This window comes from Pan troglodytes, chromosome 18 (genome assembly GCF_028858775.2).
Source record: "Pan troglodytes isolate AG18354 chromosome 18, NHGRI_mPanTro3-v2.0_pri, whole genome shotgun sequence".
Taxonomy (NCBI): domain Eukaryota; kingdom Metazoa; phylum Chordata; class Mammalia; order Primates; family Hominidae; genus Pan; species Pan troglodytes.
In genome coordinates, this window is record NC_072416.2 from 18949505 (window position 1) to 19067365 (window position 117861).

Here is a 117861-nt window from a genome sequence, read left to right on the forward strand (position 1 = left end):
ATCCACCTGCCTCAGCCTCCCAAAGTGCTGGGATTACAGGCATGAGCCACCACACCCAGCCTGTAAATTAATAGTTTATAATTGTATAAATGTATGAGTATATTATTATAGATCTATTTTACAGATGGGGAAGGAAATAGAAGTGCAGAGAGATTCAGTGGCTGAACCAAGGGATAGCCCTTGGCAAGGGAAAGAGACATTTCCCTGGGAATCAGAAGTCCGTTGACCAAAACTATCATTGTAGAAGAAGCTTGAACTCCTCCCTCAGCTTTTTTTTTTTAATTATTATTATTTTTCTTTGAGATGGAGTCTCACTCTGTTGCCTAGGCTGGAGTGCACTGACGTGATCTGGGCTCACTGCAACCTCCGCCTCCCTGGCTCAAGCGATTCTTACGCCTCAGCCTTCTGAGTAGTTGAAATTACAAGCCACCATCACACCTGGCTAATTTTTGTGTTTTTAGGTGGTGTATCACCATGTTGGCCAGGCTGGTCTCGACCTACTGGCCTCAAGCAATCCTCCCACCTCAGCCTCGCAAAGTGCTAGGACTACAGGCGTAAGCTACCACCCCTGGCTAATTTTTTTGTTTATAGTAGAGATGGGATTTCGCCATGTTGGCCAGGCTGGTCTCGAACTCCCGGCCTCAAGTGATCTGTCGGGGTTGGCCTTCCAAAGTGTTGGGATTATGGGTGTGAGCCACTGCGCCTGGCCTCAGGTCTCTTTAATCTTTCTGATGACACCAGCCAGAAGGTCTTGCCTGGTTCTGGTCTCTGACTCTTCTCTAAGCCTTACCAAGTTCCCTTTTCTTTTTTCTTTTTATTCTTTTTATTTTTTTGAGATGGAATCTCACTCTGTTGCCCAGGCTGGAGTGCACTGGTGTGATCTCGGCTCACCACAACCTCCACCTCCTGGGTTCAAGTGATTCTCCTGCCTCAGCCTCCTGAGTGACTGGGATTGCAGGCTCCCACCACCACACCTGGCTAATTTTTATATTTTTAGTAGAGATGGGGTTTCACCATGTTGGTCAGGCTGGTCTCGAACTCCTGACCTCAGGTGATCCACCTGCCTCAGCCTCCCAAGGTGTTGGGATTATAGGCGTGAGCCACTGCGCCAGGCCACCAAGTTCCCTTTTCTAATGCAGAGCCAACTTGGGGAAGCAACCGTTCTGACATAAATTATTAACGTGGCTTGATTTTCCCTGAAATTGTTTTTGGAGTTCTCCTATATGGAAAGTGATGCTATAGATTTTTCCTATTTTAGCAGTGATAGTTTCTTTTTAAAAACAGTTTATTCAAGTAAAAAAAGTGACTCAATTTAGTTTTTGCCCCAGTAGGACAAAAAAGCATCAAGAGTGGTCCATAAATGCTTAAGTTTGGGAAACAGGGGCTGGACCCCCCAGTAGAGCTGTTTAGAAAATCTCTAAGCTCTTTCTACCAGTTCCACACATTCAAAGCCTGATATTTTTCATTTATTTAATAGCCATTTAGGCCGGGTGTGGTGGCTTATGCCTGTAATCCCAGCACTTTGGGAGGTCGAGGGGGGTAGATCACTTGAGGTCAGGAGTTTCAGACCAGCCTGGCCAACATGGTGAAACCCGGTCTCTACAAAAAACTACAAAAATTAGCTGGGCATGATGGTAGGTGCCTGTAATCCCAGCTACTCGGGAGGCTGAGGCAGGAGAATTGCTTGAACCTGGGAGGTGGAGGTTGCAGTGAGCTGAGATTGTACCATTGCACTGCAGCCTGGGCAACAAGAGTGATACTCTGTCTCAAAAAAAAAAAAGAGAAAATGAATAGCCCAGGCACAGTGGGTCACGCCTGTAATCCCCAGCACTTTTGGAAGCCGAGGCAGGCAGATCACCTGAGGTCGGGAGTTTGAGATCAGCCTGACCAACATGGAGAAACACTGTCTCTACTAAAAATACAAAATCAGCCGAGCATAGTGGTGCATGCCTGTAATCTCAGCTACTTGGGAGGCTGAGGCAGGAGAATCGCTTGAACCCAGGAGGCGGAGGTTGCAGTGAGCCAAGATAGTGCCATTGTACTCCAGCCTGGGCAACAAGAGTGGAACTCCATCTCAAAAGAAAAAAAAATAATTACCACTTACACTCATTATTTGCCAGGCCCTGCTCTAAGTGCTTTACAGATCTTATCTTATTTAAGCTTCACAACCCTATGAGCTAAGTGCTATTATTAATCCCATTTTGAAGGAGTGGAGACTGAGGCACAGAGAGGTTAAGTAACTTGTCCAAAGCAACACAGCTACGAAGTGGTAGGGCCAGGATTCAAATCCACATGTCATGTGCTACTGAGGTCTGAATGCCGTGTGGTTGGGAGGGAGCACATCCTCAAGTGCCTTGTGAGCTGGCCCTGGAGAAGCAGCTATTTTCGCAATCTGCCTGGAACCCTCTAGAAAGTAGACACTTGCTCCTTTATCTCCTCACCCCTGGGGCTTAGCACATAGTAGGTGCCTATTAAATATTGGTGGGATGACTGAAATCAAGTATTGGAGACAATTCTATTACTATTAAGCACCTGCTGTGTGCAAGCACTAAGCACTTTCCGTCTCATGCAGGTTGAGTCATCCCCATTTTACAGAGGGAAAACTGAGACTCCGGAGGTTTGCGACATGGCCTGCTAACAGGCAGAGCCGGGATTCAAATCAAGATCTCACTCCAGTGAGTGAATGGGAACAGGATGCAGATGGTAGACACTGAACACGAAGAAGAAAGCACTGAGGCTGGGATGGAGAAAGACTTGCTGGCCTTTGGAAGCACAGGGGAAGGGCCATGGCTGGGAATCAGAGCAGCAAATGCAGGCGGGTGAGGCACCACCCCAACCCTTCCGTTCGACTTTACTTACCCAGAAACCCACCAGAACGTGGCTTTGGAGGGGAAGGCTGCCCCAGTCTCTGGACAGGGGTTCTGCAACAGACAAAAATGGAGAAGGGAAGTATGTGGCAAGGGTAGGAAGACAGGACGAACTGTGCATTTTTTTTTTTTTCCAGACAGGGTTTCGCTCTGTTGCCCAGGCCAGAGTACAGTGGTGTGATCTTGGCTCACTACTACCTCTGCCTCCTGGGTTCAAGCGATTCTCCTGCCTCAGCCTTCCAAAGAGCTGGGATGACAGGTGTGCGCCACCACACACAGCTAATTTTTTGTGTTTTTAGTAGAGACAGGGTTTCACCATGTTGGCCAGGCTGGTCTCAAACTCCTAACCTCAAGTGATCTGCCTATCTCGGCCTCCCAAAGTGCTGGGATTACAGGCGTGAGCCACTGTGCCCGGCCTCTTTGGTGTGTATTTTGATGTGGTGACTGGTAGTTAAATTCAGTGTACATATGAATTCACTCTTGGGACAAAATATGCTGGATTTGAGCTTGTTTTCAGGCAAATCATGTTTCATCTTGCAGAGCTAATTCAAAGTATACTGACTGCATGCACTTCTTCCTTAGGGGAAGAAAACTCATCATAATTTGTTTCTAGGCATATGTTATTAGAGCTAGGATTAAAATAAATCCTACATACTTTCTTTAATATGCTAACATTAACACGTTTCGCTTAAAAAAGTATCGATCATTTATCATGGAAAAATACACCAGCTTACACAAATTCCTAAAGCGTTTTTCGTGTGTGTGCGTGTGTGTGTGTGTGTGTGTGTGTGTGTGTGTGTGTGTGTAGAGATGGGGTTTCGCCATATTGCCCAGGCTGGTCTCGAACTCCTGGGCTCAAGCGATCCACCCACCTCAGCCTCCCAAAGTGCTGGGATTACAGGCGTGAGCCACACACCCGGCCCCAAAGCTTTTTGTGAGATTATATATTTTACCTGCGAAATATATGGGTCAGAAAGATTTGAGAAAGTTGTTAGATAATTCCACCAACAAAATCTCCCGTCCTTTCCAGCTGTGATGGTGAATTCTAAAGTAGAATTCATCTTTGGAGCTTCTACCTGTAGGCATGCACCTTGGGTTGCACCAGCAAGATGTTGCGCGGAGTCCTCCAGGCCTCTAGAAGGCAGAGATGGTCTCGTTTCCTTGCCGAGCATGCGCCTTAGTTCTCTCCTTTGGGGCTGTGAACGTGGGGTCGAAGAGCGCGTGCGCGGCGGGCGGCGGGCGGCGGGCGGCGGGCGGCGGGCGGCGGGCGGGCGGCGGGCGGCGGGCGGGCGGCGGGCGGGCGGCGGCGGCGGGGCCTGGGCTGTCAGCCGGCCTAGGAGGAGGAAGGAGCCTGCAGCGTGCAGTGTGAGGGGCGGGACCCGGCTGCCGGCGGTTGGTCTAGCTGGGGGAGGTCGGGCCATGCTGGTGGGCCAGGGCGCGGGGCCGCTGGGGCCCGCGGTGGTCACCGCCGCGGTGGTGCTGCTGCTGAGCGGTGTGGGGCCGGCGCACGGCTCGGAGGACATCGTGGTGGGCTGCGGTGGCTTCGTCAAGTCGGACGTGGAGATCAACTACTCGCTCATCGAGGTGAGTGCCCGCCCCGCCGCCCGGCGCCGAGTCGCCGGGCCGGTGGTTCAGCCTCTCTGGGCCGCGCTGGCCTCGTCTCTGACACCGGGCGGTGTGGAGTCCTTGGAGCCCTTACCTCTTCCGAGGCTATGCTGTCCGCGGGCTCCCTGCAGCCCCTCCCCGGTCGCGCTGGAGGGGAGGTTCTTATCATGGGGTCGTCTAAGGACTGAGGGGGTGCCAGACCTCAGGTTCTTCAAAACCCGGACTCCAGATCCCCGGAACACAGACCCCAGATCCTCAAAACCCAGACCCTAAATTCCCTGGAGCCCAGACTCCATTTCTTTAAAATTTAGACCTGAGATCTCCTCCAGTCAGACCCCCTGAAACTCAGATTTCCCCAAACCCACATTCCAGATCCTAGAGACCACATGTCTTATCCCCCAAACTCCACAGCCCAGAACCCCCCGAAGTTCTAATCCACTGCTCCTCCAAACCCCGCGGCATGATTTTAAAGAGCATCAATTCCCATCCCATAGATTCTGTCCTAGTAGATCAGTATTGGCAACCCTGGGGCCGGAAAGCTATTTTTTATTTCTCCGGCTCCCCTCCACTTCTGAAAATGGAGAGTTGCCAGCTGCCCTGATTGCCTTAATGAGTAGTTAATGGAATTATCCTAGAGATTTGTGCTGAAGGTTTTTGTGTGTGTGTGTGTGTGTGTGTGTGTGTGTGTGTGTGTTTTTAATTAAGTTGTAAAGTCCTGTTAAATGTTTATCAGCCCGGTGGGATTATGACCCAGAAAGTTTCCCGTAAAGAGGAAAGGGATGGATGGAGGTAGGGGCAGAATGTCATTTGTCCCGGTAGATGGGAGGGGACCAGAGCAAGACCTGGGCCTCATTTTTGGGAGGGGATTTATGGTGGGGTAGGACAAGGAAGAGGAAAAGAGCGGGTGCCTCGGAGGTAATTTAGGAGAAAACGAAGGAAGAGGCTGGGAAATACCAAAGAGAGGGATTGGGGAATAAGACCCCAAAGATCGTCTGAAAGCACCTTTGAGCTGTTCCAGGGCTGGCAGTGAAGGGTGAAGCTCTGTGTTCTGCAAAGCGGGCTGCTGAGGATTGGGGGAGGGGGAGGGAGTCAGTTCCACACCCCACCAGCTCTGCGACCTGCCCTTGCTCTAGGTTTCAGTTTTTGTACCTATAGGATGGTGTTGGGAGAGAAAGAGTGGAACCCAGCAGATACATTTCTTTAACAAGCGGATCCGTGATCTTCTTCAAGGCCCCCTTGTTTGCTGCTTTTTCAGTCTGAAGAGGTCAGAGGTCAGGCATTGAATGAATCTACCCACTGGCAGCGGCAAGGCTCCTAGGATTTCCTGGGTACATGTTTCTGGGTGCCTATGCCACCTCCTAGGTCTGCACTGGGGACAGGACACGTTCAGGGTGGTATGGCTGTAGACGGCACAGGGCATTTCAGAAGCTGAAATGCAAGAGGCCGGTAAGGCCTCTTGCAACTTGTAGTTTCCAGGGGTTCTGGAAGGAAGGAAAAGACAGGCACCCCCCTCCACCCTCACCCTCATACTAATAGTGACCTTGAGAGCAGAGGACAGGTTTTGTGACCCATTTCGAAGTGTGTTCCTTAAGCCCAAGAGCGGCCTGTCCAGGTGGTGTGGGACACTCATTCTTTCGTAAGTAATTCAGATTCTGAAATCAGACATTTCATACTGGCCATCTTGACGTAGATTACATTGCCATCCTGTGTCCTGATTGTACTTTATGAAAGATGTAGAAATAATCATGATATTTCACGGTTATTTCTTGATTGTGTTTTTTTGCGTTCCTATGCAACTGCTGCCATTCTTCTCTAGCTTTCTCCCATCCTGGGTGTTTTTACATCGTGTTCATTGAGTCAACAACTATTTACTGAGCCCCGGCACATACTGAAGCCTTGTCCCCAGTGTGGATATAGCAGTACAGTGAACAGAACAGACAAAACTCCATACTCTCATGAGACTGACATTTTGTTCTCTAACAGGGACCTTACTGTTAAAAAAAAAAAAATTATACTGGTTGCTAATACTTTAACAATCAGCAGGTTTCACATTAAAAACTGGGTTCTTTATTTCTCTGGAAAACCAGCCGATCTTTAGGCTGCCACACTTGGCTTGGGTTTTGTAGTGATCTGAATCCTTTTGGATGAATGCCCCTTGATGTTGCCTCCCTAACCGGTCTAGGCTGGTGAATTTCCAGTCCCTGCCTTAAATGCATGCATCTGAATCTCTTTGTCACCTGTAGCAAATTCACTGAGTACCTAGAGTAAGCAAGACACTGTCTCAGGCACTGGGGAATGAAGCTGTGGTCACTGACCTCTGAGAACTTTACATACAGGCTTAACCTTATTTCACACGAGTCCTTTCCCAAATGTTCAAATGTTCATTTTATGAGTTAGTCACTTTGTACATCTTCTTAGCTGGTAAGATTCGACTGTTTCATTGCAGCTCGTGTCATGGTTTGTTTCATGGTCATAGAGCATTAACATTTTGGAGGTGAGGCTTTTAGGTGCATCAGACCCAACTGCTTCCTTTTACAGACATGGAAACTGAGCCTCAGAGTGGTTGAGCTGTGCAGGTACATTTAGGAAATTTTCCTTGAGCCCGGTATGTTCCCTACGTATTACACTGTGTTGCCTTTTTCTTCAGAGAGAGATATTAAATAGTAATACAAACTGCTTTTTCCATTTTACTTATTTTATTTTGTTTTATTTTGAGGCAGGGTCTCACACTGTTGCTCAGGCTGGAGTACAGTGGCACCATCATAGCTCAGCAAAGCCTCTGACTCCTGGCCTCAAGCAATCCTCCTGCCTCGGCCTCCTGAGTAGCTGAGGCTACAGGCACGTGCCATCATGCCTAGCTAATTTTTTTTCTAGTAGGGATGAGGTGTGGCTGTGTTGTCCAGGCTGGTCTCCTGGGCTCAAGTGATCCTCCTTCTTTGGCCTCCCAAAGTGCTGGGATTGCAGGCATGAGCCACCATGCCTGGCCGCAAACTGATTTTTCTTTGAATCCATATTCTATAGTAGGTGCTTAATATGCGTTGATGTGAATCTGTACAACCACATGAAAAGGAGTGGCTCTGTGTCTACACCTGAAGAAACCGAACATGAGCTTGCCCAAGGCCACGCAACACGTGGAAGACTCAGATGGCATTTGGGCATCTTACTGGGTTAACACTTCGTGTCTGGTAATGCTCAGAATGTAAGAGTTTTAGAGAGTCCTTGAAGAGAGGACAGATATTAAATGTCTTTTTAGTCTCTTTTTCTTCGGAGAATGAAAGTAATGAGAAAATTAAGTTTCTAGATGAATGTTGCTCCAAGTATTTGAAATTATTCAGAGTTAGTAAGGAAGATTTCTGGCCCTCATTCCAGACCTTTTGTTGAGAAATAGAGGTGGGCCCCAGGAATTTGCAATTTATTTTACTTTATTTTTTTTTTTTATTATTATTTTTGAGAGGGAGTCTTGCTCTGTCTCCCAGGCTGGAGTGCTGTGGCATGATCTTGGCTCACTGCAACCTCCGCCTCCTGAGTTCAAACAATTTTCCTGCCTCAGCCTCCCAAGTACCTGGGACTACCGGTGCCTGCCACCATGCCTGGGTAACTTTTTTTGTATTTTTAGTAGGGACAGGGTTTCACCTTGTTGGCCAGGCTGGTCTCAAATTCCTGACCTTAAGTGATCTGCCCACCTCAGCCTCCTGAAGTGCTGGGAGTACTGGCATGAGCCACCGTGCCCAGCCAGGAATTTGCATGTTAATAAGCACCTTACTAATGGCAAAGTTTGCAAATTTGTTTTAGACCCAGAAACTTACACGAGCTACCTAGAGACAGCCACTAAAATACACAGAAAAGCATTGAAAAATAAGGCATTGTAATAGGCTGTAGGTGGTTTCTAATCTGAAAAACATTGAGTCACATGATTTGGGAGAGAGTTTGTTGATTTCCCTCTGTCCCCAGTAATGCCCCGTGTTAAAAGCTGGTATATAATAGGTCCTCAGTGAATGTATACTGACTGAGTGCATTCAGGTGTAACATGTGTAGTTAATTCCCAAAGGCAATGTTATGATTTCTGTTTTCCTTCCTTCCTTTCCAGATAAAGCTGTACACCAAGCATGGGACTTTGAAATACCAGACAGACTGTGCCCCTAATAATGGTTACTTTATGATCCCTTTGTATGATAAGGTAAGAGGGGACTGCTTGTCACTTATGATGGGAAGTCACTAGTGTGCCTCACCAGGCTGCACTAACCATGCCCTTTCCTACACTAGCAAATGCTCATCTGTTTTGTAAATTATTAGTGGAATATGGTAATCCTAGCCACATTTGGAGGGAGACAACTTACAAACTGCCTTGACGAATACAGTGGCTCTCTCTGTGTTTAGGGCCATTTGGCAATGTCTAGAGACGTTTTTGTTGTGACATCTGTGGCTGTGCGCTACAGTCACCCAGTGAGTAGTGGCCAGGCGTGGAGCTAAATGCGCTACAGTGCTGCCTACGACAGCCCAGATGTCAGTAGTGCCAGGGCTGAGAAACTCTGATTTCATGGAACCCGTTACTTGCAGGCAGCTTAAAGTATTGTTAAAACAATTGTATAAGTAATACATGAATTCATGAACTTTGTGAAAAAAAAAGTCAAGGTCTTTAGAAGTATGTGAAATAAATTTGTACCCTTTTCCCTCCAATTTTACCTCCCTCTGTAGTGATGACCTCTGATAATCTGATAAAGGTTTTTTTTTTTTTTTTTTTCTTCTTTTGAGATGGAGTCTCGCTGGGTCGCCCAGGCTGGAGTGCAGTGGCGTGATCTTGGCTCACTCCAACCTCCACCCCCTAGGTTCAAGCCATTTTCCTTCCTCGGCCTCCCGAATAGCTGGGATTACGGGCACCTGCCACTACACCCAGCTAATGTTTTGTATTTTTAGTAGTGACGGGGTTTTGCCATGTTGGCCAGGCTGGTCTCGAACTCCTGACCTCAAGTGAACCACGTGCCTCAGCCTCCCAAAGTGCTGGGATTACAGGTGTGAGCCAGTGTTTCCGGCCCTCTTATAAAATTTTGATGTGCATCCTAACAGATTGCTTTCTATTTATAGTTATTCAGATATCCACGGGTACACATGCATATGTATATATGCAAATACACACAAGCACACATGCACATAGATATGTATCCACAAACACCTCTATACAATCTCATCCTCCCACATATAAACCTTTTATTTGGAAATACAGATTCATAGGAAGTTGCAAAAATAGTCAATATACATAGTTTTGATTTTGATATATTTTTTAATACAAATGAAATCAAACAATAGGATTTATTTTGCAGTTTCATTTTTTCCCCTGTGTTAATGCTTTCAATACCAGAGGGACATTTGGTTTTTTCCTCTTGCGTGCTTTCAACATTAGCATAGATAGATCTACTGACTTTTTTTTTTTTTTTTTTTTTTGAGACAGAGTCTCACTCTGTCAGCCAGGCTGGAGTGCAGTGGCGCGATCTCGGCTCACTGCAACCTCTGCCTCCTGGGTTCCAGTGATTCTTCTGCCTCAGCCTCCCAAGTAGCTGGGATTACAGGCACCCACCACCATGCCCAGCTAATTTTTTTTGTATTTTTAGTAGAGATGGTGTTTCACCATGTTGGCCAGGCTGGTTTTGAACTCCTGACCTCAGGTGATCCGCCCACCTCAGCCTCCCAGAGTGCTGGGATTACAGGCATGAGCCACCATGCTCGGCCTACTGACTTCTTTTTAATCGCTGCATAGTGTGTCAGAGTCAAACCCAAACTGTAATTTATTTAACTACTTGGACATATAGACTTTCCCCAATTTTAAAATAGTAGTAATTTTAACATAACACACCAGGAAATATTCTTGAACTTAACTCTTCATCCAGAATGCATAGGATTGATTTCTAGAGATGGACTAGCTGGGTCTGTCCTGAAATCTATTTAATTAATTTTTAAATAGTATGAGTATCAGTCTCAAGAAACCAGGAGGCTGGATGTGGTAGCTCATGCCTGTAATCCTAGCACTTTGGGAGGTTGAGGCAGGTGGATCGCCTGAGCTCAGGAGTGTGAGACCAGCCTGGGCAACATGGTGCAACCCCATCTCTACTAAAATACAAAAAAATTAGCCGAGTGTCATGTGGATGCCTGTAGTCCCAGCTACTTGGGAGGCTGAGGCAGGAGAATCGCTTGAACCTAGGAGACGGAGGTTGCAGTGAGCCAAGATCGCACCACTTCACTCCAGCCTGGGCAACAGAGCAAAGCTCCATCTCAAAAAAAACAAAAACAAAAACAAAGAAACCAGGGTTGATAAGTAAAATGTAGTTTTATTTATTGAATTAATGAGTTAATGTATTGTTTAGAGACAGGATCTCCCTCCGCTGCCCATGCTGGAGTGCAGTGGCACAATTATGGTTCACTGCAGCACTGACCTCCTGGGCTCAAGTGATCCTCCTGCCTCTTCCACCTAAGTAGCTAAGACTGTAGGCGCCTGCCACCACACCCAGCTAATTTTTAAAGAACATTTTTTGTACAGATGGGGTCTTGCTATGTCGCTTAGGCTGGTCTTGAACTCCTGGCCTCAAGTGACCCTCCTGCCTTGGCCTCCCACAGTGTTGGGATTATAGGTGTGAGGTACTGTGCCTGGCCAAATCTAGTTTTAAGAGGTGACTTTAGTTCCTGAAGATACATGCTAACTTGTGCAACTGTAGGCACGTGAGGGCTTAATGGGAGACTCAATTAATAGAATTATAGTATGTTTAGTATTAAAAGACAGTGAGTGGCTGAACCTAGTGTCTTTAGAACTCATGAATGGGCTTCAGCACTGTCTTCTGATTGTTTAGATGAAAACTTCTGGTGTTCAGCTTCAGCTTGTAGCTTCTGAAGAGAATCAGTGCTCAGTACCATGTAGAAGAACAAGGTTTACTCTTAGAATTTCATTTCCGGTGTAAAAAAATTTCAGATTAAATGATAACACTAAACTAAATTAAGCCAGAGTCACAATTCTCATTTCTTGAAATTACATTTTCTTTTTTTCCTTTTAGGGGGATTTCATTCTGAAGATTGAGCCTCCCCTGGGGTGGAGTTTTGGTAAGTTAACTGAATCACTAGACATTCTTTGTAAAAGATTAGATGATATGCCGAATATTAATTTAGGCTAGCAGAGTGCATAAACTATTAAAATATTAAGGATCATTTCCAGTATGGAAGAGAGTTTGTATTCCTCCCCTCCTTGCCCCCATCACTCTGGTTTCGTTCGGATTTACCTTAATCTACCTTAAGACTTTCTGTCACCTTTGAAAAATAGACATCTTTTCTTCTACCTTTCTGGAAACTCCTCCCTTGCAGTTTCACTCATTACGTGGCCGTAGAACAGTATAGAAATCAAGAGTGGGGACTTGGTTCCCGTCCCAGGATGGCTTCTTTTTTAGCCCCCTCAGTTTTTTAATTTTTTATGGAATTAATTGAAACATTTAAAGATTGTGAGATTTGTCATAAAAATCCAGATTTATGTCCCATGAGATGAGAAGACTGTCAGCCTTAAACCTTACCAGTTAAATACCTTTGGGCAAGTTACTTCCCCCGTGTCAGCCTGGCTCCTCACTGTCGAGCAAGGGTAGTTATAGTCCCTGCACCACTGGGTACTTGGAGGATTAATAAACCAATACTGAGTGTTCAGAGTGGCTGGCACGTAATTAGCAAGTACTCAGTATTCGAAAACAGCCCTTCTGCACACATCCCAATAAAAGCTCCAAACTTTCCTCATATAACTGTCTTCAGGCATAGCTGGGGAGTTGGGGATGGGGTTGAGATCAGAAGAGAGGGTCTGTTTTGAGGTAGTTTACATTTTTGAAGAGGAGAGACTCTTGATGTTTCAGCAGAACAGGTGTGGGTGACCCCAGTCCATGGCTTGGGGAGAGGAGTAGGGATCACCGTTGTTGATATCAGGCTTGCTCGTGCATTAGACAAGGAAGAATTTAGCACCTGCCATCACCAAGGCTAAAATGAGGCTCAGGCAGCTGACAGCTAATTTGGCTCTGTGAGAGCAGCTCTTTTATCAGTTTGTAGTCAGGGATAGGGCGGGGGGTGCCTGGCTGGTACGTTCCAGAAAGCTGGAGAGGAATGTAGCCCTGCTCATGGCCAAAGCAGAAGTCCAGATTGGTGGCCTGGAGGAGTGTTGTGTTTGCCACCCCCCACCCTACCCCCAACTGGTGCTGTTGATAAGCTTTTTAATTGAATTATGCTTTCAGAAAAGTGCCTTGGATGAATTTTCACTAAGTGAACACACCCATGTATCCACCATCCAGATGATAAGATAGCACTTCACCAGCACCCCAGAAGTCCCCATCCTGGGTGCTCATTAGCCATCCCACCCCACCCTCCAGGTGACCACCACCCTGACCTTCTACAAATGAGAGATCCATTTGGTCGTTTTGAACTTTATACAAATGCTATCATGCAGGGAACTTTTTAATATCTGGTTTCTTTCACTCAACATTATGAACTTTATCTGTATCATTTGTAGCTTTAGTTCATTCTGTTTGCTGTTCAGAATTCTGATGCATAAATATAAAATTATTTATATTTTATAAAATATTTATATTTTATTTTCTTTTTTTCTTTTTTTTGAGACTGAGTCTCGCTCTGCTGCCCAGGCTGGAGTGTGATCTCGGTTCACTGCAACTTCTGCCCGGGTTCAAGCAATTCTTGTGCCTCAGCCTCCTCAGTAGATGAGATTACAGGTGTGCACCACCACACGCAGCTAATTTTTGTATTTTTAGTAGAGATGGGGTTTCATCATGTTGACCCAGGCTGGTCTCGAACTCCTGACCTGAAGTGATCTGCCCGCTTTGGCCTCCCAAAGTGTTGGGATTATAGGCAAGAGCCACCACGCCTGGCCTATATTTATATTTTATATTCATATTTTGTATCAGTGATCTCTTCTACTGTTGATGGCCATTTGAGTTGCTTACCGATTTTGGCCACTAAGAGTAGTGCTCCTGTGAACATTCTTGTATGTATATTTTGATACATGTGTGTCTGCACTTTTGCTGAGTATATCACAGGAGTAAAGTTGCTGAGCCATAGAGCTGATACATGCTCAGCTTTAGGTGTTTGCAAACATCCAAAGTGGATGCACCAGTTTGTGTTCTCCCAGCAGTGTACAAGGGTTTCCATTGCTCCACATCCTAACCTACACTTGGTATCGTCAGTTTTTTTTAATTTTAGCCCTTCTGGTAGGGGTGTGGTATTATCTCACTGTGGCCTTGATTTACATTCCACTGATGGCCAATGAGGTTGCACACTTTTTCGTATGTTTATGTTTATTTGCCATGGGCTAGCTATTTTTGTAAGATTCCTGTTCAAGTCTTTTGCCCATTTTTTATTGGAGTCTTTGTGTGTGTGTGTGTGTGTGCACGTGCATGTACGCGTGCAAGCACGTGTGTAATTCATCTTAACTGAAAATCTCATCTCATGGTTTTCCATTTTTTTCTCTACTCATTACTCCATATTCTTCCTAACCTTTCAAAAACTCAACCTTAACCCCTATTATGATGAACTCTTCAGTTAAAAAATGGAGTTAATTGCTGATATTGAAAAATCAAGAGATGGTATATAAAATCCAGATTTCCAGTTTTTCGGAGAAGTTGGAAGCTCTGGCAAAGCATGGTAGTGGTTGGCAGACTTGAGTGGCAGTTGTCTCCTTTCAATTTGCCACAGTCCCCCTGAGGATGCTCCGCTTACTTCGAACCCATGAAGCCCCTGTGGCCCTGGAGTTTGTGTTCCTGGTTTAACATGGCTGAGCTCATGTCCTTGGTCAGAGAACAGATCCAGAGCCAGACTTTTAGGGTCGAATTGGGGCTCTGTCACTCAGAAGCTCTGTGATCTTGGGAGCTCCTTTAACCTTTCTGTGCCTTAATTTACCCCTCAGTAAATTGCAGCTATTACTGCCTGTCTCTTAAGATAATTGTGAGGATTAAAGGCACTCAGCTCAGTGCCTGGTCGGTGATGAGCATTCAGGAAATAAAATTATTTGGTGCTCACTGAATTTTCACTGGAACTCTGAGATATAACTTAGCTGAAAGGCGTTGTAAAATTATTTTATACTCTAAACACGAATTCCCTCTGGGGCAGGAAACCAGGAGGCTAGGGGGATAGGGGTGAGAGGGAGACTTTTCCCAGAATACTTTTTTGTACCTTTGGATTTGGAAACACACGAGTGTATTAAGTGTTCAAAAGTGAAATGAAATCTGAATAATAAAAATACATTCTACTTAGGTTCACTGTACCCCAAAACTAAGCTTGCCTTTGTGTCTTGTGCCCCCGTTTCCTCCCCTGCTTCGTTCCTCAGAGCCGACGACCGTGGAACTCCATGTGGATGGAGTCAGTGACATCTGCACAAAGGGCGGAGACATCAACTTTGTCTTCACTGGGTTCTCTGTGAATGGCAAGGTTTGTCTTTGGAACTTGATTATTTTTCCTGTTCACTCTATAATGTATACTAAATCCTTTTTTAAAAAAATGCAGGATACTTTAACCTGGGGACTTTGATCCCACAGGGGACCCATGGATAAGTGGCAAGGGAGCCTGTGAACTCTGTACTTCATCCTGTGTAGAACGCAGCAGGTGTATTTAGGAGTGAGATTGAGGTTGCTGGTCATCCCCTCTGCTCCCAGAGCATAGGCTGTTGGTGTTTTTATTTTTTTATTTTTTATTTTGAGACAGGGTCTTGCTCTATTGCCCAGGCTGGAGTGCAGTGGTGCAATCTTGACTCACTGCAGCCTCCACCTCCCAGGTTCAAGTGATTCTCCTGCCTCACCCTCCCGCTCCTTCACCCTCCCGAGTAGCTAGGATTACAAGTGTGTGCCACCATGCCTGGCTAATTTTTGTATTTTCAGTAGAGATGGGCTTTTGCTGTGTTGGCCAGGCTGGTCTCAAACTCCTGACCTCAGGTGATCTGCCTGCCTCCACCTCCCATAGTGCTGGGATTACAGGTGTACGCTGTGCACCCAGCCGCTGTTAGTGTTTATGTCAGGGATGGCCTTTTACAGGGATGCCAAATTGGAAGGACGCACTCTCTAAGCCTTGTGGCATCTTGCTGTCCCTGTGGGTGAATTGAAGTCAGCTTCTCCCAGAGAGAGCGTGCATCTGCTTCTGACACTTACCTAGGAGGATTCCCATCATTTAAGTTCTGAGATTTTTTTGGACCGCCATGGTGGTGTGAATTTAGAGTCCTAACGGGTGTGTGCCCCAGCTCCCGCGATTCAGATTCTCAGGGGAGAGTCGTTTTTCCTCCACCTGCCCTGTGCCTGAGGTTGAGATGTGCTTCCTTCCTTCCTGTCCTTCTCTTCATGATGGGCTTCTTTCTCCTCTACCTTTGCGGTGAGGGGGAGGCCCTGCCATCCCAGCTGTATGTGTGGGCTTCTTGTTAGAGATGGGGATCTTGGGTAGTTTTTTCTTTATCGATGGTTTGCAAAATAATGGTGAATCTTTTTTTATTTTTATTTTTATTTATTAATTTTTTTGAGACAGAGTCTCGCTCTGTGGCCTAAGGTGGAGTGCAGTAGCGCAGTCTCTCTCACCACAACCTCCACCTCCTGGGTTTGAGCAATTCTCCTGCCTCAGCCTCCCCAGTAGCTGGGATTACAGGTGTGTGCCACCTGACCCAGCTAATTTTTATATTTTTATTTTTATGTATATTTACTTTTTTTTTTTTTTTTTTTTTTTGAGATGGAGTCTCCCTCTGTCACCCAGGCTGGAGTGCAGTGGCACGATTGCAGCTTACTGCAACCTCCGCCTCCTGGGTTCAAGTGATTCTCCTGCCTCAGCCTCAGGAGTAGCTGGGATTACAAGCATGTGCCGTGAGGTTCAGCTAATTTTTGTATTTTTAGTAGAGACAGGGTTTCACCATGTTGGCCAGGCTGGTCTCAAACTCCTGGCCTCAAGTGGTCTGCCTGCCTCAGCCTCCCAAAGTGCTGGGATTACAGGCGTGAGCCACCACACCCACCCAGACCAATAATGGTGAATCTATAACTGATGATGTCTTAGATTCATTGAAATAGAGTCTTATTTTACTGTTACTGTTCCCTCTCCTACCTCATCCCCAGGAAACATATCCATGATTTATATCATCTTTTCAATGGGATTCTTGACCCAAAGAGGGTTCCTGGCTCCACCTGGGAGTTGTAAGCAGGGCTGCCAGTGCTTTGAGAGGAGGGTGCTTTGCTGGGTGGGCCCTAACTTTCTTCTCCATGGCAGGTCCTCAGCAAAGGGCAGCCCCTGGGTCCTGCGGGAGTTCAGGTGTCTCTGAGAAACACTGGGACCGAAGCAAAGATCCAGTCCACAGTTACACGGCCTGGCGGAAAGTGAGTAGCGTCCTGTCTCTTAGTGTTGCCTTAGAGCCGGGCTCTGACAGGGGTCATGGAGCTGGGTTTGGGAGTTTGGATTCAGGGAGTTCTGGGTTCAGATCCTGATTCAGCCTCTTAACTTTGGGTGAGTTCATGCCCCTCAGAGTGCTGAGTTCCCCACATGTGAAATGGAATCCATTTGACCCATCTTGCCTAGCACTGATGGGATGATTAAATATGAGTTCATACTGGCCAGGCATATTGGCTTGCGCCTATAATGCCAGCACTTTGGGAGACCAGGATGGGAGGATCACTTGAGTTCAGGAGTTCGAGACCAGCCTGGACAACATAGGGAGACTCAATCTCTACAAATAATTTTAAAAATTATATCAAGTAGAGTCCCACGGGGGAAAACAATTAGCTGGGTGTGGTGGCATGCTCCTGTGGTCGCAGCTACTCGGGAGGCTGAGGCGGGAGGATTGCTTGAGCCTGGAAGGTTGAGGCTGCAGTGAGCCGTGATCATGTGCCACTGTGCTCCAGCCTCGGCAGTAGAGCAAGACCCTGTCTGAAACAAACAAAAAAAGAGTTAATACCCATAAAGCACCTGCTTCAAGGCCTGGGGCTTAGTGGGTCTTCATTTAGCAGCTCAGCCTGGCTGTGGAGCCTGCCAGCCTGGGCTTGAATCCCAGCTCCCCCATTTGCTGGCTGGTTGACCTAGGGCAAGTTCCTTAACCCCTCTGTGCCTCAGTTTCCTCTTTTGTAAATGAAGATAATTGTGGAACCTATCTCCTAAGGTACTGGAAAGAGGAAATTAATATTATTACTTCAAGCTGCCTGGCATATTAGCTCAAATAGGTTAGCTCAGTTATGATTAGAAAAAATCATTATCATTATTATAGCAAAACTGCTTTGTAGTTGGAACAGATGCCTAGCTGACCTTGCTGAGTCAGATTTAAAGCATTTATTTAATGGATGTATATAGTTGAGTTGTAAATGTTAACAGATATGCCAAGATTAATACCAGAATAGTTCAAACTGATAATTCCGAAAGCGTTCAAATCATTACTAACTCCGTTAATATACAAACTGAGTAAATTGCAAAATAGAAGTTTATAATGAGTCTGTCAGTAAGTTATTCAATTTTAAAGTTATTATTGTTGAAACTAGTTTTCATTTTTGAAATAACATTTACTTCTGCTTGACTGGTGCCTCTCCAGCCCTGGTGTGTAGCAGGAATATGGAGCTGTAATTTTTTTTCTGGGCTAGTAATTTGGTGTTGACCTTACTAGAAAAAAATAGTGTCTTGAGCCTTCTGAATACCTTTCATCTGCACTAACTGAAACAATGAAACATGTAGCACTGGGGTATTATGAAAATGAAATAGAAGCTCAATCTTACCAATACTTGTAGTAATGTGATTTCCAAGCCCTATCCAGTTATTGCAGGCAAGATTTGATACAATAAAATACCACAGAAGAAATCAAATGCGTTTTCTAGTTCATTTCACTGGACTTAGCCTTCTCATTTGTCAGTTGCCTTACAAATTTGAAGGGATAAACATGTTAGTATACTGGCAGCAGCATTTCCAGCTTTAGCTCGGCTCACTCTGGTGTTAGTCTGTCTATGGCTAGTAGAGTAATTTTCATCAGCTGCTGGTTTCTTATCTCAGTTGCTTTGTGCAAAAACCCAGAATGACTTATCTGTGTTTCTCTAAAGCCTTTTTTCTGGGATTCAAAGCTTGTGATAGTTTACCCTGCCCTGTGTCATTTGCATCATCTTGGGTCAGCGTCCCCCTCAGCCTGTGCATCTGTTCTGTTCTTTTTCACCCCACTTCTCCCTTCCCATGTGTTTCCTTGGACACTTCTGTCCCCTTCTCCTTGTCAGTTCATGCCTGTCACCTCTGTCAAACCCAGTCGAATGTTCTGTGACTGGTCCCTGCTGTGCTACAAGGATTGGTTTTATGCCAGAAATCCTTGAGATTAAGGGAGACGTAAGCACTCCTCTTTCCGATCAGCACATGGAGCACCCCTCTTGGCACACAGTAAGTGCTCAATAAGCGCTCTTTTATGCAGATTTGTACAGTGAAGGATTGAATTTCATTCATGCTCATTTAACAAGCTAATGGAAGTTTGCGATAATTCCAACATTGTTTTTCTTGTGCTGCCAACATTAGTCATAGAATTAGAAATACTTGGGTGGTTTGGAGAAAGTTAAATGGTTATTTTTTATGTCTTAGGTTTGCATTTTTTAAAGTTCTGCCTGGAGATTATGAAATCCTCGCAACTCATCCAACCTGGGCGTTGAAAGAGGTGAGTGTGACAGCTACGTCTATAGCCATGCCAATAATATGCTGGTCTTGGGACAGATGTAGGGCTTTTCAATTTAGGATATGAAAAGAATTTATGGTTTCTCCAGGACCAGATGAAGAACCAATGGTGCTGTTGTTTAGTTTGGTAGTTATTTATAAGGTGTAACTCCTCACTGTAGCAGATGTTGCTTGTGTTAGTTTCAGTTTTAGGTGACAGTGTTGTCTTCCTGCTGTGAAATAGATCTGTTTTATTAACTATAGCTATTTTATACTAAATCAACAACAGAAGGCCCTGAGGAGATTTATTTGTTGTTCTTTTTTCAGCCTGAAACAGAAATCTGTAAATATACTAAACATTCTAGAAACTGTGGTACGCGTGACCAAGGAGAATGTATGAGAATGTTTATTGCAGCTTTGTTTGTAATAGCAAAATATTGTAAACTACCTAAATGCCTTTTAAGAGAAGAATGGATTGGGGTTCCATCATACAATAGGCTGCTGTATGTCAGCAGTAATGAATGAACCAGAGCTACATATATTAATGTAACTACATTTAAAAACAGAGTTGAAGGAAATATGATTTTAAATACTTGTGATAATCATTTATGGATACAGTCTTTTTTTTTTTTTTTTTTTTTTTTTTTTTTAAAAGACGGAGTCTCGCTCTGTTGTCAAGACTGGAGTGCAGTGGCGTGATCTTGGCTTATTGCAACCTTGGCCTTCTGTGTCCAAGCGAGTCTCCGGCTTCAGTCTCCTGAGCAGCTGAATTACAGGGATGTGCCACCACGCCCAGCTAATTTTTGTATTTTTAGTATATATGGGATTTTGCCATGTTGGCCAGGCTGGTCTCGAACTCCTAGCCTCAAATGATCCACCAGCCCCGGGCTCTCAAAGTGGTGGGATTACAGGTATAAACCAGTGCACTCGGCCAGATACAGTCTTTTTTTTTTTTTTTTTGCAACAGGGTCTTGCTCTGTTGCCCAGGCTAGAGTACAGTGACATATTCATGGCTCATTGCGGCCTCTGGTTCCTGGCCTTAAGCGATCCTTCCACCTTGGCCTCCCAGGGATCTGGAACTGCAGGCATGTGCCACTGCCCCTAGCTAAGGATACAGTCTTTGTTTTTGAGATGAAGTCTTGCTCTTGTTGCCCAGGCTGGAGTGCAATGGCGCGATCTCAGCTCATTGCAACCTCCGCCTCTTGGGTTCAAGCGATTCTCCTGCCTCAGCCTCCTGAGTAGCTGGGGTTACAGGCACCTGCCACCATGCCCAGTTAATTTTTGTATTTTTAGTAGGGACAGGGAGGATACGGTCTTATGTAGAAAAATTATGAAGACATGTATGGGAATAGCAGACGCTGTTCAAAATGATACTGACTTCTAGAGAAAGAGGGAGGAGGGGGACTTTGGGGTATGCCAGCATCTTGAATTGTATTTTTTTAAATTTGTTTAGCTGGTTAGAAGGTATGTAAGTGTTCTTTAGCATATCTTTTTTTGTTTGACTGAAATAGTTTATAGTTAAAGATCAAAAAAGGAACTCCACCTAGTAGGTGAGGTTCTGTAATAGCTGTGAAAGACCAAATTAAAATAAGACTTAAGGGACATCTTGACATGTTAGCTTGTGTGTTAGTATTGAAGCTGTATCTCATTTTTGCTAAAGAAGCATTGGAATCAGTATTTCAGCTTCTACTCTATATGTTTTATTATTATTTTTACTCTGTAGGTTTTACGCACTTATAATTGATGATAGTTTCACACCTAGATGTCTCTTCTTACTGTTTATGACTTTTGGTTTTGGGGGTTTTTCTCTTCTGCAGCAACATTTAAAAATATTTTATTCGAGGCTGGGTGCAGTTGCTCATGCTGTAATTCCAGCATTTTGGGAGGCTGAGGTGGGTGGATCACTTGAGGTCAGGAGTTCGAGACCAACCTGGCCAACATGGTGAAACCGCATCTCTACTAAAAATAGAAAAAAATTAGCCAGGAATGGTGGCATACACCTGTAATCCCAGCTACTCGGGAGGCTGAGGCAGGAGAATCGCTTGAACCTGGGAGGTGGAGGTAGCAGTGAGCCAAGATTGCACCACTGCACTTCAGCTTGGGTGACAGAGTGAGACTCCATCTCAAAAAAAAAAAAAAAAAAAAAAAAAAAAATTTATTCGAAATGAAAGAGCTTACACATTTATAAATAGAAGAGATTCTAAGGTTTACATTGTATGTTAATTGTCTGCATAGAAGAATCTGAGTTTATTAATATGAGATTGGGATTTTCAAGTAAAGCATGTTGTTAGAAGTCAGGATAATGTTTATCCTCCTGGGGTGTTAGTGACCGGAAGCAAGTGTGAGGGCACTTCTGGCTTGCTGGTGCTATTCTGTTGGGTAACCAGTGCCCAATTTGTGACAAGCCCTGTGCTGTGTGCTTAGAATCTGTACACTTTTCTCTGTGTTTATTGTACCTTAACAAAAATGTTAAAAAATATACACATATTGTGAAAAGAATAATTTAAGGCAAATTAAACAGAGTTTAATTGAGCATAGAACAATTTGTCAATTGGGCAGCCCCCTGAGCCAGTATAGGTTTACAGCGACTGTGGCACTGTTGCGTGATTGGAAAGGGTTTATGGACAGAAAAAGAAAGTGACGGACAGAAAGTGGAAGTGAGGTACAGAAACAGTTGGATTGGTTACAGCTGGACGTTTGTCTTATTTGCACATGGTTTGAACAGTTGGCTGCCTGTGAGTAGTTGAAGGGTGGCTGCTTGAATTGGCTGAGACTTGGCAACACATACAGAGAAACCTTTAGGCCAAACTTAAAATATGTAAGGAGGCAGCTTTAGGCTAATCTTCAGTTAACACTATATATCATTAAAAATAGAAAAAAAGGCAAAATATGCTCATTAAAAAAATTGGAACATACAGAGGAATATAAAGCAGTGGAAACAAATTTTGGAAGCTGGAAAAGTATACAAGTAAAATAGCACCATATAGACAAAATCATTATTGTTTACATTTTGCCACATTTCCTTTCACTTCATTTTGGGCATTAAAAAATAATGATAAGCCAGGCACGGTGGCTCACACCTGTAATCCCAGCACTTTGGGAGGCTGAGGCGGGTGGATCACCTGAGGTCAGGAGTTCGAGACCAGCCTGGCCAACATGGTGAAACCCTGTCTCTACTAAAAATACAAAAATTAGCCGGGCATGGTGGCGAGCGCTTGTAATCCCCGCTACTTGGGAGGCTGAGGCAGGAGAATCTCTTGAACCCAGGAGGCAGAGGTTGCAGTGAGCCGAGGTTGCGCCATTGCACTCAAGCCTGTGCAACATACTGAGACTCCGTCTCAAAAAAAGAAGTGATCATACTGAATAAGCAATTTTATAGATTATGTTTCCCAGTTAATATTTTAGCTTCAGCGTGTCCTCATGTTGTTAGGCACTTTGCAAGTGTTTATTTTTTTACAGGTTAAAATCTTTTTCTGTTACAGGCAAGCACCACAGTGCGTGTAACCAACTCCAATGCCAATGCGGCCAGTCCCCTCATAGTTGCTGGCTACAATGTGTCTGGCTCTGTCCAAAGTGATGGGGAGCCCATGAAAGGGGTGAAGTTTCTTCTCTTTTCTTCTTTAGTAACTAAAGAGGTAAGCAAAGAAAAGAACAAAAGAGATGGTGTGAGGGGTAGGAGGGTGGGGGAGTATAGCCCAGAACGTACTGTTGTAAGAAATGCAGGTCTGAGTTGATTTATCATTTTAACACTTAAGAATATCGTCTGTCTCAGGCCGGGTGTGGTAGCTCATGCCTGCAATCCCAGCACTTTGGGAGGCCAAGGTGGGTGGATCACTTGAGCTCAGGAGTTTTAGACCAGCCTGGCCAACATTATGAAACCCCATCTCTACTAAAAATACAAAAACATTAGCCGGGCATGTTGGCACGTGCCTGTAGTCCCGGCTGCGTGGGAGGCTGAGGCAGTAGAATCGCCTGAACCCAGGAGGTGGAGGTTGCAGTGAGCCGAGATCACGCCACTGCACTCCAGCCTGGGTGACAGAGTGAGACTGTCTCAAAAAAAAAAAAAAAAAAAAAATTCAAGAATATCATGTGTCTCTGTTGACTCACAAGACATTGCACATCTACACTGGGAGGCAGTGGTATGTGATGGAAAGTACACAGGCTTTGAAATCAGACCTGGGTTTAAACAAATCTCAGGTTTAAACAAATTCCTCTTCCTAGCTGTGCGACCCTGGGCCGGTCACATTACCTTCCTGAGCCTCCGTTTCCTTATTTGGAGAATGGTGACCCACCATAAGGAAGGACAGTCGTGTCATCTTTCCCGGGAAGACTGTGCCAGTTTTTAACTTTGCAACTTGAATGTCCAGATTTTTGTTCCTTTTTTCTGTATTAATGTGTCTTAGATTTCAGAAATACATATATTGACACGAAACTTTAAAAAATTTTCCTATAATGTGGCTAATTGATGGTATTCAGAACATGTAAATGGAAAAGGAAGTTTTGTCTTTTTTACCCCCTGGCATAGGATGTCCTGGGCTGCAATGTCTCACCAGTGCCTGGTTTCCAGCCCCAAGACGAGAGTCTGGTGTATTTGTGCTACACGGTCTCCAGAGAAGATGGCTCGTTCTCTTTCTATTCCTTGCCAAGTGGGGGCTACACTGTGGTGAGTGAAGCAGATTTCCGTTCTGTTTATGTCTGGGACTCTCATGACACAGTAAAAGCCAATGCTGTTCGGGTGTTAAAGGAAAAGATGGTTGGCCTGCAGTTCTCTGAACACGCTGTTAAGCAGTAACTTACTTAAGATGAGACACTCACCCCTTCGTAATAGCTACAAAAAGGGCAAGGCTTCCTCTTTTCGAATCTGCAACAGTTATGATGAATGTTTCTCTTGTTCTGTCTGAACCCCTTGTCATTTGTGGGCTGCTAGATCGATTATTAATATTGCTGATTGATCATGTTAGTGGTTCTTAGTAATTAACAGACTCTTCCTTCCAGATTCCGTTCTATCGAGGGGAGAGGATTACCTTTGATGTGGCGCCTTCCAGACTTGACTTCACAGTGGAGCATGACAGCCTGAAAATCGAGGTAAGGCTTTTCTGTCTTCTGGAGGGACAGGTGTTTGAGTTCCCATCCCTAGGCACAGGTATTGCAAACATGTTTAAAAAAAAAAATCAATTATTTTATCTGGAAGGGCTGTTGGAAAAAATGCCATCTGGTATTATATTCTTACACATGGTGTCCTTATCGTAGAGAGCTGGATTCCTAGTTAAATCTACTCATTCAGTGAAATATATTTATTGATTGCCAGTGACATACGTTTCAGGCACCATCCAGGACTGGGGATACAGCAGTGACCAAAAGAGGCAAAAATGCTTGTCCCTGTGGACCTCATTTTTTTTTTTTTTTTTTTTAAGATAGGGTCTCACTGTGTGGCTCAAGCTGGAGTGCAGTGGTACGATCTCGTCTCACTGCAGCCATTGCCTCCAGGGCTCAAGTGATCCTCCCACCTCAGCCTGTTGAGTAGCTGGGACCACAGGCGCGTGCCACCATGCCCAGCTAATTTTTGTATTTTTGTTAGAGATGGGGTTTCACCATGTTGCCCAGGCTGTTCTCTAACTCCTGGGTTCAAGTGATCTGCCTGCCTCGGCTTCCCAAAGTGTTGGGATTACAGGTGTGAGCCATCGCACCTGGCTAGACCTCATGTTCTAATGACAGGAAGGGTCAATACATGTATAGATGTATAAGTTAGAAAGTACAGTAGAAGGTGATAAGTGTTCTCTAGAAAAATAAAGGAAGAAAGGAGGTCGTACAGTGTCAGGGTGGAGACAGGGGTTGCAGTTGTACATAGGGTGTTTTTGGGAAGTCCTCCCTGTGAAGGTGACATTTGAGCAACAACCTGAAGGGAAAGAACAAGAGAACCATACTTCACTCCTGCAGGAAGAGTGTGTAAGACTGAGGGAACGGCACGTGCAAAGGTCCTGAGGCAGGAGTGTGCTGAAGGGTTTGGGGCATCCCAAGGAGGCTAGGGTGGCTGGAGTGGAGGGAATGAGCAAGGAAGGAGGAGGCGGAAAGAGGGTCAGGGAGGTGACAGGGCAGATTGTGCAGGGCTTGGTGGGCCACTTTGCCTATAACTCTGGGTGAGAATTGGTGCCACTGGAAGGTTCCTAGCAGAGGAGTGGCGTGATCCTTCTGGCAGCTGTGTTGAGGAGAGTTTGCAGGGTGTCAGGGTGGAAGTGGGAGACCAGTTGGGATGCCATGGCCGTAAACCAGGTGAGAACTGGCAGAGCTTGGACCGTGATGGTAGGAATGGGCAGTGTGATACATGGCTTGATAAACTGCCTAGACCCTCACATAAATGGTAAATGTATTTTTCATCTCACTTACGTCTCCTTTAATTACAGAAGTAGAAAATGGTTACTGTAGAAAATTGGCTAGCTAGAACAAATCCCAAAAGAAAATAACAGCCTCTCCTAAGTGGACCACCCGATGTTAGAGTTATCGAAGCAATTATATTTTAATCATTTTCTCTTAATATTACATTTGAAAGTACTGTGTTAAAATCGCTTAAACTGGCAGAAGCGGACTTTTAGGTCATATGCACAGTGGGGTGCAGACTCTGCATTTTAAGGTTCAGTGGAGTGTTTGACCGTTCTGCTGTACACTGGAGGGGAAAGAGAAGGGTAAGAAGATGAAGCCTTTACTTTGCTTCTCGTAGCTTGCAGAGAAGGATGGGGGCAGGTGAGCAGAGACAGCTATTCCCAGATTACAGCCAAATACATATTTTGAAAATGATGAATGGAATTTCAGGGAATGGGGCCCTGTAAGTTCCCTGAGGTCAGGTACCGTGTCTTATTCTTTACTGTTTTCCTAACATGGGATTTAGTGCCTGGCACATAGTAGGTGCCCAGCAAAAATATTTGTTGAGTACATATGTGAATTAATAAGTAGGTAATGCATGGAATGAAACATGTCTTTTTGGAAAGATCAAGAAGGACTACCTGTCATGTGAGACCATCACTAAGAAACCATTTGCTGAAAAAAAAATTAAAAAATAAAAAAGAAGGGCTACCTGCATAAAAAGGAAGTCATTTAATTATTTAAAGCTTCATCTCAAATGCTGTTGCACACGTGCGTGCACACATTCATTCAGGAGTCAGTTATTGAGTGCCTGCTGTGTACCAGGTGACTAAGACAGAAAAAGTCCCTGTCTCCATGAGGTAACATGCTAGTGGGAGGGAGACAACTAAGAAATCGAACGAGGACATTTCAGATACTGGTAAGTTTGATGAAGATACTAAAATAGGTTAGCAGTGGTGACCTTGGGGATACACAGATCAGGGCTGGAACTCAGTAACTGCAGAGAAAGCACAGGTGTGCTGCTCACAGGCGAGTGGGGCACAGACACAGACACAGACACATGGAGCATGGGACCACGTGTGAGCCAGTGATGGTGGTGGAGGAGGGTGGTCTAGGTGGATTTCTTTTTTTTTTTTTTTTCTTTGAGACAGAGTCTTGCTGCTTCACACAGGCTGGCACTATCTTGGCTCACTGCAACCTCCGCATCCCGAGTTGAAGCGATTCTCCTGCCTCAGCCTCCCGAGTAGCTGGGATTACAGGCGCCTGCCACCACATCTGGCTAATTTTTGTATTTTTAGTGGAGACAGGGCTTCACCATGTTGGCCAGGCTGGTCTTGGACTCCTGACCTCAAGTGATCTGCCTGCCTCGGCCTCCCAAAGTGCTGGGATTACAGGCGTGAACCACTGCACCTGGCCTAGGTGGATTTCATAAGGACCTGTGTTCAGGTCGTGGTGGAAAGACAGGAGGGGGCACGTGAGACCTTGCAGAGGTAGAATCCACAGGACTGATCGATGCTGGAGGAGCGGGGCGGGGCATCCGAAGTGATGCCGGGGTGTGCATGGGAGACTGGAGGAAGACGTGGTTCACCAAAATGGGGGCATCTGGAGGGGAGGAGATGGCACAGGGGTAAGGGTGGGGGGCTTCTAGAAGCTTGAGTCAGTGACCTTTTAACGAGGGAAGTAAGTCTCTAGACTTTTCTTTTCTGTTGTTTGACACTCAGCAGTGTGTTGGGAACACAACAGAGAAGACAGATGTGGGTAAAGTGAGAGGGAGCCCGGCTGGCACACAGGACCGGGGCACTGAGTGTTGGGAGGTGGGCGGCAGGAGCAGACATGGTAGGTGGTGGCCGGCGCAGCAGAAGGAGGCTTTGTGGCTCTGGCACAGGAGCACCTTCGAGCACCTTCTTCTTGTTCTTTGTTTTCTAGCCCGTGTTCCACGTCATGGGATTCTCCGTCACCGGGAGGGTCTTGAACGGACCCGAAGGAGATGGTGTTCCAGAAGCAGTAGTCACCCTGAATAACCAAATCAAAGGTGGGCTGACACAGCAGCCCCAGGCTGATGGCCAGCGCTGTTTTTGGATCACAGAGAGAAATGGAGAGGAACTGATGACTATATGAGAACATGGCAGCTTTTGGTCTCAAGTATTCTGGTGTACATGTAAGGATACACTGTTGTTTTTGGCTTATCTTCTGTTAGTGTGTTTTTGTTTTACAGTTAAAACAAAAGCTGATGGCTCATTCCGCCTTGAGAACATAACCACAGGGACATACACCATCCATGCTCAGAAAGAGCACCTCTACTTTGAAACGGTCACCATCAAAATTGCACCGAACACACCTCAGCTGGCTGACATTATTGCAACGGGGTAAGCTTATCGTGTGGATTTGGAAGCGCCAGTAAATATGCTGGCAGCCAGTGTAGAACAAAATGACCTGTGATCTGTGTGTCTTGCCGAGCTTAAGAACTTAAGAAAGATTAGTACTTTTTTTTTTTTTTTTTGAGAGTCAGAGTCTTGCCCTGTTGCCCAGGCTGTAGTGCAGTGGTGCCATCTCGATTCACTGCAACCTCTGCCTCCCAGGTTCAAGTGATTCTCCTGCCTCAGCTTCCCAAGTAGCTGGGACTACAGGCGTGCCCCACCACACCCAGCTAATTTTTGTATTTTTAAGTAGAGACAGGGTTTCACTCTATGTTGGCCAGGCTAGTCTCAAAACTCCTAACCTCAGGCTGTCTGCCTGCTTTGGCCTCCCAAAGTGCTGGGATTATAGGTGTGAGACACTGCACCCGGCCAAGAAAGATTAGTTCTAAATCTTACAAACTGAAGGTACTGACATGTCGGATGCTTAATGAAAAGTCCCTTGCTTCAAATTAAAATGGGCTTGTGAAATTAAAAAATCTTTCATGTCTGACTTTCACGATCTTTCACAGGACCCCTCTTTGCTTAATCTTTGAGGATTTTTGGAAGATGATATTGTTGGTTGAGAAAGCTTATTGGAAGATGCTTCAGGTCATTGGTGTAGTTCTTCCTGCTTGTAGTTACTCATTATACTATAAGTACAGGCAGGGACATCTTGTGGTTGAATTCATGTGGTTTTACCATCATCTGAAGCAAGATTGTGTAGTGCCAAGAACTTGGGCTTTGGAGTGAGATCCCAGATCCACCTGCATGTAACCTGCAGAACAGCTTTAGACATAACAGGTGCTCACAAAACAGTAGCTTAGAAGGAGAGTGCAGGGTCTGCTTGGGAGAAGCGCGGCATGAGCAAAGTCAGGCAGTCTCACAGCAGCATGAGGTGGCTGCGGGTGTAAAGCTGGGTGCTACTGGAGCAGAATATACTGGCAGGTGAAGGTGATGATGAGGCCAACCCCATAGCACCTCCTCACACCCCACCGGGGCATAGGGGCTTTCTCCCACTGGGGCCAACGGGCCGTGAGTGGTTTTGAGCATTAATTTAACAAGCTTTGATCATTGTTTTCAATAGGGCATTCTGAAAACAATGGCATGGAGTAGAGTGGCTTTGAAGGGGACAGGACTTGGGCACAGGAGGTCTGAAAGCAGAGACGACAAGGGCTTGCCTCGTAGGGAAGTCAGGGACAGACTGGTGAGATATTTAGGGTGCCCAGCTTGAGAGGTGTGATGGCTGGGGACAGAAAGAGAAGCCAGTTAGGTGATGAGGGTTCAGATTTGGCCACATTGGTCTGTAGGACCACTAGGTGGAGCTCTTCAATAGGCGCTTGGATGGATGGTCAATCCTGAAGATTCGGCTGCAGGTGGCAGCCAGGACCTCAAATATGTATGTGCAGGTAGAATTAGAAGAACAGTAGGCCAAAAACAGAGTGCCAGGTGGCCCAGGGGGGACCTAGGGAGCATGAGGTCATAGGAGCTAAGAAAGTAAGTTTGGGGTAGGAGGTAGTGCCCAACAGGGAGGTGCAGGGAGCTGAGCCCTGGTGAACACAGTCCCCTGGCTTGATCACTGAGGAGGCCACAGTGACTCTTTTCTGTAGACAGATGGAGGTTGAGGTCAAGGAGTCCAGTGGTGAATGGAAGACAGGGAAGCAAATTACCCTCAGAAAGTAATTCTTGGATTGAAGTCTTTCCCACCTTCCATAAACACTTTGTGCAGTTACTCTAGATGAGGCACTGAAAAATGCTTCGTACCTAATAATTAATCAAACTAGTGTTCCAGAGATGGGGCTTTCACCCTACCAGGGAGACAGACTGAAGACAAATACATCTGTGGCCAGGCTTAATGCCTCACACCTGTAATCCATCCCAGCACCTTGGGAGGCGGAGGTGGGCGGATCGCTTGAGCCCAGGAGTTTGAGACCAGCCTGGGCAACTTGGTAAAACACCATCTCTACCAAAAATGCAAAAAGTAGCTAGTTTCATAACCTGGTCTAAAAATAAATAAATAAAGAGATAAAAATTAAAAGATAACAAGATTTTAAAAAAAGACAAAAAAGACAAATACATTTATGCTGCTAAATTATGGCAAGTGTCGTGCAGGGAAGAGATCAGGGTGCTGCAAGAAGAGCTAATTTAGAGTAGGAGCTCTGCAAGGCTCTCTGGGTTGCAGAGACCTTAGTAGAGACTAAAAGTTAGCTAAAGAAAATCTTCCCTAGTAGAGAAGCAGCATGCTCAGAGGCCTGCATAGGATAGGAAGGACCTGAAAGGCAGTCTGCGCAGCTGGAGGAGGTGGGTGAGGTCAGGGAGCTCTGGGGCCTTGTAGCCTTGCTTTGGGATTGGGCTTTGCTCCCTAATGCAGTGGAAACCCGTTAGGAGTTGTCTGTTGGTTGGCCGGGCACGGTGGCTCACGCCTATGGTCTCAGCACTTTGGGAGGCTGAGGTGGGCGGATCATGAGGTCAGGAGTTCAAGCCCAGCCTGGCCAGCATGGTGAAACCCGGTCTGTACTAAAGATACAAAAGGTTGGCAGGGCATGGTGATGCGCGCCTATAATCCCAGCAACTCAGGAGGCTGAGGCAGGAGAATCGCTTGAACCCGGGAGGCAGGGGTTGCAGTGAGCTGAGATTGCACCATTGCATTCCAGCCTGGTCAACAGGGTGAGATTCCGTCTCAAAAAAAAAAAAAGAGACTTATCAGTTGGCAAGGGAGCGATAGGAATCATGGTACTTTAAAAAGTTTGTTTTTCTTCCTGGCTGCTGTGTGGAGAATGGATTGGAGGAAAGCCATGGTGTGAATGGAGGGGCCAGATATGAGGCAGTGGTGGTTGTCTGGAGGAGATATGGTAGTGGCCGGGCCCAGGCGGCTGGCAGGCGAGGGAGCGAGGAGTAGATGGATTTGGTAGGTCACATGGAGAACACACCCACAGGCCTGTGCTGTTGAGGTTACAGGTTTCTTATTTGAGCCACTGGGTAGATGGAGAAGGCGCTGTTCACAGAGATGGAGGAAATATATTTATTTTCTCCTTTAAAGTAGAGTATTTGAGTCAAAGAAAGAAAAATAGCATTTGTTGAACATTTTTGGAAAATCTCTTTTTTTTATTGGCCAACGTAGTACATTTGCCTTTTTAGCACACTGATACTTCTTACTATTTCTTTTCCTTTTTATTTTTTTTGAGACAGGGTCTTACTCCGTTGCCCAGGCTGGAGTACAGTGGCACCAGTACAGTGGCACCATCTTGGCTCACTGCAGCCTCCGCCTCTCGGGTTCAAGTGATTCTCCTGCCCCAGCCTCCTGAGTAGCTGGGATTACAGGCTAATTTTTATATTTTTTAGTAGAGATGTGGTTTTGCCGTGTTGGCTAGGCTGGTCTCGAACTCCTGACCTCAAGTGACCCACCCGCCTCGGCTTCCCAAAGTGCTGGGATTACAGGCTGAGCCATGGTGCCTAGTCTTCCTTTAAAGTAAAATAAAAAAATTACTCAATTTATTGTAAAAACAAACTCTTTGGCTTCTGTCCAAATGACTGTGAAAATAGATTTCTCTCAATATCCACCAATATTACCTGTTTCTGTCCATATATGTATTTAAACCCTGTTGAAAGAATTTATTGATACAAATCAATTTTTAAGGGCTTCAGTATAACGGAACCTTTTTCTACCACCCTTTTGGTTTATTTTTCCAAACTAAGCCAGTATAGATTTGAGGTTTAGGGAGAATAGGCACTTCTTTTTAATAAGAATATGGGCTAAAACAGATCTTATGGTTCAAATATTTACAACTTAAGGAGGCAAAGAGATTTGATAGGAAATAGACAAGGTGATGTGTCCCCTGACAGGTACACAAATCAAGAGAATATGGCAGGTCCTTGGGAATGATTGTGTCAGTGTTCGCTTCCCATCCTTTTATTCTGATAGTTCACAGTGAGACTTTCACATGTGAGAACCAAAATGCATATGCTAGGTCAGGGATTGGGACACTTTCTCTGTGGAGAGCCAGAGAATAACTATTTTAGGCTGCGTGAGCCATACGGTCTCTAGGACCACAGCTGAGATAGACAATTTGTAAATGAATGGGCAGAGCGCAACACAACTACATTTTTGGACACCACAGTTTGCATTTCATGTAATTTTTACATGTGAGACATTATCTTTCTTTCTTTTTTTTTTTTTTAACTTTAACCACTTAAGAGTGTACAATTCTTTTTCTCGGCTTGCAGTTCATCACAAACGGGAGGGGGGCCCTGACTTGGTCCTTGGGTGGTAGTTTGCTGACCCATGCTGGAGATAGTGAGCTCATATGGCTGGGCAGTCCCTTCACTCTGAAGAAATGGCTGTGTTTTTCATGATTCCTAGATTTCACATACACAATCTTCCACCATTTCCTTGTGTTTTCCACTGTTTTTTTATTTGAGGCGGAGTGGTGGTTCCAACATTTAATGTACCCCTAATTGTCAGAATCCAACATTCTTGATTATCTTTATGTCAAAAGTAACTAATTTTTATCTAAAATGATTCTTGAAGATTCTTTAAAAGGAACAGTTGAAAAGACAACTGTGACCCCCAGCTAGGATGTACTATTACACTTTAACACCCAGCTGCTTCAGAAATGAAGACCAGCACTCCAAGGATGATGGTCGTTGTAGGGGGGCCTCTCGTGTGTTATTCGAGGGATGCCTTGCAACACCTTACTCCTTATTTAGAATCTCAAATCTGAATCATTACCTTAATAGGGCTTTTCAGTTATAAGTTACATTTGTGGCTCCTACCTCCCAAGGAGTTCAATTTTAGCTTTGCATTTTTTAACTTAATTACCTTTTCTGTTCCAATCTCCCAGTTTGCTTTCATCCATGTATTATATATAATCACAAGCAAGGAAGACGTCTTTGATAATCCTGACTTATTTGATGGCCTGGTAATGCCACAGTTTCTTAGGCAGCTTAGAGCTCTTGCTTTTAAGGGCTAGCCCACATTCTCAGTCCAAGGCCGCTCCGCTGTCAACGATCCAATTACCTGAAACGTTTTTATTATCTGCAGGTTTTCTTAAAATTGCCTCTGCAGTGGGGGATTGCCAGATGTCACCCGGAACACACAAACAGCCCCACTACGGGCCCCTGTTCTGTAGAAAGATGCCCAGTCTTGCTTCTGAAGGTTGCTTTTTAAAACCAGAATGAAGGTTGCTTTTTAAAACCAGAATCATCTGGACTGCATTCTGTCTCTTCATTAAGATTAGACTATTCTCAGGAACAAGGGCTGGGAGAGGGCTGCATCTTTTTTGGTCGATAAGAGCCTTTCCTGTTATAATTGAGTCCTCGTGCTGGAATGAATGGTCTTCTCTTTGCAGGTTCAGTGTCTGTGGTCAGATATCAATCATTCGCTTCCCCGACACCGTCAAGCAGATGAATAAATACAAAGTTGTCCTGTCATCTCAAGACAAGGACAAGTCTTTGGTCACCGTGGAGACAGATGCTCATGGATCATTTTGTTTTAAAGCAAAACCAGGGACTTACAAAGTGCAGGTGCGTTGCATTGTTTTAAATTTAAAATGTTTTGAGAAAAAGCAGTGATTTTTAGAAGGGTTATTAGGTTGAGTGGGGTTAGAGAAGGAGCATTCCAGTTTCCAACTTCTTGTTTCTAAGTCTTTACAATCCTGCACCAGTAGAGGAGAGTCAGATAGGCATCCAGCTAAAAAATGATGCCATCTGCCTCTCTTTTTTCCAGTCTTGATGTTTATTAGTATCAGGCTGCCAGTCACTCCTCTACCTTCAGGCTTCTGGCTGCTGTAGAATGTCGATGAGTCCAAGAGGACACCAAAAATGAACTCTACTAATGGCAGCTCAAAAATGGCCATAGTGCGTGGCTTCTGGGACCCCAGGCCAAAATGGAGCTTCCCATTTCCTGCTTTGCCTTGACTTCAAGATGGCTAGGCAGGGACCACGCGACTTATCCATTCAAGCAGGCCGAGAACGGGGAGACGGTCTGGCCTGTGGTCTCATCACCATGGTGAAGGCCCAAGCCACAGCTGGCCCAAGCAAGCAAGAGACAGGACAGAGCAGAGGTCAGCCCACCATGCCTTTCAGTGCAGTGGCCCTGCCCTTGGGGAGAGACTGTTTCCGTGGGCTGTCACCCATCAAATCAGCAGCTGCCCTTCCTCCCTGTGGAAGAGCAAATAACACAAAGGGAGAGGGCCGAGAAGGTTCCCTGTTAGACTATGCTCTCCTCTAGGGCAAAGTGGGGTCCCTCCCTCTGTGGGAAACAGGGTAGGAGATTGCGTTCTCCCTGCTTCCACAGAACAGCGTGGTGTGTGGGTTGACAGCTGCCTTGATTAGATGGTAGCTGGCTTCTTGCGAAGACGTCCACATTGACAAGTCTTTGGAAGCCCTTTCGGAAGCATGATGGACTTCTCCAAGGAAGGGCAGTGTCGTCTTTACTAGGGATGAAAGAGTTGACCGCTGCTACCTTCACCTGTTCCTCCTCTTAGCCCATGAAAGGCACACAGAACAATAGGAGGAAGAAAATGACTTAATTCCACCAAAGTGTCATCCACATAGTGTTGACAGGTTCAGAGCTTATGCTACAAGTGATCCGAAGCCTGGAAAAGTGACTGGGATGTAGTATGGTTTCTAGTATGTAAGTGAGGCGTGTCCGCGTTGCGTGCCTGTGGGGAATTAGGCCAGATAGACTTTTGTTCATACACATGGGTCTGTTGAGGCTAATTTTTCATCTGGGTAGAACTGTGTTTACTTCACACAAGTTATTCGTGGATTTGATGTGATTGTAAAATCGGCCTGGAAATGAAACTTTGGCCTTCAAAATCTCTTTAGCCTTGGTCCCAGATGAATGTTCTAGCGCCCTGTAGGTCAGGGGGAAGATCTCCCCGAATGCAGCCTCTAACGCTCCATCCACGTTTCCGCAGGTGATGGTTCCTGAGGCAGAAACCAGAGCAGGGCTGACGTTGAAACCCCAGACATTTCCTCTTACTGTGACCGACAGGCCGGTGATGGATGTGGCCTTTGTACAGTTCTTGGCATCAGTTTCTGGGAAAGTCTCTTGTTTGGGTAAGATATCACTGGAAAGTAAGAACACTTAGTTTCAAAGAAGTCAGCCGGTAGGAGTGGGATTTGGGAAACTTTTCCTTTTGCCTTTGTTGTTTGCTACTGATCACCTGCGTGCGAGGGAGGCTTCTTGGAGTCAAGTGGGTGCATGTTAGCTTGAAAGAAGCACTCCGTCCGCCTCCGGCCACTGCCTCTTAGGAGCTCAGCAGTAGCAAGAAGCTATTACATAGGGTTAGGATTCGAACCTGTGCTGAAGCCTTATGAGGGGTCACATGGGGCCCTCCCTTCTTTTCCCTGCAGACACCTGCGGTGACTTGCTGGTGACTCTACAGTCCCTGAGCCGCCAGGGTGAGAAGCGGAGCCTCCAGCTCTCCGGCAAGGTCAACGCCATGACTTTCACCTTTGACAACGTGCTCCCTGGAAAATACAAAAGTAAGAATTGGAATGCAACATCCTGTGGCCCTCACACACTTCTTGTCTTTGTAAACTTTCTAAAACTCAGGTCTCAAATTGTATCACGACCATGTACCTTTCCTTGCTTTAAGTCGTCTTTGCCTCGTGACCTTGACGGCATTATTTAGCGTTGGACAAGCATGGAGGAGTCCAGGCCCTGAGCTGACCGCCACCTTGTCAGCACAGCCCACTGGCTGCTTCTGTTAAGGGAGGGTGCCCTGACTTATGGCATTTTATTTCTAAAGGCCAGAAAAAGGAGTGTGAAATAGTGCCACTGATGTGTTCTACTAACTTAGCAGTACTGGTGCTGAGTACTGGCCATGGCAAGGTACTTGACCTCCCCGAAACTCAGTTTTCCCATCTGTAAAATAGACGTAATAGACCCTTTCTGCAGAATATAAGACTAAAAGAAGTAAAGTTTATAAAGCCCGTTGTGCAGAGAGCCAGCTAAGTAGCTGGTGCCCACAAATGTTACTTCCCTTTTCCTTGCCCTTCTTAAGAAGCCACTTCTTGCCTGTATTTCTGCTTTTTCAGAAATCAGCTTGGGGCTGCTGGCAGTGGATAGCTTATAAAACAGACTGCTTTTCTGGAATTATATTAATATTTTCTGTTATGGCAGGGCTTGGCAGACTACAAAAACTGCCTTTTTTATAAGCATAGTTTCCTTAGAATACAGCCTTGCCCATTTGTTTATGGATTCTCTATGGCTGCTCGTGTGTAACAGTGGCCAAGTCGAGTGGTTGAGGCTGACAAAGCATGTGGCCTGCAAAACTGAAAAGAGTTGCAGAAAAAGTTTGTGGATCCCTGAATACCTTACTTGCAGCCTGATCTTACAGGCCCCATTAGATTTCTTTCTTGATGTAATGGACATTGGTTCGAGTTTTTCTTTCTTTTTTTTTTTGAAATTTAGCCTTGCTCTGTCACCCAGGCCGGAGTGTGGTGGCGTGACCTTGGCTCACTGCAACCTCTCCGCCTTCTGGGTGCAGGAGATTCTCTTGCCTCAGCCTCCTGAGTAGCTGGGATTACAGGCATGCACCACCATGCCTGGATAACTTTTGTATTTTTAGTAGAGATGGGGTTTTGCTATGTTGGTCAGACTGGTCTTGAACTCCTGGTTTCAAGCCATCCAACTGCCTCGGCCTCCCAGAGTGCTGGGATTATAGGCGTGAGCTACCACGCTCGACTCCAGGTTTTCTTTAGCAGTAATTTATTCCAAATACTGCTAGTTATAAATATATGTATGTGTATATTTCTATCTTTATGTCCTGCTTTTTAAAATTAGTTAATTCATGATCATTGTTTCTGGTGGCGTGCAGGGAGGTGGTGTGCTCCACGCCCACATGTCCGTTTTTGGTGTTTGCTTTTGCAGTAAGCATCATGCATGAGGATTGGTGCTGGAAGAACAAGAGCCTGGAGGTGGAAGTGCTGGAGGATGAGGTGTCTGCAGTTGAGTTCAGGCAGACGGGCTACATGCTGAGATGTTCCCTGTCTCACGCCATCACTCTGGTATGTACGGCTTATGGAGTCTCTTATTTGGAAAAACGCTCGCCTTGTGGATGTCAAGAAAGACTAACATCCCAGGCATATTGTAAACGTAGGCAAGTCAGATTTCCTTTTCTGCCTCTCCACTCGCCCACCTGTTACGCAACGCATAATCAGGAAGCATTTATACTCTCTCAGTGGAAGGACCCCTGTATTTAGGAGGTTTCCTTGTCCTGGCCGTACGCTAAATCTGACTGGTGATTCGGGGTGGCCTTTGGTACAGTGCAGAGCACACTGGCTTTATATTATTACGAATAATAGCTTTGGGTAAATTCATGTGCTGCTTCTCAGCCTCAGTTTTCACCGAAAATTGAGATCTTAATACTTACTTCTCAGGGTTATGGCAGGGCTTAAGTGAACCCTCTTAGGTATCAAAGTGTCCTTGGTGTACACTGCTCTGTACTGCCAAGTGAGTTTCTCTGATATATATATATAAATTTTTTTTTTTTTTTTTTTTTTTTTTGAGATGGAGTCTTGCTCTGTTGCCCAGGCTGGAGTGCAGTGGCACAATCTCGGCTCACTGAAACCTCCACCTCCCGGGTTCAAGCGATTCTCCTGCCTCAGCCTCCCGAGTAGCTGGGACTAGAGGTGCGTGCCACCATGCCCAGCTAATTTTTTTTTTTTTTTTTGTATTTTTGTTAGAGACAGAGTTCCACCATGTTGGCCAGACTGGTCTTAAAACTCCTGACCTCAGGGGATCCACCCGTGTTGGCCTCGCAGAGTGCTAGGATTACAGGCGTGAGCCATTGTGCCCCACCTTCTCTGGTGTATTTATTCCAGCACAGGGGAAGAAGCTGTAAACAGGATCTTAGCTTCTTGTTGACTGTGGTCTCTGTGGCCTGAAAGGCAGTGTGAAATGGGTTTCAGGAGCACCTCTGTAGATCCCTTCGTGAATTTCTATAATGTTTTGATGTCGAGCGGCGGCAGATGTCGTCGTCAGGTCTTAGTTTCTCTGTAGAGAAACTGGAAGAATTGGAACTGGTGTTTCATGTGCCAGCTTACTCCCCTAACTGCTTAATTACAAAAGCTCGACAGGTAGATTTGTTATAGGAGATCGATTAATATCCAGTTCATAATAAGTGATAGATATTTAGGAAACCTTTCCCTTCCAGCAGTGGAGTGGATTTCTAGCTCTCTTGTAATAAGATCCTTTTTTTTTTTTTTTTTTGACACTTCTTAACCCCTTCTTTATCTCCTCCCACTGTCCCCTCACTCACCGGGCCCCAGCCACAGTGGTCCTCTGCAGTCCCACACCAAGCTCACTCCCTCCTCGGGGCCTTTGCACATACTCTCCCCTCTGCCTGGAGTGCTGTGTCTTCTCCAGAAACACTTCTCCCTCTCCTCTTCCCCTCCCCTCCTCTTCCCTCCCCTCTTCCCCTCTCCTCCTCTTCCCTCCCCTCTTCCCCTTTCCTCTTCCCCTCCCCTCCTCATCCCTCCCCTCTTTCCCCTCTTCCCCTCCCCTCCTCTTCCCTCTCCTTTCTCCCCCTTCTCTCCCCTCCCCTCTCCTCTCCCCCTTCTCTCCCCTCCCCTCTCCTCTCCCCCTTCTCTCCCCTCCCCTCTCCTCTCCCCCTTCTCTCCCCTCCCCTCTCCTCTCCCCCTTCTGTCCCCTCCCCTCTCCTCTCCTCGTTCTCTCCCCTCCCCTCTCCTCTCCCCCTTCTCTCCCCTCCCCTCTCCTCTCCCCCTTCCCTCTCCTCTCCTCCTTCTCTCTCCCTTCCCTCTCCTCTCCCCCTTCTCTCCCCTTCCCTCTCCTCTACCCCCTTTTCTCCACTCCCCTCTCCTCTCTCCCCTCTCCTCTCCTCCTCCTCTCTTGTGAAGAGGTGCCTTGTGTGGTCGGTGCGCTGCATCACGTGGTCCCCAGGTGGAGGCCCTGGGTCATGCAGAGCCACAGAAAATGCTTAGTGAGGAGGCTGTGGGGGTCCAGTCAAGTGGGCTCTCCAGCTGCAGGGCTGGGGGTGTGAGCCAGGTGAGGACCTGTGTAGAGAGGAGGGCGTGTGCAAGGAGTGGGGCCAGGAGTGGGACTGGACACTGCTGGCTCCACACAGGGGCCCAGCAGGGAGCTCGTATGCCGCTCGTGCCTGAAGCAGACGCTGCACAAGCTGGAGGCCATGATGCGCATCCTGCAGGCAGAGACCACCGCGGGCACCGTGACGCCCACCGCCATCGGAGACAGCATCCTCAACATCACAGGTGCCGCGGCCTGTGCCCCATGCCACCCGTCTGCCCCACGTGGCCCGTCCGCCCCATGCTGCCCTTTCCTCTGCCTCCCTCCTCCCCACAACCGCCTCACCTTTGCCCCATCTCATCTTTGTCCCCCTTCCCTCCCCCCAATTCCCATCCTCATCCCCCTCCCCCATTCCCATCCTCATCCCTCTCCCCCAATTCCCATCCTTATCCCCCTCCCCCAATTCCCATCCTTATCCCCCTCCCCCAATTCCCATCCTTATCCCCCTCCCCCAATTCCCATTCTCCTCCCCCTCCCCTATTACCTTTTCTCCATCTCTCTCCCCTTTTCTCCATTTCCCCCCATCCTCCCCGTCCTTTTGTCCATTCCCCTCATCTTTCTTATCCCCCTTATTCTCCTTCCCCTCCCTTATTCCCCTTCCCCTCCCTTATCCCCCTTCCCCTCCCTTTCCCCCTGCTCCTCTTCTTCTCCCCTTTCTCTTTTCTCTACCCTTTTCCTTCCTTTTTCCTCCCTCTCCCCATCATCCCCCTCATCTTCATCCTCATCCCCATCCCCTTCCCCCTCCCCCTCCACCACTCTCTCTCCAGCTTCCCCCTTCCTTCTGCCTGCGCCTCGCTCTCTGCCCCCTCAGGTTCCCCCTTTCTCTCAGCCCCCACCCTCCGGCTCCCCCTTTTTGCCTGCCCCCACCCTCCCTCTGCCTCCCTGTCTCTGCACTGACCTCACGCCTGTCTGCAGGAGACCTCATCCACCTGGCCAGCTCAGATGTGCGGGCACCACAGCCCTCAGAGCTGGGAGCCGAGTCACCATCGCGGATGGTGGCGTCCCAGGCCTACAACCTGACCTCTGCTCTCATGCGCATCCTCACACGCTCCCGCGTGCTCAACGAGGAGCACCTGACGCTGGCGGGCGAGGAGATCGTGGCCCAGGGCAAGCGCTCGGACCCACGGAGCCTGCTGTGCTATGGCGGCGCCCCAGGGTCTGGCTGCCACTTCTCCATCCCCTAGGCTTTCAGCAGGGCCCTGGCCAACCTCAGTGACGTGGTGCAGCTCATCTTTCTGGTGGACTCCAATCCCTTTCCCTTTGGCTATATCAGCAACTACACCGTCTCCACCAAGGTGGCCTCGATGGCGTTCCAGACACGGGCCGGCGCCCAGATCCCCATCGAGCGGCTGGCCTCAGAGCGCGCCATCACCATGAAGGTGCCCAACAACTCGGACTGGGCTGCCCGGGGCCACCGCAGCTCCGCCAACTCCGTTGTGGTCCAGCCCCAGGCCTCCGTCGGTGCTGTGGTCACCCTGGACAGCAGCAACTCTGCGGCCGTGCTGCATCTGCAGCTCAACTATACGCTGCTGGACGGTGCGTGCAGTGGGTGGGGCACACGCGGCCCCCTGGCCTTGTTCTTGGGGGGAAGGCGTTTCTCGTAGGGCTTCCATGGGTGTCTCTGGTGAAATTTGCTTTCTGTTTCATGGGCTGCTGGGGGCCTGGCCGGAGAGGAGCTGGGGGCCACGGAGAAGCAGGTGCCAGCTCTGGTGCAGAGGCTCCTATGGCCTTTCAGGCCCGTGGCAGAGGGTGGGCTCAGGAGGGCCATCGTGGGTGTCCCCCGGGTGGTTGAGCTTCCCGGCAGGCGTGTGACCTGCGCGTTCTGCCCCAGGCCGCTACCTGTCTGAGGAATCCGAGCCCTACCTGGCAGTCTATCTGCACTCGGAGCCCCGGCCCAATGGGCACAACTGCTCGGCTAGCAGGAGGATCCGCCCAGAGTCACTCCAGGGTGCCGACCACCGGCCCTACACCTTCTTCATTTCCCCGGGGTGAGCTCTGCGGGCCGGCCTGGCAGGGCAGGGCAGGGCATCATGGGTCAGCATTGCCCGGGTTACTGGCCCTATGGGGACGGCAGGCAGCGAGGGGACTGGACCGGGTATGGGCTCTGGGACTCTGACATCCAACCTGGCGGAGCCTGGGCTCACGTCCACTGCCCCTTCCCTGCCCAGGAGCAGAGACCCAGTGGGGAGTTACCATCTGAACCTCTCCAGCCACTTCCGCTGGTCGGCGCTGGAGGTGTCCGTGGGCCTGTACGCGTCCCTGTGCCAGTACTTCAGCGAGGAGGACATGGTGTGGCGGACAGAGGGGCTGCTGCCCCTGGAGGAGACCTCGCCCCGCCAGGCCGTCTGCCTCACCCGCCACCTCACCGCCTTCGGCGCCAGCCTCTTCGTGCCCCCAAGCCATGTCCGCTTTGTCTTTCCTGTGAGTGACCCTGTGCTCCTGGGAGCCTCTGCAGAGTTGAGGAGGGCCTGGGTGGGCTCGGCTCTATCCTGAGAAGGCACAGCTTGCACGTGACCTCCTGGGCCTGGCGGCTGTGTCCTCACAGGAGCCGACAGCGGATGTAAACTACATCGTCATGCTGACATGTGCTGTGTGCCTGGTGACCTACATGGTCATGGCCGCCATCCTGCACAAGCTGGACCAGTTGGATGCCAGCCGGGGCCGCGCCATCCCCTTCTGTAGGCAGCGGGGCCGCTTCAAGTACGAGATCCTCGTCAAGACAGGCTGGGGCCGGGGCTCAGGTGGGGCGCAGCGGGGTGGCAGGGCCTCCCCTGCTCTCACTGGCTGTGCTGGTTGCACCCTCTGGGAGTGAATCTCGTCGCAGGCGTCAGAACAAGGCAGTTTTTGCAGTGCTGTGTGAAGGGCTGGTGTGTTCATCCTGGGAATGACCTCGTGAGCACTCACTGTCCCTGAGGACTAGGACAGCTCCTAGCTGGAAGTAGGTGCCAGTCAGTCAGGGTGGGCAGCCCACGTTCTGCACAGTAGCGTGGCCCCACAAGTGACGTGAGCATCGCTACCACTGTGGGAGACCGTGCATCCACCCGTGATCCTGACTGCATAGCTCGTCTCTCAGACGGAGGCGCCAGCACCCTCCCCGTGGCTGTTTCTTCAATACCTCCATTTTCCTTTCATTGGAATTGCCCTTCTGGCATTCCCTTTTTGTTTTCGTTTTTCTTTTTTTGGAGACGGAGTCTCGCTCTGTTGCCCAGGCTGGAGTGCAATGGCGTGCTCTTGGCTCACAGTAACTTCCAGCTCCTGGGTTTAAGCGATTCCCCTTAAGCGATTCTCCTGAGTAGCTGGGAGTACAGGTGCACGCCACCACACCCAGTTAATTTTTCACCATGTCGGCCAGGCGAACTCCTGACCTCAGGTGATCCGCCTGCCTCGGCCTGCCAGAGTGCTGGGATGACAGGTGTGAGCCACCACACCTGGCCGTGTTCCCATTTTTTATTTCCGTGCTGCTTTCATCTTCATTTCCCAGTTCTTTCTTTTGATTACCTACTTTTAAAAACTGTCGGCTGGGCACGGTGGCTCACACCTGTAATCCGAGCACTTTGGGAGGCCGAGGCAGGCAAATCACGGGGTCAGGAGATCGAGACCATCCTGGCTAACGGTGAAACCCTGTCTCTACTAAAAAATACAAAAAAATTAGCCCGGCGTGGTGGCAGGCGCCTGTAGTCCCAGCTCCTCGGGAGACTGAGGCAGGAGAATGGCGTGAACCCGGGAGGCGGAGCTTGCAGTGAGCTGAGATTGCGCCACTGCACTCCAGCCTGGGTGACACAGCAAGACTCCATCTCAAAAAAAAAAAGAAAAGAAAAAAAATACTGTCACCTGGGTCTGTCACTGGGAGAGGAGGTGACACAGCTTCACGTTTTGCAGTCTGTGCATGAACTGAGGGACGGGTGTGTGGTGCGGGTCACCGGTTGTGGCGTGACTGAGGCGTGGACAGGTGTGCAGTGCGGGTCACTGGTTGTGGTGTGGACTGAGGCGTGTGCAGCCATGTTTGCATGTCACAAGTTACAGTTCTTTCCATGTAACTTAATCATGTCCTTGAGGTCCTGCTGTTTATTGGACAAATTGCAGTAACCGCAGCTCCTCGTGTATGGCAGAGCCGTGCAAAGCCGGGACTGCCTGTGTGGCTCCTTGAGTGTGCGGAGGCCAAAGCTGAGATGACTTGCCTGGGATGCCACACGTGTTGGGCAGCAGACCGAGCCTCCCACCCCTCCCTCTTGCCCTCCAGGTACCACGGCCCACGTGGGCATCATGCTGTATGGGGTGGACAGCCGGAGCAGCCACTGGCACCTGGACGGCGACAGAGCCTTCCACCGCAACAGCCTGGACATCTTCCGGATCGCCACCCGCACAGCCTGGGTAGCGTGTGGAAGATCCAAGTGTGGCACGACAACAAAGGTCTGTGCGGACCCTGCCAAGCTCTGCCCCTCTGCCCCCGCATTGGGGTGCCCTGCGAGCCTGACCTCCCTCCCGCGCCTCTGCAGGGCTCAGCCCTGCCTGGTTCCTGCAGCACATCATCGTCAGGGACCTGCAGACGGCACACAGCACCTTCTTCCTGGTCAATGACTGGCTTTCGGTGGAGACGGAGGCCAACGGGGGCCTGGTGGAGAAGGAGATGCTGGCTGCGAGTAAGGCCTCGTTCCATGTTCCCACTCCGTGGGAGGTTGGGCAGGGTGGTCCTGCCCCGTGGCCTCCTGCAGTGCGGCCCTCCCTGCCTTCTAGGCGACGCAGCCCTGTTGCGCTTCCGGCGCCTGCTGGTGGCTGAGCTGCAGCGCGGCTTCTTTGACAAGCACATCTGGCTCTCCATATGGGACCGGCTGCCTCGTAGCTGTTTCACTCGCATCCAGAGGGCCACCTGCTGCGTTCTTCTCATCTGCCTCTTCCTGGGCGCCAACGCCGTGTGGTACGGGGCTGTTGGTGACTCTGCCTACAGGTGGGTGCCGTAGGGGTCGGGACAGCCTCTTCCTGCCCAGCCCTTCCTGCCCCTCAGCCTCACCTGTGTGGCCTCCTCTCCTCCACACAGCACGGGGCGTGTGTCCAGGCTGAGCCCGCTGAGCGTCGACACAGTCGCTGTTGGCCTGGTGTCCAGCGTGGTTGTCTATCCCGTCTACCTGGCCATCCTCTTTCTCTTCTGGATGTCCCGGAGCAAGGTGGGCTGGGGCTGGGGACCTGGGAGTAGTGGGAATGGAGCCTGGGCCTTGGCACCATGCCCAGGGCCGCCACTTTCCAGTGCTGCAGCCAGAGGGAAAGGCGTCCACCAAAGGCTGCTCGGGAAGGGTCAACACACTTGAGCAGCCTTAGCTAGACTGACCAGGGAGAAAGAGAGAAGACTCAGAAGCCAGAATCGTGAAAGAACGAGGGCACTTTGCTAAGCAGACGCTACAGACAACTGCACAGCAACACGCCAGATAACTCAGAAGAAGCAAGCACGCGGCTGTGCACACTTCCGAAATGCACTCCAGAAGAAAATCTCAGTACATCTATAGCAAGTGAAGAGGCCGAGTTAGTCCCTTAGAAACCTCCCAGTGGCCGGGCCGGGTGTGGTGGCTCACGCCTGTAATCCCAACACTTCAGGAGGCCGAGGTGGGCGGATCTGAGTCCAGGAGTCTGAGACCAGCCTGGGCAACATAGCAAGACCCCATCTATATAAAACATTAAAAAGGGCCAGGCATGGTGGCTCACGCCTGTAATCCCAACACTTTGGGAGGCCGAGGCGGGCAGATCACTTGAGGTCAGGAGTTCGAGACCAGCCTGGCCAACACAATGAAACCCCGTCTCTACTACAAATACAAAAACTTAGCTGGGCATGGTGGCGGGTGCCTGTAGTCCCAGCTACTCGAGAGGCTGAGGCAGGAGAATGGCATGAACCCAGGAGGCGGAGCTTGCAGTGAGCCGAGATTGTGCCACTGCACTCCATCCTGGGCAACGGAGCAAGACTCCGTCTCCAAAAAAAAAAAAAAAAAAAAAAAATCCCACAAAGAAAAGCCCAGGCTCAGAGCCTTCACGATAGAATTTTTCTAAGCAGTTCAGGAAGAATTCACACCAATCCTTCACAGCCTCTTTCCAAGAATACAGCAGGTGGGAATTCTTCCCATTCATACGGAAACGGTAGGCCGCACCCCTTAGAAATACACATGTGGGGTCCTCAAGAGGCTACATGCAAACTAACCCCAGCAGCACACAGAGAAGGCGCATAAGCCGCGACCAGGAGGGGTTGCTCCCGAGTCCGTGGCAGGAACCAGAGGCCACATGTGGCTGCTCCTATTTAAGTTAATTAAAATGGAACGATGGCCGGGCGTGGTGGCTCACACCTGTAATCCCAGCACTTTGGGAGGCCGAGGCGGGCAGATCACTTGAGGTCAGGAGTTCCAAGACCAGCCTGGCCAACACAGTGAAACCCCGTCTCTACTAAAAATACAAAAAATTAGCTGGGCATCGTGGCAGGCACCTGTAATCCCAGCTACTCAGGAGGCTGAGCCAGGACAATCGCCTGAACGCGGGAGGTGGAGGTTGCAGTGAGCTGAGATTGCGCCAGTGCACTCCAGCCTGGGTGACAGAGCGAGACTCCATCTAAAAAAAAAAAAAAAAAGAAATGCAAAACTCTGTTCCTTAGCTGCACCAGTCTGCTGTCAAGTGTTCAGTGGCACACGTCGCGAGCGGCTGCCATCACGGACGGTGCAGATGTCCCATATATCCAGCATTCTAGAACATTCTGTCAGATGGCACCGGGCTCTGCCCTGTTTGCTGAGGAGGTGGCTTCTCATCCCTGTCCTGAGCAGGTCTGAGCTGCCGCCCACTGACCACTGCCCTCGTCCTGCAGGTGGCTGGGAGCCCGAGCCCCACACCTGCCGGGCAGCAGGTGCTGGACATTGAAAGCTGCCTGGACTCGTCCATGCTGGACAGCTCCTTCCTCACGTTCTAAGGCCTCCACGCTGAGGTGAGGGCTCTACTGGGGGTCCTGGGCTGGGCTGGGGGTCCTGCCGCCTCAGCGCAGCTTGGACTCAAGACACTGCACCTCTTAGCAGGCCTTTGCTGGACAGATGAAGAGTGACTTGTTTCTGGATGATTCTAAGAGGTGGGTTCCCTAGAGAAACCTCGAGCCCTGGTGCAGGTCACTGTGTCTGGGGTGCCGGGGGTGTGAGGGCTGCGTGTCCTTGCTGGGTGTCTGTGGCTTCATGTGGTCACACCACCTGGGAGCAGGTTTGCTCGGAAGCCCAGGGTGTCCGAGCGTGACTGGACGGGGGTGGGGTGTGTGTGTGACACATCCCCTGGTACCTTGCTGACCCGCGCCACCTGCAGTCTGGTGTGCTGGCCCTCCAGCGAGGGAACCCAGTTGGCCGGATCTGCTCAGTGACCCGTCCATTGTGGGTAGCAATCTGCGGCACAACCCCCACTTACTGGGTCTCTCCTTTTACAACCAACACAAGCAAAATCTAGGGCTGCTTTTTTTTTTTTTTTTTTTTTTTTTTTTTTTTGAGACAGAGTCTCATTCCATTCTGTCACCCAGGCTGGAGTGCAATGGTACGATCTCGGCTCACTGCAACCTCAGCCTCCCGGGTTCAAGGGATTGTCCCGCCTCAGCCTCCTGAGTAGCTGGGATTACAGGCGTGTGCCACCATGCCTGGCTAATTCTTGTATTTTTAGTAGAGACGGGGTTTCACCATGTTGGTCAGGCTGGTCTCGAACTCCTAACCTCGTGATCCGCCTGCCTCAGCCTCCCAAAGTGCTGGGATTACAGGCGTGAGCCACCATGCCCAGCGAAATCTAGGGCTGGAACATGGCTGCAGCATATAAATAGAATTGAATTCCATCGTTTTGTTAACCCTGTTTTTTGTTTGTTTGTAGTTGTTGCTGTTTTTGAGACAGAGTCTCGCTCTGTCGCCTAGGCTGGAGTGCAGTGGTGCAATCTCGGCTCACGGCAGACTCTGCCTCCCGGGTTCAAACTATTCTCCTGCCTCAGCCTCCCAAGTAGGTGGGACTACAGGCGCCTACCACCACACCCGGCTAATTTTTGTATTTTATTAGAGACAGGGTTTCACCATATTGGCCAGGCTGGTCTGGAACTCCTGACCTTGTGATCCGCCCACCTCGGCCTCCCAAAGTGCTGGGATTACAGGCGTGAGCCACCACACCCAGCCCCTGTTTTGTTTTTGTTTTGCTTGTTTCTTAGGGTTGTTTTTCTATTTATGGTAAAGGCATTGGCTTTCCATTTGTAGCATCAATCGAATATTTCCTGTTAACAATAACCTTATGTCATAGTAAATGGTAAAGGGATTTAAAGCAGTGGTTTTCAGCTGCCAGAGGCCTGAGTGAGTTTGGGCACACTCTGTGTGATCGGGCAGAAGGCCTGTGGGAAGTTTAGCCGAGGGCAGGGCCAGGAAAGGTGATGGACAGTGGGGGTCTGTCCTGGTCACCAGGCCCCTGGGTCCTGCCCACCTGCTTGGAGCTCCCCACCCATCACACACGATGCTGCCAAGCCCTCTGGGTATTGTGGGCAAATACCTTAGGAGAGAAGCTGATGAACTTTGTTTCTTGAAATGCACAGATTCCTTGGACATCCCTGAGAGATCAATCATGAAAGTCAACTTGGTTTTCTCCCCCTCGTTTGGGTTCAGAATTTAAAGTCCACACACACAGGCAGTAAGATGATATAGATAAGGACATCATCACTGGGTTTCGGATGTTAAAATGTCTAGGTGGGTTAGGGGTGATTTGAGATCACACAACCTTGTGCCACAAAGAGGTATTCCCAGGCCAGAGGGAGACATTTTATTGCCATGTTATGATCTTATCATTGAGTTGAAAGGCAATCTTGTTTCATTTTGGATTCTTTCTTATGTTTATGTCTTATAAGGGCACTTTGAATTTCCAAGCAAATAATAATTTTGAATTAGCTTTTAATCATTGACTTCTAGCACAGTTATATGATCAGAAACATGCTGTGTGATTGGATTGCTCTCAAACATATTGAGATTTGCTGGAACAAAATAAGTCAGGTTAATTTTTGTAAATGTACCATGCCCGCTTAAAATGAATGTATGTACATTTGTTCCTGAGATACAGGTTGATGGGCGGATGGCTACATGGATGTGATGGAGATGGTTTACTATCGGGACCTTCCGCATCCTGCTGATGTTTTGTTGCTTAAGATGTGAATGGCTGAGCGGAGGCTGTAAACCCTGGCACTCTGCTTGGGTATGAGGTTCTTCCTGCCATCCTGCCATCATTTGTTTTTTATGTTTTGTCGCCAAAAGTGACCTTGAGGAACCCTGGGAGCTCAGGAAGGAAGGAGCGCCCAGAAGCAGGGACAGGGAGCTGGTTGGGGAGGACCAGAAATCAGGTTTGTGAAGGTTCCAGAGAGGACCTGGCCTTGGGAGGAGCGTGGGGGACTGAGATGGGGGAGGGGTCATTGGAATGATGCGGGCGCTACTTGGAATGTCCATTGTGAGGCACCACCGGGGTCATCAGGGATTGGTGGAGAGGGAGTATGAAGCCCCAGGGTTGCTAAGGGAGGGCCCAGACCGAAGAAGGTTTGGTGGAAAGCAGAACCTTAGTCTCCCTCTAATTGCTCCTAAGCCTCACGCTCCCTTGCCCCGCGTGTCCTGTTGCTTCCCTGATCTTCTCCGTGACCTGTAGCTAAGCCTTCCACCAGCGCTTGAGTACTTAATTTGAACCGGATCCTTTCCCAGACCCTTTCTTCTTCTCCTCCTCCTCCTCCACCTCCTCCAGGTGCCCAACAGCCCCCTTCTCCTCCTTTCCCTTCCCTTACTTCCCCCCTTCCCCTCCCCTTCCCCTTCCCCTCCCCTTCCCCTCCCCTTCCCCTCCCCCTCCCCTCCCCCTCCCCAACTCAGATCCGCCCCCGGTCCCGTCCCCTTCCCTCCCCCCTGCCCTAAGCCACCTCCACCTCTGTCCTGGCCGCCTCAGGGCGCCTGAAAGGACCAGGACATGCGGGTGCTGTGGCTGCTCTTTTGGCTCCTCTTTTGGCTCCTGCTGGCATTTATCAGCCATCAGTCCACCTGTGTGAGTGGACGGGTGCTGTGGCTGCTCTTTCGGCTCCTCTTTTGGCTCCTGCTGGCATTTATCAGCCATCAGTCCACCTGTGTGAGTAGACGCTGGACCCGCGGGGTTTCTTCCTTTTTACTGGGCTGTGTCACGCGGCATGAAATGACACAGCTCAGGCCTGTAATCCCAGCACTTTAGGGGGCCGAGGTGGGCAGATCACTTGAGTCCAGGAGTTGAAGACTAGCCAGGGCATCATAGCAAAACGCCATCTCTACAAAAAATTCCAAAAAAGATTAGTCGGGCCTGGTGGTGCGTACCTGTTATCCCAGTTACTGGAGAGGCTGAGGTGGGAGGATCGCTTGGGCCCAGGAGCTGGCCGTTGCAGTGAGCCGAGATGGCCCCGCTGCACTCTTGTCTCAAACAAAACGGACCAAAACAAAGTGAAATGTCATTTGATTTGTGTCATCTGGTTTGATGACTTTTTTTTTTTTTAGACAGAGCTGGAGTGCAGTGGCAAGATCTCGGCTCACTGCAACCTCCGCTTCCGGGGTTCAAGCAATTGTCCTGCCTCAGCCTCCTGAGTAGCTCTGATTACAACGCCTGGCTAATTTCTGTATTTTTAGTAGAGACGGGGTTTCACCATGTTCGCCAGGATAGTCTCCATCTCTTCACCTCGTGATCCGCCTGCCTCGGCCTCCCAGTGCTGGGATTACAGGCGTGAGCCACCGCGCCTGGCCAAACTATATAACCTTAAGTGTAAGTTTACTAACTTTGGAAAGTACATACACCAGCATAAACCAACCCCCTTTCAAGATCTACATTATTTTATTTATTTATTTATTTTTTTGAGACCTTTTCTCCCTTGTTGCCGAGGCTGGAGTGCAATGGGGCAATATCAGCTCACCGCAACCTCTGCTTCCCAGATTCGAGCGATTCTCCTGCCTCAGCCTCCCGAGTGGCTGGGATTACAGACATGTGCCACCACTCCCAGCTAATTTTGTATTTTTAGTAGAGATAGGGTTTCTCCATGTTGGTCAGGCTGGTTTTGAACTCCCGACCTCAGGTGATCCGCCCGCCTCGGCCTCCCAAAGCATTGGGATTACAGGCATGAACCACCGTGCCCAGCCAAGATCTACACTATTATGTCACCCCAGAAAGTGAACTCTCACTCTTCCCAGCCAGTCTCTTTCTTATCCTAGGTTAGCTTGCTTATTCTGGAATTTCGTGTATACAGATGCATGCCATGCCATAGGTACTCTTTTGTGTCTGCTTTATTCTGCTCAACACCATGTTTCTGAAATCATGACCATTGTTGTATGGTTCTCTAACTCCATCATTTCCATTTCAGACTCAGCATATGCTGAGTTCAACCTGTTGAAGGGCTATCTCTGTTTCATTCACCATCTTGAAAGAAACATTTAAAATTGAGATGTTTTCAAGAATATATAGTTAAATCCTGAGGAATCGATGTAGAAATGTTATCGTCTTCACTCACATAAGAGTCTAATGGAATTAATGTCAACAATCTTAGAGAAATCCCACACTATTCATGCCATTTTCATGATCTCCACCTTGGTAATTTTTTTTTTTTTTTTTTTGAGACAGAGTCTCGCTCTGTCACCCAGGCTGAAGTGCAGTGGTGCGATCTCGGCTCACTGCAACCTCTGCCTCCCGGGTTCAAGTGATTCTTCTGCCTCAGCCTCCCAAGTAACTGGAACTATAGGCGGGTGCCACCATGCCCTGCTAATTTTTTGTATTTTTAGTAGAGATTGGTTTCACCGTGTTAGCTAGGATGGTCTCAATCTCCTGATCTCGCGGTCCACCCACCTCGGCTTCCCAAAGGGCTGGGATTGCAGGCTTGAGCCACCACGCCCGGCCCACCTTGTTAATTTTTAAGCACTAAAATTTGATACTTATTTGTGAATGAAGTAATCTCTTCATTGTATTTTTTTTTTTTTTTTTACTTATGCTGAGCTTTAAATGACAAAGATTCATATAATCCAAGAGAGAAGTATTATTTAGAGGGATTCTTTTACCATGTGATATATAATAAATGCATCCAATGTTATACATCAATTTAAAAAACAAGTAAATAACTAAAGAAAAGATAACTACTGGCCAGGTGCAGTGGCTCACACTTGTATTCCCAGCACTTTGGGAGGCCGAGGCAGGTGGATCATGAGGTCAGGAGTTGGAGACCAGCCTGGCCAAGATGGTGAAACCCTGTTTCTACTAAAAATACAAAACTTAGCCGAGCGTGGTGGCAGGCGCCTGTAATCCCAGTTACTCAGTAGCTGAGGCAGGAGAATCGCTTGAACCCGGGAGGCGGAGGTTGCAGTGAGCTGAGATCATGCCACTGCAATCTAGCCTGGGTGACAGAGCAAGACTTTGTCTCAAAACAAAAAGAAAAGAAAAGATAAGATAATTACTTTATACTTAGCTTGTCTTAGCCATGAGTGACGGGCTGCATGTGGCCCAGGACAGTTTTGAATGCAGTTCAACACAAATTTGTAAACTTTCTTAAAACATTAGGAGATTTTGGCCAGGTACAGTGGCTCATGCCTGTAATCCCAGCACTTTGGGAGGCTGAGGCGGGCAGATTACCTGAGGTCAGGAGTTCGAGACCACCCTGGCCAACATGGCAAAACCCCATCTCCACAAAAAATAAAAAAATTTGCTGAGTGCACTGTCAGGCACCTGTACTCCCAGCTACTCAGGAGGCTGAGGCAGGAGAATCACTTGAACCTGAGAGGCAGAGGTTGCAGTGAGCCGAGAGCACACCACTGCACTCCAGCCTGGGTGACAGAGTGAGACCCCATCTCAAAAAGAAACAACAAACAAAAACAAAAACAAAAACAATGGCCGGGCACGGTGGTTCACACCTGTAATCCCAGCACTTTGGGAGGCCGAGGCAGGCAGATCGCCTGTCGGGAGTTCAAGGCCAGACTGGCCAACATGGTGAAACCTCATCTCTACTAAAAATACAAAAATTAGTCGGGCGTGGTGGCAGAGACCTGTAATCTCAGCTGCTCGGGAGGCTGAGGGAGGAGAATGGCTTGAGCCCAGGAGCTGGAGGTTGCAGTGAGCTGAGATTGCACCACTGCACTCCAGCCTGGGCGACTGAGTGGAGCGGAACTCTGTCTCAAAAAAAAAAAAAAAGAGGTTTTTTTAAGATCATCAGCTGTTGTTAGTGTCAGTGTATGTTATGTGTGGCTCAAGACAACTTTGCTTCTTTTAATATAGGCAGGGAAGTCAAAAGATTGGATATCCCTGCTTTATACCAAGAAAGACAACACCCCACATTTGCAATGCCTAAAAACACTACGAGCCATCTGAAAAACATGAGACTTCTCTAACTTCTGTTCTTTTTTGTAGCAGTGGAATCCCACGGTGATATCTGAGGGATGTGGTTACCTTTTGGAGGAGGTTGACGGTTTCTAAGGATGATTCTTTCTGAGTGAAATATTGTCAGTGTCATTGACCTTTTCATTATTTCAACTATTATTATTCCAGGTTATCAATACTCTGGCTGACCTTCGTCATCGTGGGACTGACTTTGGTGGAAGTCTTTGGTTACTTATCATTACTGTGTTTCTGAGAAGTTATAAATTTGCCATCTCCCTCCGCACAAGTTACCTTTCTGTGAGTATACTAACTTTCTGTAGAGGTATACTTGTAATCGCAAATAAGAATAAGTTATATGAAACAATTCACGTTTCTGGACTTCATTATGAATATGTGGTTTTACCCCAAAAATCAGGGAAATGATTTATTAGCATAAGAAATATGAAAATATCTGCCATTTACATTATGAAAATTAAATAGGTCGGTGTTTAATAGAATGTCAACAGAGCTTTTGGTCAAAAATAAGTTTTTTTAACCTTTGTGCTATTTGTCACAAATGGAGTATGAGGTTTCGTCACTTAAATAGGAAAGTCTTTCTAAACTCTTCTGCTTTATAGTTCTATCGTATGGGTGGAAGGAAAACTTCCAATCTCCACTCTGAAGATTCACTGCAGAAATGAGCTGACAACAGACAGCTTAACAGGAAAAGAAAAACATAGAACAGGCATAAACATGGGAACCAGCTGAAAAATGAGACTGCTAGAAGGGCTGGATGGTTGATGCTTAAAGAGCACCCTCTTCTGAGGGGAGAGGGAGATAGATGGAGATGTAGGCCATTTAGAGGGGCAGCAAATGATTTTTAGGGGAAATGAAAGAGCCCAAGGAACAAACAGTTGGCCTGAGACAAAGTTCCTCTGAGGTCATAGGGACGAGGTGACAAACTGCCGGAAGGTGAAGGGCAGAACTGCACTGGGTCTCATGATGCAGAGAAAGCCCCAGAGAATCTCTTAGAACTGCCCTCCAAGAGAATCAATGAAAAGTGTGTCTGGGCAGGGTAATTTTGAATGACATCATTCAAAGTGCATGTTCCCACTTGCAACTGGAGAGAGATCAGTATGTCAAAAGTCTGTACTTGGTAAGAATTTGGCTGCTAAGTTGTGCCATAATTTGTCTTTTGAGCCTTTTTTCCTTTGGGGAAGTTGAGCTCTACATTTTGTCTTGCCATTCATGACAGTAAAAATGTGGTCGTCTGGGGGCTGAACCTCCTTCTGAACAATGATCCAAGATAAAAGTACTAATACCACAATGCTTTTTTATATTCAAGGGAAGAGGAAGTATGTTTCAGTTTTACCGCCTAGGTAATTACACGTCATTTGGCACTGCCTTTCAAGATATGTAGAAAACAGAAAATATATGAGTTATGAAGATATCTAGGCACATGTAACATTCTCTGTGCCACTTAGTCCTGAACAGAGAATTTTCGGTATAAATTGGAGGAAGCTTTTTTTTTTTTTTTTTTTTTTTCTCTTTTCTCGCTCCCAAGACGTGTCTCCCTCTGTTGCCCAGGCTGGAGTATAATGGTGTGAGCTCGGCTCACTGCAACCTCCACCTCCTGGCTTCAAGTGATTCCCCTGCCTCAGCCTCTCAAGTAGCTGGGATTACAGGTGCCCACCACCATGCCCAGCTAATTTTTGTATTTTTAGTAGAGTCGGGGTTTTACCATGTTGGCCAGGCTAGTCTCAAAACCCGACCTCAAATGATCCACCCGCCTCAGCCTCCCAAAGTGCTGGGATTACAAGCGTGAGCCACCACGTGAGCCAGGGGAAGTTTTTAAATTTACCACTTTTTAACAATTCCATTTAGGAAAGTTCAGTTGAGCTGTTGGACTTGGACAACTTTGCACCTCTCATCTTTGTCCTTGTCATCTAGTCATCTATACCATTACCTCCTAAGCAGGGACATCATGGGTGCCATGAAGCATTCATGCGTGATGGCATTTCTTTGCCTCTCATTTCTTCGTGTGTTTGACATTTCTCCTAGCTCCAAACTGGGCCAGCTACCTTTCCTATGAAATGTAGCAGTAGCTGTGGGATAGACGTGGTTGCTCTTCTCATCTTTTTAGATTACCCATTGCTTCTCTCGAAATCCTAGTACATGATTTTTTTTTGATCCTATGTGCAGAAATCAGGAAAAAACAAATTCTACAAAGAATTTGAAAGATATTATTTCAGGCCAGGTGTGGTGGCTCATGCCTGTAATCCCAGCACTTTGGGAGGCTGAGGCAGGTGGATCACTTGAGGTCAGGAGTTCAAGACCAGATGGGCCAACATAGTGAAATCCCATCTCTACTAAAAAGACAAAAATTAGCCAGGCATGGTAGCAGGCACCTGTAATCCCAGCTACTTGGGAGGCCGAGGCACAAGAATCGCTTGAATCTGGGAGGTGGAGGTTGCCGTGAGCCACGGTAGCGCCACTGCACTTCAGCATGGTTGAGTGACACTCCGTCTCAAGAAAAAAGTCATTTCAATGACTACCTCAGGAGATTCATAGGTATCTGACCCACATCTGAGATGGGATTTGCATTGCATTTTAGCTATGATGAGAACAAATATTTAATATCTTCGAAGATTAAAAGCATACTGTGATAATATGGAAATCTTGGTGGGAATTCAGTCATTAGTGAGAATGTTTTGCGTTAAGTTCAAACCGGCCTCAACGAAGCTGATGTGAGGGAAGGGAAAGTGAACTCTGAGTAGAGCAGGGACAGAAGAAAGATGCTCCAGTGCGGATCAGGAAGGAGCAGGGGGTGAAATGTTACAAATTCTAGAACTCAGAGAGCTGAAGGTAATTACTTCCTTTTCAGGTTGTGAAACATGTTAACCTGTGGTAAAATACTTACAAGATGATAATTACCATCTAACCGTGTTGAAGTGTGCAGTTCAGTTGTGTGAAGTATATTCATGTCATTTTTTTTTTTTTTTTTTGAGACGGAGTCTCACTCTGTCACCAGGCTGGAGTGCAGTGGTGGGATCTTGGCTCACTGCAACCTCTGCCTCCTGGGTTCAAGCAGTTCTCCTGCCTCAGCCTCCCGAGTAGCTGGGACTACAGGCGTGCGCCACCATGCTCAGCTAATTTTTGTATTTTTAGTAGAGACAGGGTTTCACCATGTTGGTCAGGCTGGTCTTGAACTCCTAACCTCGTGATCTGCCTGCCTCAGCCTCCCAAAGTGCTGGGATTACAGGCGTGAGCCACCATGCCCAGCGAAATCTAGGGCTGGAACATGGCTGCAGCATATAAATAGAATTGAATTCCATCGTTTTGTTAACCCTGTTTTTTGTTTGTTTGTAGTTGTTGCTGTTTTTGAGACAGAGTCTCGCTCTGTCGCCTAGGCTGGAGTGCAGTGGTGCAATCTCGGCTCACGGCAGACTCTGCCTCCCGGGTTCAAACTATTCTCCTGCCTCAGCCTCCCAAGTAGGTGGGACTACAGGCGCCTACCACCACACCCGGCTAATTTTTGTATTTTATTAGAGACAGGGTTTCACCATATTGGCCAGGCTGGTCTGGAACTCCTGACCTTGTGATCCGCCCACCTCGGCCTCCCAAAGTGCTGGGATTACAGGCGTGAGCCACCACACCCAGCCCCTGTTTTGTTTTTGTTTTGCTTGTTTCTTAGGGTTGTTTTTCTATTTATGGTAAAGGCATTGGCTTTCCATTTGTAGCATCAATCGAATATTTCCTGTTAACAATAACCTTATGTCATAGTAAATGGTAAAGGGATTTAAAGCAGTGGTTTTCAGCTGCCAGAGGCCTGAGTGAGTTTGGGCACACTCTGTGTGATCGGGCAGAAGGCCTGTGGGAAGTTTAGCCGAGGGCAGGGCCAGGAAAGGTGATGGACAGTGGGGGTCTGTCCTGGTCACCAGGCCCCTGGGTCCTGCCCACCTGCTTGGAGCTCCCCACCCATCACACACGATGCTGCCAAGCCCTCTGGGTATTGTGGGCAAATACCTTAGGAGAGAAGCTGATGAACTTTGTTTCTTGAAATGCACAGATTCCTTGGACATCCCTGAGAGATCAATCATGAAAGTCAACTTGGTTTTCTCCCCCTCATTTGGGTTCAGAATTTAAAGTCCACACACACAGGCAGTAAGATGATATAGATAAGGACATCATCACTGGGTTTCGGATGTTAAAATGTCTAGGTGGGTTAGGGGTGATTTGAGATCACACAACCTTGTGCCACAAAGAGGAATTCCCAGGCCAGAGGGAGACATTTTATTGCCATGTTATGATCTTATCATTGAGTTGAAAGGCAATCTTGTTTCATTTTGGATTCTTTCTTATGTTTATGTCTTATAAGGGCACTTTGAATTTCCAAGCAAATAATAATTTTGAATTAGCTTTTAATCATTGACTTCTAGCACAGTTATATGATCAGAAACATGCTGTGTGATTGGATTGCTCTCAAACATATTGAGATTTGCTGGAACAAAATAAGTCAGGTTAATTTTTGTAAATGTACCATGCCCGCTTAAAATGAATGTATGTACATTTGTTCCTGAGATACAGGTTGATGGGCGGATGGCTACATGGATGTGATGGAGATGGTTTACTATCGGGACCTTCCGCATCCTGCTGATGTTTTGTTGCTTAAGATATGAATGGCTGAGCGGAGGCTGTAAACCCTGGCAGTCTGCTTGGGTATGAGGTTCTTCCTGCCATCCTGCCATCATTTGTTTTTTATGTTTTGTCGCCAAAAGTGACCTTGAGGAACCCTGGGAGCTCAGGAAGGAAGGAGCGCCCAGAAGCAGGGACAGGGAGCTGGTTGGGGAGGACCAGAAATCAGGTTTGTGAAGGTTCCAGAGAGGACCTGGCCTTGGGAGGAGCGTGGGGGACTGAGATGGGGGAGGGGTCATTGGAATGATGCGGGCGCTACTTGGAATGTCCATTGTGAGGCACCACCGGGGTCATCAGGGATTGGTGGAGAGGGAGTATGAAGCCCCAGGGTTGCTAAGGGAGGGCCCAGACCGAAGAAGGTTTGGTGGAAAGCAGAACCTTAGTCTCCCTCTAATTGCTCCTAAGCCTCACGCTCCCTTGCCCCGCGTGTCCTGTTGCTTCCCTGATCTTCTCCGTGACCTGTAGCTAAGCCTTCCACCAGCGCTTGAGTACTTAATTTGAACCGGATCCTTTCCCAGACCCTTTCTTCTTCTCCTCCTCCTCCTCCACCTCCTCCAGGTGCCCAACAGCCCCCTTCTCCTCCTTTCCCTTCCCTTACTTCCCCCCTTCCCCTCCGCTTCCCCTCCCCCTCCCCTCCCCTTCCCCTCCCCTTCCCCTCCCCCTCCGCTCCCCCTCCCCTCCCCCTCCCCAACTCAGATCCGCCCCCGGTCCCGTCCCCTTCCCTCCCCCCTGCCCTAAGCCACCTCCACCTCTGTCCTGGCCGCCTCAGGGCGCCTGAAAGGACCAGGACATGCGGGTGCTGTGGCTGCTCTTTTGGCTCCTCTTTTGGCTCCTGCTGGCATTTATCAGCCATCAGTCCACCTGTGTGAGTGGACGGGTGCTGTGGCTGCTCTTTCGGCTCCTCTTTTGGCTCCTGCTGGCATTTATCAGCCATCAGTCCACCTGTGTGAGTAGACGCTGGACCCGCGGGGTTTCTTCCTTTTTACTGGGCTGTGTCACGCGGCATGAAATGACACAGCTCAGGCCTGTAATCCCAGCACTTTAGGGGGCCGAGGTGGGCAGATCACTTGAGTCCAGGAGTTGAAGACTAGCCAGGGCATCATAGCAAAACGCCATCTCTACAAAAAATTCCAAAAAAGATTAGTCGGGCCTGGTGGTGCGTACCTGTTATCCCAGTTACTGGAGAGGCTGAGGTGGGAGGATCGCTTGGGCCCAGGAGCTGGCCGTTGCAGTGAGCCGAGATGGCCCCGCTGCACTCTTGTCTCTAACAAACAAAACGGACCAAAACAAAGTGAAATGTCATTTGATTTGTGTCATCTGGTTTGATGACTTTTTTTTTTTTTAGACAGAGCTGGAGTGCAGTGGCAAGATCTCGGCTCACTGCAACCTCCGCTTCCGGGGTTCAAGCAATTGTCCTGCCTCAGCCTCCTGAGTAGCTCTGATTACAACGCCTGGCTAATTTCTGTATTTTTAGTAGAGACGGGGTTTCACCATGTTCGCCAGGATAGTCTCCATCTCTTCACCTCGTGATCCGCCTGCCTCGGCCTCCCAGTGCTGGGATTACAGGCGTGAGCCACCGCGCCTGGCCAAACTATATAACCTTAAGTGTAAGTTTACTAACTTTGGAAAGTACATACACCAGCATAAACCAACCCCCTTTCAAGATCTACATTATTTTATTTATTTATTTGTTTTTTTGAGACAGTTTCTCCCTTGTTGCCGAGGCTGGAGTGCAATGGGGCAATATCAGCTCACCGCAACCTCTGCTTCCCAGATTCGAGCGATTCTCCTGCCTCAGCCTCCCGAGTGGCTGGGATTACAGACATGTGCCACCACTCCCAGCTAATTTTGTATTTTTAGTAGAGATAGGGTTTCTCCATGTTGGTCAGGCTGGTTTTGAACTCCCGACCTCAGGTGATCCGCCCGCCTCGGCCTCCCAAAGCATTGGGATTACAGGCATGAACCACCGTGCCCAGCCAAGATCTACACTATTATGTCACCCCAGAAAGTGAACTCTCACTCTTCCCAGCCAGTCTCTTTCTTATCCTAGGTTAGCTTGCTTATTCTGGAATTTCGTGTATACAGATGCATGCCATGCCATAGGTACTCTTTTGTGTCTGCTTTATTCTGCTCAACACCATGTTTCTGAAATCATGACCATTGTTGTATGGTTCTCTAACTCCATCATTTCCATTTCAGACTCAGCATATGCTGAGTTCAACCTGTTGAAGGGCTATCTCTGTTTCATTCACCATCTTGAAAGAAACATTTAAAATTGAGATGTTTTCAAGAATATATAGTTAAATCCTGAGGAATCGATGTAGAAATGTTATCGTCTTCACTCACATAAGAGTCTAATGGAATTAATGTCAACAATCTTAGAGAAATCCCACACTATTCATGCCATTTTCATGATCTCCACCTTGGTAATTTTTTTTTTTTTTTTTTTTTTTTTTTTTTTTTTTTTTTTGAGACAGAGTCTCGCTCTGTCACCCAGGCTGAAGTGCAGTGGTGCGATCTCGGCTCACTGCAACCTCTGCCTCCCGGGTTCAAGTGATTCTTCTGCCTCAGCCTCCCAAGTAACTGGAACTATAGGCGGGTGCCACCATGCCCTGCTAATTTTTTGTATTTTTAGTAGAGATTGGTTTCACCGTGTTAGCTAGGATGGTCTCAATCTCCTGATCTCGCGGTCCACCCACCTCGGCTTCCCAAAGGGCTGGGATTGCAGGCTTGAGCCACCACGCCCGGCCCACCTTGTTAATTTTTAAGCACTAAAATTCGATACTTATTTGTGAATGAAGTAATCTCTTCATTGTATTTTTTTTTTTTTTTACTTATGCTGAGCTTTAAATGACAAAGATTCATATAATCCAAGAGAGAAGTATTATTTAGAGGGATTCTTTTACCATGTGATATATAATAAATGCATCCAATGTTATACATCAATTTAAAAAACAAGTAAATAACTAAAGAAAAGATAACTACTGGCCAGGTGCAGTGGCTCACACTTGTATTCCCAGCACTTTGGGAGGCCGAGGCAGGTGGATCATGAGGTCAGGAGTTGGAGACCAGCCTGGCCAAGATGGTGAAACCCTGTTTCTACTAAAAATACAAAACTTAGCCGAGCGTGGTGGCAGGCGCCTGTAATCCCAGTTACTCAGTAGCTGAGGCAGGAGAATCGCTTGAACCCGGGAGGCGGAGGTTGCAGTGAGCTGAGATCATGCCACTGCAATCTAGCCTGGGTGACAGAGCAAGACTTTGTCTCAAAACAAAAAGAAAAGAAAAGATAAGATAATTACTTTATACTTAGCTTGTCTTAGCCATGAGTGACGGGCTGCATGTGGCCCAGGACAGTTTTGAATGCAGTTCAACACAAATTTGTAAACTTTCTTAAAACATTAGGAGATTTTGGCCAGGTACAGTGGCTCATGCCTGTAATCCCAGCACTTTGGGAGGCTGAGGCGGGCAGATTACCTGAGGTCAGGAGTTCGAGACCACCCTGGCCAACATGGCAAAACCCCATCTCCACAAAAAATAAAAAAATTTGCTGAGTGCACTGTCAGGCACCTGTACTCCCAGCTACTCAGGAGGCTGAGGCAGGAGAATCACTTGAACCTGAGAGGCAGAGGTTGCAGTGAGCCGAGAGCACACCACTGCACTCCAGCCTGGGTGACAGAGTGAGACCCCATCTCAAAAAGAAACAACAAACAAAAACAAAAACAATGGCCGGGCACGGTGGTTCACACCTGTAATCCCAGCACTTTGGGAGGCCGAGGCAGGCAGATCGCCTGTCGGGAGTTCAAGGCCAGACTGGCCAACATGGTGAAACCTCATCTCTACTAAAAATACAAAAATTAGTCGGGCGTGGTGGCAGAGACCTGTAATCTCAGCTGCTCGGGAGGCTGAGGGAGGAGAATGGCTTGAGCCCAGGAGCTGGAGGTTGCAGTGAGCTGAGATTGCACCACTGCACTCCAGCCTGGGCGACTGAGTGGAGCGGAACTCTGTCTCAAAAAAAAAAAAAAGAGGTTTTTTTAAGATCATCAGCTGTTGTTAGTGTCAGTGTATGTTATGTGTGGCTCAAGACAACTTTGCTTCTTTTAATATAGGCAGGGAAGTCAAAAGATTGGATATCCCTGCTTTATACCAAGAAAGACAACACCCCACATTTGCAATGCCTAAAAACACTACGAGCCATCTGAAAAACATGAGACTTCTCTAACTTCTGTTCTTTTTTGTAGCAGTGGAATCCCACGGTGATATCTGAGGGATGTGGTTACCTTTTGGAGGAGGTTGACGGTTTCTAAGGATGATTCTTTCTGAGTGAAATATTGTCAGTGTCATTGACCTTTTCATTATTTCAACTATTATTATTCCAGGTTATCAATACTCTGGCTGACCTTCGTCATCGTGGGACTGACTTTGGTGGAAGTCTTTGGTTACTTATCATTACTGTGTTTCTGAGAAGTTATAAATTTGCCATCTCCCTCCGCACAAGTTACCTTTCTGTGAGTATACTAACTTTCTGTAGAGGTATACTTGTAATCGCAAATAAGAATAAGTTATATGAAACAATTCACGTTTCTGGACTTCATTATGAATATGTGGTTTTACCCCAAAAATCAGGGAAATGATTTATTAGCATAAGAAATATGAAAATATCTGCCATTTACATTATGAAAATTAAATAGGTCGGTGTTTAATAGAATGTCAACAGAGCTTTTGGTCAAAAATAAGTTTTTTTAACCTTTGTGCTATTTGTCACAAATGGAGTATGAGGTTTCGTCACTTAAATAGGAAAGTCTTTCTAAACTCTTCTGCTTTATAGTTCTATCGTATGGGTGGAAGGAAAACTTCCAATCTCCACTCTGAAGATTCACTGCAGAAATGAGCTGACAACAGACAGCTTAACAGGAAAAGAAAAACATAGAACAGGCATAAACATGGGAACCAGCTGAAAAATGAGACTGCTAGAAGGGCTGGATGGTTGATGCTTAAAGAGCACCCTCTTCTGAGGGGAGAGGGAGATAGATGGAGATGTAGGCCATTTAGAGGGGCAGCAAATGATTTTTAGGGGAAATGAAAGAGCCCAAGGAACAAACAGTTGGCCTGAGACAAAGTTCCTCTGAGGTCATAGGGACGAGGTGACAAACTGCCGGAAGGTGAAGGGCAGAACTGCACTGGGTCTCATGATGCAGAGAAAGCCCCAGAGAATCTCTTAGAACTGCCCTCCAAGAGAATCAATGAAAAGTGTGTCTGGGCAGGGTAATTTTGAATGACATCATTCAAAGTGCATGTTCCCACTTGCAACTGGAGAGAGATCAGTATGTCAAAAGTCTGTACTTGGTAAGAATTTGGCTGCTAAGTTGTGCCATAATTTGTCTTTTGAGCCTTTTTTCCTTTGGGGAAGTTGAGCTCTACATTTTGTCTTGCCATTCATGACAGTAAAAATGTGGTCGTCTGGGGGCTGAACCTCCTTCTGAACAATGATCCAAGATAAAAGTACTAATACCACAATGCTTTTTTATATTCAAGGGAAGAGGAAGTATGTTTCAGTTTTACCGCCTAGGTAATTACACGTCATTTGGCACTGCCTTTCAAGATATGTAGAAAACAGAAAATATATGAGTTATGAAGATATCTAGGCACATGTAACATTCTCTGTGCCACTTAGTCCTGAACAGAGAATTTTCGGTATAAATTGGAGGAAGCTTTTTTTTTTTTTTTTTTTTTTTTCTCTTTTCTCGCTCCCAAGACGTGTCTCCCTCTGTTGCCCAGGCTGGAGTATAATGGTGTGAGCTCGGCTCACTGCAACCTCCACCTCCTGGCTTCAAGTGATTCCCCTGCCTCAGCCTCTCAAGTAGCTGGGATTACAGGTGCCCACCACCATGCCCAGCTAATTTTTGTATTTTTAGTAGAGTCGGGGTTTTACCATGTTGGCCAGGCTAGTCTCAAAACCCGACCTCAAATGATCCACCCGCCTCAGCCTCCCAAAGTGCTGGGATTACAAGCGTGAGCCACCACGTGAGCCAGGGGAAGTTTTTAAATTTACCACTTTTTAACAATTCCATTTAGGAAAGTTCAGTTGAGCTGTTGGACTTGGACAACTTTGCACCTCTCATCTTTGTCCTTGTCATCTAGTCATCTATACCATTACCTCCTAAGCAGGGACATCATGGGTGCCATGAAGCATTCATGCGTGATGGCATTTCTTTGCCTCTCATTTCTTCGTGTGTTTGACATTTCTCCTAGCTCCAAACTGGGCCAGCTACCTTTCCTATGAAATGTAGCAGTAGCTGTGGGATAGACGTGGTTGCTCTTCTCATCTTTTTAGATTACCCATTGCTTCTCTCGAAATCCTAGTACATGATTTTTTTTTGATCCTATGTGCAGAAATCAGGAAAAAACAAATTCTACAAAGAATTTGAAAGATATTATTTCAGGCCAGGTGTGGTGGCTCATGCCTGTAATCCCAGCACTTTGGGAGGCTGAGGCAGGTGGATCACTTGAGGTCAGGAGTTCAAGACCAGATGGGCCAACATAGTGAAATCCCATCTCTACTAAAAAGACAAAAATTAGCCAGGCATGGTAGCAGGCACCTGTAATCCCAGCTACTTGGGAGGCTGAGGCACAAGAATCGCTTGAATCTGGGAGGTGGAGGTTGCCGTGAGCCACGGTAGCGCCACTGCACTTCAGCATGGTTGAGTGACACTCCGTCTCAAGAAAAAAGTCATTTCAATGACTACCTCAGGAGATTCATAGGTATCTGACCCACATCTGAGATGGGATTTGCATTGCATTTTAGCTATGATGAGAACAAATATTTAATATCTTCGAAGATTAAAAGCATATTGTGATAATATGGAAATCTTGGTGGGAATTCAGTCATTAGTGAGAATGTTTTGCGTTAAGTTCAAACCGGCCTCAACGAAGCTGATGTGAGGGAAGGGAAAGTGAACTCTGAGTAGAGCAGGGACAGAAGAAAGATGCTCCAGTGCGGATCAGGAAGGAGCAGGGGGTGAAATGTTACAAATTCTAGAACTCAGAGAGCTGAAGGTAATTACTTCCTTTTCAGGTTGTGAAACATGTTAACCTGTGGTAAAATACTTACAAGATGATAATTACCATCTAACCGTGTTGAAGTGTGCAGTTCAGTTGTGTGAAGTATATTCATGTCATTTTTTTTTTTTTTTTTGAGACGGAGTCTCACTCTGTCACCAGGCTGGAGTGCAGTGGTGGGATCTTGGCTCACTGCAACCTCTGCCTCCTGGGTTCAAGCAGTTCTCCTGCCTCAGCCTCCCGAGTAGCTGGGACTACAGGCGTGCGCCACCATGCTCAGCTAATTTTTGTATTTTTAGTAGAGACAGGGTTTCACCATGTTGGTCAGGCTGGTCTTGAACTCCTAACCTCGTGATCTGCCTGCCTCAGCCTCCCAAAGTGCTGGGATTACAGGCGTGAGCCACCATGCCCAGCGAAATCTAGGGCTGGAACATGGCTGCAGCATATAAATAGAATTGAATTCCATCGTTTTGTTAACCCTGTTTTTTGTTTGTTTGTAGTTGTTGCTGTTTTTGAGACAGAGTCTCGCTCTGTCGCCTAGGCTGGAGTGCAGTGGTGCAATCTCGGCTCACGGCAGACTCTGCCTCCCGGGTTCAAACTATTCTCCTGCCTCAGCCTCCCAAGTAGGTGGGACTACAGGCGCCTACCACCACACCCGGCTAATTTTTGTATTTTATTAGAGACAGGGTTTCACCATATTGGCCAGGCTGGTCTGGAACTCCTGACCTTGTGATCCGCCCACCTCGGCCTCCCAAAGTGCTGGGATTACAGGCGTGAGCCACCACACCCAGCCCCTGTTTTGTTTTTGTTTTGCTTGTTTCTTAGGGTTGTTTTTCTATTTATGGTAAAGGCATTGGCTTTCCATTTGTAGCATCAATCGAATATTTCCTGTTAACAATAACCTTATGTCATAGTAAATGGTAAAGGGATTTAAAGCAGTGGTTTTCAGCTGCCAGAGGCCTGAGTGAGTTTGGGCACACTCTGTGTGATCGGGCAGAAGGCCTGTGGGAAGTTTAGCCGAGGGCAGGGCCAGGAAAGGTGATGGACAGTGGGGGTCTGTCCTGGTCACCAGGCCCCTGGGTCCTGCCCACCTGCTTGGAGCTCCCCACCCATCACACACGATGCTGCCAAGCCCTCTGGGTATTGTGGGCAAATACCTTAGGAGAGAAGCTGATGAACTTTGTTTCTTGAAATGCACAGATTCCTTGGACATCCCTGAGAGATCAATCATGAAAGTCAACTTGGTTTTCTCCCCCTCATTTGGGTTCAGAATTTAAAGTCCACACACACAGGCAGTAAGATGATATAGATAAGGACATCATCACTGGGTTTCGGATGTTAAAATGTCTAGGTGGGTTAGGGGTGATTTGAGATCACACAACCTTGTGCCACAAAGAGGAATTCCCAGGCCAGAGGGAGACATTTTATTGCCATGTTATGATCTTATCATTGAGTTGAAAGGCAATCTTGTTTCATTTTGGATTCTTTCTTATGTTTATGTCTTATAAGGGCACTTTGAATTTCCAAGCAAATAATAATTTTGAATTAGCTTTTAATCATTGACTTCTAGCACAGTTATATGATCAGAAACATGCTGTGTGATTGGATTGCTCTCAAACATATTGAGATTTGCTGGAACAAAATAAGTCAGGTTAATTTTTGTAAATGTACCATGCCCGCTTAAAATGAATGTATGTACATTTGTTCCTGAGATACAGGTTGATGGGCGGATGGCTACATGGATGTGATGGAGATGGTTTACTATCGGGACCTTCCGCATCCTGCTGATGTTTTGTTGCTTAAGATATGAATGGCTGAGCGGAGGCTGTAAACCCTGGCACTCTGCTTGGGTATGAGGTTCTTCCTGCCATCCTGCCATCATTTGTTTTTTATGTTTTGTCGCCAAAAGTGACCTTGAGGAACCCTGGGAGCTCAGGAAGGAAGGAGCGCCCAGAAGCAGGGACAGGGAGCTGGTTGGGGAGGACCAGAAATCAGGTTTGTGAAGGTTCCAGAGAGGACCTGGCCTTGGGAGGAGCGTGGGGGACTGAGATGGGGGAGGGGTCATTGGAATGATGCGGGCGCTACTTGGAATGTCCATTGTGAGGCACCACCGGGGTCATCAGGGATTGGTGGAGAGGGAGTATGAAGCCCCAGGGTTGCTAAGGGAGGGCCCAGACCGAAGAAGGTTTGGTGGAAAGCAGAACCTTAGTCTCCCTCTAATTGCTCCTAAGCCTCACGCTCCCTTGCCCCGCGTGTCCTGTTGCTTCCCTGATCTTCTCCGTGACCTGTAGCTAAGCCTTCCACCAGCGCTTGAGTACTTAATTTGAACCGGATCCTTTCCCAGACCCTTTCTTCTTCTCCTCCTCCTCCTCCACCTCCTCCAGGTGCCCAACAGCCCCCTTCTCCTCCTTTCCCTTCCCTTACTTCCCCCCTTCCCCTCCCCTTCCCCTTCCCCTCCCCTTCCCCTCCCCTTCCCCTCCCCCTCCCCTCCCCTTCCCCTCCCCCTCCCCTCCCCCTCCCCTCCCCCTCCCCAACTCAGATCCGCCCCCGGTCCCGTCCCCTTCCCTCTCCCCTGCCCTAAGCCACCTCCACCTCTGTCCTGGCCGCCTCAGGGCGCCTGAAAGGAACAGGACATGCGGGTGCTGTGGCTGCTCTTTTGGCTCCTCTTTTGGCTCCTGCTGGCATTTATCAGCCATCAGTCCACCTGTGTGAGTGGACGGGTGCTGTGGCTGCTCTTTCGGCTCCTCTTTTGGCTCCTGCTGGCATTTATCAGCCATCAGTCCACCTGTGTGAGTAGACGCTGGACCCGCGGGGTTTCTTCCTTTTTACTGGGCTGTGTCACGCGGCATGAAATGACACAGCTCAGGCCTGTAATCCCAGCACTTTAGGGGGCCGAGGTGGGCAGATCACTTGAGTCCAGGAGTTGAAGACTAGCCAGGGCATCATAGCAAAACGCCATCTCTACAAAAAATTCCAAAAAAGATTAGTCGGGCCTGGTGGTGCGTACCTGTTATCCCAGTTACTGGAGAGGCTGAGGTGGGAGGATCGCTTGGGCCCAGGAGCTGGCCGTTGCAGTGAGCCGAGATGGCCCCGCTGCACTCTTGTCTCTAACAAACAAAACGGACCAAAACAAAGTGAAATGTCATTTGATTTGTGTCATCTGGTTTGATGACTTTTTTTTTTTTTAGACAGAGCTGGAGTGCAGTGGCAAGATCTCGGCTCACTGCAACCTCCGCTTCCGGGGTTCAAGCAATTGTCCTGCCTCAGCCTCCTGAGTAGCTCTGATTACAACGCCTGGCTAATTTCTGTATTTTTAGTAGAGACGGGGTTTCACCATGTTCGCCAGGATAGTCTCCATCTCTTCACCTCGTGATCCGCCTGCCTCGGCCTCCCAGTGCTGGGATTACAGGCGTGAGCCACCGCGCCTGGCCAAACTATATAACCTTAAGTGTAAGTTTACTAACTTTGGAAAGTACATACACCAGCATAAACCAACCCCCTTTCAAGATCTACATTATTTTATTTATTTATTTGTTTTTTTGAGACAGTTTCTCCCTTGTTGCCGAGGCTAGAGTGCAATGGGGCAATATCAGCTCACCGCAACCTCTGCTTCCCAGATTCGAGCGATTCTCCTGCCTCAGCCTCCCGAGTGGCTGGGATTACAGACATGTGCCACCACTCCCAGCTAATTTTGTATTTTTAGTAGAGATAGGGTTTCTCCATGTTGGTCAGGCTGGTTTTGAACTCCCGACCTCAGGTGATCCGCCCGCCTCGGCCTCCCAAAGCATTGGGATTACAGGCATGAACCACCGTGCCCAGCCAAGATCTAAACTATTATGTCACCCCAGAAAGTGAACTCTCACTCTTCCCAGCCAGTCTCTTTCTTATCCTAGGTTAGCTTGCTTATTCTGGAATTTCGTGTATACAGATGCATGCCATGCCATAGGTACTCTTTTGTGTCTGCTTTATTCTGCTCAACACCATGTTTCTGAAATCATGACCATTGTTGTATGGTTCTCTAACTCCATCATTTCCATTTCAGACTCAGCATATGTTGAGTTCAACCTGTTGAAGGGCTATCTCTGTTTCATTCACCATCTTGAAAGAAACATTTAAAATTGAGATGTTTTCAAGAATATATAGTTAAATCCTGAGGAATCGATGTAGAAATGTTATCGTCTTCACTCACATAAGAGTCTAATGGAATTAATGTCAACAATCTTAGAGAAATCCCACACTATTCATGCCATTTTCATGATCTCCACCTTGGTAATTTTTTTTTTTTTTTTTTTTTTTTTTTTTTTTTTTTTTTTTTTGAGACAGAGTCTCGCTCTGTCACCCAGGCTGAAGTGCAGTGGTGCGATCTCGGCTCACTGCAACCTCTGCCTCCCGGGTTCAAGTGATTCTTCTGCCTCAGCCTCCCAAGTAACTGGAACTATAGGCGGGTGCCACCATGCCCTGCTAATTTTTTGTATTTTTAGTAGAGATTGGTTTCACCGTGTTAGCTAGGATGGTCTCAATCTCCTGATCTCGCGGTCCACCCACCTCGGCTTCCCAAAGTGCTGGGATTGCAGGCTTGAGCCACCACGCCCGGCCCACCTTGTTAATTTTTAAGCACTAAAATTCGATACTTATTTGTGAATGAAGTAATCTCTTCATTGTATTTTTTTTTTTTTTTTACTTATGCTGAGCTTTAAATGACAAAGATTCATATAATCCAAGAGAGAAGTATTATTTAGAGGGATTCTTTTACCATGTGATATATAATAAATGCATCCAATGTTATACATCAATTTAAAAAACAAGTAAATAACTAAAGAAAAGATAACTACTGGCCAGGTGCAGTGGCTCACACTTGTATTCCCAGCACTTTGGGAGGCCGAGGCAGGTGGATCATGAGGTCAGGAGTTGGAGACCAGCCTGGCCAAGATGGTGAAACCCTGTTTCTACTAAAAATACAAAACTTAGCCGAGCGTGGTGGCAGGCGCCTGTAATCCCAGTTACTCAGTAGCTGAGGCAGGAGAATCGCTTGAACCCGGGAGGCGGAGGTTGCAGTGAGCTGAGATCATGCCACTGCAATCTAGCCTGGGTGACAGAGCAAGACTTTGTCTCAAAACAAAAAGAAAAGAAAAGATAAGATAATTACTTTATACTTAGCTTGTCTTAGCCATGAGTGACGGGCTGCATGTGGCCCAGGACAGTTTTGAATGCAGTTCAACACAAATTTGTAAACTTTCTTAAAACATTAGGAGATTTTGGCCAGGTACAGTGGCTCATGCCTGTAATCCCAGCACTTTGGGAGGCTGAGGCGGGCAGATTACCTGAGGTCAGGAGTTCGAGACCACCCTGGCCAACATGGCAAAACCCCATCTCCACAAAAAATAAAAAAATTTGCTGAGTGCACTGTCAGGCACCTGTACTCCCAGCTACTCAGGAGGCTGAGGCAGGAGAATCACTTGAACCTGAGAGGCAGAGGTTGCAGTGAGCCGAGAGCACACCACTGCACTCCAGCCTGGGTGACAGAGTGAGACCCCATCTCAAAAAGAAACAACAAACAAAAACAAAAACAAAAACAATGGCCGGGCACGGTGGTTCACACCTGTAATCCCAGCACTTTGGGAGGCCGAGGCAGGCAGATCGCCTGTCGGGAGTTCAAGGCCAGACTGGCCAACATGGTGAAACCTCATCTCTACTAAAAATACAAAAATTAGTCGGGCGTGGTGGCGGAGACCTGTAATCTCAGCTGCTCGGGAGGCTGAGGGAGGAGAATGGCTTGAGCCCAGGAGCTGGAGGTTGCAGTGAGCTGAGATTGCACCACTGCACTCCAGCCTGGGCGACTGAGTGGAGCGGAACTCTGTCTCAAAAAAAAAAAAAAAGAGGTTTTTTTAAGATCATCAGCTGTTGTTAGTGTCAGTGTATGTTATGTGTGGCTCAAGACAACTTTGCTTCTTTTAATATAGGCAGGGAAGTCAAAAGATTGGATATCCCTGCTTTATACCAAGAAAGACAACACCCCACATTTGCAATGCCTAAAAACACTACGAGCCATCTGAAAAACATGAGACTTCTCTAACTTCTGTTCTTTTTTGTAGCAGTGGAATCCCACGGTGATATCTGAGGGATGTGGTTACCTTTTGGAGGAGGTTGACGGTTTCTAAGGATGATTCTTTCTGAGTGAAATATTGTCAGTGTCATTGACCTTTTCATTATTTCAACTATTATTATTCCAGGTTATCAATACTCTGGCTGACCTTCGTCATCGTGGGACTGACTTTGGTGGAAGTCTTTGGTTACTTATCATTACTGTGTTTCTGAGAAGTTATAAATTTGCCATCTCCCTCCGCACAAGTTACCTTTCTGTGAGTATACTAACTTTCTGTAGAGGTATACTTGTAATCGCAAATAAGAATAAGTTATATGAAACAATTCACGTTTCTGGACTTCATTATGAATATGTGGTTTTACCCCAAAAATCAGGGAAATGATTTATTAGCATAAGAAATATGAAAATATCTGCCATTTACATTATGAAAATTAAATAGGTCGGTGTTTAATAGAATGTCAACAGAGCTTTTGGTCAAAAATAAGTTTTTTTAACCTTTGTGCTATTTGTCACAAATGGAGTATGAGGTTTCGTCACTTAAATAGGAAAGTCTTTCTAAACTCTTCTGCTTTATAGTTCTATCGTATGGGTGGAAGGAAAACTTCCAATCTCCACTCTGAAGATTCACTGCAGAAATGAGCTGACAACAGACAGCTTAACAGGAAAAGAAAAACATAGAACAGGCATAAACATGGGAACCAGCTGAAAAATGAGACTGCTAGAAGGGCTGGATGGTTGATGCTTAAAGAGCACCCTCTTCTGAGGGGAGAGGGAGATAGATGGAGATGTAGGCCATTTAGAGGGGCAGCAAATGATTTTTAGGGGAAATGAAAGAGCCCAAGGAACAAACAGTTGGCCTGAGACAAAGTTCCTCTGAGGTCATAGGGACGAGGTGACAAACTGCCGGAAGGTGAAGGGCAGAACTGCACTGGGTCTCATGATGCAGAGAAAGCCCCAGAGAATCTCTTAGAACTGCCCTCCAAGAGAATCAATGAAAAGTGTGTCTGGGCAGGGTAATTTTGAATGACATCATTCAAAGTGCATGTTCCCACTTGCAACTGGAGAGAGATCAGTATGTCAAAAGTCTGTACTTGGTAAGAATTTGGCTGCTAAGTTGTGCCATAATTTGTCTTTTGAGCCTTTTTTCCTTTGGGGAAGTTGAGCTCTACATTTTGTCTTGCCATTCATGACAGTAAAAATGTGGTCGTCTGGGGGCTGAACCTCCTTCTGAACAATGATCCAAGATAAAAGTACTAATACCACAATGCTTTTTTATATTCAAGGGAAGAGGAAGTATGTTTCAGTTTTACCGCCTAGGTAATTACACGTCATTTGGCACTGCCTTTCAAGATATGTAGAAAACAGAAAATATATGAGTTATGAAGATATCTAGGCACATGTAACATTCTCTGTGCCACTTAGTCCTGAACAGAGAATTTTCGGTATAAATTGGAGGAAGCTTTTTTTTTTTTTTTTTTTTTTTTTTTTTCTTCTCTTTTCTCACTCCCAAGACGTGTCTCCCTCTGTTGCCCAGGCTGGAGTATAATGGTGTGAGCTCGGCTCACTGCAACCTCCACCTCCTGGCTTCAAGTGATTCCCCTGCCTCAGCCTCTCAAGTAGCTGGGATTACAGGTGCCCACCACCATGCCCAGCTAATTTTTGTATTTTTAGTAGAGTCGGGGTTTTACCATGTTGGCCAGGCTAGTCTCAAAACCCGACCTCAAATGATCCACCCGCCTCAGCCTCCCAAAGTGCTGGGATTACAAGCGTGAGCCACCACGTGAGCCAGGGGAAGTTTTTAAATTTACCACTTTTTAACAATTCCATTTAGGAAAGTTCAGTTGAGCTGTTGGACTTGGACAACTTTGCACCTCTCATCTTTGTCCTTGTCATCTAGTCATCTATACCATTACCTCCTAAGCAGGGACATCATGGGTGCCATGAAGCATTCATGCGTGATGGCATTTCTTTGCCTCTCATTTCTTCGTGTGTTTGACATTTCTCCTAGCTCCAAACTGGGCCAGCTACCTTTCCTATGAAATGTAGCAGTAGCTGTGGGATAGACGTGGTTGCTCTTCTCATCTTTTTAGATTACCCATTGCTTCTCTCGAAATCCTAGTACATGATTTTTTTTTGATCCTATGTGCAGAAATCAGGAAAAAACAAATTCTACAAAGAATTTGAAAGATATTATTTCAGGCCAGGTGTGGTGGCTCATGCCTGTAATCCCAGCACTTTGGGAGGCTGAGGCAGGTGGATCACTTGAGGTCAGGAGTTCAAGACCAGATGGGCCAACATAGTGAAATCCCATCTCTACTAAAAAGACAAAAATTAGCCAGGCATGGTAGCAGGCACCTGTAATCCCAGCTACTTGGGAGGCCGAGGCACAAGAATCGCTTGAATCTGGGAGGTGGAGGTTGCCGTGAGCCACGGTAGCGCCACTGCACTTCAGCATGGTTGAGTGACACTCCGTCTCAAGAAAAAAGTCATTTCAATGACTACCTCAGGAGATTCATAGGTATCTGACCCACATCTGAGATGGGATTTGCATTGCATTTTAGCTATGATGAGAACAAATATTTAATATCTTCGAAGATTAAAAGCATACTGTGATAATATGGAAATCTTGGTGGGAATTCAGTCATTAGTGAGAATGTTTTGCGTTAAGTTCAAACCGGCCTCAACGAAGCTGATGTGAGGGAAGGGAAAGTGAACTCTGAGTAGAGCAGGGACAGAAGAAAGATGCTCCAGTGCGGATCAGGAAGGAGCAGGGGGTGAAATGTTACAAATTCTAGAACTCAGAGAGCTGAAGGTAATTACTTCCTTTTCAGGTTGTGAAACATGTTAACCTGTGGTAAAATACTTACAAGATGATAATTACCATCTAACCGTGTTGAAGTGTGCAGTTCAGTTGTGTGAAGTATATTCATGTCATTTTTTTTTTTTTTTTTTTGAGACGGAGTCTCACTCTGTCACCAGGCTGGAGTGCAGTGGTGGGATCTTGGCTCACTGCAACCTCTGCCTCCTGGGTTCAAGCAGTTCTCCTGCCTCAGCCTCCCGAGTAGCTGGGACTACAGGCGTGCGCCACCATGCTCAGCTAATTTTTGTATTTTTAGTAGAGACAGGGTTTCACCATGTTGGTCAGGCTGGTCTTGAACTCCTAACCTCGTGATCTGCCTGCCTCAGCCTCCCAAAGTGCTGGGATTACAGGCGTGAGCCACCATGCCCAGCGAAATCTAGGGCTGGAACATGGCTGCAGCATATAAATAGAATTGAATTCCATCGTATTGTTAACCCTGTTTTTTGTTTGTTTGTAGTTGTTGCTGTTTTTGAGACAGAGTCTCGCTCTGTCGCCTAGGCTGGAGTGCAGTGGTGCAATCTCGGCTCACGGCAGACTCTGCCTCCCGGGTTCAAACTATTCTCCTGCCTCAGCCTCCCAAGTAGGTGGGACTACAGGCGCCTACCACCACACCCGGCTAATTTTTGTATTTTATTAGAGACAGGGTTTCACCATATTGGCCAGGCTGGTCTGGAACTCCTGACCTTGTGATCCGCCCACCTCGGCCTCCCAAAGTGCTGGGATTACAGGCGTGAGCCACCACACCCAGCCCCTGTTTTGTTTTTGTTTTGCTTGTTTCTTAGGGTTGTTTTTCTATTTATGGTAAAGGCATTGGCTTTCCATTTGTAGCATCAATCGAATATTTCCTGTTAACAATAACCTTATGTCATAGTAAATGGTAAAGGGATTTAAAGCAGTGGTTTTCAGCTGCCAGAGGCCTGAGTGAGTTTGGGCACACTCTGTGTGATCGGGCAGAAGGCCTGTGGGAAGTTTAGCCGAGGGCAGGGCCAGGAAAGGTGATGGACAGTGGGGGTCTGTCCTGGTCACCAGGCCCCTGGGTCCTGCCCACCTGCTTGGAGCTCCCCACCCATCACACACGATGCTGCCAAGCCCTCTGGGTATTGTGGGCAAATACCTTAGGAGAGAAGCTGATGAACTTTGTTTCTTGAAATGCACAGATTCCTTGGACATCCCTGAGAGATCAATCATGAAAGTCAACTTGGTTTTCTCCCCCTCATTTGGGTTCAGAATTTAAAGTCCACACACACAGGCAGTAAGATGATATAGATAAGGACATCATCACTGGGTTTCGGATGTTAAAATGTCTAGGTGGGTTAGGGGTGATTTGAGATCACACAACCTTGTGCCACAAAGAGGAATTCCCAGGCCAGAGGGAGACATTTTATTGCCATGTTATGATCTTATCATTGAGTTGAAAGGCAATCTTGTTTCATTTTGGATTCTTTCTTATGTTTATGTCTTATAAGGGCACTTTGAATTTCCAAGCAAATAATAATTTTGAATTAGCTTTTAATCATTGACTTCTAGCACAGTTATATGATCAGAAACATGCTGTGTGATTGGATTGCTCTCAAACATATTGAGATTTGCTGGAACAAAATAAGTCAGGTTAATTTTTGTAAATGTACCATGCCCGCTTAAAATGAATGTATGTACATTTGTTCCTGAGATACAGGTTGATGGGCGGATGGCTACATGGATGTGATGGAGATGGTTTACTATCGGGACCTTCCGCATCCTGCTGATGTTTTGTTGCTTAAGATATGAATGGCTGAGCGGAGGCTGTAAACCCTGGCAGTCTGCTTGGGTATGAGGTTCTTCCTGCCATCCTGCCATCATTTGTTTTTTATGTTTTGTCGCCAAAAGTGACCTTGAGGAACCCTGGGAGCTCAGGAAGGAAGGAGCGCCCAGAAGCAGGGACAGGGAGCTGGTTGGGGAGGACCAGAAATCAGGTTTGTGAAGGTTCCAGAGAGGACCTGGCCTTGGGAGGAGCGTGGGGGACTGAGATGGGGGAGGGGTCATTGGAATGATGTGGGCGCTACTTGGAATGTCCATTGTGAGGCACCACCGGGGTCATCAGGGATTGGTGGAGAGGGAGTATGAAGCCCCAGGGTTGCTAAGGGAGGGCCCAGACCGAAGAAGGTTTGGTGGAAAGCAGAACCTTAGTCTCCCTCTAATTGCTCCTAAGCCTCACGCTCCCTTGCCCCGCGTGTCCTGTTGCTTCCCTGATCTTCTCCGTGACCTGTAGCTAAGCCTTCCACCAGCGCTTGAGTACTTAATTTGAACCGGATCCTTTCCCAGACCCTTTCTTCTTCTCCTCCTCCTCCTCCACCTCCTCCAGGTGCCCAACAGCCCCCTTCTCCTCCTTTCCCTTCCCTTACTTCCCCCCTTCCCCTCCCCTTCCCCTTCCCCTCCCCTTCCCCTCCCTTTCCCCTCCCCCTCCCCTCCTCCTCCCCTCCCCCTCCCCAACTCAGATCCGCCCCCGGTCCCGTCCCCTTCCCTCCCCCCTGCCCTAAGCCACCTCCACCTCTGTCCTGGCCGCCTCAGGGCGCCTGAAAGGACCAGGACATGCGGGTGCTGTGGCTGCTCTTTTGGCTCCTCTTTTGGCTCCTGCTGGCATTTATCAGCCATCAGTCCACCTGTGTGAGTGGACGGGTGCTGTGGCTGCTCTTTCGGCTCCTCTTTTGGCTCCTGCTGGCATTTATCAGCCATCAGTCCACCTGTGTGAGTAGACGCTGGACCCGCGGGGTTTCTTCCTTTTTACTGGGCTGTGTCACGCGGCATGAAATGACACAGCTCAGGCCTGTAATCCCAGCACTTTAGGGGGCCGAGGTGGGCAGATCACTTGAGTCCAGGAGTTGAAGACTAGCCAGGGCATCATAGCAAAACGCCATCTCTACAAAAAATTCCAAAAAAGATTAGTCGGGCCTGGTGGTGCGTACCTGTTATCCCAGTTACTGGAGAGGCTGAGGTGGGAGGATCGCTTGGGCCCAGGAGCTGGCCGTTGCAGTGAGCCGAGATGGCCCCGCTGCACTCTTGTCTCTAACAAACAAAACGGACCAAAACAAAGTGAAATGTCATTTGATTTGTGTCATCTGGTTTGATGACTTTTTTTTTTTTTAGACAGAGCTGGAGTGCAGTGGCAAGATCTCGGCTCACTGCAACCTCCGCTTCCGGGGTTCAAGCAATTGTCCTGCCTCAGCCTCCTGAGTAGCTCTGATTACAACGCCTGGCTAATTTCTGTATTTTTAGTAGAGACGGGGTTTCACCATGTTCGCCAGGATAGTCTCCATCTCTTCACCTCGTGATCCGCCTGCCTCGGCCTCCCAGTGCTGGGATTACAGGCGTGAGCCACCGCGCCTGGCCAAACTATATAACCTTAAGTGTAAGTTTACTAACTTTGGAAAGTACATACACCAGCATAAACCAACCCCCTTTCAAGATCTACATTATTTTATTTATTTATTTATTTTTTTGAGACAGTTTCTCCCTTGTTGCCGAGGCTGGAGTGCAATGGGGCAATATCAGCTCGCCGCAACCTCTGCTTCCCAGATTCGAGCGATTCTCCTGCCTCAGCCTCCCGAGTGGCTGGGATTACAGACATGTGCCACCACTCCCAGCTAATTTTGTATTTTTAGTAGAGATAGGGTTTCTCCATGTTGGTCAGGCTGGTTTTGAACTCCCGACCTCAGGTGATCCGCCCGCCTCGGCCTCCCAAAGCATTGGGATTACAGGCATGAACCACCGTGCCCAGCCAAGATCTACACTATTATGTCACCCCAGAAAGTGAACTCTCACTCTTCCCAGCCAGTCTCTTTCTTATCCTAGGTTAGCTTGCTTATTCTGGAATTTCGTGTATACAGATGCATGCCATGCCATAGGTACTCTTTTGTGTCTGCTTTATTCTGCTCAACACCATGTTTCTGAAATCATGACCATTGTTGTATGGTTCTCTAACTCCATCATTTCCATTTCAGACTCAGCATATGCTGAGTTCAACCTGTTGAAGGGCTATCTCTGTTTCATTCACCATCTTGAAAGAAACATTTAAAATTGAGATGTTTTCAAGAATATATAGTTAAATCCTGAGGAATCGATGTAGAAATGTTATCGTCTTCACTCACATAAGAGTCTAATGGAATTAATGTCAACAATCTTAGAGAAATCCCACACTATTCATGCCATTTTCATGATCTCCACCTTGGTAATTTTTTTTTTTTTTTTTTTTTTTTTTTTTTTTTTTTTTTTGAGACAGAGTCTCGCTCTGTCACCCAGGCTGAAGTGCAGTGGTGCGATCTCGGCTCACTGCAACCTCTGCCTCCCGGGTTCAAGTGATTCTTCTGCCTCAGCCTCCCAAGTAACTGGAACTATAGGCGGGTGCCACCATGCCCTGCTAATTTTTTGTATTTTTAGTAGAGATTGGTTTCACCGTGTTAGCTAGGATGGTCTCAATCTCCTGATCTCGCGGTCCACCCACCTCGGCTTCCCAAAGTGCTGGGATTGCAGGCTTGAGCCACCACGCCCGGCCCACCTTGTTAATTTTTAAGCACTAAAATTCGATACTTATTTGTGAATGAAGTAATCTCTTCATTGTATTTTTTTTTTTTTTTTACTTATGCTGAGCTTTAAATGACAAAGATTCATATAATCCAAGAGAGAAGTATTATTTAGAGGGATTCTTTTACCATGTGATATATAATAAATGCATCCAATGTTATACATCAATTTAAAAAACAAGTAAATAACTAAAGAAAAGATAACTACTGGCCAGGTGCAGTGGCTCACACTTGTATTCCCAGCACTTTGGGAGGCCGAGGCAGGTGGATCATGAGGTCAGGAGTTGGAGACCAGCCTGGCCAAGATGGTGAAACCCTGTTTCTACTAAAAATACAAAACTTAGCCGAGCGTGGTGGCAGGCGCCTGTAATCCCAGTTACTCAGTAGCTGAGGCAGGAGAATCGCTTGAACCCGGGAGGCGGAGGTTGCAGTGAGCTGAGATCATGCCACTGCAATCTAGCCTGGGTGACAGAGCAAGACTTTGTCTCAAAACAAAAAGAAAAGAAAAGATAAGATAATTACTTTATACTTAGCTTGTCTTAGCCATGAGTGACGGGCTGCATGTGGCCCAGGACAGTTTTGAATGCAGTTCAACACAAATTTGTAAACTTTCTTAAAACATTAGGAGATTTTGGCCAGGTACAGTGGCTCATGCCTGTAATCCCAGCACTTTGGGAGGCTGAGGCGGGCAGATTACCTGAGGTCAGGAGTTCGAGACCACCCTGGCCAACATGGCAAAACCCCATCTCCACAAAAAATAAAAAAATTTGCTGAGTGCACTGTCAGGCACCTGTACTCCCAGCTACTCAGGAGGCTGAGGCAGGAGAATCACTTGAACCTGAGAGGCAGAGGTTGCAGTGAGCCGAGAGCACACCACTGCACTCCAGCCTGGGTGACAGAGTGAGACCCCATCTCAAAAAGAAACAACAAACAAAAACAAAAACAAAAACAATGGCCGGGCACGGTGGTTCACACCTGTAATCCCAGCACTTTGGGAGGCCGAGGCAGGCAGATCGCCTGTCGGGAGTTCAAGGCCAGACTGGCCAACATGGTGAAACCTCATCTCTACTAAAAATACAAAAATTAGTCGGGCGTGGTGGCGGAGACCTGTAATCTCAGCTGCTCGGGAGGCTGAGGGAGGAGAATGGCTTGAGCCCAGGAGCTGGAGGTTGCAGTGAGCTGAGATTGCACCACTGCACTCCAGCCTGGGCGACTGAGTGGAGCGGAACTCTGTCTCAAAAAAAAAAAAAAAGAGGTTTTTTTAAGATCATCAGCTGTTGTTAGTGTCAGTGTATGTTATGTGTGGCTCAAGACAACTTTGCTTCTTTTAATATAGGCAGGGAAGTCAAAAGATTGGATATCCCTGCTTTATACCAAGAAAGACAACACCCCACATTTGCAATGCCTAAAAACACTACGAGCCATCTGAAAAACATGAGACTTCTCTAACTTCTGTTCTTTTTTGTAGCAGTGGAATCCCACGGTGATATCTGAGGGATGTGGTTACCTTTTGGAGGAGGTTGACGGTTTCTAAGGATGATTCTTTCTGAGTGAAATATTGTCAGTGTCATTGACCTTTTCATTATTTCAACTATTATTATTCCAGGTTATCAATACTCTGGCTGACCTTCGTCATCGTGGGACTGACTTTGGTGGAAGTCTTTGGTTACTTATCATTACTGTGTTTCTGAGAAGTTATAAATTTGCCATCTCCCTCCGCACAAGTTACCTTTCTGTGAGTATACTAACTTTCTGTAGAGGTATACTTGTAATCGCAAACAAGAATAAGTTATATGAAACAATTCACGTTTCTGGACTTCATTATGAATATGTGGTTTTACCCCAAAAATCAGGGAAATGATTTATTAGCATAAGAAATATGAAAATATCTGCCATTTACATTATGAAAATTAAATAGGTCGGTGTTTAATAGAATGTCAACAGAGCTTTTGGTCAAAAATAAGTTTTTTTAACCTTTGTGCTATTTGTCACAAATGGAGTATGAGGTTTCGTCACTTAAATAGGAAAGTCTTTCTAAACTCTTCTGCTTTATAGTTCTATCGTATGGGTGGAAGGAAAACTTCCAATCTCCACTCTGAAGATTCACTGCAGAAATGAGCTGACAACAGACAGCTTAACAGGAAAAGAAAAACATAGAACAGGCATAAACATGGGAACCAGCTGAAAAATGAGACTGCTAGAAGGGCTGGATGGTTGATGCTTAAAGAGCACCCTCTTCTGAGGGGAGAGGGAGATAGATGGAGATGTAGGCCATTTAGAGGGGCAGCAAATGATTTTTAGGGGAAATGAAAGAGCCCAAGGAACAAACAGTTGGCCTGAGACAAAGTTCCTCTGAGGTCATAGGGACGAGGTGACAAACTGCCGGAAGGTGAAGGGCAGAACTGCACTGGGTCTCATGATGCAGAGAAAGCCCCAGAGAATCTCTTAGAACTGCCCTCCAAGAGAATCAATGAAAAGTGTGTCTGGGCAGGGTAATTTTGAATGACATCATTCAAAGTGCATGTTCCCACTTGCAACTGGAGAGAGATCAGTATGTCAAAAGTCTGTACTTGGTAAGAATTTGGCTGCTAAGTTGTGCCATAATTTGTCTTTTGAGCCTTTTTTCCTTTGGGGAAGTTGAGCTCTACATTTTGTCTTGCCATTCATGACAGTAAAAATGTGGTCGTCTGGGGGCTGAACCTCCTTCTGAACAATGATCCAAGATAAAAGTACTAATACCACAATGCTTTTTTATATTCAAGGGAAGAGGAAGTATGTTTCAGTTTTACCGCCTAGGTAATTACACGTCATTTGGCACTGCCTTTCAAGATATGTAGAAAACAGAAAATATATGAGTTATGAAGATATCTAGGCACATGTAACATTCTCTGTGCCACTTAGTCCTGAACAGAGAATTTTCGGTATAAATTGGAGGAAGCTTTTTTTTTTTTTTTTTTTTTTTCTCTTTTCTCGCTCCCAAGACGTGTCTCCCTCTGTTGCCCAGGCTGGAGTATAATGGTGTGAGCTCGGCTCACTGCAACCTCCACCTCCTGGCTTCAAGTGATTCCCCTGCCTCAGCCTCTCAAGTAGCTGGGATTACAGGTGCCCACCACCATGCCCAGCTAATTTTTGTATTTTTAGTAGAGTCGGGGTTTTACCATGTTGGCCAGGCTAGTCTCAAAACCCGACCTCAAATGATCCACCCGCCTCAGCCTCCCAAAGTGCTGGGATTACAAGCGTGAGCCACCACGTGAGCCAGGGGAAGTTTTTAAATTTACCACTTTTTAACAATTCCATTTAGGAAAGTTCAGTTGAGCTGTTGGACTTGGACAACTTTGCACCTCTCATCTTTGTCCTTGTCATCTAGTCATCTATACCATTACCTCCTAAGCAGGGACATCATGGGTGCCATGAAGCATTCATGCGTGATGGCATTTCTTTGCCTCTCATTTCTTCGTGTGTTTGACATTTCTCCTAGCTCCAAACTGGGCCAGCTACCTTTCCTATGAAATGTAGCAGTAGCTGTGGGATAGACGTGGTTGCTCTTCTCATCTTTTTAGATTACCCATTGCTTCTCTCGAAATCCTAGTACATGATTTTTTTTTGATCCTATGTGCAGAAATCAGGAAAAAACAAATTCTACAAAGAATTTGAAAGATATTATTTCAGGCCAGGTGTGGTGGCTCATGCCTGTAATCCCAGCACTTTGGGAGGCTGAGGCAGGTGGATCACTTGAGGTCAGGAGTTCAAGACCAGATGGGCCAACATAGTGAAATCCCATCTCTACTAAAAAGACAAAAATTAGCCAGGCATGGTAGCAGGCACCTGTAATCCCAGCTACTTGGGAGGCCGAGGCACAAGAATCGCTTGAATCTGGGAGGTGGAGGTTGCCGTGAGCCACGGTAGCGCCACTGCACTTCAGCATGGTTGAGTGACACTCCGTCTCAAGAAAAAAGTCATTTCAATGACTACCTCAGGAGATTCATAGGTATCTGACCCACATCTGAGATGGGATTTGCATTGCATTTTAGCTATGATGAGAACAAATATTTAATATCTTCGAAGATTAAAAGCATACTGTGATAATATGGAAATCTTGGTGGGAATTCAGTCATTAGTGAGAATGTTTTGCGTTAAGTTCAAACCGGCCTCAACGAAGCTGATGTGAGGGAAGGGAAAGTGAACTCTGAGTAGAGCAGGGACAGAAGAAAGATGCTCCAGTGCGGATCAGGAAGGAGCAGGGGGTGAAATGTTACAAATTCTAGAACTCAGAGAGCTGAAGGTAATTACTTCCTTTTCAGGTTGTGAAACATGTTAACCTGTGGTAAAATACTTACAAGATGATAATTACCATCTAACCGTGTTGAAGTGTGCAGTTCAGTTGTGTGAAGTATATTCATGTCATTTTTTTTTTTTTTTTTTGAGACGGAGTCTCACTCTGTCACCAGGCTGGAGTGCAGTGGTGGGATCTTGGCTCACTGCAACCTCTGCCTCCTGGGTTCAAGCAGTTCTCCTGCCTCAGCCTCCCGAGTAGCTGGGACTACAGGCGTGCGCCACCATGCTCAGCTAATTTTTGTATTTTTAGTAGAGACAGGGTTTCACCATGTTGGTCAGGCTGGTCTTGAACTCCTAACCTCGTGATCTGCCTGCCTCAGCCTCCCAAAGTGCTGGGATTACAGGCGTGAGCCACCATGCCCAGCGAAATCTAGGGCTGGAACATGGCTGCAGCATATAAATAGAATTGAATTCCATCGTTTTGTTAACCCTGTTTTTTGTTTGTTTGTAGTTGTTGCTGTTTTTGAGACAGAGTCTCGCTCTGTCGCCTAGGCTGGAGTGCAGTGGTGCAATCTCGGCTCACGGCAGACTCTGCCTCCCGGGTTCAAACTATTCTCCTGCCTCAGCCTCCCAAGTAGGTGGGACTACAGGCGCCTACCACCACACCCGGCTAATTTTTGTATTTTATTAGAGACAGGGTTTCACCATATTGGCCAGGCTGGTCTGGAACTCCTGACCTTGTGATCCGCCCACCTCGGCCTCCCAAAGTGCTGGGATTACAGGCGTGAGCCACCACACCCAGCCCCTGTTTTGTTTTTGTTTTGCTTGTTTCTTAGGGTTGTTTTTCTATTTATGGTAAAGGCATTGGCTTTCCATTTGTAGCATCAATCGAATATTTCCTGTTAACAATAACCTTATGTCATAGTAAATGGTAAAGGGATTTAAAGCAGTGGTTTTCAGCTGCCAGAGGCCTGAGTGAGTTTGGGCACACTCTGTGTGATCGGGCAGAAGGCCTGTGGGAAGTTTAGCCGAGGACAGGGCCAGGAAAGGTGATGGACAGTGGGGGTCTGTCCTGGTCACCAGGCCCCTGGGTCCTGCCCACCTGCTTGGAGCTCCCCACCCATCACACACGATGCTGCCAAGCCCTCTGGGTATTGTGGGCAAATACCTTAGGAGAGAAGCTGATGAACTTTGTTTCTTGAAATGCACAGATTCCTTGGACATCCCTGAGAGATCAATCATGAAAGTCAACTTGGTTTTCTCCCCCTCATTTGGGTTCAGAATTTAAAGTCCACACACACAGGCAGTAAGATGATATAGATAAGGACATCATCACTGGGTTTCGGATGTTAAAATGTCTAGGTGGGTTAGGGGTGATTTGAGATCACACAACCTTGTGCCACAAAGAGGAATTCCCAGGCCAGAGGGAGACATTTTATTGCCATGTTATGATCTTATCATTGAGTTGAAAGGCAATCTTGTTTCATTTTGGATTCTTTCTTATGTTTATGTCTTATAAGGGCACTTTGAATTTCCAAGCAAATAATAATTTTGAATTAGCTTTTAATCATTGACTTCTAGCACAGTTATATGATCAGAAACATGCTGTGTGATTGGATTGCTCTCAAACATATTGAGATTTGCTGGAACAAAATAAGTCAGGTTAATTTTTGTAAATGTACCATGCCCGCTTAAAATGAATGTATGTACATTTGTTCCTGAGATACAGGTTGATGGGCGGATGGCTACATGGATGTGATGGAGATGGTTTACTATCGGGACCTTCCGCATCCTGCTGATGTTTTGTTGCTTAAGATATGAATGGCTGAGCGGAGGCTGTAAACCCTGGCAGTCTGCTTGGGTATGAGGTTCTTCCTGCCATCCTGCCATCATTTGTTTTTTATGTTTTGTCGCCAAAAGTGACCTTGAGGAACCCTGGGAGCTCAGGAAGGAAGGAGCGCCCAGAAGCAGGGACAGGGAGCTGGTTGGGGAGGACCAGAAATCAGGTTTGTGAAGGTTCCAGAGAGGACCTGGCCTTGGGAGGAGCGTGGGGGACTGAGATGGGGGAGGGGTCATTGGAATGATGTGGGCGCTACTTGGAATGTCCATTGTGAGGCACCACCGGGGTCATCAGGGATTGGTGGAGAGGGAGTATGAAGCCCCAGGGTTTCTAAGGGAGGGCCCAGACCGAAGAAGGTTTGGTGGAAAGCAGAACCTTAGTCTCCCTCTAATTGCTCCTAAGCCTCACGCTCCCTTGCCCCGCGTGTCCTGTTGCTTCCCTGATCTTCTCCGTGACCTGTAGCTAAGCCTTCCACCAGCGCTTGAGTACTTAATTTGAACCGGATCCTTTCCCAGACCCTTTCTTCTTCTCCTCCTCCTCCTCCACCTCCTCCAGGTGCCCAACAGCCCCCTTCTCCTCCTTTCCCTTCCCTTACTTCCCCCCTTCCCCTCCCCTTCCCCTTCCCCTCCCCTTCCCCTCCCCTTCCCCTCCCCCTCCCCTCCCCCTCCCCTCCCCCTCCCCAACTCAGATCCGCCCCCGGTCCCGTCCCCTTCCCTCCCCCCTGCCCTAAGCCACCTCCACCTCTGTCCTGGCCGCCTCAGGGCGCCTGAAAGGACCAGGACATGCGGGTGCTGTGGCTGCTCTTTTGGCTCCTCTTTTGGCTCCTGCTGGCATTTATCAGCCATCAGTCCACCTGTGTGAGTGGACGGGTGCTGTGGCTGCTCTTTCGGCTCCTCTTTTGGCTCCTGCTGGCATTTATCAGCCATCAGTCCACCTGTGTGAGTAGACGCTGGACCCGCGGGGTTTCTTCCTTTTTACTGGGCTGTGTCACGCGGCATGAAATGACACAGCTCAGGCCTGTAATCCCAGCACTTTAGGGGGCCGAGGTGGGCAGATCACTTGAGTCCAGGAGTTGAAGACTAGCCAGGGCATCATAGCAAAACGCCATCTCTACAAAAAATTCCAAAAAAGATTAGTCGGGCCTGGTGGTGCGTACCTGTTATCCCAGTTACTGGAGAGGCTGAGGTGGGAGGATCGCTTGGGCCCAGGAGCTGGCCGTTGCAGTGAGCCGAGATGGCCCCGCTGCACTCTTGTCTCTAACAAACAAAACGGACCAAAACAAAGTGAAATGTCATTTGATTTGTGTCATCTGGTTTGATGACTTTTTTTTTTTTTTAGACAGAGCTGGAGTGCAGTGGCAAGATCTCGGCTCACTGCAACCTCCGCTTCCGGGGTTCAAGCAATTGTCCTGCCTCAGCCTCCTGAGTAGCTCTGATTACAACGCCTGGCTAATTTCTGTATTTTTAGTAGAGACGGGGTTTCACCATGTTCGCCAGGATAGTCTCCATCTCTTCACCTCGTGATCCGCCTGCCTCGGCCTCCCAGTGCTGGGATTACAGGCGTGAGCCACCGCGCCTGGCCAAACTATATAACCTTAAGTGTAAGTTTACTAACTTTGGAAAGTACATACACCAGCATAAACCAACCCCCTTTCAAGATCTACATTATTTTATTTATTTATTTATTTTTTTGAGACAGTTTCTCCCTTGTTGCCGAGGCTGGAGTGCAATGGGGCAATATCAGCTCGCCGCAACCTCTGCTTCCCAGATTCGAGCGATTCTCCTGCCTCAGCCTCCCGAGTGGCTGGGATTACAGACATGTGCCACCACTCCCAGCTAATTTTGTATTTTTAGTAGAGATAGGGTTTCTCCATGTTGGTCAGGCTGGTTTTGAACTCCCGACCTCAGGTGATCCGCCCGCCTCGGCCTCCCAAAGCATTGGGATTACAGGCATGAACCACCGTGCCCAGCCAAGATCTACACTATTATGTCACCCCAGAAAGTGAACTCTCACTCTTCCCAGCCAGTCTCTTTCTTATCCTAGGTTAGCTTGCTTATTCTGGAATTTCGTGTATACAGATGCATGCCATGCCATAGGTACTCTTTTGTGTCTGCTTTATTCTGCTCAACACCATGTTTCTGAAATCATGACCATTGTTGTATGGTTCTCTAACTCCATCATTTCCATTTCAGACTCAGCATATGCTGAGTTCAACCTGTTGAAGGGCTATCTCTGTTTCATTCACCATCTTGAAAGAAACATTTAAAATTGAGATGTTTTCAAGAATATATAGTTAAATCCTGAGGAATCGATGTAGAAATGTTATCGTCTTCACTCACATAAGAGTCTAATGGAATTAATGTCAACAATCTTAGAGAAATCCCACACTATTCATGCCATTTTCATGATCTCCACCTTGGTAATTTTTTTTTTTTTTTTTTTTTTTTTTTTTTTTTTTTTTTTTTGAGACAGAGTCTCGCTCTGTCACCCAGGCTGAAGTGCAGTGGTGCGATCTCGGCTCACTGCAACCTCTGCCTCCCGGGTTCAAGTGATTCTTCTGCCTCAGCCTCCCAAGTAACTGGAACTATAGGCGGGTGCCACCATGCCCTGCTAATTTTTTGTATTTTTAGTAGAGATTGGTTTCACCGTGTTAGCTAGGATGGTCTCAATCTCCTGATCTCGCGGTCCACCCACCTCGGCTTCCCAAAGGGCTGGGATTGCAGGCTTGAGCCACCACGCCCGGCCCACCTTGTTAATTTTTAAGCACTAAAATTCGATACTTATTTGTGAATGAAGTAATCTCTTCATTGTATTTTTTTTTTTTTTTTTACTTATGCTGAGCTTTAAATGACAAAGATTCATATAATCCAAGAGAGAAGTATTATTTAGAGGGATTCTTTTACCATGTGATATATAATAAATGCATCCAATGTTATACATCAATTTAAAAAACAAGTAAATAACTAAAGAAAAGATAACTACTGGCCAGGTGCAGTGGCTCACACTTGTATTCCCAGCACTTTGGGAGGCCGAGGCAGGTGGATCATGAGGTCAGGAGTTGGAGACCAGCCTGGCCAAGATGGTGAAACCCTGTTTCTACTAAAAATACAAAACTTAGCCGAGCGTGGTGGCAGGCGCCTGTAATCCCAGTTACTCAGTAGCTGAGGCAGGAGAATCGCTTGAACCCGGGAGGCGGAGGTTGCAGTGAGCTGAGATCATGCCACTGCAATCTAGCCTGGGTGACAGAGCAAGACTTTGTCTCAAAACAAAAAGAAAAGAAAAGATAAGATAATTACTTTATACTTAGCTTGTCTTAGCCATGAGTGACGGGCTGCATGTGGCCCAGGACAGTTTTGAATGCAGTTCAACACAAATTTGTAAACTTTCTTAAAACATTAGGAGATTTTGGCCAGGTACAGTGGCTCATGCCTGTAATCCCAGCACTTTGGGAGGCTGAGGCGGGCAGATTACCTGAGGTCAGGAGTTCGAGACCACCCTGGCCAACATGGCAAAACCCCATCTCCACAAAAAATAAAAAAATTTGCTGAGTGCACTGTCAGGCACCTGTACTCCCAGCTACTCAGGAGGCTGAGGCAGGAGAATCACTTGAACCTGAGAGGCAGAGGTTGCAGTGAGCCGAGAGCACACCACTGCACTCCAGCCTGGGTGACAGAGTGAGACCCCATCTCAAAAAGAAACAACAAACAAAAACAAAAACAAAAACAATGGCCGGGCACGGTGGTTCACACCTGTAATCCCAGCACTTTGGGAGGCCGAGGCAGGCAGATCGCCTGTCGGGAGTTCAAGGCCAGACTGGCCAACATGGTGAAACCTCATCTCTACTAAAAATACAAAAATTAGTCGGGCGTGGTGGCGGAGACCTGTAATCTCAGCTGCTCGGGAGGCTGAGGGAGGAGAATGGCTTGAGCCCAGGAGCTGGAGGTTGCAGTGAGCTGAGATTGCACCACTGCACTCCAGCCTGGGCGACTGAGTGGAGCGGAACTCTGTCTCAAAAAAAAAAAAAAAGAGGTTTTTTTAAGATCATCAGCTGTTGTTAGTGTCAGTGTATGTTATGTGTGGCTCAAGACAACTTTGCTTCTTTTAATATAGGCAGGGAAGTCAAAAGATTGGATATCCCTGCTTTATACCAAGAAAGACAACACCCCACATTTGCAATGCCTAAAAACACTACGAGCCATCTGAAAAACATGAGACTTCTCTAACTTCTGTTCTTTTTTGTAGCAGTGGAATCCCACGGTGATATCTGAGGGATGTGGTTACCTTTTGGAGGAGGTTGACGGTTTCTAAGGATGATTCTTTCTGAGTGAAATATTGTCAGTGTCATTGACCTTTTCATTATTTCAACTATTATTATTCCAGGTTATCAATACTCTGGCTGACCTTCGTCATCGTGGGACTGACTTTGGTGGAAGTCTTTGGTTACTTATCATTACTGTGTTTCTGAGAAGTTATAAATTTGCCATCTCCCTCCGCACAAGTTACCTTTCTGTGAGTATACTAACTTTCTGTAGAGGTATACTTGTAATCGCAAATAAGAATAAGTTATATGAAACAATTCACGTTTCTGGACTTCATTATGAATATGTGGTTTTACCCCAAAAATCAGGGAAATGATTTATTAGCATAAGAAATATGAAAATATCTGCCATTTACATTATGAAAATTAAATAGGTCGGTGTTTAATAGAATGTCAACAGAGCTTTTGGTCAAAAATAAGTTTTTTTAACCTTTGTGCTATTTGTCACAAATGGAGTATGAGGTTTCGTCACTTAAATAGGAAAGTCTTTCTAAACTCTTCTGCTTTATAGTTCTATCGTATGGGTGGAAGGAAAACTTCCAATCTCCACTCTGAAGATTCACTGCAGAAATGAGCTGACAACAGACAGCTTAACAGGAAAAGAAAAACATAGAACAGGCATAAACATGGGAACCAGCTGAAAAATGAGACTGCTAGAAGGGCTGGATGGTTGATGCTTAAAGAGCACCCTCTTCTGAGGGGAGAGGGAGATAGATGGAGATGTAGGCCATTTAGAGGGGCAGCAAATGATTTTTAGGGGAAATGAAAGAGCCCAAGGAACAAACAGTTGGCCTGAGACAAAGTTCCTCTGAGGTCATAGGGACGAGGTGACAAACTGCCGGAAGGTGAAGGGCAGAACTGCACTGGGTCTCATGATGCAGAGAAAGCCCCAGAGAATCTCTTAGAACTGCCCTCCAAGAGAATCAATGAAAAGTGTGTCTGGGCAGGGTAATTTTGAATGACATCATTCAAAGTGCATGTTCCCACTTGCAACTGGAGAGAGATCAGTATGTCAAAAGTCTGTACTTGGTAAGAATTTGGCTGCTAAGTTGTGCCATAATTTGTCTTTTGAGCCTTTTTTCCTTTGGGGAAGTTGAGCTCTACATTTTGTCTTGCCATTCATGACAGTAAAAATGTGGTCGTCTGGGGGCTGAACCTCCTTCTGAACAATGATCCAAGATAAAAGTACTAATACCACAATGCTTTTTTATATTCAAGGGAAGAGGAAGTATGTTTCAGTTTTACCGCCTAGGTAATTACACGTCATTTGGCACTGCCTTTCAAGATATGTAGAAAACAGAAAATATATGAGTTATGAAGATATCTAGGCACATGTAACATTCTCTGTGCCACTTAGTCCTGAACAGAGAATTTTCGGTATAAATTGGAGGAAGCTTTTTTTTTTTTTTTTTTTTTTTTTTTTCTTCTCTTTTCTCACTCCCAAGACGTGTCTCCCTCTGTTGCCCAGGCTGGAGTATAATGGTGTGAGCTCGGCTCACTGCAACCTCCACCTCCTGGCTTCAAGTGATTCCCCTGCCTCAGCCTCTCAAGTAGCTGGGATTACAGGTGCCCACCACCATGCCCAGCTAATTTTTGTATTTTTAGTAGAGTCGGGGTTTTACCATGTTGGCCAGGCTAGTCTCAAAACCCGACCTCAAATGATCCACCCGCCTCAGCCTCCCAAAGTGCTGGGATTACAAGCGTGAGCCACCACGTGAGCCAGGGGAAGTTTTTAAATTTACCACTTTTTAACAATTCCATTTAGGAAAGTTCAGTTGAGCTGTTGGACTTGGACAACTTTGCACCTCTCATCTTTGTCCTTGTCATCTAGTCATCTATACCATTACCTCCTAAGCAGGGACATCATGGGTGCCATGAAGCATTCATGCGTGATGGCATTTCTTTGCCTCTCATTTCTTCGTGTGTTTGACATTTCTCCTAGCTCCAAACTGGGCCAGCTACCTTTCCTATGAAATGTAGCAGTAGCTGTGGGATAGACGTGGTTGCTCTTCTCATCTTTTTAGATTACCCATTGCTTCTCTCGAAATCCTAGTACATGATTTTTTTTTGATCCTATGTGCAGAAATCAGGAAAAAACAAATTCTACAAAGAATTTGAAAGATATTATTTCAGGCCAGGTGTGGTGGCTCATGCCTGTAATCCCAGCACTTTGGGAGGCTGAGGCAGGTGGATCACTTGAGGTCAGGAGTTCAAGACCAGATGGGCCAACATAGTGAAATCCCATCTCTACTAAAAAGACAAAAATTAGCCAGGCATGGTAGCAGGCACCTGTAATCCCAGCTACTTGGGAGGCCGAGGCACAAGAATCGCTTGAATCTGGGAGGTGGAGGTTGCCGTGAGCCACGGTAGCGCCACTGCACTTCAGCATGGTTGAGTGACACTCCGTCTCAAGAAAAAAGTCATTTCAATGACTACCTCAGGAGATTCATAGGTATCTGACCCACATCTGAGATGGGATTTGCATTGCATTTTAGCTATGATGAGAACAAATATTTAATATCTTCGAAGATTAAAAGCATACTGTGATAATATGGAAATCTTGGTGGGAATTCAGTCATTAGTGAGAATGTTTTGCGTTAAGTTCAAACCGGCCTCAACGAAGCTGATGTGAGGGAAGGGAAAGTGAACTCTGAGTAGAGCAGGGACAGAAGAAAGATGCTCCAGTGCGGATCAGGAAGGAGCAGGGGGTGAAATGTTACAAATTCTAGAACTCAGAGAGCTGAAGGTAATTACTTCCTTTTCAGGTTGTGAAACATGTTAACCTGTGGTAAAATACTTACAAGATGATAATTACCATCTAACCGTGTTGAAGTGTGCAGTTCAGTTGTGTGAAGTATATTCATGTCATTTTTTTTTTTTTTTTTTGAGACGGAGTCTCACTCTGTCACCAGGCTGGAGTGCAGTGGTGGGATCTTGGCTCACTGCAACCTCTGCCTCCTGGGTTCAAGCAGTTCTCCTGCCTCAGCCTCCCGAGTAGCTGGGACTACAGGCGTGCGCCACCATGCTCAGCTAATTTTTGTATTTTTAGTAGAGACAGGGTTTCACCATGTTGGTCAGGCTGGTCTTGAACTCCTAACCTCGTGATCTGCCTGCCTCAGCCTCCCAAAGTGCTGGGATTACAGGCGTGAGCCACCATGCCCAGCGAAATCTAGGGCTGGAACATGGCTGCAGCATATAAATAGAATTGAATTCCATCGTTTTGTTAACCCTGTTTTTTGTTTGTTTGTAGTTGTTGCTGTTTTTGAGACAGAGTCTCGCTCTGTCGCCTAGGCTGGAGTGCAGTGGTGCAATCTCGGCTCACGGCAGACTCTGCCTCCCGGGTTCAAACTATTCTCCTGCCTCAGCCTCCCAAGTAGGTGGGACTACAGGCGCCTACCACCACACCCGGCTAATTTTTGTATTTTATTAGAGACAGGGTTTCACCATATTGGCCAGGCTGGTCTGGAACTCCTGACCTTGTGATCCGCCCACCTCGGCCTCCCAAAGTGCTGGGATTACAGGCGTGAGCCACCACACCCAGCCCCTGTTTTGTTTTTGTTTTGCTTGTTTCTTAGGGTTGTTTTTCTATTTATGGTAAAGGCATTGGCTTTCCATTTGTAGCATCAATCGAATATTTCCTGTTAACAATAACCTTATGTCATAGTAAATGGTAAAGGGATTTAAAGCAGTGGTTTTCAGCTGCCAGAGGCCTGAGTGAGTTTGGGCACACTCTGTGTGATCGGGCAGAAGGCCTGTGGGAAGTTTAGCCGAGGACAGGGCCAGGAAAGGTGATGGACAGTGGGGGTCTGTCCTGGTCACCAGGCCCCTGGGTCCTGCCCACCTGCTTGGAGCTCCCCACCCATCACACACGATGCTGCCAAGCCCTCTGGGTATTGTGGGCAAATACCTTAGGAGAGAAGCTGATGAACTTTGTTTATTGAAATGCACAGATTCCTTGGACATCCCTGAGAGATCAATCATGAAAGTCAACTTGGTTTTCTCCCCCTCATTTGGGTTCAGAATTTAAAGTCCACACACACAGGCAGTAAGATGATATAGATAAGGACATCATCACTGGGTTTCGGATGTTAAAATGTCTAGGTGGGTTAGGGGTGATTTGAGATCACACAACCTTGTGCCACAAAGAGGAATTCCCAGGCCAGAGGGAGACATTTTATTGCCATGTTATGATCTTATCATTGAGTTGAAAGGCAATCTTGTTTCATTTTGGATTCTTTCTTATGTTTATGTCTTATAAGGGCACTTTGAATTTCCAAGCAAATAATAATTTTGAATTAGCTTTTAATCATTGACTTCTAGCACAGTTATATGATCAGAAACATGCTGTGTGATTGGATTGCTCTCAAACATATTGAGATTTGCTGGAACAAAATAAGTCAGGTTAATTTTTGTAAATGTACCATGCCCGCTTAAAATGAATGTATGTACATTTGTTCCTGAGATACAGGTTGATGGGCGGATGGCTACATGGATGTGATGGAGATGGTTTACTATCGGGACCTTCCGCATCCTGCTGATGTTTTGTTGCTTAAGATATGAATGGCTGAGCGGAGGCTGTAAACCCTGGCAGTCTGCTTGGGTATGAGGTTCTTCCTGCCATCCTGCCATCATTTGTTTTTTATGTTTTGTCGCCAAAAGTGACCTTGAGGAACCCTGGGAGCTCAGGAAGGAAGGAGCGCCCAGAAGCAGGGACAGGGAGCTGGTTGGGGAGGACCAGAAATCAGGTTTGTGAAGGTTCCAGAGAGGACCTGGCCTTGGGAGGAGCGTGGGGGACTGAGATGGGGGAGGGGTCATTGGAATGATGTGGGCGCTACTTGGAATGTCCATTGTGAGGCACCACCGGGGTCATCAGGGATTGGTGGAGAGGGAGTATGAAGCCCCAGGGTTTCTAAGGGAGGGCCCAGACCGAAGAAGGTTTGGTGGAAAGCAGAACCTTAGTCTCCCTCTAATTGCTCCTAAGCCTCACGCTCCCTTGCCCCGCGTGTCCTGTTGCTTCCCTGATCTTCTCCGTGACCTGTAGCTAAGCCTTCCACCAGCGCTTGAGTACTTAATTTGAACCGGATCCTTTCCCAGACCCTTTCTTCTTCTCCTCCTCCTCCTCCACCTCCTCCAGGTGCCCAACAGCCCCCTTCTCCTCCTTTCCCTTCCCTTACTTCCCCGCTTCCCCTCCCCTTCCCCTCCCCTTCCCCTCCCCCTCCCCTCCCCCTCCCCTCCCCCTCCCCAACTCAGATCCGCCCCCGGTCCCGTCCCCTTCCCTCCCCCCTGCCCTAAGCCACCTCCACCTCTGTCCTGGCCGCCTCAGGGCGCCTGAAAGGACCAGGACATGCGGGTGCTGTGGCTGCTCTTTTGGCTCCTCTTTTGGCTCCTGCTGGCATTTATCAGCCATCAGTCCACCTGTGTGAGTGGACGGGTGCTGTGGCTGCTCTTTCGGCTCCTCTTTTGGCTCCTGCTGGCATTTATCAGCCATCAGTCCACCTGTGTGAGTAGACGCTGGACCCGCGGGGTTTCTTCCTTTTTACTGGGCTGTGTCACGCGGCATGAAATGACACAGCTCAGGCCTGTAATCCCAGCACTTTAGGGGGCCGAGGTGGGCAGATCACTTGAGTCCAGGAGTTGAAGACTAGCCAGGGCATCATAGCAAAACGCCATCTCTACAAAAAATTCCAAAAAAGATTAGTCGGGCCTGGTGGTGCGTACCTGTTATCCCAGTTACTGGAGAGGCTGAGGTGGGAGGATCGCTTGGGCCCAGGAGCTGGCCGTTGCAGTGAGCCGAGATGGCCCCGCTGCACTCTTGTCTCTAACAAACAAAACGGACCAAAACAAAGTGAAATGTCATTTGATTTGTGTCATCTGGTTTGATGACTTTTTTTTTTTTTTAGACAGAGCTGGAGTGCAGTGGCAAGATCTCGGCTCACTGCAACCTCCGCTTCCGGGGTTCAAGCAATTGTCCTGCCTCAGCCTCCTGAGTAGCTCTGATTACAACGCCTGGCTAATTTCTGTATTTTTAGTAGAGACGGGGTTTCACCATGTTCGCCAGGATAGTCTCCATCTCTTCACCTCGTGATCCGCCTGCCTCGGCCTCCCAGTGCTGGGATTACAGGCGTGAGCCACCGCGCCTGGCCAAACTATATAACCTTAAGTGTAAGTTTACTAACTTTGGAAAGTACATACACCAGCATAAACCAACCCCCTTTCAAGATCTACATTATTTTATTTATTTATTTATTTTTTTGAGACAGTTTCTCCCTTGTTGCCGAGGCTGGAGTGCAATGGGGCAATATCAGCTCGCCGCAACCTCTGCTTCCCAGATTCGAGCGATTCTCCTGCCTCAGCCTCCCGAGTGGCTGGGATTACAGACATGTGCCACCACTCCCAGCTAATTTTGTATTTTTAGTAGAGATAGGGTTTCTCCATGTTGGTCAGGCTGGTTTTGAACTCCCGACCTCAGGTGATCCGCCCGCCTCGGCCTCCCAAAGCATTGGGATTACAGGCATGAACCACCGTGCCCAGCCAAGATCTACACTATTATGTCACCCCAGAAAGTGAACTCTCACTCTTCCCAGCCAGTCTCTTTCTTATCCTAGGTTAGCTTGCTTATTCTGGAATTTCGTGTATACAGATGCATGCCATGCCATAGGTACTCTTTTGTGTCTGCTTTATTCTGCTCAACACCATGTTTCTGAAATCATGACCATTGTTGTATGGTTCTCTAACTCCATCATTTCCATTTCAGACTCAGCATATGCTGAGTTCAACCTGTTGAAGGGCTATCTCTGTTTCATTCACCATCTTGAAAGAAACATTTAAAATTGAGATGTTTTCAAGAATATATAGTTAAATCCTGAGGAATCGATGTAGAAATGTTATCGTCTTCACTCACATAAGAGTCTAATGGAATTAATGTCAACAATCTTAGAGAAATCCCACACTATTCATGCCATTTTCATGATCTCCACCTTGGTAATTTTTTTTTTTTTTTTTTTTTTTTTTTGAGACAGAGTCTCGCTCTGTCACCCAGGCTGAAGTGCAGTGGTGCGATCTCGGCTCACTGCAACCTCTGCCTCCCGGGTTCAAGTGATTCTTCTGCCTCAGCCTCCCAAGTAACTGGAACTATAGGCGGGTGCCACCATGCCCTGCTAATTTTTTGTATTTTTAGTAGAGATTGGTTTCACCGTGTTAGCTAGGATGGTCTCAATCTCCTGATCTCGCGGTCCACCCACCTCGGCTTCCCAAAGGGCTGGGATTGCAGGCTTGAGCCACCACGCCCGGCCCACCTTGTTAATTTTTAAGCACTAAAATTCGATACTTATTTGTGAATGAAGTAATCTCTTCATTGTATTTTTTTTTTTTTTTTTACTTATGCTGAGCTTTAAATGACAAAGATTCATATAATCCAAGAGAGAAGTATTATTTAGAGGGATTCTTTTACCATGTGATATATAATAAATGCATCCAATGTTATACATCAATTTAAAAAACAAGTAAATAACTAAAGAAAAGATAACTACTGGCCAGGTGCAGTGGCTCACACTTGTATTCCCAGCACTTTGGGAGGCCGAGGCAGGTGGATCATGAGGTCAGGAGTTGGAGACCAGCCTGGCCAAGATGGTGAAACCCTGTTTCTACTAAAAATACAAAACTTAGCCGAGCGTGGTGGCAGGCGCCTGTAATCCCAGTTACTCAGTAGCTGAGGCAGGAGAATCGCTTGAACCCGGGAGGCGGAGGTTGCAGTGAGCTGAGATCATGCCACTGCAATCTAGCCTGGGTGACAGAGCAAGACTTTGTCTCAAAACAAAAAGAAAAGAAAAGATAAGATAATTACTTTATACTTAGCTTGTCTTAGCCATGAGTGACGGGCTGCATGTGGCCCAGGACAGTTTTGAATGCAGTTCAACACAAATTTGTAAACTTTCTTAAAACATTAGGAGATTTTGGCCAGGTACAGTGGCTCATGCCTGTAATCCCAGCACTTTGGGAGGCTGAGGCGGGCAGATTACCTGAGGTCAGGAGTTCGAGACCACCCTGGCCAACATGGCAAAACCCCATCTCCACAAAAAATAAAAAAATTTGCTGAGTGCACTGTCAGGCACCTGTACTCCCAGCTACTCAGGAGGCTGAGGCAGGAGAATCACTTGAACCTGAGAGGCAGAGGTTGCAGTGAGCCGAGAGCACACCACTGCACTCCAGCCTGGGTGACAGAGTGAGACCCCATCTCAAAAAGAAACAACAAACAAAAACAAAAACAAAAACAATGGCCGGGCACGGTGGTTCACACCTGTAATCCCAGCACTTTGGGAGGCCGAGGCAGGCAGATCGCCTGTCGGGAGTTCAAGGCCAGACTGGCCAACATGGTGAAACCTCATCTCTACTAAAAATACAAAAATTAGTCGGGCGTGGTGGCGGAGACCTGTAATCTCAGCTGCTCGGGAGGCTGAGGGAGGAGAATGGCTTGAGCCCAGGAGCTGGAGGTTGCAGTGAGCTGAGATTGCACCACTGCACTCCAGCCTGGGCGACTGAGTGGAGCGGAACTCTGTCTCAAAAAAAAAAAAAAAGAGGTTTTTTTAAGATCATCAGCTGTTGTTAGTGTCAGTGTATGTTATGTGTGGCTCAAGACAACTTTGCTTCTTTTAATATAGGCAGGGAAGTCAAAAGATTGGATATCCCTGCTTTATACCAAGAAAGACAACACCCCACATTTGCAATGCCTAAAAACACTACGAGCCATCTGAAAAACATGAGACTTCTCTAACTTCTGTTCTTTTTTGTAGCAGTGGAATCCCACGGTGATATCTGAGGGATGTGGTTACCTTTTGGAGGAGGTTGACGGTTTCTAAGGATGATTCTTTCTGAGTGAAATATTGTCAGTGTCATTGACCTTTTCATTATTTCAACTATTATTATTCCAGGTTATCAATACTCTGGCTGACCTTCGTCATCGTGGGACTGACTTTGGTGGAAGTCTTTGGTTACTTATCATTACTGTGTTTCTGAGAAGTTATAAATTTGCCATCTCCCTCCGCACAAGTTACCTTTCTGTGAGTATACTAACTTTCTGTAGAGGTATACTTGTAATCGCAAATAAGAATAAGTTATATGAAACAATTCACGTTTCTGGACTTCATTATGAATATGTGGTTTTACCCCAAAAATCAGGGAAATGATTTATTAGCATAAGAAATATGAAAATATCTGCCATTTACATTATGAAAATTAAATAGGTCGGTGTTTAATAGAATGTCAACAGAGCTTTTGGTCAAAAATAAGTTTTTTTAACCTTTGTGCTATTTGTCACAAATGGAGTATGAGGTTTCGTCACTTAAATAGGAAAGTCTTTCTAAACTCTTCTGCTTTATAGTTCTATCGTATGGGTGGAAGGAAAACTTCCAATCTCCACTCTGAAGATTCACTGCAGAAATGAGCTGACAACAGACAGCTTAACAGGAAAAGAAAAACATAGAACAGGCATAAACATGGGAACCAGCTGAAAAATGAGACTGCTAGAAGGGCTGGATGGTTGATGCTTAAAGAGCACCCTCTTCTGAGGGGAGAGGGAGATAGATGGAGATGTAGGCCATTTAGAGGGGCAGCAAATGATTTTTAGGGGAAATGAAAGAGCCCAAGGAACAAACAGTTGGCCTGAGACAAAGTTCCTCTGAGGTCATAGGGACGAGGTGACAAACTGCCGGAAGGTGAAGGGCAGAACTGCACTGGGTCTCATGATGCAGAGAAAGCCCCAGAGAATCTCTTAGAACTGCCCTCCAAGAGAATCAATGAAAAGTGTGTCTGGGCAGGGTAATTTTGAATGACATCATTCAAAGTGCATGTTCCCACTTGCAACTGGAGAGAGATCAGTATGTCAAAAGTCTGTACTTGGTAAGAATTTGGCTGCTAAGTTGTGCCATAATTTGTCTTTTGAGCCTTTTTTCCTTTGGGGAAGTTGAGCTCTACATTTTGTCTTGCCATTCATGACAGTAAAAATGTGGTCGTCTGGGGGCTGAACCTCCTTCTGAACAATGATCCAAGATAAAAGTACTAATACCACAATGCTTTTTTATATTCAAGGGAAGAGGAAGTATGTTTCAGTTTTACCGCCTAGATAATTACACGTCATTTGGCACTGCCTTTCAAGATATGTAGAAAACAGAAAATATATGAGTTATGAAGATATCTAGGCACATGTAACATTCTCTGTGCCACTTAGTCCTGAACAGAGAATTTTCGGTATAAATTGGAGGAAGCTTTTTTTTTTTTTTTTTTTTTTTTTCTTCTCTTTTCTCACTCCCAAGACGTGTCTCCCTCTGTTGCCCAGGCTGGAGTATAATGGTGTGAGCTCGGCTCACTGCAACCTCCACCTCCTGGCTTCAAGTGATTCCCCTGCCTCAGCCTCTCAAGTAGCTGGGATTACAGGTGCCCACCACCATGCCCAGCTAATTTTTGTATTTTTAGTAGAGTCGGGGTTTTACCATGTTGGCCAGGCTAGTCTCAAAACCCGACCTCAAATGATCCACCCGCCTCAGCCTCCCAAAGTGCTGGGATTACAAGCGTGAGCCACCACGTGAGCCAGGGGAAGTTTTTAAATTTACCACTTTTTAACAATTCCATTTAGGAAAGTTCAGTTGAGCTGTTGGACTTGGACAACTTTGCACCTCTCATCTTTGTCCTTGTCATCTAGTCATCTATACCATTACCTCCTAAGCAGGGACATCATGGGTGCCATGAAGCATTCATGCGTGATGGCATTTCTTTGCCTCTCATTTCTTCGTGTGTTTGACATTTCTCCTAGCTCCAAACTGGGCCAGCTACCTTTCCTATGAAATCTAGCAGTAGCTGTGGGATAGACGTGGTTGCTCTTCTCATCTTTTTAGATTACCCATTGCTTCTCTCGAAATCCTAGTACATGATTTTTTTTTGATCCTATGTGCAGAAATCAGGAAAAAACAAATTCTACAAAGAATTTGAAAGATATTATTTCAGGCCAGGTGTGGTGGCTCATGCCTGTAATCCCAGCACTTTGGGAGGCTGAGGCAGGTGGATCACTTGAGGTCAGGAGTTCAAGACCAGATGGGCCAACATAGTGAAATCCCACCTCTACTAAAAAGACAAAAATTAGCCAGGCATGGTAGCAGGCACCTGTAATCCCAGCTACTTGGGAGGCCGAGGCACAAGAATCGCTTGAATCTGGGAGGTGGAGGTTGCCGTGAGCCACGGTAGCGCCACTGCACTTCAGCATGGTTGAGTGACACTCCGTCTCAAGAAAAAAGTCATTTCAATGACTACCTCAGGAGATTCATAGGTATCTGACCCACATCTGAGATGGGATTTGCATTGCATTTTAGCTATGATGAGAACAAATATTTAATATCTTCGAAGATTAAAAGCATACTGTGATAATATGGAAATCTTGGTGGGAATTCAGTCATTAGTGAGAATGTTTTGCGTTAAGTTCAAACCGGCCTCAACGAAGCTGATGTGAGGGAAGGGAAAGTGAACTCTGAGTAGAGCAGGGACAGAAGAAAGATGCTCCAGTGCGGATCAGGAAGGAGCAGGGGGTGAAATGTTACAAATTCTAGAACTCAGAGAGCTGAAGGTAATTACTTCCTTTTCAGGTTGTGAAACATGTTAACCTGTGGTAAAATACTTACAAGATGATAATTTCTATCTAACCGTGTTGAAGTGTGCAGTTCAGTTGTGTGAAGTATATTCATGTCATTTTTTTTCTTTTTTTTTTTGAGACGGAGTCTCACTCTGTCACCAGGCTGGAGTGTAGTGGTGGGATCTTGGCTCACTGCAACCTCTGCCTCCTGAGTTCAAGCAGTTCTCTTGCCTCAGGCTCCCGAGTAGGTGGGACTACAGGCGTGCATCGCCATGCTCAGCTAATTTTTGTATTTTTAGTAGAGACGGGGTTTCACCATGTTGCCCAGGATGGTCTCCATCTCTTGACCTTGTTATTCACCCGCCTCGGCCTCCCAAAGTGCTGGGATTACAGGCGTGAGCTATCGCACCTGGCATATTTTTTTTTTTTTTTGAGACTGAGTTTGAATTTTGTTATCCAGGTTGGAGTGCAATGGCACAATCTCAGCTCACCACAACCTTTTCCTGCTGGGTTCAAGTGATTCTCCTGCCTCAGCCTCCCGACTAGCTGGGATTACAGGCATGCACCACCATGCCTGGCTAATTTTGTATTTTTAGCTGAGACAGCATTTCTCCATGTTGGTGAGGCTGGTCTCAAACTCCCGACCTCAGGTGATCCGCCTGCCTCGGCCTCCCAAAGTGCTGGGATTACAGGAGTGAGCCACTGTGCCAGCCTCATGTGATTCTTGTGTGTGTGTGTGTGTGACAGAGTCTCATTCTGTCGCTCAGGCTGGAGTGCAGTGGTGTGATCTCGGCTCACTGCAACCTCCGCTTCCCAGCTGCAAACGGTTCTCTGCCTCAGCCTCCCGAGTAGCTCGGATTACAGGCGCCTGCTGCCATGCCCGGCTAATTTTTTTATTTTTAGTAGCGACTGGGTTTCACCATCTCGGCCAGGCTGGTCTTGAACTCCTGACCCCGTGATCCACCTGCCTCGGCCTCCCAAAGTACTGGGATTATACGCATGAGCCACCGTTCCCAGCCGTCATTCTTATATTATTATTTCCTAGGTGTCTTTCCTGAAGACTATCTTGCCGTCTCAAAATGGACATGATGGATCTACGGATGTACAGCAGAGAGCCAGGAGGTCCAACCACCGTAGACAGGAAGGTATGGCTCTGTTGGAGTCCCCATAGTGTGGAAATGAGTTTGCCCTGGAAAGGGAAAGAACAGCTTCTTGCCCTCAGGTTTCTCACCTTCTCCTCTCCTCACTCTGACCAAGGGCTGAGGTCCATTTGTATGCACACAAAGAAAAGAGTTTTCTCCTTTCTAGGAATTAAAATTGTCCTGGAAGCCATCTTTACTTTATGGAGACAGGTGAAAACCAAAGTTCAAGCTAAAATCCATAAGACGAAGGTGACAACAAAAGTCAACCGTCATGACAAAATCAATGGAAAGAGGAAGACCGCCAAAGAACAGTAAGATGTGCCTTGACACAAATACTGTTGTATGAACCATGTGCCAATCAAAGTAGACAACTGTAAAGTCCTTGAGAATATTTTCTACAATATTTGTGGCAAATTCAGTGGGTTCAAAATTGAGTTTGTCCTTTCTGCTTCATTAGTTTAAGATATATAATTCCTTTCCCTTCCTACATTCTTGTTTGTAATTTTTTTGGGGGAAGAGGAGTTGCTAGTACTGGCATTGGTTTTCCTTTCTCTGTCTCTCTTTTTTTTTTTTTCGTGAGATGGAGCTTTGCTCTTGTTGCCCAGGCTGTAGTGCAATGGCACAATGTCAGCTCACTGCCTTTTGGGTTCAAGCAATTCTCCTGCCTCAGCCTCCCAAGTAGCTGGGATTACAGGTGCCCACCACCACGCCCAGCTAATTTTTGTATTTTTCCTAGAGATGGGGTTTCACCATGTTGTCCAGGCTGGTCTCGAACTTCTGACCTCAGGTAATCCACCCGCCTCAGCCTCCCAAAGTGCTGGCATTAGAGGCGTGAGCCACCACACCCAGCCTTTTTTTTTTTTTTTAATTTTGAGATAGAGTCTCGCTGTCCCCCAGGCTGGAGTGCTATGGTGCAATCTTGGCTCACTGCAACCTCTGCCTCCCAGTTTGAAGCAACTCTGCCTCAGCTTCCTGAGTAGCTTGGATTACATGTGTGTGCCGCCACATTCGGCCAATTTTTTTTTTTTTTTTTTTTTTTGAGACAGAGTCTCACTCTCTCACCCAGTCTAAAGTGCAGTGGCATGATCTTGGCTCACTGCAACCTCCGCCTCCCAGGTTCAAACGATTCTTATCCCTCAGCCTCTTGAGTAGCTGGGACTACAGGCATATGCCACCATGCCCGGATAATTTTTGTATTTTTAGTAGAGGCGGGGTTTCACCATATTGGCCAAGCTGGTCTAGAACCCCTGACGTCATGATCCGCACACCTCGGCCTCCCAATGTGCTGGGATTACAGGTGTGAGCCACCGTGCCCAGCCCAATTTTTGTATTTTTAGTAGAGACAGGGGTTCACCATGTTGGCCAGGCTAGTCTTGAACTCCTGACCTCAGGTGATCTGCCTACCTCAGCCTCCCAGTGTGAGCCACCGCACCCAGCCTGGATTGTTGAATTCAATGCTTGGGTCACCTCCAGATTCATTTTCACAGTCTTTCATGTTTTGGTCATATTACATTGTATTTTGCTGCCATATGACTGATCTTTTTTTGTTAAATGTGAGATACTTGTTACAAAATATTTAGCAATGAATTGAGGCCTAGTAGCATGTTATCTTGCTGCAGAAGAGATGGGAGTCTACTTCTGGGGGATGGTCAGGGGTCCTCCATACAGGCTGCAATTGAGGTCGTCGGTGCAGGCTCAGTCCCTACAAAGGCCAGGGTATTTCCTGTCCACCTCTATTCTGTTGCATGACCCTTCTGGGTCTCAACCAGAGCCAGTGGACTTCAGTATGGGTCGCTTTCATTGGCAGACCCTCAATCCACTTGTTTTCCATCTAACGCCATGCATGTGTGCAAAAGCTGCTCTGCTTCTTTGCATCTCAGTAGTTCCTTCTGGAATTCAGCAATGAAACTCAGGGAAATGGGTTCCAAATGCGAGGCTGACTTTCGTCCTGGGTTTCCTTCTTCTCCGTCTTCACCTTGTGTCTGTTTACTGCCATGTTAGCAATTTGATGTATTCAATCATGGGTTTTATATTCTGTTTGGTGTCCCCCATTGTTCTCATCGGAGATCAGAAGCTTCAGATGCACTTATGTCAACTCAAGAGTCGAATGCTTCCTTAGCTTCCCTCCAGAGTCAGGTTTTGTGTTTCTAGTTCCCAAGTGCACAGCAGGAGTAGTGATGTCCTCACTGGCTTCTCATTTGCATTAAACTGTGAGCTTCTTTAGCGTGGGGACAGGACCCTGCTCCCATTGCATTCTCAGCACCTCACCACACACTCCTTGTTGGAGGCCACTCCAGACAGCATGTGCTGAAGGATGCCCTGTGGTCAGAAACAAGTTGATTAACTTTCTCTTTGAAGTGTTTTTGTCCCTGTTTCCTAGCGTTCTGGGAATTTTACACATCCTTCCTATAAAACCAAGTATCAGGTGAGATCCTTAGGATCAGGACCATGAATCAAGTGGTGTGAGGGCAACACAGCAAACTTACCCTTTTTAGGCCGTTTCCTTTTTCTGCCCTCAATCTCTGTGAACTGAACCTTGTTAAAGTCAGTCAACACCAGGGTGGATGGTTTGCAGTTGTCACCTATTTTCAGGACATAACACCCTGACTTAGGAGCCATTCCAATCATTTCTAATTCAATAGATGCGCCCAGCATTCAGATTGCCTTTTCAGGATCTTTAAAGTCGATGACAAGAGTTCCAGTCCTGAATCATGGCAAAGTGCAGTAGTGAACTGCGGGGTTAATGACACCATATTCTGGAAAGATCTCTCTATGGCTGATGGTCTCAGTTCCGGCATCAGCCTCTGGGTCTCACACAGGAGGAGTCAGATGAGGAGCAATCCTCTGCTTCCGATGGAGTTAGTTGTGATGAATTGGTGAGGTCTGGTTTTTCACACTGAACTAAAATGAGCTTTTGCTGTGTCAAGCACAAGACTGACCCCAGAGACACACATAGTGCACCTCATAGACGCTTTTAGTAGTCTTTATATTTACTAAAGAATAGGACTAACTATGGAACTATGAAGATGAGCTGGAAATGACAGGTGACTTGCCAGCAGGCCAGAGTGTGATTTTTTTTTGTCCCTCAATGGGAGGTGTCCATTCTTCCTTCAGTTGTGAGAATCAGTTGGTTCATTTATGGGAAGGTTGCAGGGGGGGATCTTTGAATCACAGCCTTCAGATGCCAGAAGGGCAGAGGGAATCCCACACGGGCTGGTGGATCATGTGTGTGCATTTCTCTCCCTTCTAGTCTGAGGAAACTAAGTATGAAAGGACGTGAGCATGCAGCAAAGGCGAGGCAGCTATCAGAGGCAGAGGAAAATGGGAAATTGGATATGAAAGAAATACACACCTACAAGTGAGTTCAGAAACTGAACCCCACCCTCTTGGGAAACGCCCATTGGAGTGTTGTTTTTAACCTTTGTACAATGTTTAGACCCAGTAAATGCATAAATAGAAACAAATGGTCAGAAGACATATCGTGAGAGAGAGAGAGAGAGTTCACAAAACAGAAAACAAAGTACCTTAATATTTACCAGTGACCAAAAGATGTGAAGCAGCAAAACGTCTCCTGACCCCATTGCCAGCTAGACTGTGTGGAAACTCAGTTCATACCAGCCATTCTAGGGGTGGGGTGAGTTGTTGTCATCCTTAGGAAAGTGTGTTGTTGTAGGATCAACCACATCCTTCAAAAGGACTATGCCTGTTTATAAGCCCAGCTGTTTCTGCCCTGTGAAACACGGTAAGGCTATTAATACAAAGAGAATACAGCTTTACGATAAAAGAGGCTCAATGAAGGATGAATTAGGGATCTACTGAGAATGGGGAAGGAAACTATCATCTCAGAAGTCAGCAGGCAGTAAGCAAGAGGAGGAATCAATATAGCAACAGTTTGGATCAGACTGTACAGTTTTTTTGTTTTTGTTTTTGTTTTTCTGAGATGGAGTCTCGCTGTGTCACCCAGGCTGGAGTGCAATGACGTGATCTTGGCTCACTGCAACCTCCGCCTCCCAGGTTCAAGTGATTCCTCTGCCTCAGCCTCCCGAGTAGCTGGGATTACAGGTGCCTGCCACCACGCCCGGCTAATGTTTTGTATTTTTAGTAGAGACGGGGTTTCACCGTATTAGCCAGGATGGTCTCAATCTCCTGACCTCGTGATCCATCCGCCTCGCCCTCCCACAGTGCTGGGATTACAGGTGTCAGCCACCGTGACCGGCTCAGACTGTACTCTTACAGCTATCTGAAATAAGTTTTCTAGGTAGAGATAGATTGTGTAAGGGTACAGTTGTGAGGATAACAGAAACGTGGCAGATTATTTAAAATCATCCTGAAAGTGGTGCTTTATCTGATGAAAGTGATTGTAATCCATAGGGAACTGTTTGAACGTGCGCAAGCGTTGCGGCGGCGGGCAGAGGACTACTACAAATGCAAAGTAAGGAGCTTCCTCCCCGCAGCTGCAGGATAGTTCAGTGCTGATGCAGATGATGCCACGGCCCTTAGACTCTCTCAACATTCAATTTCTCATGTGTTGGCTTTTTCAGATCCCCCCTTCTGCAAGAAAGCCTCTTTGCAACTGGGTAAGTTTGCTTGTTTTCCTTGCTTTTGGACATAGTCTGCCAGGTCAGGACATGGATACATTTTTCTCCCTACGGCTCTGTGCTCAAGCCCTGCAGAGGGAGATGGCAGAGAGGAAGGCTGCCTACAAGCATCACAGTCCCATCCCTCTTGGTAACCGTGTTGTGCAAAAACACCTTCATCCCCACCCAGTGGGGCCCCGATCTAATATTCTAAGTGTCAGAGGTTCCGTATTTGTAATAGCAAATGGGCCCTGACTGTAAATTAGTGAAGAGTGAATGCAACTTATTACCCACAGGGACAATTCCAAATGAAGGCCTTAAATGATGCTCAGCTAAGCTGGTTCTTGTGTGGCCTCTGTACCTTCAAAAGCTGCTGAGTCCTATGATTACACGTGATGGGACTTGTACACTTGAAGTGAAACACAGTTTTAAAACTTGCTTTGCTTAGAATTCCCACTTCATTTTTGCATGGACAAAAGTATTCTTTATGTCCTAGTGCACTTACAATTTGGTATTACCTGGGAGTGAAAAGAAATATTACAGCCATGCCTAACTGACTTCTTGAGGTAAGATTGTTCTGTCAGAAAACCCTCTCCCAGTTCCCCTGCAGCTCTTCAGGAATCCACATCTCTCCAGAGCTCTTTGTTCTCATGGGTGGCACCTCCAGAGTGAAGAAGATTCTTTGTCAAGAAGGGAAACAGAGGGGAAATGAGAGGGTCCTGCAGGCAGAGCTGGAATCAACTTCCACTCTGCCTCTTGCAAGCTGTGTGACCCTGGGCACAATTTCTCCTTCCTCTGGAAACCTCTGTTTTCTTGGATTTGGAGCAGGGTGGTCACACTGACCTTGCAGAGTTCTGAGAATCAGAGACAGAACATAAAAGGCCTGGAAAACATTCTCCAAAAAGAAGCTGCAACATGTGTGGACAATGGGCTTTTCATGCCTCTCTTACTGTCTCTTACTGTCTGTTGACCTGGTGCAAGAAACATGCTCTGGTGATGGCTGTGAGGGAGGAATGAGGATAGACATAGACACTCCTGTGTCTCAAACATGCTTCTGTATTACTCCGTTATGACTCTGTCTTCCCTGGGGCAGGACCGCAGCCTGCCTACATTTGCAGACAGACACAGTGGCATGTGGAGACAACAGTGTGTCCCAATGACTTTTCTTTACCCCCCAGCTGTCGGCAGTACTCAGTGGAAGGGTGATATTATGACACTGATACTGCTATTCTGAAACCTGGAGGATGGAAAGGTGCAAAAATCTATCACCAGCAACAGAAGGTGCAGACTGTGTTGGTGGCGGTAATTTTGTCCATCAAATGAATATGTGTGAAAACATTCCCTCCTTTGGCCCTACAGGTCAGAATGGCGGCAGCGGAGTATCGTCATTCTTCAGGATTGCCCTACCGGCCCTACCTCACAGCTGAAACTTTAAAAACCAGGATGGGCCGCCAGCCACCTCCTCCAACTCAACAACGTTCTATAAAGGATAACTCCCTGAGCCTCAAGACACCTCCCGAGTGTCCGCTCCCTCCCCTTCCACCCTCAGCGGATTATAATCTCAAGACACCTCCCGAGTGTCTCATAACTCCGCTTCCACCCTGAGCGGATGATAAGAAACTAACAAAGAATAAATAAATAATATAAAAATAAAATGAATACTGCAGTCCTTATGTTATTGCTTTGTTTCAATATCTGGTATGATTGCCTGAGGGACCTGAGGTTTTTAATCGTAGGGTTTTTTTTTAATCTTTAGAAGTGGTTGGTTATGTAAAATATTATTATTTGGTTTTTTTTTTTTTGAGGCTGGATTTTGCTCTGTCACCCAGGCTGGAGTGCAGTGGCTCGATCACAGCTCACTGCAGCCTCAACCTCCTGGGCTTCAAGCAATCCTCCTGCCCCAGCCTCCCAAGTAGCTGGGATCACAGATGTGTGCCACCACGCCTGGCCAATGTTAAAAAATCCTTTAACTTTTTTGTAGAGATGCACTCGTGGACTCAAGCGATCCTCCTACTTGTCCCGACCACCAGCCTCTTTCTGATAAACATTTACACTGTTTATTATCTGATGCCATTTCTATCTTCTTCCTTGTCGTCCAGACATCAAAGAATTAGGTTTCTTCAGGGTTTTCTTTTTCAAGTGCTCAGTGTTAAAGATCACTCACATTAGGGCCACACACCACGGCTCATGCCTGTAATCCCAGCACTTTGGGAGCCCGAGGCGGGCAGAGCACTTGAGGTGGGGAGTTTGAGACCAGCCCAGCCAACTTGGTGAAACCCCACCTCTACTGAAAAAAAAAAAAAATTAGCTGGGCGTGATGGTGCATGCCTGTAGTCCCAGCCACTTGGGAGGCTGAGGCATGAGAATCGCTTGAACCCAGGAGGCAGAGGTTGTAGTGAGCCGAGATCACATCAGCACACTCTAGCCTGGGTGACAGAGCGAGACTGACTCAAAAAATAAAATAAATATCACTTACATTAGATATACCCAAGGGGTGGTCTATAGAGAGTTGGAAGCAGTGGTTATTGCAACAGGGGCATGGAAGTCATCTGGCTATGCCAGGGTGCCCAGGGGATACTTGGGGTGAGTGGCATGGTGCTGCTGGGTACTCACCGCACAGGACGCTCTGATTGACGCACTGCCAGGAGTAGCGCTCTGTCTTGGGGCTGCAGCCGGCCTCCTCAGCTCGAGTGTAACAACAGTCGTGGCCATGGCAGCACCTGCGGATGTCACATGGGCAGGACAGCAGGTGGGTGAAGCTCTCTCCTGGCCCTCCTCTCTTGCCAGGACCATGGGTGACTGAAGACCCCCAGGGAGGCACAGCATCCTCTTATCTGTTTTTTTTTTTTTTTTTTTTTAAGAGACAGGGTCTTTCTCTGTCGCCCAGGCTGGACTGCAGAGGCACAATCATAGCTCACGGCAGCCTTGAACTCCTGGGCTCAAGCGATCCTCCCACTTCAGTGTCCCAAGTAGCTGAGACTACAGGCACACGCCAGCATGCCCGGCTGGTTTTTTAATTTGTATTTCCTTTGAGACAGCGTATCTCTCTGTTGCTCAGGCTGGAGTGCAATGGCTCAATCAGCTCACTTTAGCCTTGAACTCCCAGGCTCAAGTGATACTGCCACCTCAACCTCCCAAGTCTGCTACTACAGGAACACAAACTCCTTTTTAAAATTTTTTGTGGATATGGGGTCTCACTATATTGCCTAGGCTGGTCTCGAACTCCCAGGCTCAAGCAGTCCTCCTACCTCAGCCTCCCCAAATGCTGGGATTACAGGTGGGAGCTACTGTACGCCTGGCCTTATCTAAGCTGTTTCCCTGAAAATCCCCGTCTTGGGTAATGATTCCATTGGCCCCACCATGCCCTGTCCTGCCTTCCTGGCTGTGCCCAAGCTTGGTCCCTGCCTGCCTGCCTGCCTCCCTCTCTGGGTCTTGAGCTCCTGTGACACATGACTCCTCTCTCTTCCTGGAGTGATCCAAGCCCTGCCACTTCCTGACTTTGCCCACACTGTACCCTCTGCCTGGGGCAACTTCATGTCTGCCCATTGTCCCTTAGGCCTCAGCCCAGGCACAAGCCCCTGCCTCCAGAGGTCATCCAGGCCTCACCAGGCTGCACCCGCTCGTAAAATTGGATTCCCTCCCTTCAGGGCAGGTTTATAATGAAATCCTCCTCAGAGGCCAGGTGCGGTGACACCCATCTGTAATCCCAGCACTTTGGGAGGCTGAGGTGGGAGGATCACTTGAGGCCAGGGGGTCGAGACCAGCCTGGGCAACATAAGAGAGACTCTTGTCTCTATAACAAATTTAAAAATTAGCTCACCAGGCCAGGCTCAGTGGCTCATGCCTGTAATCCCAACACTTTGAGAGGCCGAGGCAGGTGGATCACGAGGTCAGGAGTTCGAGAGCAGCCTGACCAACATGGCGAAACCCTGTCTCTACTAAAAATACAAGATTAGCCAGGCATGGTGGCACGCACCTGTAATCCCAGCTACTCGGGAGGCTGAAGTAGGAGAATTGCTTGAACCCAGGAGGTGGAGGTTGCGGTGAGCCAAGATCACGCCATTGCAGTCCAGCCTGAGCAACAGAGCAAGACTCTGTCTCGAGACAATAAAAACACACAAAAAAATTAACTCGCCATGATGGCACATGCCTATAGTCCTAGCTACTTGGGAGGCTGAGGTGGGAGGATTCCCTTCAGCCCAGGAGTTTGAGGCTGCAGTGCACCACTATGATTGTGCCACTGCACTCTAACCTGGGCAAAAGCGAGACCGCAGGCTAGAGTGCATGATTTTGGGTCACTGCAACCTCCACCTCCCAGGTTCAAGTGATTCTCCTGCCTCAGCCTCTTGAGTAGCTGGGACTACAGGCATATGCCACCATGCCTGGGTAATTTTTGTATTTTTAGTAGAGACAGGGTTTAGTAGAGACCATGGTGAAACCCCGTCTCTATTAAACAAATCTCTACTAACCCCATCTCTACAAAAAACAGCTGGGTGTGGTAGTGCACACCTGTAATTCCAGCTACTTGGGAGGCTGAGGCACGAGAATCATTTGCATCTTGGAGGCAGAGTTTGCAGTGAGCTGACATCGCACCACTGCACTCCAGCCGGGATGACAGAGCAAGACCCTGTCTTAAAAAAAAGAAAAAGGAACAAACAACAGCAACGACAACAAAAAAACCTCTGTGTCAATCACAGCCTTCAAGCTAGGGGAGAGGCGGCCGAATTCTGCCCTCTGCTAACTAACTATAGCTTTGTGGAAATGGGTGAGTGGCATGCCCTTGTGAGCCTCAGGGCCCCATCTGTAAAATGGGCATAACTGTCATGCCCGTCTTTAAGAACAGCCTTGGGGGTAAATGAGTGGAAGTCATGGAAAGATCTCAGCCCACAACCTTCCACAGAACAGACGCTTCTCACACAGTAAGTAGCAGGAGTGCAGAGGCTGCAGGCATGAATCCAGGCAGACTGCCTGGGTTCAAGTCCCAGCTCCCACGTCTTGGTAACTATGTGGCCTCAGACAAGTTACTTAATATTTCTTTTTTTTTTTTTTCAGACGGAGTTTTGCTGTGTCACCCAGGTTGGAGTGCAGTGGTGTGATCTCGGCTCATTGCAACCTCTGCCTCCCAGGTTCAAGCAATTCTCCTGCCTCAGCTTCCTGAGTAGCTGGAATTACAGGCACCTGCCACCACACACAGCTAATTTTTGTATTTTTAGTAGAGACGGGGTTTCACCATGTTGGCCAGGATGGTCTCGAACTCCTGACCTCGTGATCTGCCTGCCTCAGCCTCCCAAAGTACTGGGATTACAGGCGTGAGCCACCGCACCTGGACACGTTACTGAATATTTCTGTGCCTAGGTTTTTCATGTGAAATGGGATTGTTGTGAGAACACAAAGGGATTCCCAGGGCAGTTCCTAGTGCATAGTCTGGCTGCCTTTGTATGTGTGTGTGTGTGTGTGCGCGCACGCGTGTGTGTGTTTAATATAGAGACAGGGTCTCACTCTGTTGCCTAGGCTCGTTTGAAACTCCTGGGCTCCAGTGATCCTCCTGCCTCGACCCAAAGTGGTGGGATTACAGGCATGAGTCAACACACCTGGTCACTTTATATTATTATTATTTTTTTCTTTTGAGACAGGGTTTGGCACTGTTGTCCAGGTTGGAATACAGCGGTGCAATCTCAACTCACTGCAAACTCCACCTCCGGGGTTCAAGCAATTCTCCTGCCTCAGTCTCCCCAGTAGCTGAGATTACAGACGCCTGCCACCACACACAGCTAATTTTTGCATTTTTAGTAGAGATGGGGTTTCACCATATTGGCCAGGCTGGTCTTGAACTCCTGACCTCAAGTGATTTGCCCGCCTCGGCCTCCCAAAGTGCTGGGATTACAGGAGTGAGCCACCGCTCCTGGCCAATTTTTTAAGGCAACGTTTTCAGCCCATGGCCAGGGTAAGGCGCAGCTAGTACCAAGATCTGGCTTCACTGGCCATGTTATCCAAGAGGCCTCTGCCTGCCTGCAAAGTAGTACTGCACACTGGGATCTCCCTGGACCAAACCCCAGCTTCAGTTTTGGGTACTTCCTCATAAGCCTTGACTACCCCAGAGTGTGAGGGATTTTGTAGCCTGGTCCCAGGCATGCACTCACCAGTCAATGGCATCGCGGGGCTGGCCATGGCCTCCCAAGCCACAAAAGCAACCATATTTCACATAGGCGATGGGAGTTCAGGGACCAACACAACCCACAATTCCTGCCAGTTCCAGGATCCCACGCCGGTGCACACATAATATCCTGGAGGCTGGGGGGTAAACAAAGGTGACAGGCTGCAGGTCAGGGCTTCCCAGACCCCTGGGAAGGGCATGAGCCTGAGAAGAGCATAGGTGTTACAGCCTGGCTGTCTGGGTTTGAGTCCTACTTCCTGGCTGTGTGACCTTGGACAAATTCCTAACCTCTCTGGGCCTTGGTTTCCTCATCTGTGAAATGGGGGATAAGCTGACTTCAACTCATATGAATGAAATGAGATAATGAGTATAAAGCCCCTGGTGCATGAAAAGGCTATTATAATCCAGCTGGGCTCAGTGGCTCACACCTGTAATCCCAAGATTTTGGGAGGCCCAGGCGGGCAGATCACCTGAGGTCAGCAGTTCAAGATCAGCCTGGCCAACATGGTGAAACCCCATCTGTAGTAAAAATACAAAAATTAGCCGAGCATAGTGGTGCACGCCTGTAATCCCAGCTACTAGGGAGGCTGAGGAAGGAGAGTCACTTGAACCTGAGAGGCGAAGATTGCAGTGAGTCAAGATTTTGCCACTGCATTCCAACCTGGGTGACAGAGCAAGAGTCTCAAAAAAAGAAAGAAAAAAAAAAGGCTATTATAATCAAGGTCCTCAAGGTAGCCAAGGAGGGAAAAGAGTCGTGCATGAAACCTTTGTCCAGTTCCCTGTATTGAGCACTCGGCATCATATGAGCCTACAGGTGTCTGTCACCAAGGTGGGCTCCTCTGTGGCAGCTCCCAGCCCTGGCACTGCCCTGTGCTCATGACTTTTCCTCCAGACTCAGGCTCAGGGCCCTTGGTATCTCCTCTTATTTTCACTGCCAGATAGGAAGGCCCCTTGGCCTGAGCCCAGCCATTTTCCTAGATCCTGGCACAGCTTGGACATGTAATGGTGCCCAATGCATGTGACTGGAACCCCTGCATTGGACATGTAGGAAACGAGGCCAGCCGGGAAAGGTAACCCCACATTCCCACAGCCAGCAGGAACTCAAGCAGAGGCTTCAACCCAGGCTTCTGACTTGCAAACCAGTGCTCCTTCCTCCTTACACAGTAACAACAGGGGAAGGTGGCCTTCCGGGTTGCCAGAGCCGAGTGGTACCAGCAATAGAGTGGAAACTCACACACAGGCTTGCCTGCTTCCTGGTTTAGGTTTAGGGTTTATACGGCTCCGGGAGGTTGATGCATTGTGTTTGATCATCCCTTTATTTTTTTTTTTTTTGAGACAGAGTCTCATTCCTGTTGCCCAGGCTGGAGCACAGTGGTGTAATCTTGCTCACAGCAACTTCTGCCTCCCAGGTTCAAGCAATTGTCCAGCCTCAGTCTCCCGAGTAGCTGGGATCACAGGCGTGCCCCACCACACCCAGCTGATTTTTGTATTTCTAGTAGAAACGGGGTTTCACCATCTAGGCTGGGCCGGTCTCAAACTCCTGACCTCATGTGATCCACCTGCTTTGGCCTCCCAAAGTGCTGGGATTATAGGCGTGAGCCACTGCGCTCATCCTGATCATCTTGTCTCTCTTTTTTTAAATAGAGACAGGGTCTCACTCTGTCACCCACACTGGAGTGCAGTGGCACAATCATAGCTCACTGCAGACTCCAAATCCTGGGCTCAAGCGATCCTCCTGCCTCAGCCTCCAGATCCTGGGCTCAAGCGATCCTCCTGCCTCAGCCTCCAGACATATGGGCATGCACCACCATGCCCAGCTAATTTTTAAATTTTTAGTAGATCTGCGGTCTCACTATGTTGCCCAGGCTGGTCACAAACTCCTGGCCTCAAGTGATTCTCCTTCCTTGGCCTCCCAAGGCGCTGGGATTCCAGGCATGAGCCACCATGCCCAGTCTCATTTCTGTTTTATCTAGAACATGTTTTCATCACACTGACTTTTTTGAGAAGTCCAGGCCAATTTTAAATTCCATTTTGTCTTTTTATCAGTGGAAAAGTAGCATATTTATGTTGCACGACAAAGATGAATCAAATAGGAAGAAAATGTAAAACACATCTGGGGCCGGGCACAGTGGCTCATGCCTGTAATCCCAGCACTTTGGGAGGCCAAGGCGGGCGGATCACCTGAAGTCAGGAGTCCCAGACCAGCCTGACCAACACGGAGAAACCCTGTTTCTACTAAAAATATAAAATTAGCCACGCATGGTGGCGCATGCCTGTAATCCCAGCTACTTGGGAGGGTGAGGCAGGAGAATCGCTTGAACCCGGGAGGCAGAGGTTGCAGTGAGCCGAGCTCGTGCTATCACACTCCAACCTGGGCAATAAGAGTGAAACTCCATCTCAAAAAAAAAAAAAAAACACACGAAAATAAAACGGCACTTAGAGTTGAAAGCTTCACCTTCCTCTCTGGATGGTGAGTCCTCACTCTCCCAGCAGCCCACGCCTCTGCCTCAAACCTCCATGGCTCCCATGAGTCTGGATAAAGCTAAGGAGTCTCACTGCACCTCAAGTCCTGGGGGTAGTCAGCCCCTCTCACCCCTCCCTCATCCTCTCACACAAGAGTCATTTACTGTCCCTCCAGTTATGCCCGGTCACGCAGACTGGTGCAATCTATCCATCTCTGCTGCTCAAATACCCTCACCCCATCCTCAGCCTGCTCCCAGGCCACCTCCCTCCAGAATCCACCTTGCCTGCCAGGTGGCCATAGGGACCCTCGCCATACTGTCTGCTTGTGGCAGTGCCCTCCAGCCTGGGGAGTCTTCCAGAGCAGATATCTGGCCAAGTGCAGTGGCTCATGCCTGTAATCTCAGCACTTTCAGAGGCCAAGGCAGGTGGATCACCTGAGGTCAGGAGTTCGAGACCAGCCTTGCTAACATGGTGAAACCCCGTCTCTACTAAAAATACAAAAATTAGCCAGGTGTGGTGGTGGTGCATGCCTGTAGTCCCAGCTACTCAGGAGGCTGAGGCAGGAGAATCTCTTGGCCCCGGGAGGTGGAGGTTGCAGTGAGCCGAAATGGTGCCACTGCACTCCAGCCTGGGCAACAGTGAGACTCTGTCTTAAAAAAAAAAAAAAAGAAAAAGAGTGGAGCTCTGATATAAGCTGCCCTGGCACACTGTGAGCTTCCAGAAATGGTCCCTTGACCTCTAAATCCACCAAGACCCAGGGAACATGCCCTCTCTGAGCACTCTGACAATGATTTGCATTTCTCTAATGACCAGTGATGATGAGCTTTTCTTCACATGTTTGTTGGCCACATAAATGTCTTCTTTTGAGAAGTGTCTGTTCATATCCTCTGGCCACTTTTGGATGGGGTTGTTTTTTTCTTGTAAATATGTTTAAGTTCCTTGTGGATTCTGGATATTAGCCCGATGGATAGATTGCAAAACTTTTCTCCCATTCTGTAAGTTGCCTGTTCACTCTGATGATAGTTTGTTTTGCTGTGCAGAAGCTCTTTAGTTTAATTAGATCCCATTTGTCAATTTTGGCTTTTGTTGCCATTGCTTTTGGTGTTTCAGTCATGAAGCCTTTGCCCATGCCTATGTCCTGAATGGTATTGCCTAGGTTTTCTTCTTGGGTTTTTATGGTTTTAGGTCTAACATTTAAGACTTTAATCAATCTTGAGTTAATTTTTGTATCAGGTGTAAGGAAGGGGCCCAGTTTCAGTTTTCTGCATATGGCTAGCCAGTTTTCCCAACACCATTTTAAATAGGGAATCCTCTCCCATTCTTGTTTTTTATTACAACTTTTTACCTAAACATTCAATAGTTTTCACTAACTTTTTGGCAATGAGGCAGCTGAGTCTAAGTAGGTTAAATCACTTATCTGAGGTCACACGGCAGGACAGTGCTTGTTCTGCAAAGTTACGTGTGTTTCTTTTTGTGGACCATGAGAACATCTCCAACTGCCCTTTTTGACTTGGCCACCAGGGAACTCAGCGCCATGTTCTCAAATCCAGTTTAGTAACTGGCCTTCTGGCCTGTATATCTTTATTCTACCTTCCATCCTGCTCTGTTCTGCTTTTACCTCTTATTCTAGATTATCTTTCTTTAGTCCTAATTTTAAATTTATATCTATAATCTTGTTATATATATTTCTTGGCATCTACTGTAAGTGGGTAGTGAACGAATAAACAAAATGTGATGAATTTTAGAGGACTAAGAAGGGCCTAAGTCACACCAAGATTCATGCTGGATAATTTGTCATCCACCCAGACTGTGGTTCTGCACTCGCCAGTAACCAGTTTTTTTTTTTTTTTTTTTTTTTTTGCTTTTTGCCAACCATACATTTTGCTTTCATGGTATCGAAGTGGTTTAAGCTTATGGCTTCCAGCCTGCAGTGGCCATGAGGGGTCAGTCTCTCATCAGGAGGGGTTGGCAGACTCTGTTCTCAGATAGGCAGCAAGGATGGAGGTGGGGCAGGAGCAATTTCACTACCTGCCTGGCGTCTGGGTCTTGCTTAGAGAAATAATTCCAGGCTCTGCTGCTTTCGACTCTGTCTCTCATGGTTCCACTGATTCCTGCAGAGATCTAGAGAGAAAATTTCCAGCTAGGAGTTTCTGGCTCGTTTGATTTTGAACATGTTTTGAGTATTCCACTCCTTACCCCCCCGCCCCCACTCACTACTCTATAGTTTTTTTTTGTTTTTTGTTTTTTAAGAAAACAGTTTGAAAGCAAAAATAAATAAATAATTCAAAACAGAGGGGCCATTTTTATTTACTTTGGTTGTTTCAGGATAAGGAAGGGAGCTTACACTTTTTGAACTCTTATTCTATGCCAGCCGATGTACCACATTCTTAGCTTAAAAGCCTGCTTCTCTTTGATTTCAGAATAACTTGGAAATAAATTATCAGACCCTGCATGCTCTGATCCTGGCTGTCTGCTCTAACTAAATCTCCCCTTCCTTGCTTCCTCCAGCGAGTTGTTCTCCCTTCACCTCCCAGCACAAGCTTTGCACGTGTTGCCGTCTGTCCTACAAATGTCCGTCCCTTCCCAGTCTCCGTGTGACTCCCTCCTTCACACTCATGGTTCTCCACTGAAATGTCCTTTGAGCGCGTCTCAGATGCCTCAATCTAAAGTAGATGATTCCAGGCTGGGTGCAGTGGCTCACGCCTGTAATCCCAGCACTTTGGGAGGCTGAGGCAGGCAGATCACCTGACATCAGGAGTTCAAGACCAGCCTGGCCAACATAGTAAAACCCCGTGTCTACTAAAAATACAAAAATAAGCCAGGCATGGTGGCGGGTGCCTGTAATCCCAGCTACTTGGGAGGCTGAGGCAGGAGAATCGCTTGAACCTGGGAGGCGGAGGTTGCAGTGAGCTGAGATCATGCCACTGCACTCCAGCCTGGGTGACAGAGCAAAACTCTGTCTCAAAATAAATAAATAAATAAATAAATAAATAAATAAATAAATAAAGTAGATGATTCACAGACACCTCTGTTCTTTTAGAGCACTCTTCAACACTTTTTATGCTTTTTATGTTTGATTTCTAATAAATATGTTTCTTTTACTATACCATAAGTATATTCCTTCTTCTAAGTTTCATTAAGGTAGAATCACGTATGTCTTATTTCCTGTTATATCCCTAAGTACCTAGCATGTAGTAGGCATTCAATAAAAATTGATTGAATGATCGAACACTCAATCCCAGGATTTGAGTGTTTTTTTTGTTTTTGTTTGTTTGTTTGTTTTGAGACAAAGTCTTGCTCTATCACCCAGGCTGGAGTGCAGTGGTACTATCTTGGCTCACTGCAATCTCTGCATCCAGGGTTCAAGCGATTTTCTTGCCTCAGCCTCTCAAGAAGCTGAGACTAACTACAGGCATGTGCCACCATGCCCAGTGATTTGTTTTGCGTGTGTGTGTATTTTTAGCAGAGATGGGGTTTCACTGTGTTGGCCATGCTGGTCTTAAACTCCTGACCTCAGGCCATCCACCCTCCTTGGCCTCTGAAAGTGTTGGGATTACAGGTGTGAGCCACCACGCCTGGCCTTTTGTAATTATTCTAACAGCTACTACTTATTAGGTGCTGACTGTATGCCAGGCACTGTGCCAATTGATTTATTTATTTTCAGGGATTGGGTCTTGTTCTGTCACCATGGCTGGAGTTCAGTGGCACAATCATAGCTCGCTGAAGCTTCAAACTCCTGGGGTTAAGCAGTCCTCCTGCTTCAGCTTCCCAAGTAGCTGGGATTACAGAGATATACCATTACACTCAGCTAATTTTTAAAAATGGCTGATTTTTTTTTCAGAGATGGAAAAAAAACAAAAAACAAAAAACAGCTACTACTTATTAGGTGCTGACTGTATGCCAGGCACTGTGCTGTTTTTTTTTAATGTTTTTTATTTTTTTAGAG

At 47.1% G+C, this 117861-nt stretch overlaps 2 protein-coding genes across 9 annotated transcripts; both read left to right on the plus strand.

The window, feature by feature from the left end:
- The first annotated feature begins 4037 nt into the window (after window positions 1-4037).
- LOC112207767 (BOS complex subunit NOMO3) lies at window positions 4038-35952 on the plus strand. Its single transcript, XM_054669687.2, has 15 exons — window positions 4038-4451; window positions 8560-8649; window positions 11510-11555; window positions 14818-14918; window positions 16725-16831; window positions 19050-19122; window positions 22601-22753; window positions 23644-23781; window positions 24114-24203; window positions 27402-27546; window positions 27691-27841; window positions 33217-33391; window positions 34789-34930; window positions 35228-35359; window positions 35915-35952. Exons 1-15 carry the CDS (start codon window positions 4038-4040, stop codon window positions 35950-35952), a joined length of 1995 nt encoding a protein of 664 aa, XP_054525662.2.
- Window positions 35228-106957, plus strand: LOC739285 (polycystin-1). Of its 8 annotated transcripts, XM_063796785.1 has the most exons (23): window positions 35228-35359; window positions 36750-36886; window positions 38965-39109; window positions 40198-40460; window positions 40756-40912; window positions 41093-41345; window positions 41470-41624; window positions 43165-43334; window positions 43421-43564; window positions 43659-43869; window positions 43960-44086; window positions 52452-52580; window positions 61334-61462; window positions 70244-70372; window positions 79139-79267; window positions 88028-88156; window positions 96893-97021; window positions 100625-100724; window positions 100888-101032; window positions 103972-104079; window positions 105093-105153; window positions 105263-105298; window positions 106658-106957. In XM_063796785.1, the coding sequence occupies exons 2-23, from the start codon at window positions 36859-36861 to the stop codon at window positions 106901-106903; spliced, it is 3123 nt and encodes a 1040-aa protein (XP_063652855.1). In that variant the 5' UTR covers window positions 35228-35359; window positions 36750-36858; the 3' UTR covers window positions 106904-106957. The 8 variants fall into 8 exon arrangements, with proteins under 8 accessions (XP_063652855.1, XP_063652858.1, XP_063652857.1 ...); XM_063796788.1 differs by lacking the exon at window positions 105093-105153; XM_063796787.1 differs by lacking the exon at window positions 103972-104079.
- The last annotated feature ends 10904 nt before the right edge of the window (window positions 106958-117861 follow it).

Bases quoted from the DNA above. Each gene is read 5' to 3' on its own strand.
- LOC112207767 (XM_054669687.2), top strand. From the start codon at position 4,038: ATGCGCCTTAGTTCTCTCCTTTGGGGCTGTGAACGTGGGGTCGAAGAG. The intron at 16,832-19,049 runs GTGAGTAGCGTC...TTTATGTCTTAG, and splicing joins GTTACACGGCCTGGCGGAAA to GTTTGCATTTTTTAAAGTTC. The intron at 27,547-27,690 runs GTTTTTGGATCA...TTTGTTTTACAG, and splicing joins CCAGGCTGATGGCCAGCGCT to TTAAAACAAAAGCTGATGGC.
- LOC739285 (XM_063796784.1), top strand. From the start codon at position 36,859: ATGTTCCCTGTCTCACGCCATCACTCTG. The intron at 39,110-40,197 runs GTGCCGCGGCCT...TGGCTATATCAG, and splicing joins CAGCATCCTCAACATCACAG to CAACTACACCGTCTCCACCA. The intron at 88,157-96,892 runs GTGAGTATACTA...TTATTATTCCAG, and splicing joins TCCGCACAAGTTACCTTTCT to GTTATCAATACTCTGGCTGA.